At 38.7% G+C, this 144,179-nt stretch overlaps 1 pseudogene; it reads left to right on the forward strand.

Annotated features, from left to right (window-relative positions):
• Positions 1–32,652: 32,652 nt before the first annotated feature.
• LOC149226641 (GDSL esterase/lipase LTL1 pseudogene) lies at positions 32,653–76,407 on the forward strand (annotated as a pseudogene).
• The last annotated feature ends 67,772 nt before the right edge of the window (positions 76,408–144,179 follow it).

Below are 144,179 nucleotides of genomic sequence, written 5' to 3' on the forward strand. Positions count from 1 at the left end.
AGGCAAGTATCCCAAGCATGCCTCAAATGGAAAAGTTTGAGTTGAAGAGTGCTTGGCTTGGTTGTAAGCATGCTGAATATAGTGCAAATGTTCATCCCACAACTTAGGATGCTTGCTGCAATACCCACGAAGAAGATGTATCACTGTTTTGTTCAACACTTATGTTTGACCATTTATTTGTGGATGAAAATATGTACTCTTTTTCAATTTGGTTTCCATGAATCCCCACAAGCTTGACCAAAAATTCCCAACAAAGTGAGAATCTCGATCACTAACAATGGATTGGGAAATCCAAAATGCACCCAAACATTCTGAAAGAATAACTGAGCAATTTGTTTAGCTGTAACTTTCGTTTTACATGGAATCAAAATACACATTTTGTTGAACCTATCCACAACTACATACAAATAATCATGACCTTTTTTTGACAATGGAAGACCTCCTACAAAATCCATAAAAACACTCTCCCACGGTCGTGAAGGAACCGGAAGTGGTGTGTACAATCCTAACTTCCTATTGCTAGGCTTACTAATTGCACATAATGAACATCCTTTAATAAAACGAGGCTAATACCAATACCTTTATAGATGTGCCATCGTCTTACTTACACTGAAATGGCCAGCAATAAGAGAAGTATTTGCCTATCTTATGATGTTAACTCTTTCTCCCTATGGAATAAAAAGCTTGCTAAGATGGTACAACAAGTTGTCATGAAAATGATAATCCAATTCCTCTACTTGGTTACCTTGACTCAAACTTGCATAAACTTTTTGAAAGTCATTATCTAATGCATATTCCTCAATATAACTTTCACGTAAAACAAAATTATGCTTGAGTAAAGCAGTTTCACTAACAATATGCCTAGAAATCATGTCAACAACTTTATTGTAGATACCTTTCTTATACCTGATTACCAAGTGGAATTGTTGAAGAAAACCCATCAATCGGAAGTGGCTTTATTTGTTGCAACTCTGATTGTGATTGCAAGTATTGCAATGGTTGATGATCAGTGTGAATGACTGTTTCCTTACCCATCAAGTAGTGCTTCCATTTTTTCACACTTTGCACCAATGCATACAATTCTTTGTCATATGTAGGATAGTTAACCACTGCACCATTAAAAGTTCCGAATGAAAATAGATAGGCTTACCATGTTGCATGAGGACTGTACCCATGGCATAGTTGCTAGCATCAGTCTGAATCTCAGATGACTGTCTCAAGTCTAGAAGTTCAAGTACTGGAGTTGTACTGATCTTTTCCTTCAATGCATCAAAAGCCTTTTGATATTTGCCTCCCCACTGAAAAACCTTTTTCACACTTGTCAACGCATGCAAAGGAGCGGCTATAAGAGAAAAATTAGCAATGAATTTCCTCCAATATTGGGTTGCTCCCAAAAAACTTCTTACCTCAGTAACTATCTTGGGCATTAGCCAATTCACAATGACATCAACCTTGGAGGGATCTATTTTCAACTCACTTCCTCCAATAATATGACCCAAGTAAACTAAAGAAGTTTTTCCAAACTCGCACTTTGACATCTTAAGATACAAATGTTCTTTTTTCAAGACATCAAGTCCTTTTCTTACATGCATGACATGTTCGTCACAATATTTAATGAAGATTAAGATGTCATCTAAGTAGACTATGAAAAAATCATCAAGAAATGGCCTCAACACATCATTCATCACACACATGAATGTAGCAGGAGAATTACATAAACCAAAAGACATAACTAGCCATTCAAACAATCCTTTTTTGTTTTGAATGTTGTCTTCCAAATGTCTCCTTCGGCTATTCTAATTTGATGGTAGCCACTTCTTAAGTCCAAATAAGTAAAATAATTTTCATCTTTCAATTGATCAAGTAAATCATCTATTCTACGCAGTGGGTAACGGTTCTTTACTGTAATTTTGTTCAATGCACGAAATTCCACACACATGCGCCATGTTCCATCCTTCTTTGGCACCAAGACAATAGGTGAACCACATGGTGAGGAATATGGTCTGATGATCCCTTTATTCAACAACTCTTGAATTTGCTTCTTAATTTCTATGCTTTCCATCACTGACATCCTGTACATGCCAATGTTAGGAAGAGGACAATCTTACTGCAACTGTATCTCATGTTGGATTCCTCTCTTGGGAGGTAATCCCTTTGGTTCCTGAAACATCTCATCATATTGGTTAGCTACGTCAACCAATTAATATTTCAAATTTGAATCACAACATTTAAAAGCTTCATTATCAACATCATTCTTGGGTTTGATCGTTAGAAGCACAAAATTCTTGCTCGAATTCACTAGTCTTTTCATCTGCCCTGCATTAAGAAGTGAAAGATTATTTTCTTGCTATGAGCTCTCATAATATATTCTACTCCATATTTGAATAAATTATATTTGTTTTCATGTCTATGGAAGATAGCTTTTCTATCATAAAGGTACGGGCTGCCAAAAACTATGCCATAGATATCTAACGACACAACATCAAGCTCCACTTCATCTATGGAATTTGTAGTAATGGTGAATTTTAGTTTACACTCTCTAGTAACCTACAATTGTGCATTGTCACACACCCATCTAAGTGGATATGGCTTATGATGTGGAACGGTTTCCAAGTTTAAACTTTTGACATGGTTTTAGAGATGAGATTGGCTTGAGAGCCACTATCGAAAAGCGTATCAATCTTGTTGTGTTTTGAGATCACCCTTATGTGAAAACGTTCTATTCTCCTCTTTTCATTTGGAGTTTCATTTTGTGAGTTTGAAGAGCTAGTGCTAGCAATGGATTCTTTTACTTTTAAGCCCATGACTGTGATTTTAGTTTCATCACCCGAATCAGATCCTAAATCCTGTTGAGTGGTTGCAGTTGTTTTTTGTTTTCCCTTGTTGTTGTTTCTCTTTGGTCTCATTTCAGGATGAAGATTCGAAAAATGAGCTTCATCATGACCCTCTCTAGAACAATGTTTGCATGTAACTTTCTCTCCTTTTTTGATAGACACATTTTTCTTTTCCTTCCCTTTGAAAGCCTTTTCCTTTCCTTTACTCTTAAATGGCTTTTTACTACCTTCTTTTGGGGTGTTTTTCCCTCTTGCCTCAAGATGAGTGGCTTGCACACACACATCATCTAGATTATTGGGATTAAACATTAAGATAGTATGCTTAAGGTAACTGCATAAACCCCCTATGTACTTCAGAAATGTGTCTCGTGATTGCAAATCTATGCCTAACATCAAAGACCTTTTTCTGAATTCTTGGGTGTAATCTTGCACATTTTGACCTTTAAGTTGTCTAAAGTTCTGCCAATTCATGATGGCTTTCTACATATAAGCTAGAGGGTAGAATTGTCTTTTGATTGCAACAATGAAATCATTCCAATAAATTGAGATCTTACCATGGTTTTTAATCTCCTCTTGGGTCTTTGATTCCCACCATACCAGTGTTGCACCCTCCATTCTCAAGGAAGGTAACTGAATCTTTATGCCATCCTCTTGAAGGTTTTGAATCCTGCAATAGACCTCCAACTAACGAATCTAATCATCAAGCTTCTCTACATTCACTTCACCATTATACATGGGCAGCTCAAATTTAACATCAAGTTTTTAAAAATGCGATTTACCAGTTCCTTTTGAAGTATGATGATGAGTATGAGTAAGGCTTGTGTTAGTGGAAGAGGGTGAAGATGCTTGTGAAGAAGATGGTGGAGAGGGTGGATGTTTGTCTCCATTTCCATTACCTCCTCCTAAAGAACCTTCTCCATTGGGAGGTTTGGAACTTTCCCCTTGTAACCTGGTATTCCTCTCTTCATAGAGGACCTTTACCATATCTGTCATATCAAAGAAAGCCATTCTGAAGGTCTTCTCATCTTCTGTCATGTTTGTAGGTTCTCCTTCATGAGAAATGATCTCTGGAGTCTCAACTACAACTCGAGGTTGAACTGATGTTGGAGATTGTGGAAACCTTGCTCTCCTTCCCCTTGACCCAACTTCAGGGCTTCCAACTAGCTTCCCTTCTCCTCTTTTGAGTTTTAACCTTGTAAGCATGAAATAAACTTTCAAACAGTTAAATCCTTCTTTGATCTAGATTGAAACAGGAACGCAACAAATTATAGATATAACCATACATACAAAGATGTAACAGTAATAATAATTCATTTCGTTACTGTAAAATACTGAAATATGGTTACAAATAGAAATGGAAATAAACTAGCTAGGGCAGTGGTAGTTTATTTCTGAGAAGAGATGTGGTGGCTACATGCCTCTGAACTATCTTACAATGAGGTTCGAAGGCCTATTTATTGTTTAGAAACAATGGAAAACTCTAAACATCCAAAAACCTAACCCTAGGAGATGAAGCGCCAAACTATGGGCCTCGTTTTGGGTAAATTGGTACATCAAATTCCCAGGGTCGTAACTTTGGCATATGATCTCCGTTTGACGCGCACAATACCTCGTTAGAAAGATCTATCTGAGGACTACAACTTTGGGAAGTGAAACATTGGTCCATGGACCCTTGTTCCTCATAGTTTTCCCAAAAACGTTTTTTAGGGCCTTTAAACGGCTTCGAAAATTTAGGACCAGAAAAACTACTAAAAATAGTAAACTATGCTACAATTAAGGAAACTGAAAAACTGAAAGAAACAATGGTGGGGGTCCAAGTGGAATTGGCAAGTGGCCACCAATGTCCACCTCGATCATTCCTCCCCTTTTAAGAAGTAGTGGTCCCCATTACGTTGAGTTCCTCCATGAGATGAGGAAACTTCTGCTGAACTTGGTCCCTAGTGAAGGAGTTGGCCTACTTTGACAACTCAATACAGTTGGATCTTCTATTGGCGAGTGTGATTGATCTGTGTGTCCATGATCCGATCAGTTGTAGCTTGTTCCATGCAATCTGGATTTAACTCTGTGGGTGTGAGCTGTTCTACAATGTTGGATGTGTCTACTAATGGTGGAAAGTATGGACGAAGGCAATCCACATTGAACACTGGGTGCAGGGCAAGGAATGGGGGAATGTTGAGCTCAAATTCATTGTCTCCCATAACCTTGGTAATGGTGTAAGGACCATATCAGAGTGGTATGAGTTTCCGATAGGCTCTGGTAAGGCGTTCCTTTTGCAAATGCAACCAGACTTTGTTGCCCACCTGAAACTTGTGTGGCGCCCGATGTTGATCATGTCGTTGCTTGTACTTGGAATTTGATTTCTCCAGAATGTCATGGACCTACTGGCGAATATGTTGGTTTTGCTCAATGAAGTTGTTTTCCTTATCTGTTTCGAACTGGACATGAGCCGAATCCACCTGAGTAGCTACAAATGGCATGGCCACATCAATGGGACATAGTGGCTGGAATCCCAAGCCCACCTAAAAAGGGCTGTGGCCTGTTAAGCTATGGAGAGCCCGGTTATAATTGTGCTGAACATAGGGGAGGCTCTCATCCCATGTGCATGGATGCTTTGAGTTTTACATGCGTACAATGTGTAGGATCATCCTATCGACAACCTCTATCTGGCCATCAGTTTGGGGATGGAAGGTTGTGGGCTTAGTGAATTTGGTGTCTAGCATTGACCAGAGACTGGGCCAAAATGTACTGAGGAACCTGTTGTCCCGATCTGAGATGATAGACTGGGGTATCCCAAAGTGTACCCATACTCGTTCAAAGAAGAGTTTAGCAGTGGCTTTTGTTGTGATATTCTTCTTGTAGGTCGCCATAATGGCCATCTTCGAGAACCTCTCGACGACCACAAAAACATAGTCGTTTCCATGCTTAGTAGAAGGAATGCCCGACATGTAATCCATGGAGATGGATTCCCAAGGCTGACTAGGGGTAGGCAGCAGGGTATAGAGGCCTTGCTTCTTGATGGTTGGTTTGGAAATGGCACAAGTAGTGCATGATCTGATGTACTTCCTAACATCTTTTCGAAGATTCGGCCAGTGGAAATACTTCTACAGTACTGCCACCATTTTCTCAACCCCAACATGCCCAGCATCTTGACTGTAGTGTGCTTCCCAAATCATCTTGTCATGCTCGATTGAAGGAACTCAAAGGTGACCCAGGTGGCATAACAGGGCATCCTGGAGGTGCAAATCTGGAACATGTTGACCCTCCAAGAGTGTCTGATATGTGTGGCTAAACTTTGGGTCACTTTTGTAGAGAAGTGGCCAATAAGAAGTCTCATGCCCACAAGAGTTGAGCACGGTGGTTAACGCCATGATTGCTGGTCGACTGAGGCAATCTGCAACATTATTGGTGCTACTCTTATTATACTTGATATTCAAATGGAACTATTGCAGGTATGTGGACCACTTCTGATGGCAATCATTCTTCAATTTCCCTTGGGTCTATATGAACTGTAGGGGCCGGTGGTTTATGTGGATGACCCTTTCCTTCCCTAAAATGTAATGCTTCCATTGTCAGCATGCTTACATAATGGAATACATCTCTTTGTCATAAGTGGGATACTTTCGGACTGTGTCTGAAAGTGTCTCACTATGATATGCCACTGGATGCCCGTGTTGAGTAAGGACTGCCCCAATAGCATAGTCAGAGGCATATGTTTCGACCTCAAATGGTTGTTTCAAGTCTGGTAATGCAAGCACTGGTGTCGAGAAGAGGCGATGTTTCAACTCTGTGAATGCCTTCTATTGAGATTCGGACAAAAAGAATTTTTCTTTCGCTCCTCCCTTGGTGACTTGACTCAAGGGCTAAGTGATATGAAAAAATCCCAACACGAACCTGTGGTAGAAGTTGGCAAGACCCAGAAAGCTGCGGAGTGCTATTAGAGTGGTTGGAGATGGCTAATCCCGAATGACTTGGATCTTGGCTGAATCCACATGCACCCTCCATTCATCAATAATGTATCCTAGATACTGAACCTGGGTCATGCCAAAAGTGTATTTCTCCAAATTGGCACATAACTTATGTTGCTGTAGTGTTTGGAGAACCTGACGGATGTGGTGGAGGTGCTCTTCCCAACTCTGGCTGAAGATCAGGATGTCATCCAAGTATACCACTACAAAATGAGTTGGTGAATGGTCGCAAGATGTCATCCATTAGCCTCATGAAGGTTGTAGGAACATTTGTCAACCCAAAAGGCATAACCAACCATTCGAAAGGCCCTCCTTGGCTTTGAAGGCAGTCTTCCACACATCGGAGGGTTCAATTGGTACCTAGTGATATCCTGACTTCAAATCGATCTTGTTGAAATATTTTCCCCCCTTCAGTTGGTCCAAGAGGTCATCAATCTATGGGATTGGGTACTTATTATAGACAGTGATCTTGTTTAGCACCCTATAGTCAATACAGAGTCTCCAAGTCCCATCCTTCTCTTGTACCAACACGATCGGACTCCCACAGGGCGATGGACTCAGATGGATGTGACCTTTCTGCAGCAGCTCCTGAATCTGCCTCTTGATTTCATCGTTCTCCAGAATGGAGCATCGATAGATTGGTCCATTTGGTAGCAGCGCACCTGGGGTCATATCGGTGGAGTGGTTGACCTGACAGTGCAGAGGAACCCCTACGAGGGAGGTGAAGATGTCCTCGTACTCCTCCACGACCTTGTCCATCTGTAGTTGTCGTGCAGAGGGGCCCTATCCGGAGGTCGTGGCCACCATCTTCTTTCCTTGAGGGCGTATCATCAGGAAAATAAATTTCCCCATTTTGGAAATGAGCTTACTGCATTGTTTTGCAGTAACCAAAGAGATGGTGGTAGGCGGTGCTACCTTTGGTATCCTGTACAACTTATTTCCCAAAGTAACAATAACAGCATGAGGCCTTGATTCATACACAACATGTCACTTCCACAAGTATGGTTGGCCTAATAATACATCACAAACATCAAGGGGAGCAACGTCACACAATACCTCATCCGTGAAGGGCTTGATGTTGTATGGAAGAAGACACTACTAGTTCACGCGAAGATCCCATCCTTGGTGAAGCCACCTGATGGTGTACGGTTGTGGATGTGCTGTGGTCGGTAAGCCCAGCCACTTCATGACCTCTACTGAAATGAGGTTCTTTTGGCTCCCGCTGTCGACAATGAACTGTAGTGGGGAGCCCTTTACCCACATCTAGGAGTGGAAGAGGCGCTCCTCCTCCTCTGGATCTTCGGGTTCCTCCTTCTGGATCTTCGTGGTGGCAACGGTGGCATTGGGCTCCACATTGATAATCTACTTCCCCTTGTCATTCCCCTTATCGGGTTCTAAGTCAGAGTCGGAGCATGCATCTGATTCTAAAAACTTTAGCTCGGCCACTAGTCACTGCTTGGCTCGACACTCACTTGTGTTGTGAGTGGAGTTCTTATGGAACTCACACCACTTTCCCGTGTCCTTTTTCGGCTTCGCGGCATTGTTCTCTGCTTGTAGCATTGGCGAGTTGTCTTGGGTCACCCTGCCTTGGCTTTGTCCTTCTTCTGCGGTTTGGGGGCACCTTTACCTTGCTTCAGATTCACAGATCCAAAGTCTCGCTTCTTTTGTTTGAACTTTTGCTTGATCTTGATGACATATTCGTATGTCGTGCCGAGCGAGGAGATGTTCAAGAATTCTATTTCGTCCTAGATGTACCTATGTAGGCTGTTGCGGCATTTGAGTACCAAATGCTGCTCTGAATCCTTGATACCCAACTTTGTGCGAAGGGTATGGAAAATATTGGTAAACTCTAGCACATCTTGGTCCCTTCCCTGCTGAAGCGTTGTCCACTTTATGTATTTATCCTCATAGCTTCCGATAGGGTAGTACTTCTCCATGATGGAAGCTCGGAATGAATTCCAAGTGGGTGCGGCTAAAAACACTGAGGCCGTACTTTCATCCTTCTGCTTGCAGTAGGTTTCTCACGAGTTCTTGACATGGGGGGCGGCTTTGAGAAGAGCAAAAGTAATCTTTTCCCGGCCGGAAAAATCATGAACAGAAAAATACCCTTCTATCAGATTTAACCATTTATCTATGCCATTTGCATCTATCTGACCCTCAAATATGGGAATGTCAAAGTTAACTTGTACCTTAAAGAGTGTGGCGCTTCTAGAGTAGCTGCTGGAAGTAGATGTGTCGCCCCTGGGTAGCCGCTGAAGGATATGATAAAAGTTGTCCACAATCGCGTTCCTTTATCGCTCAAGGGCCTCTTCGAGCAAGATTTTGATAGGATCTCCTAATATTTCCTTTCATCTGCCATGGGAGGCCATCGGGATTTGCGAGGCTGGTCTTGCAAAGGTTCGACCAGTTCAAGCCCTAACTCCTTATATCCCGACCTCGTTGGGAACATGCAAAGAAAGACAGAGAAAGAGCAGATCCCTCTGATACCACTGATCCATATTTAAACAAGAATGCAACAAATTACAGATATAACCATACATACAAAGATGCAGCAGAAATAATACTTCATTTCATTACTGTAAAATACTAAAATATGCTTACAAACAAAAATGGAAATAAACTAGCTAAGGTGATGGTATCTTATCTCTGAGAAGAGATGTGGCAGCTACATGCCTCTGAACTATCTTACAATAAGGGTCGAAGGCCTATTTATTGTTGAGAAACAATGGAAAACCCTAAACATCCAAAAACCTAACCCTAGGAGATGAAGTGCCAAACTATGGGCCCCGTTTTGGGTAAATTGGTACATCAACTTCGCGGGGTCGTAACTTTGGCATATGATCTTCATTTGACATGGACAATATCTCATTGGAAAGATCTATTTGAGGAATACAACTTTGGGAAGAGCAACATTGGTCCATGGACCCATGTTGCTTAGTCCATGGACCCATGTTGCTCATAGTTTTCCCAAAAAACGTCGTTTAGGGCCTTAAAATGGCTCTGGAAGTTCAGGACTCGAAAAACTGCTAAATGTAGTAAAATGTGCTACAATTAAGGAAACTGAAAAACTGAAAGAAACAATGGTGCGGGTCCAAGTGGAATTGGCAAGTGGCAATCAATATCCACATGGATCATTCTTTCACAAAGAAAACCTAGAGCTCTAATACCAAAATGATCTGATTTAGAATATTAGATTGCTATGCTAAGATCCTCCTCAGATTAGAAACAAAATTCTTCCATTGTGCTTAAGGATTAATGAATTTTTGCAAGTGAAATGATGAGTTTTTACGTTAATTTTATGAGAAATTTAACATAAATAAGAGACTGAACAACAATATAAACATGTATAGAACATCATCAAAATCACATTACAATAAGAACATGATAAAGGAGTTCACCTCTCCTGGGCTACGTCTCCTTGGTCCATTTTCCAATGGCTTGGGCCTCTCTATTATGTTCAAAAGTGTAAAATTTTGTGTTTACAATGTTCAAATGCTTCTGAAACCTACTCCAATGAGTCCAGAATATCCTATTTTTGCTCCAAAAATCGCTAACTGGGTGAAAATTTCACTGCGCGATGGCCATAAGCTATAAGCATTGACAACTCCATCGCAAATCGCAATTGGTGAGAACCGGCGGGTATTATGGTTTGTGAACATGGCATTGGCGATATGCAATTTCGATAAGTGACAGACCTGACAAAACTATAAACCACAATATAATTGTGTCGCATCCGGAATATATTGCAATCGACGAAACCAGGGTAATACATATAACGATACTTTTCAATGTGAGATATGTGATTGTGATATCGCAATCACAATCTGATCTTATCGGGGCCACTTCTATAACACTTCCCTCCTGTGATGTGCGATTGCAATCATCGCTGCATCGCAACCTTGACTTGCTTTGGGCCGATTCTTTAGTGCCTTCCCTGTTGCGATGTGTGGTTGTGATTATCGCATCGTACCCTAGCTTGCTTTGGGGTCGATTCTTTAACACCAACCCGCCTTCGATATGTGATTTGAAAAATGTGGGGCCAATTGCGGCTTGCCACTTGGCGCTTCCTGATTCCGTGAAGAGTCTTGCCACGTCATATTCTCCTGCCATCTATTCAAGTCAAACCTGAACTTTGACTTGCTCTAACTTCTTCATATGAGCTTGGATTCGAGTGTCGCTTGGACCATTGGAATCAGGATGACAAGTACTTTGGTCTGATGCTAAGTTTATCGAGATTCTCCCACTTTGAGTTTGAGCCTAATTTTGAGCACTTGATCAATGTGTCACTTGCAATATTGGATTCACTCGTGCTATTATCATTTATTCAACCTACGTCAAAACTCCCAGCACCTCAAGCAACTCACCAGGATCCATGTTATTAAAGTGAGAGAAATGGTGAGCACCTCTCTCACTCTAATACCTTTTACAGTTGGGCCCTTTTTTCCATCTCAAAACCTATATACCAAGATATGATTCATTACAGACTCTGCACATTTCCACAATAAAAAAGCTATCAATCCTATAATGAAACGTTTTATGCACCTCAATCTTCTCCCTGGTAAAATCATGCCAGCCAATACCACTCTCTCTGTGAAACACTGTACCAGGTGGATCTTTAGATACAATGGCATGGAAAAACTAAGAAATCAAATTGATTGGAATGAAGTCAATTCAGGACCAGAATGTAGATCACGTCTTCCTAATTCCAACGGTGCTTCAATTCGAGTCTGGATGATGAAGTTATTGCAAAAAGAAGGGCTCTTCAATCCTTATGAAAAAGAGGAATTTCCTCTAAAAATGGGTCTTAAAGCCTTAAAGGAAAATCGCAATCGGAGGTTGCATGTGGGCAGACTTAAGGTTTGGGCCTTGGAACCCCCAATTTTCGATCTCCGATTAGATCAGATCGACGGATTGGAGGCAATCGCAATCGGAGGTCATATTTATATATAAATGGTATATCGACAATTGGGCAGTGCGATCGGCAATTAATCGGATCAGCAGAACCTCTAGCAGAGCTCGGGGCGACATATGTGGGGGATTCTGACGCAATCGGCCGATGCCAATATCGGTGATCGGCAATCGATGGTCGGTCTTTCCTGAGTACCAGGACAGGGACACAACGATATGCCGATTCGCGATCTCAACGCGGACCTGATACAGATTATATGTCCGATTTAATAATATTTGAAATCTGGGTGAACGGGTTTTGGCAGATTTCTTAGTGTTTTTTGGATTTTTGGAAGTTTTATCATTTTAAATGATAAGAGCCATTTACAGGAACGGTTTCGTCCGCCGATACTTCCACTCTACCAACCTCTCTTATTAACTAGGCAAGCCCCGATTTAAAGGGGATCTTGTCCGAAAATCCATTATAAAAGGGATCAAGTGAAGAGCACGGGAGGAGGAATTTTTATGGTTGTAGCACGCTGTTCCACAGAGGCTAAGAGCGTCTATTGATCTGTTTTGAACAGTTACATGATTCCAGTTCCTTCTACAGCTACGAGAAGCTTTGGCGCTGCATACCACTCCATTTCAGGTAGTCATTTCATAGCCATCAGGCAGATTGGAGTTATAAGCCTCTTTATGGACAGATTGATGAATGTAATTCTGTTTAGTCATGCCATTTAATAAGAAAGGCCTCCCCCTTGTTGAGCTAGGCCTGGAGACATAATCCAAATTGGAGAAACTCCGTTATCAAGCATTGGTGTTCTCTTTTGTGCCTTTTTATGTGTTTTCTTCTTCTTTTCACATGTGCACATTTATGTGTTAAGCTGCAATTTTATATGCAATTCTTTTCTATACATCTATAAGCGAAAACATCCTGGATCAAGTGGTATCAGAGCAGGGATTTTTAGATGTGAATTGCATGTTTGTATGCTAACAAGAGGCAGGCTTCAAAGAGGCAAAGGGAATCTAGAACCTTTCGATCCAGAGGCAGGGCATGCACCTCGAAGAAGAAACATGGCTGAAGAGGAAGCTCGTATTGAAGAGGAGCGCAATTTCAGAAAGACTTTCTATTCAATGGCAGAGAATATTAGTCAGCTGGTTATAAGATTAGAAAAAGCTGAAGAGAGGAATCCAGAAGGACAAGGTTCAACACATGGGAATGATGGAGAAGAACCCCCTCCTTCTCCTTCTCGTGGTGAAGGTTCTTCTTCCCCACACACCATAATCCGAGAAATCCAAAGGATGCATTGAAGAAATCTTTTTTTAAATTAGATGTTAAATTTGATCTTCCTGTGTTTAATGGTGAAAGTAATGTAGAAAAGCTTAACAATTGGATTAGACAGATTGAGGTTTATTGCAGGATTCAGCAAATCGTAGAAGATGAGGCAAAAATCTAGTTGGCCTCTCTACGGCTAGGTAGCACAGCTCTCGTTTGGTGGGAGAGTAAATTGCAGAGCAATAAAAATGTGGGTAAGCTCTTTTCCTCATGGTCTACTTTTACTTCTGCGTTAAAGGAACAATTTTATCCCTTAGGATATAAAGAGAAAGCTTTGATGAATTGGCAATATTTAAGGCAAGGAAAAGGGCAGGATGTTAAGAGTTTTATAGAGGAATTTAGGAAGCAAGCATTGAATTTGGGTATTTCATTAGATACACCTGAAGTTGTAACTAAGTATATTGGCTCACTGCATAGTTATATTTGACATTCATTATTGTTGTTTGAACCAACCACTATTGACGCAGCTAGTGTAAAAGCAATTCACATTGAGAACAAGGGTAGGAATGAAAGAGAGGACCAATCCAGAAAGCCACCGTTCAAACCTCCCAATGGCAAATCCAAAGAAAAATGGAAAGGGGAGGAAAAGAAAACAGTAGAAACCAAAGAGGGAGAGCGGCCTTATTGCAATCATTGCAAGAAAGAAGGCCAGATGAAGATCACTGTTGGAAGCAGCACCCAAAAAAACGGCCAAAGAAGTATGGAGGAAAGGGTAAGCATAAAACAGTGGTAGCAACACAGCAAGACCTTCGATCAGATTCAGGGGATGAAGCACTGGTCACAACAGTGGGAACAAAAGGTACCCTTACACCTCGGACCTGTTGATTCTAAAGCACAAGGAAGCACTAGTTCTGTAGATAAGTCCATTTCAAATGATAGGAAAAGAATTGAATTGTTTCATATCAGAGTTGTAGTAAATCATACCAAAGTAGAAACTCTGTTTGATACGGGGTCCCAAGAAAATTTAATTACAGAATCTCTGGTAAAGAAACTAGGCTTAGAAACAAAACCGCACCCAAAGCCTTACCCACTGGGATGGATACATGATAAAGCTAAATTGAATGTAACCCAATAGTGCAAGGTAAAATTTGTGATTTCTTCTAAGCTGGTAGATGAAGTAGAGATGGATGTTATACCACTGGACATTTGTGGCATGGTATTGGGGAGCCCCTACTTGTATGATATAAAAGATGTCTTTTTCTACCATGAGAATAAATACCACATCACTAAGGATGGGACAGAGTACATAGTGCAGGCTCATCAAAACAAAATTAACGCTAGCCTCATAAGCGCTGGGCAAATGAAACGGCTGGTGAACTCCAGTAAGGCATGCATGCTTATGGTCGTCAGGGAAAAGGAGGCCAAATTCACAGATGTGTTCCAAGGCTGCGTTGGAAATCATAAACAAGAATCGAAGGATTTAATTGCTGATTATAATGCATTGTTTTAGGAGACGCGGGGACTACCTCCCAAGAGGGAGATCCAACACGAGATCCACCTGTTTCATTATGCCCCTCAACAACACAAGGCTTTAAACCACTAATGCTCAATAATTTGTAGATTTAATGGATAGATGGAGAATATTGACTGTATCAGTAGATTGCATACATAAACATAAATGAATGACTAACTACAGGCAGTAAAAGAGAAAACTGACTGTATTGGTAGATGCATATATGACCACATATGAATGGTTAGCTACAGGTAGCAAAGAAGCTTTCAAGTCTAAGTTATCAAAGCATAGATAAGATAATAGTTATCTGGCCTTAGACACAAAGGAAACATGAACAAATTGTTCAAGTGCAAGCATAGAACAATAAAGAGAATGGATGTTGAACATATTATGGTAAAAGAAGCTTGTATTGCTAGAATAAAGATGAAGAGCTTGAAGGAAAAAAGTAGCAACAATCTCCAGAAGTTGAACCCTTGTTACATTTCACTAACAACTATTTATAGCTTGTTTACAATGCTCCTGAGCTCTCTAGAAGGCTCGGAGTCTTAATCTGCCTGATATGCATTGTTTAACTGATTTGATGCCCTCTAGGCAAGCATGGCCTGGCGGTTTTTTCTCCTTCTGACAAAGGAATAACGACTTCAAGATATTTTGGCTGCTTGTTGTGCTGTCTGGGAGTTCTCCTATGCTAGAGAGCTCCACGATCATTCTGTTTGTTCTATGGATGTGTTGCACTGTCTATTGATGCTTTTTGGCCTCTGTCCCTATCTCTCGGCCTCTGTTGGGTGGTGGAAAGGGTCTGCATGCCTTTGTTTTCTCTTTCAACTACAAATTGTGACTGTTTCTGTTATCAACAGAAAACATAGCCATACTGCGAAATCCCGCCATTCCCTGTCCTTTTCGGACTTCAAAAAGTCCTCAAAGATGGTTTATATCCTCTCGAGTCCACCCTTGTTGCTGTCGCAAGTCACAAGGAAGCCTTCCTTGTGTCATATTGTGAAATATGCATAAAACACTAAAAACATGTGAAATTGGCCTTAGGTGGACCTGAATATATATATATTTTGATTCCGGAAACCCATTGGGTCTGAGTTCCATCGCTACCGCACTACCTCAGGCTTCCTTCGTATTTCGTTATAACAACGAAAATACACCAAAATCATTGAATAAAGGCTTTCCTCGAACCTGAAATATTATAATATATCATTTTAGAACCCATCGGGTCCAGGGTATTATCGCTATCGGCATTGTCTAGGCTCCCTTTGTATTTTCTTATATAACAAAAATACATAAAAAAAATGAAAACTGCATGGGCACGGATCTCAAAATATATGAATTCTCATCTATGATTCCGTTGGGTCCGGCCCATCGGGACGCCCATCTATCTGTGCATAGGCTCCTCCTCTTGGTTGACACCAATAGTGATATTACAAGGCTATTGTGGAAACATCCCAAGTTGTGGGATGAACATCTCCCCTATATACAATATTCCTATAACCGAGTAGTGCATTCATCGACACAATGTTCACCCTTTGAGACATGCTCTGGCTACCTTCCAAAGGAACATTTAGACATGGTCTTTGTAAGGGACGATGGCTCTAGTGGATGTAATGATAAATACAAAGCTCAGTGGTTCATTCAGCGAGTCTAAATGATTCACCAAGCAGTGCAGAACAATTGGAAAAGAGTCAAGCCCGTTACAAGGCTCGACATGATAAACACCGAGTTGACCATCAATTCCAAGTGGGAGACAAGGCATGGTTCCACATTAGCAAAGACCAGATGAAGTGACAAGGAAAGAAGTTGCGGCCAATCTAGTATGGACCATTCACCATATTGGAGAAGATTGGGAATAATGCCTTTCGTCTTGACTTGCTGGTATATATGCAGATGTACTCAGTAGTGAATGTGGAGAACCTAAAGCTGTATGAACCACCTTTGATCATGGACACTAATGAGGTGGGCATAGTTCCTACCATTGATGATTTTGCACCTAAATATCTCGATGAGTTGCCCGAAGACATCATCCTCGACAGAAGAACCAGGACTTCATGGTGAGGAGATGTAGAATACCTTCGAGTTGGATTCAAGGGAATGCATCCCAGCAAGGCCAGATGGCTGGAGAAAGAGAAAGTGAGGGCACAATACCCTCACTTGCCAATTGACTAATGAAAAGCTTTTGGCGGTCCAAAAGCTCCTCAATGGGGAGGATTGATCCAGGTGGATCTTCAAATACAATGGCATGGAAAAACTCAGAAATCAAAGTGATCAGAATGAAGTAAACTTAGGACCAAAATGTAGATCTTGTCTTCCTGACTCCAACGGCACAAACGGTGCTTCAATCTGAGTCCGGATGATGAATTTATTGCAAAAGGAAGGGCTATTCAATCCTTAAGAAAAAAAGGAATTTCCTTTAAAAATGGGTCTTAAAGCCTTAAAGGCAAATCGCAATCGGAGGTTGCATGTGGGTGGACTTAAGGTTTAGGCCTTGGAACCCCGAATTGCCGATCTCCGATCAGATCTGATTGGCGAATCAGAGGCAATTGTAATTGGTGGTCATATTTATATATAAATGGTATATCGGTAATCGGGCAGTGCGATCAACGATTAATCAGATCGGCGGAACCTCTAGCAGACCCCGGGGCGACATATGTGGGATTTGCCGATGCAATCGGCCGATGTTGATATCGGCGATTGGCGATCGGCGGTCAGTCTTTCCCGAGTACCAGGACAGGGACACAATGATATGCTGATTCGCGATCTCCACGTGGACCCGATATAGATTATATGTCTGATTTAATAATATTTGAAATCCGGGTGAACGGGTTTTGGTGGATTTCTTAGTGTTTTCAGGATTTTTGGAAGTTTTATCATTTTAAACGATAAGAGGCCATTTACAAGAATGGTTGCATCTGCCGATACTTCCACTCTACCAACCTCTCTTATTAACCAGGCAAGCCCCGATTTAAAGGGGATCTTGTCCGAAAATCCATTATAAAAGGGATCAAGTGAAGAGCACAGGAGGAGGAATTTTTATGGTTGTAGCATGATGTTCCGTAGAGGCCGAGAGCATCTATTGATCTGTTTTGAATAGTTACACGATTCCAGTCCCTTCTACAGCTGCAAGAAGCTTTGGCGCTGCATACCACTCCATCTTAGGTAGTCATTTCATATCCATCAGGAAGATTGGAGGTATAAGCCTCTTTATGGATAGATTGATGAATGTAATTCTGTTTATTCATGCCATTTAATAAGAAAGGCCTCCCCATTGTTGAGCTAGGCCCGGAGATGTCCAAATTGGACGAACTCCGTTATTAAGCCTTGGTGTTCTCCTTTGTGCCTTTTTATGTGTGTTTCTTCTTCTTTTCACATGTGCACATTTATTTGTTAAGCTGCAATTTTATATGCAATTCTTTTCTATACATCTATAAGCGAAAAAATCCGAGATCAAACACCAACTGATATGGAGGATGATCTGACACAACCTCCCGGGTTTGAGCATTGGATTCAACATTTCTTTCCATAAATTCATGGGAATGCATTCTTCTATTTTGGTTGCAGTTTGGTTCGTTCTGCTTGCATAAAGTTAAAATCATAATGCCAAAATGAAACATATAAAAAATGATGACTTACTAACTTTTTGAGAGAAAACACATACATTTTCTAGCCCAACATGCCCACCTAGATCAACTTGATGAACTAACAAAGGTTGCCTTGTTTTTTAATTTAATTCTCAACCACAGTTCACTCCAATATTTCTCTACAAAAAAAAATGATTAAAAGATGAATCTAACAATTTCCAAACACATATTCAAATGCAAAAATCGTAGAAAAATAAATCTAGTTGCACGACTTGTCCTATCCAACAAGAGGGACTCTCCATAGACTCTCTATGAATAGTAAAATTGACTACACACTTGCTTCCAGACATGCTTTTTCTGACATTCACAACTTGTTTTCGCAAATTGTCAACCACTTGAGCAAGCATAGTATTATTAGCAAAAACCTCATATGGCCAAAACCTATCTCAACGAATACATAAACTTTCAGTTCCTTATACCTCTGTCTCTCCACCAATATTCCTTCCAACATTTCTCTACAAAACCAATGAAAGAACAAAAAAAAAGAACAAGTAATATATTCCATTCACATGTAAAAATCCTATCGAAACAAAAAACTGCTTGACGCACATGTTCTCTTCTAAGAGACCCAACACGAATAGAATCCATTGGAGTCATGATATTCACTATATAGTGTTGGAACGAATGCCCAACCCAACAATGCCAGAAGATTGGCCGAAATTCCCTGCAGTGTCACCCACCATATTTTTTCCACCAATAGAACCTGATGCTGTAAATTGCTCACCCCCACAAATATTCCCCTATTCCAATATTCCATTTCTTTCATTCTCCGTAGAAGAACCATCGTTCTCACCTGCACCAACACTTTCTTTGAAAACACAACATTGGAAAAAAACACAACAATAAGAAATTTTCGCTTCCCTAGACAAATGTTAACATGTTCAAAATTCACACAAAGGAACAATTTCAAGCAAATATTATTCCCATCATACTACTGATATTCCCGTACATACCATCTTTCACTCCATCATGTTGACGAATTATCAATGTTCTTTTCTTTTTCTGGTACGCAGCGCTTTTGCATGCATTTATTTCATCCTTGTTCTGTTGATACCATTGCCGACGATATTCAATAGCTCTCTCATGTGAACCAGGTGACTGAGCTCTTTTCGAACCACGGTTTCTTGTTCCTTCAGTTGACATTCCTACACCAGATTTCAACTCAATTTTAATTTCACTTTTCAATCTTCTTTCCCATCCCACATGCTCAACAAGTATAACCATTTAAGCATAGACACCTTACAGAAGAAATAAAATTCAATACTAAATAAACTTTAAATACTTAAAATCATACTAACATATTAAAAAAACATCCATATATATAAACAACATCTCTATCATGGAAAATCACACAAAACCACCAATTCCGCGATCTCATATAACCAATAAGGAATCACTCTACACAATCCAAATATACACAACATAGAAAAATAACACTCAATCACCATGAAAAAATCCCATAGTCGGGTTATCCTCTCCCCCCCCCCCCCACTATTCCTCCCACCCCTCTTGTCTTCCGACCTGCTTCATCATAGTCGGGGTAGGCTCTCTCCTACCCCTGGCTATTTGTCCCCAACTGTCCTGACCTTCGTTGATATAGTCAGGGTTAGATCTCCCCTCCCCATGCTATTCCTCCCCATCAATCCCAACCTACTACCTTAGTAGGCATAGTCTGGGTTGGCTCTCTCCTCCCCTCGCTATTCCTCCCCACTCAACTCGACCTCAGACTTCCAACCTCAAGTTCATAGGCTGACTTCACACCCACCCCATTTCCAATAAACCATCGAGCTTTCCACCCTAGCAACCATCTAGGTTTCGCCACGCATGCCATTCTTTTCTGACCAAGGACCACCCTCACTCATCATACCAACCAACCAACAGTCGCCACATGTACCATTCTTTGCGTCCAAGGATCACCCTCACCCGTTACAACAACCAACCAACATTAGACACACGCACCATCATTTCCAACCAACGATGGCCCTCGGCCGACACACAAACCAACCACCAATCGCTACACATACCATCCTTTTTTACCAACGATATCCCTAAACCGCCATACTAATCAACCAGTGCTCAATATGCGCAAGTTTTAGCTCTTAGGGGAGCCGCAAGCCTCACCCAATCTACGCTATAAACCTAAATTGTTTCTCTCTCAGGCCCATCCAACTCACTCTCTACCTTCATCATGAATTGATAAAGGGATCCCTTCCCTCCCTTGCTGAATGCATTAGATGAAAGTCCTCATCCTCGCTCTCGAAACAAGTCTCACCTCTAGATCCACCATGTCAAGTTGGTTTCCTCGACCATGGCTCTACATAAGAGTTCCCAGAATCTCACCCCTACTTTTTTCCAAGATGTTTCACTATTTCAAACATTCTCCAATGCTACTCCTCCTAAGCTTCGACCCTACAATCGTTAATGTTATTCAACCCCTTCTTCTTTCCACCAACTTAGATGGGGAATTACACACATGGCATATTCGAGGCTCCAACGCTCATTCTTCCCCACGAGTTTGGTTTACACTCCTTAAGGGGTTACACTTCTCCTCGTACAAGTTGTTGCTACATGCACTATTTTGGGGTAAGGAAGTAACTGCATGCTATTGTGCAGAACCTTCCACTCCCTAGACCACAAGTTGAAGATGCTAGTGGCATATATCCAGCCTCTTGAAAATGCAAGGCTGGAAAAGCCTTCCTTCAAGTGCCTTGAGGCACCATCATAGGAAGAAGAAGAAATAACTTCATCAACACGTGCACCATCCCCTCTCTACCCCAGAACCACAAACATAAACATCCGATAAGAACATCTAGACCCCTCCCATACAAGAACTTTACATGTAATCTTTCACATTAATAAATGGGTCTCTGAGACCTATGTATTCAATTATCTGTTGCTTTTCACTAAAGTTATCTTTTTAAAAATAAATGGCGTTGAGCTGAGAGTTACCACTTTCCCTTTACTTGTGTTCTCATGATTTGTAGTTGTTCATTGTTCAACTAGTTCCACATTCTCCCACCGGGAAACAAACTTCACACACATGCTAATTCAAAAAAAAAGTTTGGTAAATTTATCACCAATACTTATTTCATTGTTTTGCTTCACAATTGTACAAACATTTGTTGCAATAAAAAAACATTTACTTTTAAAATATCCATAACTAAGATACAACACAAAAAAAAATGAGAAAACATAATACAAATACATTATATATTATATAGTAAACGACTCCACACAATCCACCAATGCATTGCAAAAAATTATCATTTAACTGCATTCTCTAAGCTGCAAAATTGTAGATCAATACAACTAATGTCCAAAAAAAATTATGGAAATTTCACATGGAAATGTTTCCACCAAGCACTCCAAATTTGTATCTAAGTCATATTGAAAACATCACCTCAATTAAACAAACACTGCAGATGCAAAAATACCATAAAAAAACTCCATCAAGCCTCAAACGCTAAACAAGGCTATCTAGAGGTAACAGTGGAATATCCCCAATTGAATCTGTGTTTGGATGAAACAATAAAACATTTCCATCTTCAATAACATCATTCAAACCTTCAACCAAATCCACATGGAACCTGTATCTTTCTGATAGCGAGATAGCATCTTGTGATGCAGGTAAATTCTAATTGTGGACACAAATAATTCCTCTAGCCCGAGAGAGCGGGTCTAGTCACAAACAGACAATCTATGGAAGATTTCCTTAGGCTAGAATCAATTAAGAGGGCCTACCTCTTATAACGGTATTCCAATTGGTGATGATCTTGCTTCCTTGCTCCAGCTATCTTTCGTTTCCTTCCTTCGCACACCTGAAACAAGAAAACAACAACAAAAAACAAATGCAATAGCATACAATATTGTATTCAGGCTACTGAAGAGGTCAAGAAACATTAAGCCATAAATATATGAGATGACATTTCATGTAGGAAATCAATCGATAGTTGCATCTATATTAGTTCAAGAAGAGATTACAACTGAATTCTTGACGTTGTTGTTCTCCTTCGACATATCTGAGTTCCCACACTTCTGCTAGCATCTCATGGATAGCCTCAACAATGGTAGTCTCAAGGTTCTTCCCTCTAGTCTTCACACCAAACCAAACTCACAATTCTCCCTTAAACACAAACTAGAAAGCTACAAACTATGGGTAGCTTGTTGACTACTCCAAAATCAAAACTTTAGCCAGAACTTAATTAGGACTAAAAGCTAACACTAAATTTTGCTTTGGAAAGAGAGAGGTTTATATAGTTGGGATGGAGGGGAGCTGGTTCCTCTTCTCATGGCATAAGGCCTTATCACTTGGATTAGTTCCATCCTAATAGGGGAAAGGAGCCCAAACTGATCTCTTCGACTCCATGTGGACTAACCATTTACCAAACTTCTGTTACAAAACTACTAGATCTAGAAACTTTGGCTCCATATTTAAAAAACTTTCCAAAAGAGGATTGGCGCAACTAAGAAAGGGCTCAATCGATTCGACTGGCGCTAGGGACAGTTGTAAACCCTACATATCGGGGTGAGGAGGACATGGGTCATTAGCGTCGATCTTGTAAACTGGGATAAACAAAAGATTTTTGGGAAATGATGCAAAAGGGAACTATTTTGCTCATGAAGAGGGACACAATGGGAGTTTCTTCATGATAGGAAAGCATGTTGGGAATACTATAGAGGTCCTCCAGGATCGTGGATGGAGAGTACAGGGACAGTGACAAAATGTTGTGTAATCGATGCCCCCTAAAGCATGAAGGTCGAACTAGAGTGAGGAGTGAAATGATTTACAAGTGAGTGTGTGGAAACGGAGTTCGCCATCGGAGAACCTACAAGCAAGCATCGATACATATACATCACTGAAAACTCTGAGTAATAATACATGAATCGTGGTATGGACACATCCATCCAGAGAATGATCATGTAAATGGATCCAAGGCATGGGTGCAACCATCCAGCAGAAAGGATCATAACGAAACCAAGGTATGGTCGCAGCCATCCAATAATGAGAAGGATAACATATAACAGCTCATGGTATGGTCGCAGCCATCCATGTGAAAGAGACATGTATATCAACATGATCATGTCACATCACCTTGTAACCTAGACTTAATGTAATCTTAGCCCAAGTTATTGCACTCCAAATGACCTGATCAAAGTACAAACCCCAACATGCGAATGATCGTGTTGAAGTCGAACATGCTAAGAAGTCACTTGATTACCGATAAATGAGGTGAACTGTTAACAAGCGCGAGAGAAACCACCAATAATGACAATGGCTCTTAGGGTACCGGTAGCACAGTTCACTGAATGTAAATAAAGGAACTGATGTCGAACACCCGTGAAATAACTCGATCGAAAACCAATGATGTGAACTTGTTGTCGAGTTAGAATAACTTTCCATTTGGGCATGCAAGCTCTAAGGTATTGGAAGGGAGTCTCTCGACCAACTTCCTGGATAATGAGTTGAAGTCGACAAGAAGCGACTGTGTCAAAGGAAGGCCATGATGTATCCCACATCATCGACTTGAGACAAAGGGATGCAAATGATTTCAGATGATACAAAGGATCATGAGTAAGTGTAACTGTAGAGGGACTAACTCTTGAATATATTTGCAACATGATTCCGGAGATTGGAAGCTTTGGGATCCATAGGAGCAGTGGTCATGACGACGTGGCAGAGATCAAATGGAAGGAAAAAATGGATGGCCCAACCAAGGAAGGTCAATGATGAAAAGGAGGATATCCCAAGCCGACATGAAACAGATAGTGTCATGTTTAAGAGTGAGTTGCCGACACGGTTGATTGAATTTCCAAAATTTTCCCCACCATTTCTGGCAGGTACCCCAATTATTTGTTATCGCAAGCTTGAAGGGGATAGCATATGCTTGCACTGTAAGTTCATCCTTCGAACGAATCCAACCTAGTAAGTTTAATGAGCCCTAGGAAGGAGAAGCTCATGTTCGTCATGGTGACGAATCCGATGTCGTTTAATGTTTTAACGAGTCTGACAAAGGTGTAACTCAGTATCTTTTTCATGTTTAGAGAGTTTGAAAAAGACACGGAAAAGAAAACTCCACATGGTCCCTTTTCATATATTTGTGTCTCTCGAGCCCGAAAAGGTAGAAAACAATACTTGAGAGAAACGCTTGACCATTTCAGTCAAGGAGTACCTTTTTCGTAAATAGTTTATCCCTACTCGAAAAAAGAGGTAAACGTATACTAGGTAAACGAAGTTTCACATTCGTTAATGAGTTCAAAATGACAAGAAATCGGAAATCTTTTCGTGTTTAAAAGGTCGAAAAAGAGCTGAAAGCAGACCTCCCATTTTATTTGCTTTAACGAGTCAAAAGGGAAAATACTCGGCGATCTTTTCATCTTTTATGAGACAGAAAAGAGCTTAAAGGTGACTCGAGTACCATCTAAGCATAGTACTTTTTCAAATAAAGTCCATTGTGGGGCTTGTCTAAAATATTGCCCTCATAATCAATGAGCTCATAGGCCCCTTTTTGTAATACACATTTAACAATGTAGGGCCCATGCCACATGGGTTCGAACTTGCATGCCCCCAACATATCATTAGCCTGATCGTACAGAGGAACCAAATCATCCTCAGAAAAGGCTTGAGGAGAGACATACTAATCAAAGTGGGATTTGACCCATTTTTTCTGTGCTTCAATAACCAAAGAAGCAAGACGGCGAGTCTCGTCCAGTCGTTATAAATACAAGAGACGCTCTTCTTGAGGTGAGGTCTTGGGGAGAAGTTCGACAACCAGCTTGAGGGATGGAATTTCACATTCAATCGATAATGTTGCTTCCAGATCGTAGACTAGCTGGAATGGTGTGAATCCAGTTGCATCTTTGGATGAGATTTGGTAAGCCCACAGAGATGAGAAGAGCATGAGATTCCAATTCGATTTGTGCATCCCAATGGTGCGCTGAAGCATCGTGACCAAAACTTTGTTCACAGCTTCAACTTGGCAGTTGGCCTAAGGGTAGTACGGAGTTGAGCCATTGTGGTGCAATCCCAAAGTATAGGTCACCTCATCCAACATGTAATCTCGAAAACGGCAGCCATGGTTGGTGACAATGGCCCGAGGCACTCCAAACTTATAAATAACGTGATTGAATAGAAATTGAGTTGCTTTCTTACCATCTACAGAGTATGTAGGCATCACTTCGGCCCATTTGGTGAAATAATCCACAACAACGATAGTATAGTCATTCCCCCCAGCTGAACGATGGTTACATGTCATATAGTCGATGCCCCATTTGGCAAAAGGACCAACGATAATAATGGGGTGTAGGTGAGCGGGCGGGGCTCTCATTTTTTGCTGGTAAATTTGGCACTCATGGCATTTGCGAACAGCAAGGATGCAATCCTTGAAGATGGAGGGCCAGAAGTAACCAGCGCGAAGTATTTTTTGAGCAGTAGCATATCCAGATATATGACCGCCACATGCCCCGGAATGGCAATCATTCAAAAATCTCTCTGACTCCTCGAAAGTAAGACATCGACAAAGGACTGAATCGACATTGACGTGCTATAAAGTATCTCTAATAATACGATAGGGTTGGAATTGATGGAGAATGTGTCAACGATCATCCTTAGTCAATGCAGACTGGAATGTGGATGTTTGGAGATACACGATGATATCACTGTACCACAGGTTCAGGGTGCTAATAAGGAAAAGAGCGTCTAGGAGCTTCTCAGCAGCACCAACAGGAAGGGACGCAGAAGGAAGGGAGCAAATTAACTTAGCGAAAACCAGTGATTTCTTAGATTTGGTAGTAGTAAACACCAAATCCAATTCTTGGAGGATAACAATCCACTTCAAATATTTTCCCCCTAGCAACTAACGAGTCAAGATGTAGGTCATGGGGTTGCATTTTAAAATCAGAGTGGTAGTGCGTAAGATAATGTAGTACCGAAAGCATTGAACATCTTGTACGGAAGTAGAAGCCAACTTCTCGATGTGAGCATGACGCATCTCAGTGTTAAGGAGATTGCGACTGAGGTAATAAATAACATGTCCATTTCCTTCGTCGTCGTCCTGTACCAAACCATGGTGATAGTACTACAGGCTGTAGCTAGATAAAGTAAATAATTGTGATGATAGTTCGGGGGATGCAACAAAGGAGCATTGATGAGGACAGTCTTCAGATCATCAAAAGACTTTTGAGTAACCTCATCCTAGACAAACGGGGTTCCTTGCTTAAGCAACCAGTTGAACCGGAAGCTAGCTCAACATAGCTTGGTACAAAACAACGGAGGAAATTTGCTTTTCCCTGCAGACTCTACAGTTGGTGCAACGAAGATGGAGGGGGTAAATTAACTATGGCCTCGACTTTAAGGGGATCAAGGCGAATGCCTGCCTTAGAGACAATAAGGACAAGGAGTCATCTTGATTCGACGTAGAAGACACACTTATGCAGATTGAGTCGAATGTTGTAGTGTCGACAGTGAAGAAAAATTTGCCAGAGATGATCAAAATGATCGCGACGCTTACGAGAATGAGCGAGAAGGTCATCCAAGTAAGGCTAAATGATGTTGCGGATATCGTGGAATGCAGAAGACATCACTCTCTGAAATGTAGCCCCAGTATTATTAAGGCCAAAGGGAAGCTTTTTGTATGTGAAAATACCCCATGGATAGATGAAGGTTGTCTTATCTTGATCAGCCGGTGCAATGTTGATCTAGCTGTAGCCAGAAAAACTATTCATGAAAGAAAATAACTCACTCCCAGCACATTCATCAATGATTTGATTAATGAAGGGAGTCGGGTAGTTGTCCTTTGGATAGGCATGATTGAGATAATGGTAATCAATGCAAATGTGGATTATGCCTTACTTCTTTGTCACCGGTACAATGTTTGACACCCAATCTGTAAGAGGGATTGGATAAATGAATCCAACTTTGAAATTTTTTTCAATTTCACCCTTGATGGCAGCCGCTTTTCTAGGGTGCACTGGGCAAAGCCGTTGGCGAACATGCTTCGCATGAGGATAAGTCAATATCTCTTACACGACTATACTTGGGCCAATGCTGGGAATTTCTTCATATGACCATACGAAAACATCCTGGAACTCTTGGAACAGATGAGTATAGAGCTTGATCTCGTTGGGAGAACAAGCTACCCCGATATGGATATTTTCAATGATACCAGGCTTGACAGAAATATCAATTGGCATTGTTTGGGTAATATTACCCATGTTCCCTTCCAACCAAACTTCATGAGTCATGATCGGTGTTTGAAGTGGTAGGGAAGGGAATCAAGAAGAGAACTCCTCGAGATAGGTAGAAAGGACTGTCGGGCTAGGAAAGAACGAGGAATGATGATGAGTATCGTTCCAAGGTACTTCTTCTAGAGACATTTCTTCCATGATACTCTCGTTAGAAAGAAAAGTCTCGGCTAAGGGATCAGAAGACTCTGAAGCACCAAGCCACAGGGATTGAGAATACGCATCAAGAGACGAACTCGAAACAGGATGATCAGAGGACACCGAAGATGAAGCTGAAACAATTTCCCCATAATTTATTTCGGTGGGACTTAACGGCATTACCTCGCCCCATGTGTCAAAAATATCTGGGGAGGGAATGACCTAATGATCAGACTTGATAGAAATCATGTTAACAGAGGAAACATGAGGAGGTGGGAGCGGAAAGATACCCATCAGAGTAGGATATTTAAAGAGTCCTACCCCCACACTCTCATAAGGAGCATCGATGTGCTTGACATACGGAACATTGCCATCCAAGGAGGAAGAGGCAAAGAAGGACAGTTGGTCAACTGTGACTATTTTCCCTTGATGGGGAAAACGAATCACGTGGAACAAGGAGGAGGCTACAACATACATGGCATGGGTCCAACTTCATTCGAGTAGAAGATTATAATTGAGATTAGCGTCAACAATCTCTACCTTGACATGCATTATCTTGCCCTCCAAATTAATGGAAAAGTTTGGTAAGACACCGAATGGTCGCGAATTGCACCTGTCAAAAGATTCCAAAGTGTTAGGGGACTAGTTCAAAGTAGGAGAACCAATTACCTTCCAACAAGAAATAGACATGATGCAAGTGGAAGCACCTTCATCAATGACAGTTCTGTGAATGGTTCTACCATTGATGATGACCTAAATGAGAAAGGAAATCTGCTGAGGAAGACACTGAACGTGGCTTTCTATATCAAAACATATAAGACTGGAATTAGCAAGATCAATACCCTTAATAGATGACAGTAATGATTTTCATTAAGACAGACAACTTTGAAGTACCTTGAGGGTAGATATAGCCGATGGTGCCTGATCCAAATCCTCAACAATATTATAGTGCTCAACGAAGCAAGCATTATGATTGTACGAGGACTTTCGCAACACACCTCAAGAAGTTGGTCGAATGGCAGAATTAGGGTTAGGTCACTCTATATAAGGAGGAAGAGAACTTGACAGGGCAGAAGAAGAAGGGGAAGCTTCTTTTTCTTTCCCTGCTGTTGGGGGAGTTTGATAATCTTTTGATCTAGTAGCCACATTAATGGGCATACTCATCATAAACACTTGTGAACCTGAGGAAGCAGATGATTGAGGCTGGTCTACCATTTGGGTTTGTTGGGACAGAAATGGCTCTTTTAGGACAGCTGGGGTCCCTTTGAGAAAATGACTAACTTCGGATCGTCTGGGACAATCCTTAGTATAGTGGTCCTCCTCACAAATGAGGCACAGATACTTAGGCTTCCGTTGGGAAGCATCACCAGTAGACGACTTAGGAGGACCCTGTTTTGGGGCATCAACTTTAGCTTTGCCTTTGCCTTTCTTCTTAGCTTTCGAGGATTTTTCTGCTGTGGTAGACTGAACAGTGTGGACCTCTGAGGTTTTACCAGGGCTAGGTGGATTCTGAGAGGGATTATTGGAAGCAGTGTTTGAGGCCGACTTCTATTTGGAAGAAGATTTTGCAGGGACCTGGGATACTGAACCAATTACTCCATCAACAGGAGGTGTAGCTTATGACTTTGATGTCGTCGGATCAAATGACGGCCGTAGAGAATCGGGTAATAACTCATACAAAGTGCCAGACTAAGAGGAAATCAGATCTAAGTGCTGGGCATGAGCAATGGCTTGCTCCTTTGTGACGCACCCACCCATACTGATATTGCAAGAAATTGGAGCGACGAACGATTTGGTGAACCATTCAGTCAGTAACCAATCAACAATCTCAAATTTGATCAGGTGACGCCTACATCTCCATTCATGAATGTGATCGGAAATGTTGGTCACAGTATTTTGCTTGAGTAATGTAAGCAAATAGTTGTTGGTTTCATAGCGAACCAACAATTGGAAATGTGTGAGGAAAGCCATGGCTAAAGAGTTGAAGTCATAATAAGTACTTTGAGGGAGCTCGATGTATCACTTGGCTGCAACGCCTATGAGAGTTCGTTGGAAAAGATAGAGACGATTAGAATCGTCAACGTAAGAATTTGAAGAGCACCAGAGGTGATATGTCATCACATGGGCTTGCGGATCTTCTTTTTATTTCCCATCGAACTTTGGACAATCGCTCCAGATCTTGGATGGGACTGGAGGCCAATAGGGCGAATGAAGAATTGGATCATTCATGAGTCGATACACATCTATAAACTCTAGTGTAGCCAAGAATGAAAATTGAGTATTGAAAGGCATTGGAGGTCAATAAGCGGATTCAACTGGAGGAGCCCATCCCTACTAGTAAGGATTTTGTCCCCATAGTGGAAGGTTCTATCCATAGGGCATTTTATTTCCCCCCCACTATAGGTTACGTTGCCCGTAGGGTGGATTTTGACCTTAAAAGCCTTGAAATTGCCTAGTTGATGATCCTCATCATTGGGTAATTATATGGTCCTTAAGCCACCTCCTAGCTTAGTCAAACCAACTATTCTCACAACTTATTGCATACTTTTGATTATATTTTTCTTATGAGATGAGTTAGAGTTGTATATTTTTCTTTGTGGTCTAATTTGCATGTAATGAAGGATTAAAAAGCAAGGAATTTTAGCAAAGATTTTGGTCAAAACTTGAATGGGACAAGGGAGAGGAATTATAGGAGGGAAATCCTCCTCATTTACTACCCCTCCATTTGAATATTCCTCCATCAGCTCGGAGTGCAACCAACGAAATCATGAGGAATAGAAGGCAGTCGAGCAAGTGGAAATCAAAGCACTAGTTTATCTCTAGTTTGGGAGTCGAGCCTCCCTAATTTTAAGGAAGTCGTTGGAGGCTTCAGTCATATAATTAGAGAGGCCTAGGATCTCAATATTATTTGGACTCTTGATTGTAAAAATTTACTTTATTTTCGAGCTGCAAGACTTGTGATAGTTGTTGATGTAATCCATTGTTTTTTATAATAAGAATGAGTTTTGTTTTGAGCTAGCACTGAGTTAACTCAGAGGGCTGAAGCTCTTGGGTTAGGGCCCAATCCTAGCAGCTAAGGCTCCTCTTTACTGTACCTGTATGCTAGAGTAGATCCACAGTTTAATCGTTCATTTGCTTAAGTAGCTGCATTTTCATTACAGTAGTGTAGAGTAGATTGGTTGTGTTTCAGATTTCTAGTTATCACATAAGCTTTGGAGTTTGTTGTCTTGATTTAGTACTTGGTTCATTTCATTGTTATCGTCTTCAATCACTCTCTTTCTGTAATAGATCTCACTCATATTCAAATTTCCTTCAACACGAAATACTTAAGTGTGAGCCAATAAATCACCCCTTAAGCGGATTATACCTGTAGATCTCCTTACAATTCGATCCACAACAAACCTAACAAATCACCGTCCGATTTATTTCAACACTTGAAGTTATTCTCTCTAGATCTCCACCATCGATTTGTCTAGCTTGATCCAACAACTATAGTGAATTATTCCACCTACTTTATGCGCTCCAAATCTCCACCGTTGATCTGTCGCACCCTTGATCAAACGATTATCATGTCACCTGATCGCCAACCAGCTGGGCCGATCTCCACCATTGATCAATCCCACCTGATCCAACATCTATCGCGTAATATCGCACGGATTCTCGCATGGTTGATATCCACCCGAGAGCATGCGATAAAAGTGGTTTTCTCGTGCTATGTGTCACCCAGTTAGGCTAATCGCACAAAATTTTCGAATTTCGCTTACAGCCTTGAGGGCGCGCGAGAAATTGTTTACCGCCTACGAGAACTCGCTCCATCATTCCACGTGTTTTTCCCGCGATAAGATCTCCACCATCAATCCTTCGTTAATCCTGTCCATCCATCTATTCACTCAATCTCACACGATAGGATCTCCACCATTCATCTTCCGATTAGTCTTGTTCGTTCATCTCTTGACTTAAACCTCCCGCGATAGGATCTCTGCCATTCATCTTCCGATTAGTCTTGTTCATCCCTCTCTTGACTTAACCTCTCGCGGTAAGATCTCCGCCATTCATCTCCTGTTAATATTATTCGTCCATATATTCACTCAATCCCCTGTGATAAGATCTCCGCCATTCATCTCTCCTTAACCCTGTTTGTCCATTTATTCACGTAATCTTCTCCGATAAGATCTCCGCTGCTCCTTTCCCGTTAATATTGTTCCCAATTGATCCAAAGGTCTTATGCACTTCTGCTTTGTTACGTCTCCCTTTCACTAATTTCAATCTTTGCTTGCTCTTCCGCTTAACTCCTTGCATTCTTGATTTTACCTAAACACCAAAAACGTGAAAACAAAGTTAGTTTAGTTTCCTTGCTTACAAATTAGTTTGGTTTGATGCTCTTTACTTCTGTAACTTAGATATTAGCATTAGGTTAGTGTTGATTTAACAATTCTGCTTAGTTTAGCTGTTTAACCGATTAATTAGGATATGGTGTGATTTAGCATTGCATGTTGTTTTCTTCATTACTGCAGTAGAGTAAGCTCTCTTAGAATAGATTTGCTCTTCTTCCATTAAACAGTCAAGATTCTTCTGACTCTATAGAAGTCTGGCTTGGAACCCCTGGGGTCTCTTGCCAGATGAACAAGTGACAATAGGCAGGACCTTCACTTCTACTTGTGCATATAGCACTATCACCTCCACATTTGTATGAACCCCAGGTTGATAAGTAACACTGGTAGCCCAAGAGTTGCAGCATCCTTGCTGCAATATTGGAACTCACCAGCCATAGGTTGTTGATGAGCAACATACGAGTTAAAAGGATGTTGAGCCTGTTGACCCTAGACATATGGGTTTTGCACCTGCTGTCCATGGGCATATGGGTTTTGAACATGTTGGCCCTAGACATAAGGATTTTGGACCTGTTGTCCTTGGGCAAGAGGATTTTGGACCTGTTGCCCTTGGACATGAGGATTTTGGGCCTGCTGTTACAGGACTTGACCCTGACCTTATCCTGGCAAAGGTTGACCCTGTTGATATGCATATAAGGGTTGATGCCGCTCGGGTTGGCATTGCTGCTGCAAGGGATGACCTTACGCCTACAAAATCTATCCATGTGGCTGTAGAGGTTGGCCTTATGAAGACATAGGTTGGGAGCTTTGTTGAACATACTGCATTTATGGTTGCATGGTTTGCTGCAACTGCTGCGAGGGTTGCCCCTACGGCTGTTGCAGTGGCCCCTGTTATTGCATCATCGGACCCCGCTGCTGCATGGATGGCCCTTGCTGCAACAAAGGTTTCCCTTATTTTTGCAGAGGTTGTCCTTGCTGCTACAAGGGTACTTGGACAGTTCCCAGATTGAAACCTTGAAAATTTCCAAACTGTATCTGGCCACAGCCACCGGGAATGGTGGCCGGACAAGGTTGAATGTACTGCCCAGGCTGAAGGACGTAAGGTGGATGTACCATTCCTTGGGAACCATATGGAACATAAGGAGTTTGGTACTGAACCTGAGCCTCATAAGGCTGTTGATACTAGAAATTGCTTAACCCAGATGGACCAACGTGATTTTGGACCTTTTGGTATTGGACATTGCTTGATCTAGTAGGATGAACAGGTTTTTGAATAACACCAGAAGAAGGCTGGTTCACCCCAACCATGTGATCATGCGAGCTACTAACATTAGTTGTGCCTGACACCATAGAGACATTCAGATTGTGCCCCCAAGTGGTGGCACAACTTGTGCACTTACTGGAGGGACCAAAGGACTGACAGAGGTAGGACTCAAGACTGTCGGTTGCACCAGACGGGTGACTTGGACTAACGAGATAAGAGGATTCAGAATGGTGGGTTGTACCAGGCCTGAAGTAACTATAGAAATCAACCTCTGTTGGGGGGTTGGATTTGGAATGAGTGGACCCGTGGTAGGCATCGCACCAGACACCCAAACAGGATTATGATAAAGCGAAGAGGCACTAGGTGTACTTGAGACCAACTGTGCTAAAGTCACATAATTAGGAGGTAAGTTTTGATAAACACTGATGGGAATGCTTCCTATGTAGGGAAAACCTTCTGGAGGAAACTGATCTTCTTCCTCTTTGACAGTGTGTGGAGTGGAAACCTCCGAGTGACTCGAAGAGGAGACTGGAAATTCGCCTTCGGGTTCCATGGGTGGAAAAAAGTGATGACGAACGACCGAAGATGTTCGAGGGGATAATTCCAAAGGAATACTCGGCTGATCGTACAGACTGTATGGATGCTACGGTGATATCACAACAGGGTCGAACAAAGGATTCAGAGGATAAACAACCAGTCCAAGTTGACCGTCAGGGGTCGGCTGACTCTCGGGAGTCTGGATAGGATTATCCGGAGATTCCAGGCCAATATCAGAAAGTGACCCAGTATCTGAGGGAGGTGGAGGATGAGATGACAAAGGTTGAATGCTCAGAACAATTCCAAGTTCAACACCTTGGTCCTCAAGTGACTGCGGTAATTCAGGAAATGGCTCCTCAGACAATCTTTCAGATGGAGGAGAGGAAGAGGAACTAGGTGAACCAGACGGTTCAACCACGATGGCTTCACCTCAAATAATAGGAACAAAGAGATAAATTCCAAGGCTTTAAATGTACTTTAAAAGGAATACTCATGATTTGGTCTATAAAAGTCTAACAAGGATGTCATGAGATCGTGGGAAACAATGTTTTTAGAAACGTAAACAAACTGATGCTCTTTCATATTTTAAGAGTTGAGAAAGAAGCAAAGGTGACTCTATCACTTTCGATTTGAAGCGAGCTTGAAAGGACAAGTGCTCGAATGATATTTTAAGCTTAAAGGGTAAAAAATATCAAATGACTACTTAGGATGATCTAGGTAAAAGGATTACCAGGTAACTGTGAACTAAAGAATACCTCCTAGCAAACCGATAAGTACGAACAAACGATCTCCCCAAATGTTGTGTTTGGTGTATCACGTTTACAAGGCAACAGACTCAGCTTCCTATGGATAAAGGATTGCAGCCTAGTGGGGTCTCCTGTTATATACTCGACGGCACGAGGAGCACAAATCCGTACTAGTGTTTTCTAGTGCAAAAGCGAATGACAGTTGTTAGGTTTAAAGACGCCAGAACATGTCTCTAGCCTAGACCTTCTAGATGTGATCATTAGGTTTTAAGTGCGCCTTAGGTTAATTGAGCTCATTTTAAAGATTATCTTGAATTATGTCTCGGTTTTCAGGCCTTAGCGATGTGACTCGAAAAATCTTGTATGCAACTAAATGAGACAAGACTCTCTCAATTCGATGAATTGTTTACACTAGATACAGTAGAAAACACAATCAAATGCAAACAACCAAGCAATTGAAAGAAAAATGATTTTTTCACTACTTCACTTTTTGAAAACAAAATAATGAAAAATGCTTCCCAATTCCTATTTTCCTAAAAAGTGCACTTCCAGCAGTCCTTTCAAAGGTAAAGAGAATTCTTTTTCTTCTCAAATGCAAATGAAACTCTAGTCTCCAATGATGCTAACTAACGTAACACATTGATGCAACAAACTAGAATTGAGTACTTTTCATGAAATGAAAAAACTGAATTTTTCGTAAAACACTTCAATGAAAAGTTTTCGAGAAAATCAACCCTCAAGCAAATGAAAAGACACAAAAATATCTTCTTCCAAACCAATGATGCAATGAATCTACCAAAAACAAGATAAGCAATGTGATCTATGATGGAAAAGAGATGTTTAAACAATCAAACGGAACTCTTCAAACTTGAATGATGGAGATCAAAGCAATAAGAGGACTACAATTGAAATGCAAGGAGTAAATTCACCAACAACTTGACTCATTGAGTTCATGATCAATGGGATGGATAAAAACCTAGATGTCCTAGAGCCATTAACCATCCAAAGACTCAAGAAATCAAGAAAAATAAGGCAAATTAACAAGCAAATAAACCAAGCCAAATCAAGCTTTCCAGTTAGGGGAGAAATAGCCTAAAACAAGCTAAGAGGTAGAAATCAAGAGAGAAAGACACATTGGTTAAGATCTGGGGTAAACCCTAATATCCACCTACAGGCATCAGTGCGACTGCCTAATTGACAACAAGTGCCAGAGGGGGTAGACGCGACTGTTTTGACGAAACTCGATCCGATCGGCGTGACTTTTTTGCCTAAAAACCGTGTTGGCCGAGTATTTAAAGGAAAAAAATAAAAAAATTCTTCAGGTAAAAACCAAACTTGCTACTATAAATTTCAGACTTAGAGCAGTAAACCAGGCAAAGAAGAGAAGACTAGAGGGAAATGGTGATACTAGAAAAGTTCACACAAAACCATGAAATTACAATCAATCAAATAGAAGGATCATTTTCCCCAGCGAAGTCGCCAATTTATGATGCAGGTAAATTCTAAGTGTGGACACAAACAATTCCTCTAGCTCGAGAGAGTGGGTCTAGTCACAAATAAATAATGTATGGAATATTCATTAGGCTAGAATCAATTAGGAGGGCCTACCTATTAGAATGCTATTCCAATTGGTGATGATCTTTCTTCCTTTCTCTAGCTATCTTTCGTTTCCTTCCTTCGCACACCTGAAACAAGCAAACAACAACAAACAACAAATGTAATAGCATACAATATTGTATCCAGCCTACTTAACAGGTCAAGAAACATTAAGCCATAATATGTGAGATGACATTTCATGTAGGAGATCAATCGATAGTTGCATCTATATTAGTTCAAGAAGAGATTACAACCAATGCCTTGAGGTTGCTATTCTCCTCCGACATATATGGGTTCCCACACTTTTGCTAGCATCTCATGGATAGCCTCAACAATGGTAGTCTCAAGGCTCTTCCCTTTAGTATTCACACCAAACCAAACTCACAATTCTCCCTTAAACACAAAATAGAAAGCTACAAACTATGGGTAGCTTGCTGACTACTCCAAAATCGAAACTTTAGCCAGAACTTAATTAGGACTAAAAGTTAACACTAGGTTTTGCTTGGGAAAAAGAGAGGTTTATATAGCTAGGATGGAGGGGAGATGGTTCCTCTTCTCATGGGAGAAGGCCTTATCTCTTGGATTAGTTCCATCTTAGTAGGGGAAAGGAGCCCAAACTGATCTCTTCGACTCCATCTAGCCTAACCATTTACTAGAATTCTGTTATGAAGCTTCTAGAGCTGGAAGCTTCGGCTCCATACTTAAAAAAAATTCCAAAAGAGGATTGGCGTGACTGAGAAAGGGCTCAGTTGATCCTACCGGTGCTAGGGACAGTTGTAAACCCTACATATCAGTGCGAGGAAGACATAGGTCATTAGCACTGGTCTTGTAAACTGGGATAAACAAAAGATTTTTGAAAATGATGCAAAAGGGAATTGTTTTGCTCATGAAGAGGGACACAATGGGAGTTTCTTCATGATAGGAAAGCATGTCGAGAATACTGTAGAGGTCCTCCAGGATCGTAGATGGGAAGTACAGGTACAATGACAAAATGTTGTGTAACACATCTGTAATTGTCGGTTTGCATAATCCAATCACCATATCATATATGTCCTTTAGTTGCACTTCCATAAAACCCAACATAAGTACTTTTTCTTGAACTACATTTTTTTGGGGATAATTAGTATTTCTAAGAAATGCTAACCCTCTAGGTTTGGTAGCTAACCTAGAAACAATAGTTAAAACAATTCACTATTTTTCCTATGAACGACAGATAAGAGAAAGAATATAAGGAGCCAACCTGCAACTTCCGCTTGATTCCACGCTTGATCCCTCTCTCCTTTGACTGATCTTGCTACTCCTCCCCATACTTAACACGCTTGGAGAGTACCTATGTAATTACAGAAACAAAGACCCGTCAAAGCATAATGATCCATAATTCATAAATAACATAGAATCGAAAGTATGATAAACATATGAATGCATTCACAAATTACACAAACATAGGGGAAAAATCTTGAAAAGATTTATTAATAGAAAGAAGGATTACAACCCATGATTTTGATCCAGCGCCATCCTTCCAGCTTCAAACCTTCTTCACCTCATGAACAACAAGAAATTCCAACATTACCACAATACTTAGCCTCAATACTAAAACCATCAGCACCTCCTTACAACTCAGAACTATTCAGCCTCTAGATCTCTTGGATGAGTGATCCATTTATAGATGAGTGAAGGAGGTTGGGTCATCAATGATGATGATGAATGCCTTTCTATTTTTAGGAATTGGTTCCATGAAAGAGGGAGATAGGAGGTTGATGTTTCCTAATTCCTTTTGTCATCCTTGGGCGAACTCAGAGGGGCAGGTGGCACTTTAGAAATTTCTAGAGGTTTCCATGAATAACTGATTCTTCAAACTCTCCTGGAACTTTGCCCAAGCTCGCTCATTAGAGGCTAAAGAGGGCATTAGTGTGATGCATAGCACTTAGTTAGTGTGGCACCTACAATGCATTGCAACCTAATGAAGGGCTTCCTACAATGATCTCTTTAGAGACACTTTTTGGATGAATTTTGTGATGGAACTTCTTTGGGAGTGAGGCATTCATATGACTAAGTTCTTTAGGGCATGAAACAACTATATTAGGGGTTGATGAACCCTAATAACATCGACATGTAAGTTGGGGTTGATGTGCCCAAATAAATCTGTAATAGTTGCCCCCTAAAGCATGAGGTCGTAAATATCTATGTTGGGTGAAATTTTTTATCATAAGGATCAGAAGTTTCGAAACGGAAGGCGACCTGCATCAATTACAATAAAATACAACATGATAATCTGATTTTCCTCATGAACTAGCTGAGGGAGGCATTCCCATGCTCAGCTTATAAACTTTCATTACATGTACATAGATCAGATAGTCGTCTACAGATATAGACTTATGATTCTACAGATATAGATTTGTGATCCATGATTAGGATGACCATCTGTGTAAAGCCTTTGTACATTTGATTTGGTACTCCTGAATATATCGCAGCCCGGATGGATGAAACTAGATCTGGGGTCTTCAATCTCATTCAATCTTCACTCAATGTACAAGTCTAACCATGTGAATAGATGTTCTAAGGTCGAACATGGAGAGACATCGCCTGATTACCAGCCAATGATGTAAGCTGTTAACAAACGCGAGAGGGATCACTGATAATAAAGATGATCCTCAAGGTACTACAATACATTTTGCATGGTGTGAATAAATGATTTGATGTCGAACACCATGCAAAATCTTTCGATCGAAGGCCATTGATGTCAACCTGTCGCTGGAAGCGAGAAACTTGCTATTGATGTATGCAAGCTTCAAAGCACTGAAAGGGTGTTTCTAAGTCAACTTCTTGGATGATGAGTTGATGTCGACAAGAAGCGACTCGTCATAGGAGGGCCTTGATGTATCGCACATCTACGGCACGAAACAATGTAAATGATTTTTGGAGATGAGAATCGACTGACAACACAAAGTTCAGGAATGGTAGTTATGAAAATGAAGGTTTATAGTATTGCAACAGATGAAGTTTTAACTGGATAATTTCTCTTGAACATATCAATGACACTGAGATGAATTGGTAGCGTTGACCCAAAACAAAAGTAATGGATGGCGTGATAGACCAACGGTATGATAACCATCAAATGGAATGACCCAACTCAACTTAGTCACGGAGATGAAGTGAAAGTGTCATGTTCAAGAGCGACGCGCTACCATAAGTTTTCAAGACTTTTCCCATTTTCCCCAGTCATTGCTGACTAGTACCTCTTTATTTTTTATCAAGCTTGAGGAGGATAACATATGCTTGTTATACAATTCACCCTTCCGGCAAACCCATCACTATTTGATGTTTTAACGAGTCTAGCAAAGGTGAAACTCAGTCTTGTCTAGATGGACAAATTTGTCGCTATTATGATATTTTAACGAGTTTAACGACAAAGATAACTCGGTCCTTTTCATGTTTATAGAGTTTGAAAAGGGACGGAAATAAAACTCTACAAGTTCTTTTTCGTAAATTTGTCTCTGAAGTCCAAAAAAGCATAAAACAATACAAGAGAGAACCTATTGATCATGTTTGACCAACGAGTACCTTTTTTGTAGTTAATCTATCTCAGCCCGAAGAAGGGGTAAAACTATAATGGGTAGATATTGATTCTAATCCATTAATGAGCTAGAAACTACAAGTGCTTAGCAATCTTTTCATGTTTAGAGAGTCTGAAAAGAGCCTAAAGAGGACTCGATTTTGAGGAACGAGTGGTGTCTAGGGTAGCAACTGGTTCCGGTGATGTTGGAACTTCTCAAAACATTTTGATTTATGTGAAGAGGCTGGCTAATAAAACCACTCATTGCCACTGTTCCTCAAAAAAGGATAAAACAACCAAGTGAAAGTGTATGATCCGCCAAAGAGATAGTGGTGATGGAATGAAACAACCAAGGCTCATCTGATAGAAAAGGACAATAAAATGGCAATCACAAGGGTTGAAAATGGAAATGGGTTCATTTTTACACAAGCTTGAACCATAGGGAACTATGCTTGGATTCAGTTTCATGTTTACACAAGCTTGAAATGAAAAAACTATGCTTGAATTCAGTTTCATTTTTACACAAGCTCGAAATGAAAAACTATGCTTGAAATTGGTTTACATGCCCCCAACATGATGAAAGGGAGAGTCTCTTGTAACCTAGATGGAAATCGCTGTAGTGAAGCAAGACGGTTATCTAACACCTTTGTGTCTTCATCCAGATAGACAAAGGTGAATGGGGTGATTCCCTTCACATAACCCACAGGGAAACTTAACTTTACCATTAGGTGCATGCCCCTTAAGATTCATTACATTTACCTAAGTAGCCTACTAGCGGCTATGATGTAGATGGAATGAAGGTTCACTTACGAGATAAAGTGAAAGACTCGACTTGGAACTTTGCTCCAGGCGACCTTGTTTCATTTTTTAATGAGCTTGACATAAGACAAGGAACTCTGCTCAGATTCCTTATTTCATTTTTTAGCGAGGTTGAAACAAGACCAGGATTTATCCTCATATTCTTTGTGTCATTTTTTAACGAGGTTGACACAAGACAAGGAACTATCCTCATAGCCTGTTTCATTTTTTAATGAGGTTGACACAGTAAAAGAACTATCCTCATATCCTTGGTTTCATTTTTTAACGAGGTTGACACAAGATAAGGAACTATCCTCATGAACCTATTTCATTTTTTACCGAGGTTGACACAGTAAAAGAACCATCCTCGTACTCCTTGTTTCATTTTTTAACAAGGTTGACACAAGACAACGAACTATCCTCGGGATCTGTTTCATTTTTTAGTGAGGTTGACACAGTAAAAGAACTATCCTCATGTTCCTTATTTCATTTTTTAACGAGGTTGACACAAGACAAGGAATTATCCTCGAACTCCTTGTTTCATTTTTTAAACGAGGTTGACCCAAGACAACGAACTATCCTCAGAACCTTATCACAACTCATAAGAGGTCATGAAGGAGATATCTAGTTCCAATGCCCCCAGTGCATGATGTACAACATCACTGAATTGATCGTCAGTTGACGTAGTTATGGAACAGGTTGCCACATAATGAACCCATGGCAGGGATAATACCATTGGTATAAAAGGACCATTTAGGGATGATGGTTGACAAGAAGCCATATTTGGACCGGGAAATGAAAGCTGGTCAACGATGACAATTATGCCTTCATGCGGGAAACAAATCACTCAAAAGAGTGTTGAAACAATAGCTCTTGTGTCATAAACATATTCGCTCCCAAGAAGTAAACTGTAATCTAAAGGTCCTGGGACTACCATCACGTTCAAATAAATGGTTTTTTGTCCCAAAGTAAGGGGTAACCGAGGGAGGATCCCTAATGGTCGATTGGTTCCTTTGTTAAAAGCCAATAGATTCTAGGTAACTGGCACAAGCGGCGGTGAACCGAGCACTTGCAAAGCAGGTGAGGAGAGGATACTCACTGATGCACCTTCATCTATAATAGTGCCAGATACAATCACATTATAAACTTGTACTATGATCTGGAAAGGCACATAAGAAGGAAGGCAGAATCTAGCCAGTCGATTTCAATCAAAGGAAGTGACTAGACTACTTGAAGGGGGTACCGTAAAAACGAGAGGATTAACCCCTTGAGTTACACGAACTGGAGGATTTTCCTCCTGTATTGATGGAACAGGAGGATTTCCCCCAAGCTCATTAGAATCTGAAGAAACAAAAAGAACCTGAGTGGTATCATTTTCAATCTCTTCAGGAAAGGTACGATTCACTGAAGGTGAAATCGGGTCAACTATTACCTCAGCCCGTTGAATTGGGTCGGGTATAGACTCATAGGATTCACTTTCAGAGAGAGTGGGTTTGACCGACGGTTGATTTGAGTCAGTCAATTCATCAACTAGTGAAGGATTTAGGGATAGTTTCCTGTAACCAGATGGAAGTCGTTGCGGTGAAGCAGGATGATTAGCCAACACCTTCTTGGTTTCATCCAAATAGGGACAAAGGTGAATGGGATGATTCCCTTTACATAACCTACATGGAAACTTAACTTTCCCCTTCTTTCCATGATCTTTACTGCCACTAGTTGATGGTGTGTTACCAACATGATCTCTAGAAGTTGATGACAAAGGATGATGTGAACAAGAAGACCATTCTTCTAAGATCTGAGGAATATCAGGACAATTTCGAAGAAGATGGTCTCCCGCATAAAGTTTGCATGGATATCGAAAGTTGTGAGGCTTGACGGATGGTTTCTCATCAGATTTTGCATTCAAATGTTGGGTCCCTATAATACTAGTGATTACCCCATTACTATTGTAGTTATACCCCTTATTAATATTGTTGTGCTCCTATTGCCCCCATATTGTTATTACTGTGCCCCATAGAATCCCTCTATTTTTATTTTTGTGGCTTTATATTATTATTGTTAGGTCGGCTGGATTATATTGTGACTCCTTAGACTCCTATATATAGAAAGGAGGTTTTGTCATTTGAATCATCCAAGAATTGTTCATTTATCTAATGTAAAGGAGGTTTCCCCCTCGAAGAGGCTGAATTCTAAGGCGTTGATCTATCTTTTCTATCTTTTCTTGAGCTGGTTTCATAACATTTGGTATCAGAGCTTTGGATTCTAGGGTTTCGTTGCTCCAAACAGGTCATCGTGGCATTTTCGCTATAACGTTTTTCTGACGTTTCAGAAGTCGCAAAAAAAACCCGTTTGAGAAGAAATCGCGTTGAACCTTGGGTCCGAATTTCAGAGCTTTTTGCGCGATATTTGCAGAGATATGATCTGAGGAAGTTGGTCTTTTTGCAGACTCCTGAATTACATTCAAAATAGGTGACCTGGGGAAAATCGTCATAACTTTCTCTCTGGGGATCGGATTGAAATTTCATCAGAAGGTACAGAAAGAGGACGGACTTTAGTTTCTTGTATGCATGTTTCAGATCCAAAGGTCGAAACAATGACTCGTGGCACGTCGTACAAGTTGGTCACAAAGATGTTGGGTTATGACTTTGAAATCATCTACAAAAAAGGGAAGCAAAATGTGGTGGCAGATGCACTCTCAAGAAAGGATGAGGATGTGGAAGCATTGTTGTGCGCCATTTCTATTATCCAATCTAGTTAGATAATAGAAATGGCACACAACAATGCTTCCACATCCTCATCCTTTCTTGAGAGTGCATCTGCCACCACATTTTGCTTCCCTTTTTTGTAGATGATTTCAAAGTCATAACCCAACATCTTTGTGACCCACTTTTGTTGCTCTTCAGAGGATAATCTTTGTTGTAAAAAGTATTTAAGGCTATCATGATCCGTTTTTACCTTGAAGTGTCTACCCATTAGGTAGGGTCGCCATTTCTTAAGTGCATGGAGTATTGCCAACATTTCCTTCTCATAAATAGCTTTGCTTAAAAATTTTCCCTTGATTGGACGACTTTCAAAAGCAATGGGTATTTCATCTTGCATTAGAAAAGCACCAATTCCATTTCCTGAAGCATCACATTCCACAATAAAAGTTTTTGTGAAGTCCGGTGTAGCTAAGACCGGTGCTTGGCACATTGCCTCTTTAAGATGTTCAAAGGCCTTTGTTGCTTCCAGAGTCCATGAAAATGCATCTTTCTTCAATAATGTTGTTAGAGGTGCTGCTATTCTCCCATAATTCTTAACAAACTTGTGATAATACCCTATCAACCCATTTGAGAAGAAATCGCGTTGATCTATCTTTTCTATCTTTTCTTGAGCTGGTTTCATAACATTTGGTATCAGAGCTTTGGATTCTAGGGTTTCGCTGCTCCAAACAGGTCATCGTGGCATTTTCGCTATAACTTTTTTTTGTGACGTTTCAGAAGTCGCAAAAAAAAACCCATTTGAGAAGAAATTGCACTGAACCTTGGGTCCGAATTTCAGAGCTTTTGCGCGATATTTGCGGAGATATGATCTGAGGAAGTTGGTCTTTTTGCAGACTCCTGAATTACATTCAAAACAGGTGACCTGGGGAAAATCGTCATAACTTTCTCTCTGGGGATCAGATTGAAATTTCGTAAGAAGGTACAGAAAGAGGACGGACTGTAGTTTCTTGTATGCATGTTTCAGATCCAAAGGTTGAAACAGTGACTCGTGGCACGTCGTACAAGTTCGCTCTACTGAACTAGTCTATAAGCAAGTCACTGTGGGAGATTTCACATAACTCTTCCTTGGAGAATCCAATTTGGTCAGACTTGTGGCATTGGAAAGAGGACACAGAGGGCTACTACAGCTTACAAATTCAGAACTAGATGATTGGAAAGTACAGAGATACATCAGAGGCAATATCAAGCTCCTACAAAGTGAAAAAAGGTGTGTATATTTTCTTAAAATTTTGCTTAAGCTTGGTTTGAAAATTTATTTTGAAGGAATTCAAAGGGCATAGTAGAGCATTATTATCGGTAACTGATGCCCCGAGGAAAGAAAATGCAAACACCTAGTAAGGAACCTGAAAGCTCTAGCATGACTCATGAAGAAGAGGAAGAAATGCAACATGATATATCAAAATTACAAGACAAGTGCAACAACTGTCCCTTGCACAAAAAGGAACAGAATCTAAGATGGATGGTTTAAAGAAAGATGTAGAAGCTAAGATGGATGGTTTAAAGAAAGGTGTAGAAGCTAAGATGGATGTTTAAAGAAAGGTGTAGAAGCTAAGATGATTGACGTGGAAGCTAAGATGGATGATTTGAAGATAGATTTGAAGACAGACATGGATGAATTGAAGATAAATATGAATAAGTTGCTACAAGAAATGGTCACTAATGGTGAAAGGGTAGTAAAGGAAACTCATGATGAGAACAAAAGAAATGTTAATCATGATTCCATAGATCTAATGTTGGATCGAAGACTCACCATATTCCAAAAATCGATATGAGGAAGTTTGATGGCAAGGATCCCGCCACATGGATATTACAGATGGAGCAATTCTTCGATCTCAATAATGTGCAAAACACACAAAAGGTACGTATGGCAACTTTATATTTGGAACCAAATCAGTTTGTATGGTATCAATGGCTTTGCTCTCGTAAACAATTTATCACTTGGGCAATTTTTACGGAAGAATTGATAGCACATTATGAGGATACAAAAAGCAACACTTTTTTTAGCCAATTGATAAGTCTCAAACAAAAGGGTTCAATAATGGAGCACATTGAGGAGTTCCAAAAATTGAACATAAGGGTAAAAGATATTCCAGAGGAGCATAGGATTGATGTGTTCATAGGGTCTTTAAAGGATAATATCCAACATGATGTTCGCCTTTGGGAACCTGATTCATTAGAGAAGGCATTCAGGTTAGCAAGAAAAATGGAAAGCAAAATTATGGCAACCAGGAAGCATACCACTCACAACTATAAAGACGGAAGTGTTGTTGCCCCTAGTCTTCCACAACCTATAAGGTTGACACCACAACAATTGGAAGAAAAAAGAGCAAAAGGGCTTTGTTACAGTTGTGATAGCAAATACACTAAAGGTCATAAGTGTGCTGAGAAGAAATTATTCTACATAGATTGTGAAGAGGAAGAAGAAAAGGAGCAAGAAAGGTCAAAAGAAGAGGATATACTCCAGGAACAAAGCCTAGATGAAGAACAAATAAATCCGACCATATCTTGTAATGCATTGGCGGGAATTACCACTCCTCAAACCATCAAGATAGAAGGACAAATCAAGAAGAAAAAGGTAATAGTGTTGATTGATTCAGGAAGCACCCACAATTTTATTCATTGTAAGGTAGCAAAAGAATTGAATTGCTTCCTATATCCAGCACCAGAGTGTCAAGTGATGATTGCAAATGGAGGAACAATAAATTGCTCTGGAAAGTGCCATAATATCAAGCTATCCATGGGAGAATATGTATTGACTAGCCCAATGCTTTCCATTCCAATGGGAGGTGCTGATGTTGTACTAGGAGTCCAATGGCTACAATCCCAATAGCTTTTAATTTTCAAGAACTTTTCATCAAATTTTCTACGGAAGGAAAGGAAGTTGAATTAAGGGGTATTGCAGGGAAACCAGGAAAGATAATCAGCTCTAATGGTATGACAAAGCTTCTAAAAAAGGAGCAAAGAGGTGTAATTGCACAATTATGTTCGCTAGATGTTTCCACATTGGAATCATCTATTTCTCCAGATCTCCAAAAAGTCCTGGACAATCATTCCAAGGTATTTGAGACTCCCAAAGGTCTCCCACCTATGCGTGATCATGATCATGCTATTCATCTGATTCCAGGAAGTGTTCCTCCAAACATCAGGCCGTACAGATATCCCTATGTCCAAAAGAGTGAAATTGAACGTATGGTTGCAGAAATGCTAGAGGCTGGTATAATTCAACCGAGTCAAAGTTCTTTCTCTGCTCCAGTAGTATTGGTGCACAAGAAGGATGGATCATGGCGCATGTGTCCGGATTATAGGGAGCTCAACAAGCTCACTATTAAAGATAAGTTCCCCATTCCTGTCATTGATGAATTACTGGATGAATTGCATGGATCAATTTACTTCACCAAGTTGGATCTTCGTTCAGGATATCATCAAATCAGAATGAAGATTGAAGACATTCCGAAAACAACATTTAGAACTCATGAGGGTCATTATGAATTTTTGGTCATGCCTTTTGGCCTTACCAATGCACCTTCAACATTTCAAGGTTTGATGAATTCAATTTTCAAACCATTCCTTAGAAAATTTGTGTTAGTATTTTTTGATGATATACTAATCTACAGCAAGTCTTGGAAGGATCATGTTGAACATGTTGACAAGGTGCTACAACTATTGGAGGAGAAACAATTATATGCAAAAAGATCCAAATGTTTCTTTGGAGTCCAGGAGGTGGAATATTTGGGTCATATTGTATCTCATGAAGGAGTTAAGGTAGACCCTAGCAAAATTAAAGCCATTAAGGAATGGAAAATCCCCACATCCATAAAGCATCTGCGAGGATTTCTTGGGTTGACAGGGTATTATCGCAAGTTTGTTAAGAATTATGGGAGAATAGCAGCACCTCTAACAACATTATTGAAGAAAGATGCATTTTCATGGACTCCGGAAGCAACAAAGGCCTTTGAACATCTTAAAGAGGCAATGTGCCAAGCACCGGTCTTAGCTACACCGGACTTCACAAAAACCTTTATTGTGGAATGTGATGCTTCAGGAAATGGAATTGGTGCTGTTCTAATGCAAGATGAAAGACCCATTGCTTTTGAAAGTCGTCCAATCAAGGGAAAGTTTTTAAGCAAAGCTATTTATGAGAAGGAAATGTTGGCAATACTCCATGCACTTAAGAAATGGCGACCCTACCTAATGGGAAGACACTTCAAGGTAAAAACGGATCATGATAGCCTTAAATACTTTTTAGAACAAAGATTATCCTCTGAAGAGCAACAAAAGTGGGTCACAAAGATGTTGGGTTATGACTTTGAAATCATCTACAAAAAAGGGAAGCAAAATGTGGTGGCAGATGCACTCTCAAGAAAGGATGAGGATGTGGAAGCATTGTTGTGTGCCATTTCTATTATCCAACCAGATTGGATAAACGAAGCAAGGGAGGAATGGAAGAATGACGAAGAAGTGTGGGCACTTATTCGAAAGTTACAACAAGATTCCAGTACGTTTGATACATTTAGCTGGCAAAATGATTCGTTATGGTACAAAGATCGCTTATACCTCTGTAAGAATTCCCAGCTAAAACAAAAGATTCTTATGGAATTGCACACTTCTCCCTTAGGAGGGCACTCAGGATTTTTAAAAACTTACCACAGGGTTAAGAAGGAATTTTTTTGGGATGGCCTTAAATCAGATATTCAAAAGTTTGTGGCGGAATGTTTGGTTTGCCAACAAAATAAAGTTGAAACAATTAAGACACCGGGTCTATTACAACCTTTATCCATTCCAAGCCAACGTTGGGAGGAGGTTTCAATGGATTTTATCACAGGTTTACCCAAGTCTGAGGGAAAGAGTGTCATCATGGTGGTAGTTGACAGACTTACCAAGTATGCACACTTTTGTGCATTATCACATCCATTTAAAGCCAGTACAGTTTCTACTGCATTTATGGAAACAATTCAAAAGCTACATGGAAACCCAAAGATTATTGTAAGTGACAGAGATCCCATTTTCACTGGAAATTTTTGGACAGAATTATTTTCTTGTCTTGGTACTCAGTTAGCTCATAGCTCATCTTATCATCCTCAATCTGATGGGCAAACTGAGATAGTAAACAAATGTTTGGAAGGATATCTTCGTTGCTTTGTATCTGATAAACAGACACAATGGGTCAAATGGTTGCCTCTGGCTGAATGGTGGTATAACACTTCCTTCCATACAGCAACAAAAATGACCCCATTTATGGCACTTTATGGGTATCAACCACCATCCATCACATCATATTTAAGAGAAAATTCTAAGGTTCAGGCAGTGGAACATCACATCGAACATCAACAACAAGTCCTCCAACTCTTAAAGGATAACCTCGTGTTGGCACAGAATAGAATGAAACAACAGGCAGATCAACATCGCAGTGAAAGAAGTTTTGATGTAGGTGATTGGGTATTCCTACGGCTACAACCATATAAGCAAATGTCCCTCAAGCAAGCTAAGAAGGATAATAAATTATCACCAAAGTATTATGGTCCGTACAAGGTGTTGCAAAAGATTGGTACTATGGCATACAAATTGGAGCTTCCTGCAGCTTCTCGATTGCACCCAGTTTTCCATGTTTCATGTTTAAAGAAGGTTATAGGCGACAAGCTCCCAGTTCAAACAATATTGCCAGAACTTGACGAGGAAGGAAAAATTATATTGGAACCGGAAGCAGTCACAGAAACAAGAACTCGACAGCTACGAAATCGATCAATTTCAGAGTATCTTATCAAGTGGAAGAACTTATCCGCTGAAGATTCCACATGGGAGGATGAGAATTTTATGCAGAAGTATCCAGAACTACTCAAGCGTTGAGGACAACACTTTTTTGAAGGAGAGGGGCATGTTGGGTCCCTATAATACTAGTGATTACCCCATTACTATTGTAGTTATACCCCTTATTAATATTGTTGTGCCCCTATTGCCCCCATATTGTTATTACTGTGCCCCATAGAATCCCTCTATTGTTATTTTTGTGGCTTTATATTATTATTGTTAGGTCGGCTGGATTATATTGTGACTCCTTAGACTCCTATATATAGAAAGGAGGTTTTGTCATTTGAATCATCCAAGAATTGTTTATTTATGTAATGTAAATTAGGTTGCCCCCTCGAAGAGGCTGAATTCTAAGGCGTTGATCTATCTTTTCTATCTTTTCTTGAGCTGGTTTCATAACATCAAAGCAATGGTTTCTTTGTTGCCCCTTTACTGAATTTGCTTCTTCTTCTTCTTCTTCCCTTTCTTCTTCTTCTTAGCCACCTGGTTACTAGTACCAATACTTTCACTAGGCGAAGAGGAAGAAGGGGAGGAAAAAACAAACGAGGAAGAAGGTAAAGAGTTAACTTTAGGATCAACTGGAGGTTGATTTTGTCCAGTTGGAGGTGTACTTGATTGCGGAGAAATCACGACATTTTGAACCAAGGAGGTTGAATACAACCATACTGGCAAGCTAATGGTAAATCCCGGAAGGGACAATGTAGCCATAAATGGAGCACCAATATTTCCAAATGGAGGAAAAGAACTAGGATTCCCATCAAAGGGAATTCCTTGATTGGTGGACTCTGGATTTGTCGCCATGTGTTTCAACCTAAGATCAACTAAAAGCGAGTGTGGAGGAAGTTATTATTTAGTCAATTTAGTGTCCTAAATTTCTCTACATAAATTATCAATCCGGGTATCGTAAATTGATGAAGTGTGGTGCACCATATGTGCTTAGTTAACCCTTTTTCTTACTTCGTTGTTTTATAGTTTTTTGTTGTTTTGGGGGGTTTTGTTTCTTATGCTTAATCTAAGAAAGAAAAGCTATGCTTCTAGGTGAAATCTCTAAATGTTAATGGACAATTAAATCTAATGACTTCTAATGTTAGAACCTAATTTCTAAAGAAAGGAGAAAATGAAACAAATCAAAACTTTAATCTAAGTTGACAAAATGTCTATGAAATGAAAGCAAAAATGATAATAGCTAAATGAAATCCAAGAAAGCAAAAATAAAACTACTGCAATTAAAAAGTAAAAACTTGAAATTACTTTTAATGGTTAGCCAATAATCTCATCCATAATCACAACATTTCGCCAATTAACTTCTAAATCGGTGTTAAGCTAAAGGCTCCGGAAATATCATCATATGGCATGAAAGAAATGACATCTAAATTATCTAATTTCACACTAATGAAAAGCAAAGCCAATTATCTCACCTATAATCACAATATTTCGCCAATTAACTTCTAAAACGGTGTTAAGCTAAAGGCTCCGGAAATATCATCATATAGCATGAAAGAAATGACATCTAAACTATCTAACTGCACACTAATGAAAAGCAAAGCCAATCATCTCACCTATAATCACAATATTTCGCCAATTAACTTCTAAAATGGTGTTAAGCTAAAGGCTCCGGAAATATCATCATATAGCATGAAAGAAATGACATCTAAACTATCTAATTGCACACTAATGAAAAGCAAAGCCAATCATCTCACCTATAATCACAATATTTTGCCAATTAACTTCTAAAATGGTGTTAAGCTAAAGGCTCTGGAAATATCATCATATAGCATGAGAGACTAATCTAATAAGCAAATACAAGAAACATGTAAAGAAAACTAATCTACAATCAACCAGTTGAACACACTTGCATGAATTAAAATTGCATGAATGGAAAATCTAAACTATCAAACTTGAAAGCAATAAATGACATACTTGAATGAAATCAAAGCAAAACTACAAAATAAAATCTACTCTACCTTACATTCTAATGTGCTTCATGAAATCTACTTCACATCTCCTTCCATGTTGAGAACATCAAAGTTTTATTCAAATTATTCAAAATTACAAAGTACAACAAAGCTCTCCAAAGCTTTCCAAAACTTCCAAGACTAAAAAGCTACAAGCTTAAGAACTAAAAAGATAAGCTAACAAATGAAGGAGAGAGATCTCCTATTTATACAAAAAGATGAGAAGCCATCTCATTAATGAGAGTCCATGAATCTCTCCCTCTACCTCTAGAGTCCTAATCAAAATAGGAACTGATAAGACACATGTCTTCTTATAGTTTCAATACAATTAGGAGATGTGACACATATCCTCATGATCCCATGATTCTCTCCACTCAAATTCGAATTTGGCCTTAGGGTGCCACATAAAGGTCTTCTAGAAGCCTCCTTTTGACCTAGACATGTCCACAATCTCAACCCACTTGTTAGGTATAAGCATATGCACATTATTTTCTAATTTTTAACCGCAAATTCACTTAAAAAGGCTAAGAATTAATAAAGTTTGGAAAAACATAAATGTGGCCCAATGATAATGAAAGTGGGATGAATGTAGTGACATAGTAGTGAAATGGAGGTGATATAATGGAAATAATAGTGAAAGTGTAATGGAAATGAATGACATTTTCAAGACCTAACAGTTATCCGTGGTTAATTAAATTTTTACGACACTGGAACACAACTTCGCTTTTTCATTTTTAAAGATTTGAGAAAAAACAAAAGATGACTCTAGTCACGTTCGATGTTTAATGAGCCTGAAAGGACAAGTGCTCAAATGATCCTTTTAATTTTAAAGAGTCGAAAAGGAACGAAAGTGACTACTTTGGAGATTCTAGACAAGAGGGTTTACCAGATAAATCGCAAAACTGCAATATACACTTTGGTGATAAATGAAAGAGAAATTACCAAGGACTTTACGTACGGCAGTCGATCTTCCCAAATGCTGTGTTCAGTGCGTTGCGATCGGTAAGGTGGCAGACTCAGCTTCCTAGGGATAAAGGATTTCAACCTATTGGGATCTCCCACTATATACGCGATGGTTCAAGGAGCACAAGTCCGTACTAGCACTTATCAGATAAAAGAGGAGGAATCACCCAACCTTCAGTGAAAATGATAGCAATTAGGTTTAAAGATGCTGGAACACATCTCTAGCCTAGACCTCTAGATGTGTTGCGTTAAGTTCAAAAATGTTGTTAGATTAATTGAAGTTTATTTTAAGTTGATCTTGCTTAGAAATTTGCCTTTGAAGGTTCACCGCAAAATGTGTTCTGAATTTCCTAAAAATGCATCTAGAATGATAAGCACTATTTTCGTTTATCTTCAACAATGAAAATCCAAACTATAAGGGATAGAGCATATAAGTACTTTTGAGCAAACAAAAAAGAGCACAAACTAATGCAATTCCCTAAACCATTCCTTTTAGTACACAAACTAAAACCTAAAATGAAAATGCATGTATTTGTTTTCAGTTCCTCTTAATGTGAATGATACAATAAGAAAAACTAAATGCACAAACGATTCAAAATGTTTCACACAAAATGGCGATTTACGACAATTTTCTTCTAAGAGAGAAAGGAAGATTGAACGACACTTTCAAGTTTGAAGAAATGAAACTTTTTGACACTTTGAATGAAATCAAATCAAATGCACAAAATAGATTAATCGATCAGCTATGAAGGAGGACTTTACGACACTTCACTTTTCGAAGAAAATGAGGACTTTACGACACTTTTCTATCGAAACGACAATCGATCAACACTTCTTTTTAACAACGAATTGTAAATGACAAAACAAATACATAAAAACATTCACCAATCGTAGTCTAAATAGGGTTGAATTAAAGAGATGAAGGCTGGGTTCAGTGATGAGACATCATTCATGTTTAGCATGCAATTAAATCAAAGATGAAACTGATCAAAAACCTCAGTTCCTATATGGGAAAACTGATCTTCAATAAATTAGCGCAGGTGTGGAGTACTAAAGAAGGTATGTTTTTAGTGATTATTTTGGCATCTTTTCATTCAAACTTATAAACCTATTGCATCATGAACTAGGTAGATGATAAGGAATTGTAATAACATCTGTAAGATTAAGGTGCAAAACGAAAATACTGACAATTGTCATTTTCTTATGCAAGAAGAAGGAAAAACGAGAGATTGTCGTTTCAAAGGAAAGGACAAGGCTAGGTTAACCGTTGTTCCTTTGACAGGGCACCACATGCAAACAAGGCAAACAAAATCAAAACGTATCAACCCAGGAAAGGAAATGGAGATATCGGCTCGGTGCAAGAAAGCAAAAAGATAACTGAGAGCCAACGGTTCGGCGAATCCCTCAGGATCCTTTGATCCTGAGGGATCGCTGCTTTAACTATTTTTGCACCTAGACATCTCTGCCTTTGCCATTATAAAAAGGGGCAGCATTGTTAGGCTGGGGATAGTCTGTTATGTTTTCATGTAATTTCTCTTAAAGTTGAGACTTTGATCATCGACTCTCGCTAAGAAGTGATCCACTTTAATTCTGTCTTATGCATTAATACAAACTTGGTTGCTGTTTCATCCTTGATCCTGGAATAACTTCAAGCGGTGTACCCCTAGAGGCTAAGGGCCCAGCCCTGGAGGAACACTTGCTCCTGTACTATTATTTTTGGTTTATGCATGGTGTGCTCATCAGTTTTATTCGGTAATTTGATATGCTCTGTTATTTTATATCACAGCACTATTACATCTGATCTATTAAGCGATATCATTTTCTGAGATAGAAACATTATAACTCTGCAACGCATTGCTGTTTCCTTAAGTACTGATATAACTGGCTTTTACAGGATACCGTTGCTATTCAATTATAGAATGTCTGTGTTGTAACACTTGACTGTTGGTATTACTCAATTCATCTTAGAGATTATATTTCCTTGCGATGGTTGAATCTATGGATGTTGCTGTTCCATTCTGAAATACAGTCGTATTCTTTATAACTAAGATTGATAGCTGGATTACCAAGATCAGATTACTATTAAGGTGTGCCGTGTGCATGTATGTGTGGCTTTCAAGCGCTGTTCTATAGTCTATTATTAATCAGTGCTGTTCTATTTCTGTGTGTTGTTCGATTCATCCTTAAAGGTAGAGGATTGCCATTTGATTTCTGTAGGACACGATTATTGCATTTGATCCTGTAGACTAAGGTGTTGCTGCTTATTAAACTTAATTGCTGTTATAGTTTCCTGGTTGCTGTTCCATTTCTTATTTGTTGTTCCATTTCTTATCTACCGTTCCATTTCCTGTTCTTCGCATTATTATTGCTTCGGTGTGTAGAAAAATCTGAGACTGTAGTGGGCAGTGACATTTACTGTCTGGCTCCCAGATCGATGGTTTGTTCCCTGATTTCCTTTGGTTCCATCAGTTTACAAAGGGATGAGTTACTGCTACTGAACCCTTGACTGATAAATTGCTTAGTTTTCTGAATGTATGGTTTAGTCTTTAAAAGTAGTTTGTTGTAAACAAGCATCCGTTTACTCTTGTATTTTTTAGCACTATACTACTAGCATTACTCTGGAAAATGATAGCCTTAGACTGAGACACTCTTTGAAATAACAAATTGTTCCTGGATTGAAAAACTAATGTGAGATAATTAGAGGTGAAAGAGACCCTTTTTACAGCTCGACATTTTGGTGCCATTGCTGGGGAAAGAGTGTAGCCATTTGTCTCTTTTCAGAGTAGTGTAAGATCCTGCTAGGGAAGAATTGGGTTTTAAAAATGGAAGGTAAGAACCTACATGTGGAGCATGTAACAGCCCTACTCCTCTGCCCGCTTTCCTACAAATTTGTCATTGTTTTGTTTGGGTAGAATCTAGCAGTTGATTTGTGTGTGCATGACTAAGCAGAAAAAGCTAGAAAATAATTCCAAACCTCTACCCAAGCCAGAAAAAGCTAAGGGGCCAGTGACCCTTGGCCGATCAACCTTTATAGACAAAATTTTTAAGAAAGCAGAATCTCAGCCTTCAGTAGGACCCAGAAAAGTTATTTCCAGACAGCCTACTAGTTCCCTTCAGGCCACAGGATCACCATCTGTAGCCTTTGCTGAGGTGCATAGTCAAACTGAAGAGTAGGATTTTCAAGAAATTGAAAATTCTACTCCAGAACTATTGCAAGAAGGGAATTTCAGCAATCTTTGTGAAGGAAGAGGAGAGATAGGGGAAACTGAGGAACCGAGGTCTCCTCTTGGGACAACTCAGCCATTGAGCAGCCCAGATAAGGGAAGTGCTGCAAAAATCATTTTTGAAGAAACTCAATCTCCTCAGACATTAGGCACTCTCATTATCCCAAATAAAGGAAGCGCTATTAAAACCATTCCTGTTAAAGCCATTCCCTCTCAACCTAGGAATACCCTCCTAGATATCCTAGAAGGTTATTGGCATATATTCGACCAAATGGCCCAAAACCAACCGAACACCCAAACCTCTACATTGCAATACCCCATAGTGGATACTGCAGTGAATGCACCTATGAAAGTAATTCCTCTGCAGCATATTCCTACATTCCATGGTCTTACATCAGAGGATCCGGATGCATTCCTATTTGAGTTCGATGTGCTGTACAAGGGTTATGACTACACCACCAACCCCCAGAAACTGAAATTATTCCCCTCTACATTAAAAGGGGCTGCTTTGAGATGGTTCATGGGACTAGGTGGCAAGTTATAAATAACTGGGATCAAATGAAAGAATCTTTTTAAAAAAAATATTAGGACTATTGCAGGTCTAGAGAACTAAAAGACAAAATATTCCAGATGGTAGCTAGACCAAATGAAACATTAGAGGAGTATGTGGAACGTTTTCAGTATAATCTTCAAAGATCTCCTTATGCATCACTACCTTTACCTGATAATGTGTTAAAAACAGCATTAATTAGGGGTATGAAGGAACAATGGATTGAAACATTAAACATTATGGGAAAATGAGATATTTATCAGGAAAATTTTGCTGACATTATTGATTTATGTATCAGGAGCTCAAGAGGTAGCACAAGACTAAAACCGGCAGAACATGATCGGTTTGTAAGAGATAATAAAATTTCGGCAGAAGGAGTAACGCATGCAGAAATTGGAAATTTATTGGAAAATTTTAAAACTGATATACTAGGGATGCTAACTACACAACTTGATATTATGCAGGCCAAACAAAAGCAAATGGAGGCAGAACAGAATTTGGCAATCTTCTGTCCCCGATGTAGGAAGAAACATAGCCATAAGGAGTGTCCACTAGATGCAGTCCAAACATGCGCCATCTGCACAAAATACCACCTTACGGAAAGTTGTCCCTCACTTCCCGGATTAAAAGCAGTATACAAGGAAGCAGAAGAAGAGCCAGAATCGGTGTATCTGCTCAATCAGCGCCGTCAGTGGCAGTTGCGACAGTTTGGTATGTTTTCGGACCCAACTTCTTCTTTTCAGTCTCCACAATATAATGCTCAACAATATAATATGTGGCAAAATCAACCTCAACCCCCCTTTCCGAATTGGTCACCACAGTCATTTCCTTCATCAACCCCGTGGCCGAATCAAGCAAGCCAACCCAATTGGCCGAATTTTCCCTATGCCCCACCATATTGGAAAAGTAACGCATACCCAGCACAATGGACCCCTCCTACTTCACAAAGTCCAGCCTGGCAGACAAACTGGCAAAGACCGATGCATCAGCCAGGAGGAACCATTCCGCTCCCTCAACCTACACTGCTAGCCTTACAACAAAACCCCCAGTCTAACCTGAGACCGCAACTCCCAGCCCAACCCAACCCTAACCCAAATAACAGACTAGTCCAATCTGTCCAAATAGTATAAATACCAGAAATAGGAGCCGATCTGAGGGAGTGTAATGATCTTCAGCTAAGATCTGGGCGTATTATTGAAACCAAGGGAGACAGGACAGTTCATGTTGAAAATTCGTTATCTAGAGAACAACCATCACAAAAAGAGGATGTGAACAAACAACAAACTCATAATCAAGCAACCACATCCTCTCCCCCGTTCCCAAAACGATTAATCATACCTTGACCTACACAATATCCTGATTTTGACATTCTGGGAGAATTAAAGAATTTGTACATAAAAAATCCATTCCTCCAAGCCATTCAAGACATCCCGATATATGCAAAGACTATCAAAGAATTGTGTGTAAAGAAACCAAGGAGGAATATAACAAACAATCCAAGAGTCCAAGTAGTTGGCACTCTATCTGACTTATTATCAGGAAAAGAAACACCCATTAAATACGAAGACCTAGGAAATCCAATAGTAACCGTACAAATTTATGGTCAAACCTTCCCCAATGCCTTAGTTGATCTAGGAGCTACAATCAATATCTTAACAACTACTACTTGCCAAAAGCTAGGCATTACATCTGTAGAACCCACCTCTACTTTACTAGAACTGGCTGACCGATCTGTGGTTAGGCCAGAAGGCACACTACATGATGTCATGGTATCTGTTGACTCCTGGGAATATCCGACCGATTTTCTGATAATAAATCCCAAAAACCAACTTGATGGACATCCATTGATTTTAGGTAGACCTTGGCTTGCAACTGTCGATGCTTATATTGGCTGCCGACAAGGCAATATGACCATAACCAGAGGAGAAAATATCAAGAACTTAGCTTTATATCCTCCAGCGCAGCCAAGTGTCACAATAATGAAAACTAATAGGCACCCTGTATCATACCTTACTGATAACATTAGATCTCCATTAACTATACAAGAGGCACTTGATTTCAAAGACCAAACAGAAGACGATGCCATTAATAATTTTATTAGTCAAACTGAACTCAGATCCCACACACAATGTCACATGATAGAGGTAGCATTCGATAATGAATTAGAAGAAGATCCTCTTAAAGAAACACATGACCAAACAATACCTATTACCTCTGTTGCAAATAGTAAAATTGTGGAAATTGAACCAGGAAAGACCTTAAACATTAATTCCAACCTCACCTCCGAACAAGAAAGAAAGCTCATCCAATTATTGAAGAGATATAAAGAAGCATTTGCATGGGACTACCCTGATATGAAAGGAATTGATCCCCAATTATGTACACACCACATTTACATAGAAAAAGATGCGAGACCTGTTCGCCAGCCCCAAAGGAGACTTAATCCTCATCTAAAAGATGTGGTAAAAGCTGAACTTCAAAAACTTTTAGATTTTAATTTCATCTATCCTATCTCCGATAGTAAATGGGTCTCTCCACTTGTGGTGGTACCAAAAAAGAATGGGAAATAGAGAATTTGTGTGGACTACAGAGAGTTAAATAAAGCAACACAAAAAGACCACTTCCCTCTCCCATTCATCGATCAAGTATTAGACACTTTGGTAGGGAAGAAATTATTTTCTTTCCTAGATGGCTTTAGTGGATATAATCAGATCCAGATTGCCCCTGAAGACTAAGACAAAACCACTTTTACTTGTCCTTGGGGAACATTTGCCTACAGAGTGTTACCTTTTGGCTTATGCAATGCTCCTGCCACATTCCAAAGGGCTATCCTCAACATTTTTTCAGACTTAATAAATGAAGGACTTGAAGTATACATGGATGAATTTACACCGTATGGAGACGATTTCGATTCAGCATTGGACACATTGGAAAAAGTCCTACAACGCTGCATTGTTACCAGGCTTTTTTTAAGCCATGAAAAATGCTATATGATGATGACTGAAGGACTTATTCTAGGACACTATATCTCAGCAGTTGGCATTCAGGTAGACCCAGCCAAAATCCAAATAATTTTTCTAATTCCCACCCCTACCACTCAAACGGAGGTACGCAGTTTTCTTGGATTTTCTGGTTATTATAGAAGGTTTATAGAACATTTTTCGCATATTGCTGCACCTCTGTATGCACTAACAGGTAATGTTGATTTTCTTTGGACAGAAAAATGTGAACGTGCTTTCCAGGATCTGAAGAAACTTGTATCCACAGCCCCAGTCCTTCGAGGACCAAATTGGGATTTTCCATTTCAGATATCATCAGATGCCTCAGATACAGCCATTGGAGCAGTCCTTGGGCAGGAAGAGGATAAAAAACCATATGCAATTTATTATATTAGCAAAAATTTATCCCCTGCTGAATTGAATTACACTGTTACTAAAAAAGAATTTCTAGTTGTAATACATGCTGTCAATAAGTTCAGACATTACATTACTGGATATCCTGTTATCTTGTATACAGATCATTCTGCCATAAAGTATCTAGCAAATAAGCCTATCACAAATGGTAGAATAACCAGATGGTTGATTTTATTGCAGGAATTTGATATTACAATCAAGGATCGACCTGGGAAAGAAAATCCTGTAGCTGATTTTCTCTCACGAATGCCAAAGCCAATCAATGCAGCAGCAGTTAAAGATCAATTTCCAGATGAGCATTTGTTTGCTGTTCCTGTTAAAATTCCATACTATGTTGTTGTTGCCAATTACCTAGCAATAGGTAAACTATCGAAACATCTAACCCCCAATGAGCGGAAACAGATTGTTCAGTGGAGTGCTCGATTTTCTTGGATTGGAGGTTATCTGTTCCACACAGGGGCAGATATGCATATCAGGAGATGCGTCCGTGAGGATGAAATCTTTGACATTTTAAAAGTCTGCCATGATGGATCATGTGGCGGACATTTTGTCGATCACAGAACTAGACATAAGGTACTGCAAACAGGGTATTATTGGCCTACAATTTTCAAAGATGCAAAGAAATTCATCCAAGCTTGTGACAATTGCCAGAGAGCAGGACGCCCTGGTCAATCCGATGAGATGCCTCTGAACCCACAGCTAGTCATTGAACCATTCGAATGATGGGCCCTTGATTTCGTTGGACCAATTAACCCGCCCTTGAACCAGAAAACATATATTTTGTTGGCAATAGAATATGTCACCAAATGGGTTGAAGTAGAGGCATTACCGAGAGCTACAAAGGATTTTGTCATACAGTTCCTATTCCATATATTTGTGCGCTACAGCCTTCCAAGAGATATAATTACGGATGGTGGACCACAGTTTGCTGGGAACAAAATAGCTGCAACACTAAAAAATTATCATGTCCAGCATAAAATCACTACTCCATACCACCCACAGGCAAATGGTCAGGTAGAAAGCAGCAATAAAATAATAGAAGCAATCCTAACAAAAACCATTGCGTCACATAGACGAGATTGGGCTGCAAGACTACCAGAAGCCTTGTGGGCTTACAGAACAACATGGAGAAGCACCACCGGCTACTCACCTTATCAATTAGTGTTTGGAAAGCAACCCATCTTTCCCATAGAATTCGAAATCCAAACATTGCGAACAGCACAAGAAGTTGGCTTAGATCTAACCGAGGCACAGATTAATCGATTACAACAGATCAATGAGCTGGATGAAATCAGGCTCTCTGCACTTCAAAACACTGCACTGATCCAACAGCAGCGAGCTAAATGGCATGATGCTCTCATTAAGAATAAAGTCTTCCACGAAGGAGACTGGGCACTTTTGTACGATTCCAGGTTTCAGGACTTTCCCGGGAAACTTCAGACTCGTTGGTTGGGACCATACGAAATCCAGAAGGTACATGACAATGGTACTCTTACTCTAATCACTATTGATGGTTCTAGATATGCCTTCAAGGCAAATGGCCACCGAGTTCGACTTTATCGCAAACCACTCACTCGGGAGTCCTTCTACCAGCAGCTACGCGAAGACTCTGATATGGAAATTTTGGGGGAGGGAGAGAAGTCTTCCTCACCTACGATTCATTAAGTGATTTATCTCTTTTTACACTTTGTACATAATTTCTTTGTTTTGTTGAATCATTTTTGTACATATTTTTGGTATCAACACTTTGCTGTTACTTTTCAGAGCAGCAGCAATTTTATTATTTTTTGCTATTCCTTTTTCAAAGGGACAGCATTTTCGTTCTGTTGTTCCTTTTTCAAAGGAACAACACCTTTTGGATCAGCCATTCATTTTGCTTTAACTTTGCTGTTCTTTTTTTACCTTGTGCTTTTGCTGTTCCTTTTCCAAAGGAACAACACTTTTGATTTCTGCTATTCCTTTTCCAAAGGAACAACACTTTTGATTTTTTTCGTTCCTTTTCCAAAGGAATGACATTTGTGCTTTCTGCTATTCCTTTTCCAAAAGAACAACACTTTTGATTTTTTGCTGTTCCTTTTCCAAAGGAACGACATTTTTGCTCTCTGCTATTCCTTTTCCAAAGGAACAACACTTTTGATTTTTTTTTTTTGCTGTTCCTTTTCCAAAGGGACGACATTCTTGTTTTTTGCTGTTCCTTTTCCAAAGGAACGACATTCGTGTTTTTTTGCTGTTTTTTTTCCAAAGGAACGACATTTGTGTTTTTTTCTGTTCCTTTTCCAAAGGAACGACATTTGTGTTTTCTGTTGTTCCTTTTCCAAATGAGCAACATTTTTGATTTTTTGCTATTCCTTTTCCAAAGGAACCACATTTATGCTTTCTGTTGTACCTTTTCCAAAGGAACAACATTTTCGATTTTTGTTGTTCCTTTTCCAAAGGGACGACATTCATGTTTTTTTGCTGTTCCTTTTTCAAAAGGAACACCACTTGTATTCTTTTGCTCTTCCTTTTTGAAATAACAACATCCTCGTATTCCTTTTACTTATGCTTCCTCCCCTTGCTGTTCTAAATTAAGGATGCCTACTGTTCCTGTTCTTTCATGTCTTTTGGAACACAGCTATGCACTTATGCAATAGATACAAAATGACAACATACTGAAATCAGTAAATTATAAAATCACTATTTTTATAAGAAATTTCTCTGAATTGGTAAGAGGACAGAGGAAGGGACACACTTACCCATTATCTTTTGTTGTCATTGTTCCACTAATTCTGCTCTGATTAGTTACCTTTATCATGTTGGTTCCTTTTAAATCTTCACAAATTCCTTTGATTATTATTTAGGAATAAGAACAAAGGGTTTATACGTTCCTATTGAGATGTTAAGACTTATTCCACCATTCCTACTCTTAATGAGCATTGAACCACCCTTTGTGTATAAATCGGAAAGTAATTTATGAAAGAGAAAGAAAAAAAAAGAGCGAAAAATGATGCTTTGTTTATATAAGTTGTCAAATTCAGGATAGGGGGTCTCATCAAGAGCCAGCCTACCATGATCATGAGGAAGAAAGTGAAGTGGCATTCCCACTATGGCCACCACACCAGGGATATGGTTCAAAAGGTATATCAAATAAAGAACCCTTGGAACAGGAGGTCTCATCACGAGCCGGCCTACCCACCTTTTGCTCCTTCCCCGTGAATGGCATTATGGCTAACTGGTCACCAAGCCAACATAATGACCTACATTTTGACATCACACAACATTTCCTAAGCATACACAAAGGATCATGGTTCCATGGGTGAGACAAACAACTCTGCTAAGGTTATGGACACCTATCGACAGCAGAGCTCTGTTAATGGTATTGAAGTCACATTACTTACACCAATAGGTAATTATTAACACCCTTCCGTTTCTTATACCTTAGTAATAAATCACCTAAGAAGAATGTATATTATTTCCCGAACCATAAAACGCATGTAAATATATTATCACCAATCATGATAGAATAGTGGACAATGATTGCATGAGACTCTGTATCCACGGCAGCTGTCCTATCTTCCCAGCCTCACATCATATCACAACAGTCTCTTACTTATTAAGCGATCCGACTTTACACCTCGATTTTGGTAACCTACTACTGTTGTAAACATGGCTTGATGCTATATGTTGTTCCTTTATGACTCTGTTCCAAGGCAGATCGGCACGCCACTCCTTTATTTGACGGTCAGGGACGGCCTATCACATTGCGGGGGGGGGTTAACCTCATCATGTGCTGGATTACATGTCAGACCACTATTCGGGAAATTGCGTACTTGGGAATAGCACGGCTCAACGGTATACTATTTTTTTTTATTTTTGCATGGCTTGCTGTTCCTAAGCCATTTCCATAGTATGCTCTGCGGCATTAGTAAAGCCCTTTAGATTTTGAGCGAGTCCTACGTCTGTTAGTTTCTCTGTGTTTTAACAGCATGAACAGCTTGCTGTTCCATTTCCATTTCTAAGATTTTACAGGGAAACCAAAAACATGGGAGGAAGATCAATTCGGAGAGAACCACAGGTGTTGACAGTCTCTGATGCTGCACGGGAAATCCTGGCAAGAGCAGGTTGGTTAACTTATCTCAATCGCTTACAGGAATCCAATGAGACTGTAGCAATAGAATTCTTGCAAGAAGATCACTCCACAGTAAGGGGGAGACACATAGCAGTCACCGATGACATAATCGCAGAGGTCTCGGGACTGCCAGCCGCTGGACTTGTATGGACGTTAAAGAAGGAGAGATTGCAGAAGATCATAGAAACCTTCCAGGAGGAAGGCCAGAGCCTGACAATTAGAGGAAAGGGGGTTCTACCAGTAGCATTAGGAGAGCCGTGGGTGGAATTGGTGAAGACTATTTAGAGCTACATCACCTGTGAAGGTAGGAAAGACATGGTAAGACCACGACACCTTAAACTTTTAGCCGTATTAAAGCAAAAATGCTTTGTAAACTTACCTGCATTTTTAAATTCATTACTTCATGATGTTGCACGAAGCATAAAAAAGGCACATCATGTAGAATCAGTCGTTAGTCACCATGGGTTCATATGGTTAATAGTTAGCCAAAGCCTTACCCAGCAACAGAGCAGCTGGGAAGAGCTAATTGCCATGATAGATGGGGGATTGACCACACCATCCCCAAAACGTAAACATGCCACCAGTACACTAGAGCGCCTAGAGAAACGAAGGAAATCGGTCCGATTAGCATGGATTAAAGGGAGGATGTTAAAGTCCCAAGGAGATACCAGCCAACTAGTAGAGGTAAACGATTCAGGGGATGAGCAACCCCCATGATTAGAAGGAGAATAAAATGAGAAAGGAATGCAGGGAAATGAGGAAGGAGAAATGGAGGAAGAAACCAAGCAACCTGAGCAGGAGGAGGAAACAGAACAGCATGAAGGCAGCACATTGCAGAATCCATTGAGAGAAGATGAATTGGCCAAAATTTTGGCCAATATGGGCGAATATGGCCAACCTCTCAGCCCACCAGACCTCCATGTTGAAGAGGAACCAAAAGAACACTCTGCTCAGGATAGAAATGCACCTGAAGAATTACATGACGAGGAGGTAGAAAAGGAGAGTCAGCCTGTTCATGATGAAAATATGACAGGAGAGAGAAGTGATGCAGAATAGGAACAATCAGTTCCTAGCCAGACTACACCAGAAGAAATTCCGGAAGAAGGGGAGGCAGAAAAAGAAGTCACCCAAGAAATAATAGAACCAGCTAGGGTTCTTGCCCCTAAGCAACTAGAGCAGAGCAATGAAGAAGCACCCCAAGGAGAAAATCAGGGAATTGATCCATATAATAGTCTAGGCCATAGTAAACAGTTTGTTGTTCCTTCTAAGGAAATTGAGGAAATTAAGAGATTACGGAAAGAACAGCAAAGACTACTGAATGTAATAGTTCAACTTCGACAACAGATCAGGATTTTGAAAACAAGAAAAAGGGTAAAAATGACTTGGGGGGGGAGACATGCAACCATTACAGCAAAACCCCTCAAGAAAAAGGTTCGGAGAACCAGAGTCCATCCTGTTGTTCAAAACCTTGTCGAAAAGCGGTATGTTGTTCCAAATGTTGTTGAGGAGCAGTCTGCTGTTCAAAATCAAAAGGAACAGCATTTGACTGTTACCCATAATGTATTGGCATGTGACAAAGAAGTACAGACAAAGGCACAGTCCCCTGAAGGAATACAAGCCACGAAAAAACGTAATAGGAAGATCCAAGTAAACCTCCTGGTCTCCACTACCATGTGGGATAGTGATCCGAGGACGGTAACCCTACGAGAGGGTTTGACGCAAGCTCAACAAGCAACAGAAAAACTCATAGAACAAACGGTTCCTCGAGAAAGGTATGAAGAACTACAGCAACAGCTAAGGAACGTCAATTTATCCGAAAGCCAGGCCTTTGAAGGGTGGCGAAGGGAAGAAGAAAAAGTCACGAAGGTAACTCGTAGGTTAGATATAGTTATCAAGCAGATGGATACCTTATGTTCTTTATACAATGACGTCCTAGCATGTAGAGCCCCTGCTAAGAATTATGCCTTGTTTTTAATGGAACGATATTTGCAATTGAAAATAAAGGTTGTTAAAGCAGGCGCCCCTATACAAATTAATACCATCGATGATTTTATAAACTGCTGTAAGCACTACGGGGTAAAAGTTCAAAGATTACTGTGTGAATTTTATTTGCATAACCTTATGTTAGACCAGGAGACCGAGCAGAACCCCGGCCCTTTTGTTGAGGATATCCAATTACAGGCATTTATTTCATTTGGGGTTAATCAAATTAAATGGCTTAAAGCCTATAATGCTTTCCAAAGACAAGAAAACGGATTAGACTTGTGGGTAAGAGCTGAGCCTAGGGATCCAGTATAGTTGTGGAGAGAACATAGGAACCTCATGGGGACTCCAGGCGTAATCAAAGCATTAGGACCTATTCATACAACAATCAATCGGCAGGGAATAGAATACTTTTTCACTATTAATGACCTTGCCATTGATGCGGCTAAATTTTGATACCAGATCTCTAATCCGAATATCCAACTCAGGGAACCATTTAACTATGAAAATTTTAAGTTAGTCGCCAACCGCTTGGACCTCTATGGTGAAATCATTTTGAGGGCAGGGCCATCCTGGTTAGGATATAGGTTCCGGAGTCCAATTATTTGGCACCCTGCACCTGGATACCAAGCCCTGTACGAGATGCCTGAGGGTCAGACAGGCCATTTTTTTGAACACATAGTTATGCATCATGGCTGTAGACCTCCACATGAGATCCCATCTCCAGCCTACTCTCTCATTGCCTTACATGTCAACTACAATGTTTTCATGAGGGCATGAAAAAGGGTAAGCAGGGGGGTGTGTGGAGTGCTAAAGAAGGTATGTTTTTAGTGATTATTTTGGCATCTTTTCATTCAAACTTATAAACCTATTGCATCATGAACTAGGTACATGATAAGGAATTGTAATAACATCTGTAAGATTAAGGTGCAAAACAAAAATACTAACAATTGTCATTTTCTTATGCAGGAAGAAGGAAAAACGAGAGACTGTCGTTTCAAAGGAAAGGACAAGGCCAGGTTAACCACTGTTCCTTTGAAGGGGCACCACATGCAAACAAGGCAAACCAAATCAAAATGTATCAGCCCAGGAAAGGAAATGGAGATATCGACTCGGTGCAAGAAAGCAAAAAGATAACTGAGAGCCAACGGTTTGGCGAATCCCTCAAGATCCTTTGATCCTGAGGGATCACTGCTTTAACTATTTTTGCACTTAGACATCTCCTCCTTCGCCATTATAAAAAGGGGCAGCATTGTTAGCCCCTTGATAGTCTGTTATGTTTTCATGTAATTTCTCTTAAATTTGAGACTTTGATCATCGACTCTCGCTGAGAAGTGATCCACTGTAATTCTGTCTTATGAATTAATACAAACTTGGTTGCTGTTTCATCCTTGATCCTGGAATAACTTCAAGCGGTGTACCCCTGGAGGCTAAGGGCTTGGCCTTGGAGGAACACGTGCTCCTATACTATTATTTTTGGTTTATGCGTGGTGTGCTCATCAATTTTATTTGGTAATCTGATATGCTCTGTTATTTTATATCACAACACTGTTACATTTGATCTGTTAAGCGATATCGTTTTCTAAGACAGAAACATTATAACTCTGCAACGCATTGTTATTTCCTTAAGTACTGATATAACTAGCTTTTACAGGATGTCGTTGTTGTTCAATTATAGAATGTCTGTGTTGTAACACTTGATTGTTGGTATTACTCAATTCATCTTAGAGATTATATTTCCTTGCGATGGTTGAATATATGGACATTGTTGTTCCATTCTGAAATACAGTTGTATTCTTTATAACTAAGATTGATAGCTGGATTACCAAGATCAGATTACTATTAAGGTGTGCCGTGTGCATGTATGTGTGGCTTTCAAGCACTGTTCTATAGTCTATTATTAATCAGTGTTGTTCTATTTCTGCGTGTTGTTCGATTCATCCTTAGAGGTAGAGGATTGCCATTTGATTTCTGTAGGACACAATTATTGCATTTGATCTTGTAGACTAAGGTGTTGCTGCTTATTAAACTTAATTGCTGTTATAGTTTTCTAGTTACTGTTCCATTTCTCATTTGTTGTTCCATTTCTTATCTGCCGTTCCATTTCCTGTTCTTTGCATTATTATTGCTCCGGTGTGCAGAACAATATGAGACTGTAGTGGGCAGTGACATTTACTATCTGGCTCCCAGATCGATGGTCTGTTCCCTGATTTCCTTTGGTTCCATCAATTTACAAAGGGATGAGTTACTGCTACTGAACCCTTGACTGATAAATTGCTTAGTTTTCTGAATGTATGGTTTAGTCTTTAAAAGTAGTTTGTTGTAAACATGCATCCGTTTATTCTTGTATTTTTTAGCACTATACTACTAGCATTACTCTGGCAAATGATAGCCTCAAACTGAGACACTCTTTGAAATAACAAAACATTCATGGATTGACAAACTAATGCGAGATAATTAGAGGTGAAAGAGACCCTTTTTACAGCTCGACGGTAGGCTGTAGTGATAGACAGTGCGATGCATAACACTGTGTCCATGCAGGAACTACAATGCATAGCAGGTCTCAGTTAAGGACAATGCGATGATCACAGTGAGCGATTTTGAAGGTGTTTTTGGCTCAAATTCAATTCAATTTTCAGTGGATTAAGCTTGACTTCAATAAACAACAACAAGTACAGTGTATTGGAATGTTCTAAGAGGCTACTAAACTACCAAAAAGGGAAAAACAATTTCCCCAGTGGAGTCGCCAATTTTTTTTGGGGATAATTAGTATTTCTAAGAAATGCTAGCCCTCTAGGTTTGGTAGCTAACCTAGAAACAACAATTAAAACAATTCACTATTTTTCCTATGAATGATAGATAAGAGAAAGATTATAAGGAGCCAACCTACAACTTCCGCTTGATTCCTCGCTTTATCCCTCTCTCCTTTGACTGATCTTGCTACTCCTCCCCGTACTTAACACGCTTGGAGAGTACCTTTGTAATTACAGAAACAAAGACCTGTCAAAGCATAATGATCCATAATTCATAAATAACATAGAATTGAAAGTATGATAAACATATGGATGCATTCACAGATTACACAAACATAGGGGAAAAACCTTGAAAAGATTTATTAATAGAAAGAAGGATTACAACCCATGAGTTTGATCCAGCACCATCCTTCCAGCTTCAAACCTTCTTCACCTCATGAACAACAAGAAATTCAAACAATACCACAATAATTAGCCTCAATACTAAAAGCATCAGCACCTCCTTACAACTCAGAACTATTCAGCCTCTAGATCTCTTGGATGAGTGATCCATTTATAGATGAGTGAAGGAGGTTGGGTTATCAATGATGATGATGAATTCCTTTCTATTTTTAGGAATTGGTTCCATGAAAGAGGGATATCTGAGGTTGATGTTTCCTAATTCCTTTTGTCATCCTTGGGCAAACTCAGAGGGACAAGTGGCACTTGAGAAGTTTCTAGAGGTTTCCATGAATAACTGATTCTTCAAACTCTCCCAGAACTTTGCCCAAGCTTGCTCATCGTAGGCTAAAGAGGGCCTAAGTGCGATGCATAGCACTTAGTCAGTGTGGCACCTGCAATGCATTGTAGCCTAATGAAGGGCTTCTTGCAATGATCTCTTTAGAGACACTTTTTGGATGAATTTTGTGATGGAACTTCTTTGGGAGTGAGGCATTCATATGACTAAGTTCTTTAGGGCATGAAACAACTATATTAGGGGTTGATGAACCCTAATAACATCGACATGTAAGTTGGGGTTGATGTGCCCAGATAAATCTGTAGCATACATGAAAAGTACGTAGCCTGTGCATTTACTATTTATATCCATTGAAATAATATCAAGAAATATCCAACTGAATTCCCACTCATCTTGAAAATAATCTAAGCTTAGTTCAATTGAAACTCGGCCAAACTCAAAATTTTAAACCTCTTAAAACAACAAAAAAAACCCCTCAATACTTAAATTCAAAAGAGTGAAGGGAACTCTACTTGAATGGTTCATAAGGCACAATACTTGCTAAGTTTTTGCAAATGGGGTAGCAAGCTAAGTGGTGTTGATTGTGGGGAAAACTCCATAGTTAAGCGCGCTTGAGCCAAAGGCGATCTGACCTCCCAGAAAGTCTTGGTTACCGAGTGCAAGGCTTGGAAGTGATGATTGACGCTATGTGATTCATTTCACTAGTTTCAATCCCGTTTATTCACCCCTGTGAGCATCACCCGATGCAATGAGTGCTAAGTGAACTATTCAAAAATCATGAGAAATTAGTCAGTTATGCCATACATTGTATGTCAGGGATAGGAACAAATGAAAAACCCCATTGGTTTCTTCTAACATCCCACCAATAGAATGTGCAGCCATAGAAAGGGTATCTTCATAATATTTGTCTAAATACAACCAGAATAACTTCCCTTTCTAAAAGACAACCTCCTTTGGGGCCATTACACCACCAAAAGGGGGTTTTTTCCTTCTCCAAACCATGTCCACATTCATGCAAATAAAAAAAATTGCTTCCATGTTTATGCACACATGTTTTAGCACAACACAATAATACTTCTGCAAACTAAATTTCTCTAACAAAGAGAAGAATCCCCACTCTCCAACGATCACACTCCCAATATTTCTATAGGTCTTTGTAAAAGGGTTTACTATGAAACAATTTTTTGAATGCAAAGATTCTCCACATCTAGTGAATAGAACCATCGATCCAACTATACATTGAATTCTTTACCTAGAGTCCAGAAAAGGAAAAATAACCTACAGATTTGTACTTTGTTGTTAAGGTAAGATCCAACAAAGCAGGTACCTTCCATACAAGCTGCCAAAGAAATAAATCCAAATTATCTGTCACTACATCCATTGCAAGAAGCAAGAAAAATTGGGTTTTCCAACAAAAGATTCCATTCTTTACAAACCAGCTGAAATTTTATGAGCACTGATAGAGGAAGCCAACGAAATACAAGCACAAGAATCTCAAATGGAAAAAAATCCCAGATACTTGGATCAATCAGGAAACCAAAAATTTTCTTGAATCCATACCAAAGATTGCACATCACATTGCAAAGGATAAAATCCCCAAAAAGATTTCCATCCTATCAAACATGCAAATTATTAGATTTAAAATGGTACAAAACATCCTTCGCAAAGATTTCAAAACAATTTCAAAAATGAATAACATTGTTGAAAAACCAAACCTTTTTCTTTTTAAAACAAAATTTCAACCAACAAACCTTTGAAAACAACATAAACCAAAAAAAAAAAACAAAAAATAGAAAACGAATTTTCTACAACGCCCAAAATGTTGCACGTCGGGGTCAGGCTCCCCTCCAACTCACTTCTATCCAACACCATTCCGACCTCCGATTTCCCGACCATCATGAGCTCCACCACCACTATCATTATTTTTCTTCCAATCTTCATACTAACAACCACTTTCTGTTACTTCCATCTTCTCAAACATCGAAACTACCATATAAAAAACCAAAAAAATACACAACACAAACTTTTGTTTAAACAAAACAGTTTTCGTCAAAATAACATGATATAAAAAATTATTAGTTCTTCATTTTTTTTCTCAATTTCCATGCCACCAACCAATTTATCGTACTTGCATCATCTCAAACATCAAAACCACCCTATTAAAAACCTAAAAAATATACTACACAAATATTTGTTAAAAAAAACATTTTCTTCGAAACAACATCATAAAAAAAAACATCCATTCTTTAAAAATATTTCATTTTTGAAAACAACTTTTTTTAATACATTTACAAGTATTTTTCCAATCTTCAAAAAAAAATACTCTTTCTTCTTTTTTAACGTCTTCTCAAGTAACAATGTTGGAAAATAACATTTGCAGGGAAAAAAACATTTTTAAATCACATTTCCCCTTGCATGCCCAAAATAGAAGTATGACGAAAAACGCGTATGTCGGGCTCACCCTCCGAATCAACTAACATATTCCATAAAGAATCCCGACCTCCATCCACCCGACTATCTCTAGGTCCCACCAGCAATAGAAAAATGTTTTACTTCTCTCAAAATCAATTTCATTTTTCTTTTAATTTGTTTTCAATTAACTATTCTTCGTAAATAACATTGTGATAAAAAAAACATTTTACATATTACATTCCCCCCACGCTGAAAACATGAGTATGGCCAAAACCATGCATGCCGAGGTTCTCCTCCCCACCAACTAACTTCTATAGTTAACCATCCCGACCTTCGTCCACCTGACAGTGTCCACGTTCGACCACCAATAGAAAATTTTTTTAACTAAATTTTGTGCCACCATCACCTTCTCTTCTTTCTAGGTATTAAAACGTTCAAACTTTCATGTCAGACATGTAAAAAAATATATCCTTCCTAAAACATTAAAAAAAAAAAAACCTAAATGCAAGCACATATTTATAAATACGTTTTTTTCTTTCAAAAACCACCAAAACACCGCGACACCTTCTATGTCAGGGTCGGTTTGACAATTTTATCCAACTCCTCTACATTTCCATCCCACCTTCCAACCCCCAGACTCAGTGCAGCTCTGGCTACATTTCAAACTTCCCAACCTCCGCCCACCCGACTATCACACTCACCCCAGCTCAAATCACATTTCAAATATTCTTTCTCTTCTTTTTGCACCACGCTTATCACTCTCCTCTACTTTCTTCCAATCACGTTTTTTTCAATTTTACCTTACTCATTGCCCCTTCCTCCCACCTCACCTCCATGCGCATATAGTGTTGCTCCTCAGTAGACTCTGAAATGTAAATCATTTTTTTTTTTTTTCAGACGACATTACATATCAAAGAAACATGATTCTAATTCTAAACATGTCATAACAAATTCTAGTGTCTAAACAAAAAAAAAAACAATGTCATCTCTTACTTTGTACTTGTCACACGTCGCCAATATTCAATCACTAGAGTCGCTGAAAATTTGATAAGATCGCATGTGCCTTTATTACATCCACTCATTACAATAAAAACACTCAAATCATATGAAAATAAAATTCATACCTATCCCAATTTCAATACCACTTTTATGCTATCACTATAATGAGCCGAGACAGCCAAAAAGAAAAATACAGTTTTTTTTTTAATCCAGAACCATAACCTACACACAATTATCCAATCACTCACCTCTTCCTAGGTCTGCAAGCATTCCCCTCCTCTTTCCATGCTTGCACACTATCCCTCCCCCTCAATTGGAAATCCGATCAATCCTAGTCAGGGAATGTGTCTAGCAATACACAAGACAAACTCGACTAAGAAACAACACAAATCATTCTTCTCTTCCATATTTAAAACACCCATATTCTCTTTGGTGTTGAAATGTTCCATTTGGTAACATGTGGTTCCTTCTTGACATGCCATGCTCAATCCATTTCCACAACACTTGAACTCCATCGATCGAAATACATTTTCTCTTTTTTTCGGTGGCCAACATTGACTGTTGTTGGTTGCCTCTTGACATGCCATTGTTGCCAGCATGCCCACCCTTCGCTCTTAGATGACCCTTTGATCCATTGTCGCTATGTCTCGACGCCTCTTCGACCTCCTTCTCATCCCAACCATCCATCGTCCTTTTAGACAAAGAATATTCTTCCAAGACTCTATCCAGGCCATTGAAAAATTAGAAAAATAAATTTCTATCGATGGACTTTCACCATGAGTTGAAATATACTCGCCTACCAGCCAATTATGTTGCAATATAATTTTAATTTTAATAATTAAAATTCTCCCATAAAATTGCATATTCCAAACATCAAATCATTTATTAAAAAAAATATGAATTTCAAAATGGAATTAAAGGCAATTGAGTAAATGTTATGCAGATAATAACATTGTTTATGTTTCTATTATTGATAAGGTTTTTATTGTAAATAATGTTTTGAATATCTATTTTTTATGCTCTTATGCAAAAGTGATTTTGTGCGGATGTATGCACTTTGTACTAAACACTTTTTTTGCTAATACTTTAGTTATAGATAATTCATATCAGTAGTAAAGTGAGTAAAAGTTGTGCAGAGTGCACACAAAGTTATGTACAAAATGACATTTCATTGGGTAGAAGTTTTGTTTGTAGCAAAGAAAATTTCAAGTTTGAATTGTGTAGATAATAACATTGTTTATGTCCATATTATTGATAATACTATAATTGTAAATAATGTATACTATTTCTATTTAAGTAAAGCGGAGAAATTTCGTTGTGCGGAGGAACCTTTCAATGTGTGAATCACCACACTTGGTACTAAAGGTTTTATTTCCAATATTTTAGAATTAAATAATGCATATTTGTTGTTTGAAATACCACCGAAGCAAACGGTGGACTTATATGATTGGTGCTAATACTTTAGTCATAAATGATGTATATCTGCCTCTCTCTACAACTAATTAAGTGGGGTGTGTATTTCACCCACCCTTCTGTGTCAACCCATGCTTGTTCTGCATTGCATGCTCTGCACAACAATGTTTAAAAAACTTCTTTCATACACTCTATGTGTGGACACACTTCCTCCGCAGGTCCTGTGAGCTAGCGTCCACTAGCGCTAAAACATTTATTCAAATAGACTAAAATGTTAGTTCTCTTACTATAAGTACTGAGGCTATTTTACAGTGGTCCTGATTATGCTTATAAATTCATTCGATCCATTGCTTTTGCCAAATACATAGTCTATTATTATTATAACATAAGAATATAGTTAATGATTATAGTTATGTATTAATGGTTAATCATTACAAGCATTAGAACTGTATATCCATTTATACTCTTCTTTGTAATTACGTCAAATGCGTTTTTTCTATGGGGTTCTATGTGCAAATACTGTTCATTACAGTGAATCAGAGCGCATACTTTTCGTCCTCCTCCTTTCAATTAAACTTTGACACATGTCCTCCTCCTTTCTGTGGACTTGATTGCTCTCACAGCTTGCGATTCACTCGGGGCGATATCGCGGACTGCCGGATGGCAGGGTGCAACTATAATCTTCGAAGTAGCTACGCAGTGAAACTGAGCGTGAAGGGAAGTGACTGGCGGGTGATTGCCTACAAGAACGCTTGTAATGCCTTTGGAAGTTTGGTTCTTCATTCTCACCATATTCTCCAATTATGGCGGCTTGCATCGACTTAAATTTAATTTAACGCCCAATTATTCCCACAACAAACCCAACGATAAGTTGGACGACCATCGCCATTTATTGTGAGTCAATGAAATTGGTCGAGACCACCCCTCACACGACGAGTTGCAGAACAAACTTTATTTGACGTGGATCGCTCCCTCCCTCAATTCTTCGTATTTATTTTCAATACTTAATATGTTATGCATTCCTTGAATAGTAATGAACTAACTTGAAACCAACCTTCCACATAAGATAACCATCAAACACCATTTCCATACCCTTCAATCCAAAGATCATTCGACGCTCAAGGGAGCGCACTGTCAAGCTGGAAATCAACATCATCAATGCCACAATAAATGCAATCTATTGCAACATCAGGATCTCAATGAAGGATATTATTTACATTTGAAAATATTAGTGTTACAAGATAGCTAGACTCCCTAGTCAACCAAAATAGCTAAAATTTATTTGACATGTCTTTTAGGATTTTTGTGTAATTGTATTCAGTTTTTTTGACATTGTATTAAGTCGTAAATAGTACAAGAAATATGAAAGCGTAGGTAAATATGAATGGTAAAAATGAGGCTAGGAGTTACCTGAAGATGAAGCTAAGCATTATATTAATATTAATTCCCATAAGACAATGAAATAATTCACAATGACTGTGAAGAAGCTGAAGTGACTGATAGTGGATTCGCTACCCCTTTGTTGGAAGTTGAAAAATGCACAACTTCTTTAGAAGAAACAAAATGGAAACTTATGTTGGGTATTGAAATTGTTGATGATCAATAGAATAAATTATTGGCTTCTGCTTGTTTTACTTGTTGAAAGGTGAGCACGCACAGAAACCCGCAAATCTCTCCGGGTAAGCCAAAAATGCAAATAGGAAACATTTAAATCGGTGTGGAAAAAAATCATAGAGGGACATCATCCCCTTCTTGCGAGGCATCTCTGTTCAACCCCCAAAAACCCTGGTGGATCAAGAAACATTCGTTCTTCCCTTCTGTCAATCGAGGTTATGAAGAAGAATATTTAGTGCCATTGCAGGGAGTCGAGAGGTGCATGGGAAGCTTGAAGAGGGAAACTTCTGTTGGGGTGGATGATCTAAAGAAATGGGTGGAGGACTTCATTGAAAAATTCAATGTGGGAATGAGATTACAGAAGGAAGAATCTCTTGTCCGCTACATGGAAATGATCAACAGGGGTGCCTCTTAATCTCAATATAATCCATATTGCATCTCCTCTCCCTTCATTAATTCAAATGTATATCCATCACACACAATTAGATATAGATTCAGAATCTGATAGTGTATAATTGGTACTTCTAGCTACACGGGTGACCACGGGAAGCCTCATACCTGTTCTCCCACCAAGTATTCACGGATTTTCAAGGTCGCTTGCCCCACAACTTGTATGATCAACTTATATTTATAATTTTAATTCATTTTATCCCCAACATGATAATGGAAGTAGCACTGATTTATATGGGTACAATACTGTTTACAGGTAGATATTATCATAATGTCAGTGTCACTACAACTTGCATATTTCAGAGAATATCATAACCGAGTTGCAGCGATAATTGGACATCCTGCATTCGACAGGCTTGTTACGAGAAGTCTAGTGAGCATCACTCTGGGAGGAAATAATTATGTGAACAACTATTACCTCGTTCCTTTCTCCCTGAGATCTCGTAAATACTTCTTGCCTGCTTACACATGGTTTATCATTTCAGAGTATAAGAAGCAATTGGCGGTAATTGTTAATTATATATGTGTTTTAATTGGTGTTGTGTTTATATAGCAGATAAATTTTGGATTTCTAGTAGTTTTATTTTTTAGACAGTTATGAACATTTAAAAGGAAAACAACACTTTTGAAAAATTCGAAGGTATTTTATGAGTGTTATCTAATTGGGAAGTTTGGATGCAGACACTGCACGAGTTGGGAGCACGGAGGATTATGGTGACGGGTGTGGGGCCTATGGGATGTTCTCCTATAGAGCAGGCCATGAGAAGTCACAATGGCGAGTGCGATCCCACTCTACAATGCGATGCCTCAATCTTGTTTAACTCACAGTTAAGGACTATAGTGAATCAACTCAATACCCAATTCAGTGGCCACATTTATACATTTGTTGATAGCTTCTCAGTCGGCATGGAATTGGTATCCAACCCTGAAGCATGCGGTAATACATAAATTTATTAGCCCGCTACTTATTTTTCATCTCATGCATCTCATGATCATGTATTGATTGGTATATTACTTTCCAGGATTTGAGAACGCGAGAGACACTTGATTATATCTATGATCGACGATGACAATGCCTCTAGCCTTTTCACCTACAACCATGTCAATTATACCATCACCTTTTGTCCATCATCAGCTTCCTGTTAGACTATATCAATTCCTCTGGTTTTCTTCATCAAAATATTCTCAGAGGTATAATTGGCCTTATTAGTTAGTTAGTATAACAATATTTTTCTCTCGGCTACGGATGAAGAAGAGAGACTTCCAATTATCCACATGTCTACCTTTTCCATGCCTGGCTACTCTCTTTGTATTGTATATCACTTGTATTACCCTGATCTCTACATAAAAGTTTGGAGTGGAACCATTTAAAATAATTAAGATTCATCTTGCCAGGTTATAAGGGAAATCCTGTAGGTTATAAATTTAACGGTCATGCCAACATCAACATGATAAATTTATGTTCATGAGATGAACTCAAAATCCAACACAACTCATTCAAGCACCAACGTGATTCCACATCTTTCTTAGAAAAAAAAAATGAGAATATGGATAGAGCTTTCCACATTCTCCATTCCTCCCATCGATATTCCTTTACACTTTTTGGCGTTCTTTTGTACCTTTTGGTGCAATTGCTAGTTATACAATATCATTATAAAAATTGAATCATTGTATGGAAGATTGATTTATGGAAGTTTAAATTATAATAAAATTATTAATTTTCTTATTAAATAAAAATAATTAAAATTTTGATTAAATTATATTTTTTATTTGAAACGTATTAATTTTCCTATGTTGAATGTTTTTTTCCTACAAGTGGGAAAACCTATCATAACTCAGTTGTCAATCTAGCAGTGAGGACAACCGTCTCTAACTACTAACCATGAATACATGCTGACTCATCACTGTAATTCAAGGAAAATCACACCAACTAGAATAACTCGTTGGTGGTTCGTAAGGGGGTAGGCTTTCACTCCTGCGAGATGCCTCTGGGTCTTGGGATGTTAACTCGTTTCCTTACTTCTAAGGAAGACGAGTTCTTAACAAAGTAGAAGCAGTTTTAGGGAATACTCTAGGACCAATATTGAATTTTAATGTAGAATAAAGCCTATTTAATTTAAATTTGTGTATATAAATTATATTTATTAATATATTTAGCTAGTCGGTTATTGGATATTGTGTTTTTGTATATAAATTATATTTATTAGTATATTTAGATGGTAAGTTTTTGGATATTATCCTGCTATTGCACTGACAACGCCAGTGAGAATATTTGATCCAGGTTATCCAAATTATTCCATTCTATAATTATGTTGGAAATACTCTATTTAGTCATTATTAAATATGAATTTAAAGTAAAGTTCATTTAATTTAGTTTTAGTTTTTTCTAGACAAGTTAGTAGTATATTTAATTTGCATGTCATTGGATTTCTCTTAATATTATCGTGGCAGTGGAAATCATAAAAGTTGATGACAGTTTATTTAAAGAAAAATAAGTTTATTGCATTTAGTAATAATTATTCGTGATCTCTATCTTTCCAATGCTCGCCATATTATTTCACTACAAGAATTGATCCCGTAGATCTCCCACTGAACAGGGTCTACCACAGGCCCGAGAAAATCCATCAACAACAAAGGCATTCCATTGAAGCCGAAACAACTCTGATACCAAATGAATGTTTTAACCCTATACATAAATTACTTGCATATGAATTCTAAAAACAGAAAATAAACAATGGCGAGAGCATAAAACATAAAACAGATATACACAGAGATTTTCCCCTAGATCCCAAAACTAGGACTACCAAATTGATTTTTCATTATATTCCTTTCAGTGTTACAATACATATATATACATGAATAAGCATCCATAAACCCTAATCCATTAACCCTGCATTAGAACATAACCATAGTTCCCTTGACCGGATCTACAAGATACCATGGGAAGAAAACCATCATGCCCAAAAACATGTGAAAAACCCATGCACAAAACCATAGGTAGGTCTGACCACCTAATATAGGGTCCAGACAGGGGGAGGTTGCCACCACCTGCAAACCCCTCGACATGGGGGGCTTCCACGACCCTCGTGCCCCGCGCACGAAGGGGTGACTACCACCCCCGCTTCATGTGTGGGGCTAATCGTGGAAAGAATATAACACACACCCAACAATTGTACCCCTAATACAACACCAAAACACATTAATTTGTCTGCCAATTTATTGTAAGGAAGATCCCCGAGCTACTGACACAACCCTTGAACAGTTGTAGGTGCACTCTCATTGAAATTATTTTTCAAGAAGAAAGAAGTTGTTCCCTGGTTATGATGACTCATAATCATATTTAACAGGAAATAACGAAACAGAGGATGGCTTCCAAATCTCTAATCACAATACCTAAGTAGATGCAAACCATATTCATGCATTTCAAGATTAAAAATATGTGGTTGCAACCAATCACCATCACCAGTGGGAAACAAAGTTGGGAAGGCCATGTCCAGCAACCCCTCACTGTTATAATCATTGGCAAGGGATGTGCTAATATCCAACCATTCGACTACATCGTTTCTTATAGAATCTGCACTTTCAATGAATCTTCGTATTTGTTCCACTTCCTTGCACTCATTAGGAATATGAGAGAGAAATGATGATGGATAACAATACAAACCACCAGCCCCCAACATTTCAATTTCCTCATTGACTCTCACTTTTCACCTAGATCAATATCCACATACTGCAACCTGCTAGACACATCAGTGAGTCCTTTTGGTAGAGCAACAACATAATCCATACCGATTTCAACATCCCTGTAATATTTATCCATCTATTTTTCTTATACCAATTTCCTCATTGACTCTCACTTTTCACCCAGATCAATATCCACATACTGCAACCTGTTAGACACATCAGTGAGTCCTTTTGGTAGAGAAACAACATAATCCATACCGATTTCAACATCCCTGTAATATTTATCCATCTAAAGTTTTTATACTAATGCATCCATAACACACTGCCTCTTCACATAGAATTCATAATACTTGGACTCAACATCACGTCGCCTTACAATCAAAAAATTGATTTGTTCCACACATTGTGGAAGGTTCCTCATAATCAAAGATATGTCTTGTAGAAAAATAATCGTATGTCCACAATATTTATATTTCCAACCTCAGGGATGTATCACTTGCAATATTTGATTCACTCATGCTATTAGCATTTATTCAACCTATGTGAAAAATTCCTAGCACCTCAGGCTACTCATCAGGATCCATGTTATTAAAGCGAGAAAAATGGTGAGCACCCCTCTCACGCCATCTCACAACATGTATGCTAGGATATGATTCATTACAGACTCTGCACATTTCCACAATAGACAAGTTATCAATCCCACAACGAAACTTTTTATGCACCTCAACCGTCTCCCTGGGAAAATCATGCCAGCCAGTACCACTCCCCTTGTGAAACACAAATCGAGATGGAGGACGATCTGACACAACCTCCTAAGTTTGAGCATTGGATTGAACATTTCTTTCCATAAATTCATGGGAATGCATTCTTCTATTTTGGTTGCAGTTCGATTCATTCTGCTTGCATAAAATTAAAATCATAATGCCAAAATGAAACATATAAAAAATCATGACTTAGTAACTTTTTGAGAGAAAACACATACATTTTTTATCTGAACTTAAACAAAAACACAAGAAGTTACATATATAACCATAAAAACAAAGATGCAACAGAAATAACACTTCATTTCATGAATATAAAATAGTGAAATATTCTTATAAACAGAATGGACATAAAACTAACATGGCAATGGTAACTTATCTCTGAGAAGAGATGTGGCAGCTATATGCCTCTGAATTGTGAAACAATAGAAAACGCTAAACATCCAAAAGTATAACCCTAGGAGATGAAGCGCCAAAACTATGGACCTCATTTGGATAAATTGGTACATCCACTTTCTAGGGTTGTAATGTTGGCATGCGATCTCAATTTGATGCACACAATACTTCGTTAGAAATATATATCCAAGGGCTACAACTTTTGCATGGAAAACATGAGTCAAAGAATCATGTTTGCCTTGGATTTTATGAAAACTTCGTTTAGGGCCTCAAAACGGCTTCGGAAGTTCAGGACCCAAAAAATTGCCAAAAATAGTAAATTGTGCTACAATTAAGGAAACTAAAAAACTAAAAGAGGCAGTAGTGGGAGTCCAAGTGGAATAGGCTAGTAGCCACCAACATCCACCTAGATTAATGCTCCCCCCTTAGGAAGCAATGCTCCCTATTGTGTTGAGTGCCTCCATGAGATGGGGAAACTTCTGCTGTACTTGGTCCCTCGTGAGCCACTTGCCTTGGTGCAGGAGTTGGCCAGCTTTGACAACTCGATATAGTTGGATCTTCTACTGGTGAATGTTCTTGATATGTGTGTCCATGATCTAATCAGTTATCGCAGTTTATATTAGAAAATAATATATTACATATCAATGGAACACATAAAATATATTGCAGAAATATAAACACAAAAAACACATAAAACAAGAGAGACACAAAGATGCGTGGTTCACCCAGTTTGGGCTGCGTCCGCGGAGAAACAGCCAGTCCTTCCTTTTATATTATCCAGCAAACTAGAGAGATACAACCTACAGTAGATCCGTTGTAATTCCCTCTCGATCTCACACAATCTCCTCTCTCTTTCTCACTCCGAATACAGATCTATATAGATGTAATATAATTCCCTCATTTATAGAGAGGGGTTGCCTTCTAGGGAAAAAAAACCCTAAATTAAACATAACTTCTACCGTCAAATCTTCGCTTAATGAATGGCCCAGATTGACTATGAAATTACAACATTTTATAAGGCAATTTTACATCTATTTTTAGCTTCAGGGGCATTGTCCCCGATCCCCCGCCAGGAGGGGCTCCAAATAATCGTCGTCGCCCCCCCTTGGACCCCCTTGGTAGTACACATTTTATGGGCAGCATTACGAACTGGGGTCAAATGTTGTGATACCTCTGAATAAAGAAGATAATTAGGCTTCACACCCAACAATCTCCCACTTGGAGACTGATTATAACAAATTCACCGCTGCTCCATTTTTTGGACAATGACTCCACTTTGGCACTGGATGTTTCTCGTCTTCTTCATCATACTTGAAGACCAATTGAAATTGAGAAGAATCTCAGTTTCTCCCTGGTTACATCTTTTGTTAACATATCTGCAGGATTCTGGCTAGTGTGTATCTTTTCCAGCTTCAACTGTCCATCTTCCAACGTTGACCATATGAAACGGTACTTGATCTGTATATGTTTTGTCTTGGAATGAAATGTAGAGTTCTTTGCAAGATGTATTGCACTCTAGCTGTTACTATATAACCTGCTCAAATCTTGCTTCTTACCCAATTCATCCAGAAACCTTTGTAACCAAATCATTTCTTTACTAGCCTCTGTAGCAGCAACATACTCTGCTTCCATTGTTGAGAGTGCAACAACACTTTGTAGTTTTGAAACCCAACTGATAGTTGTTCCACCTACAGTAAACACATACCTTGTTGTGCTCCTCCTGTTATCTCTATCACTTGCCATATCTGCATCAACATATCCCTGTAGAGAAATGTTTGAACCACCAAAGCATAATGCTTGATTTGTGGTACCTCTCAAATACTTGAGAATCCACTTCACTACCATCCAATGTTATTTTCCTAGATTGTTCATGTACCTTCTTACAACTCCCACTACATGTGCAATATCAGGCCTTGTGCAGACCATTGCATGCATTAAGCTTCCAACTGCTGATGCATATAGAAGTTTAGACATATAAGCCATTTCTTCCTGATTCTTGGGACACACCTCCTTACTTAGTTTGAAATGGCTAGCCAAAGGTATACTAACTAGTTTTGCATTCTGCATATTAAATATTTTCAACGCCTTTTCTATGTACTCACTTTGAGACAATGTTAATTTTTTATTCTTCTTATCTCTAGTTATTCTCATACCAAGGATTGGTTTTTTAGCACCCAAATCCTTCATTGCAAATGAGTTCACCAATTTTCTTTTGAGAACATTTATTTCTTGCATGTTAGAATCTGCAACAAGCATGTCATCTACATACAATAACAATGTAATATAGTTGGCATCATTTTTCCTTTTGAGATAAACATAATGATCAAAGTGACATTTAGTATAACCTTGTTCAGACATAAACTTGTCAAATTTTAGATACCATTGCCTTGGAGCTTGTTTTAAGCCATACAAGCTCTTCTTCAACCTGCACACTAGTTTCTCCTTCCCTTTTACCTCATATCCTTGTGGTTGCTACATATATATATCTTCCTCCAAATCCCCATGGAGAAAGGTTGTCTTTACATCTAATTGCTCAATATGCAATTCCTCGGCTACTACTAGACTTAAAGTAGTCTTAATTGAAGTCATTTTAACAACAGGAGAAAATATCTCATCAAAGTCTATACCCTTTTTCTGTGCAAACCCCTTCACAACAAGTCTAGCTTTATACCTTTTTCTACCTCCATCTTCTTCCTTCAACTTGTAAACCCATTTATTCTACAACGTTGTTTTACCTACAAGCAACCTGACTAAGTCCCAAGTCTAGTTATGTGCTAGGGAGTCCATCTCCTCTTTCATGGCTTGCTCCCACTTCTTCCTGGTTTCTATTTGCACTACTTCTTCATAACATTCTAGTTCACCAAAATCAGTCAACAATACATAATATAATGAAGGAGAGTATTGTTCAGGGGGTCTACTTATCATGGTAGATATTCTAACACCACTTTCAGGTGTTTGAGGTGCTTGTTGCTATTGTGGTTGTTGTTGTTGTTTTGGCTGTTGATCATTATGATTTGCAGGCACCTTCATTTTTTCTGTGATGTCTTCAAGAACTGTGTATTCTCTGTTTTCTTTTCCTGTTTCTTTTCCTGCATTTGATCCTTATACAAAACTTTTTCATTAAATATGATATCTATGCTCCTAATGATTTTTTGTTTTTCATAATCATAAAAGCGATAACCAAAATCATTAACACCATATGCAATAAAGGTACATTTCTTTGATTTTGCCTCAAACTTTGTTCTATTTTCTTTCTTAATGTGGACAAAGGCTTCACAACCAAAAGTTTTTAAAAATGAGTAGTTTACCTTTTTACCTGTCCATGCCTCCTCTGGAATACCACCATCCAAGGAACTTGAAGGCCCTCTATTTATTAGATAAACAACAGTATCTAAAGCATATTCCCAAAATTTTAAAGGCAATCCTGCATGCAATCTCATGCAGCTTACACGCTCCATGATTGTCTTGTTCATCGTTTCTAACACACCATTTTCTTGTGGTGTTCCTGGAACTATATTCTCTCTGTCAATTCTATTCTCTGAACAGTACCTATCAAACACTTTTATGTAATATTCACCTCCATTTTCTGATATGAGACACTTCAACCTTTTTCCTGTCTCATTTTCAACCAAAGCTTTCCATTTCTTGAAAGTATCAAAATACATCAGATTTATTTCGAATACAATAAATCCAGGTTTTCTGGTTGGATCATCAATAAATGTAACATAATAACGAGAGCCACCAAGAGACGATACCTGAGTAGGTCCCCATACATTTGTATGTACAAGCTCTAAATTTTCTCTCTTCTTTTCTTTCCAAACTCTGAGGAATCTGACTCTCTTTTGTTTTCCATAAACACATTTCTCATAGAATTTTAAATCAACATGCTTCAAACCTGGAAACAAATTTCTTGAGTGAAGAATCTACATCCCCTTATCACTCATGTTCTCGAGCCTATGATGCCACAATGTCGTCTATTCTCCTCTAGAGGTTAAAGAATTAACAAAATTAGAGATACCATTGCATAAATACAATGTACCAACCTTTTCTCCTTTTGTTATTACCAGGGCTCCTTTAGTGACCTTCCAGGTTTTATCTGTAAAAGCAGTTACACAACCTTCACCTCCCAACTGCCCTATTGAAATCATATTTTTCTTCATATCTGGAACATGCCTTACCTCCTTCAATAGCCATTGATTTCCATTCTGATGTTTTATGAAAAGTGTACCCATTCCAATGGTTTTACAGGGTTTATCATCACCCAATCGAACCTGTCCAAAATCTCCTTGAACATAATCATGAAAATGTTTCCTATCAGGTGTGGCATGGAATGAGGCCCCCTGAACCTACCACCCAGGCATCAATAATATTTTCTAATGATAGAATCAAAGCATCTTGCAACACATCATCTGTCACATTCGCTTCATGATTGTTTTCATGTTGCGTGTCTCCTTCTTTTCCCTTCTGAGACTTGCAATATTTCTTCAAGTGTCCTTTCTTCCCACATTTCTAGCACACTAGCCCCGATTTGGACTTGGATCTACCTTTCCTTGACTTACTGCGATATCCTGGGCTCTTTCCTCTTTCCATTTTTCTTCCCATAGCCTCTGGAGTCAAAGCATTACCTGATGTCTCATCGAGCTTTTCCGTCGCATTTCCTTGCTAAGGATTGCACCGACAACATCATCAAACTTTAAAGTACTAGATCCAAAGACAGAGTTACTAATGGCCATAAGTAAACCATTCCAAATTTAAGGCAATGAGAACAAAAATAACAAATCCCTAACTTCATCATCAAAAGTTACCCCTACAGAACTTAACTAACTGGTAACTGTATTAAATTCACTTAAATGATCAACAAAAGATCCACCTTCTAACATCTTCATATTAAATAAACGCTTCATAAGAAATACCTTATTTGAGGCCGAGGGTTTTTCATATAGTTTGGCCAATGCTGACATTAAACCCTCCATTGTCATTTCCTTTGAAATATTAAAGGCTACCGACGCCGATAAACACAGCCGTATTGTTCCAAGTGCCTTTCTCTCGAGAATATCTCATTCTGTGTTTGTCATACATGTCGGATTCTTTGTCTTTCCGCTCAATGGTAGGTACATATCTTTCTGATACAGATAATCTTCCATCTGCATCTTCCACAACTAGTAGTTTTGGCTGTTAAATTTTTCGACCCTAAACTTATCATCTTCCACCATTACTCCCACTAGAACTAGGAACCCTTCTCTCCTGTGAGTTTATCAACGAAATAGACCTTCGGCTCTGATACCAATTGTTAGAAAATTATATATTACAAAGCAATGGAACACATAAAATATATTGGAGAAATATAAACACAAAAAACACATAAAAAGGGAGAGACATAGATATATGTGGTTCACCTAGTTTGGGCTACGTCCACAGAGAAACAGCTAGTCCTTCCTTTTATATTATCCAGCAAACTGAAGAGATACAACCTACAGAAGATCCGTTATAATTCCATCTTCACTCTTACACAATCTCCTCTCTCTTTCTCTCTCAGAATAAAGATCTACATAGACGCAATACAATTCCCTCATATATGGCGAGGGGTTTCCTTCTGGGGCAAAAAACCTAAATTAAACATAACTTCTACTGTCAGATCTCTACCTAATGAACGGCCCAGATTGTCTACAAAATTACAACATTTTACAAGGCAAATTTACATCTATTTTTAGCTTCAGGGGCGATGCCCCTGATCCCCGGCCATGGGGGGGCTCCAAATAATCGTTTTCGACCCCCCTGGACCCCTTGGCGGCACACATTTTATGGGCAGTGTTGCCACCACATTACGAACTGGGGTCCAATGCTACGATACCTCTGAATAAAGAAGATAATCAGGCTCCACACCCAACAATCTACATTGAACATTGGGTGAAGACAAAGGAAATGTGGAATTTTGAGCTCAAAGGAATTGTCCCCTACAACCTTGGTGATGGTGTATGGCCCATATCGGAGTGGGCGAAGCTTGCGGTGGGGTCCAGTGAGGCGCTCCTTCTGCAAATGTAGCCAAATTTTGTCATCCACCTGGAACTTGTGTAACACCCAATGTTGATCATGGTGCTGCTTGTACTTAGAATTAGCTTTCTCTAATATATCATGGACCTACTGGCAAATGTGTTGAATGCACTCAATGAAGTTTTTAGCCCTATAAGCTTCGGAATGGACATGAGCCGAATTTTCCGTAGTGGCTACAAATGGTATGGCCACATCAATGGGACATAAGGGTTGAAATCCCAACCCTACCTGAAAGGGGTTGTGGCTTGCTGAGCTATGGAGAGCTCTGTTGTAGTTGTGTTGAACATAGGAGAGGCTTTCATCCCATGTGCATGGATGCTTCCATTTGTACATGCGCAGAATGTGTACGATCATCTTGTTGACGACCTTATTTGGCCATCAATTTGGGGGTGGAAAGTCGTGGACTTAGTAATTTTTATATCCAACATCGACCAGAGACTTGCCAAAAATGCACTTAGGAATTTGTTGTCCCTATCTGAGACAATGGACTATGGGATCACAAAGTGTACCCACACTCGCTCAAAGAAGAGCTTAGCAGTGGCCTTTGCTGTGATATTCTTCTTCAAGGCTGCCATAATGTCCATCTTAGAGAATCTGTCAACGACCAAAAAAACGAAGTCGTTGTCGTGCTTAGTAGAAGGAAGGCAAGACATGTAATCCATGGATATGGATTCACAAGGTCTACTAGGAGTAGTTAGAGGACTATATAGGCTTTTCTTCTTAATGGTTGGTTTGGAAATGGAATAGACAGTGTAGGATCGAATGTAATTCCCAACATCCTGACGAAGGTTTGGCCAATAAAAATACTTCTACAATACTACCACTATTTTCTCTAGTCCGAAAGGCCTAGCTAACCGAATGTAGTGCACCTCCCAAAATATCTTGGCACACTCACTTGAAGGAACACATATGTGTCCTAGGTGGCATAACAATGTCTGGTATGTGTTGTCGAATTCTGGATCACTCTTGTAAAGATGTGGCCACCCCGAAGTCTCTTGCCCATAGGAGTCGAGCACAATGATCATGCCATGACTGGTGGTCAGCTAAGGTAGTCTTCAACATTATTGGTGCTTCCCTTCTTGTACTTAATGTTCAAATGGAACTTTTACAAATATGTGGACCATTTCTGATGGCGATCATTCTGTAACTTTCCTTGTGTCTATATGAACTGTAGGGGTCAGTGGTTTGTGTGGATGATCGTTTCATTCCACATAATTTAATGCTTCCATTGATGGAAGACCTACACAATGGAATACATTTCTTTGTCATAGGTGGGATACTTTGAAACTGTGTTTGAAAGTGTCTCACTGTGGTAGGCTAATGGATGCCCCTGTTGAGTAAGAACTGCACCAATAGCATAGTCGGAGGCATCTGTCTCAATCTCAAATGGTTGTTGTAGGTATGGTAGTGTGAGACTTGTGCAGAGTAGAGGTGATGCTTCAACTCGGAAATCACCTTCTATTGGGTTTCAGACCAAAATAATTTTTCTTTCACTCTGCCCTTGGTGACTTTACTTAAATTCCAAGTGATATGAGAGAAACCCAACACGACCCTGCAATAGAAATTGGCAAGGCCCAAAAAGCTGTGGAAATCTGTTAGTGTGGTTTGGGTTGGCCAATCCCAAATGAATTGTATCTTAGTTGGGTCCACATGCACACCCTTCTCATCAATGATGTACCCTAGATATTGAAGTTGGGTCATGCCAAAAGTGCATTTCTTCAAATTGGCACATAGCTTGTGTTGTCATAGGGTTTGGAGGACCCGTCGAATATGGTGGAGGTGTTCTTCCCAACTCTGGATAAAGATCAGGATTTCATCTAAATACACCCCTGTGAATGCATTGGTGAAGGGTCACAAGATGTCTTCCATCAATATCATGAAGGTTGCAGGGGCATTCGTCAACCCGAAAGGCATGACCAACCATTCAAAACCCTCCTTAGATTTGAAGGCAATTTTCCACACATCGGAGGGTTAGATAGGCACTTGGTGATAATTGAACTTCAAATCGATCTTGTTGAAATATTTCCCCCCCTTGAGCTGGTCTAGAAGGTCATCAATCCATGGGATTGGGTACCTATTCCATACAATGATATGGTTCAACGCCCGATAGTCAATACACAATCTCCAGGTCACATCCTTCTTTTGTACCAATATAATCAGGCTCCCATAGAGTGAAGAGCTTGGCTTGATGTGCCCTTCCTGCAAAAACTCCTGAATCTTCCTAGTGATCTCATCATTCTCCAAAAGAGAACGTCGATAGATCATTCCATTGGGTAGTGACGCGCCCGAGGTCAGATCAAAGGAGTGCCTTACCTCATAGTGTAGAGGCGTCCCATAGGTGAGGAGAAAATGTCCCTATACTCCTCCATGACCTTGTCCATCTGTTGCTGTTGTTGGAGGAGCCCAGTCTGGAAGTTATGGCCATAATATTCTTCTTTCCCTGAGGGCGAATCATAAGGAAAATAAATTTCCTGGTCTGTGAAATGATCTTATTGCATTTCTTTGTAGTGATCAAAGAGATGGCGATAAGTGGGACTACCTCCGATATCTTGTACAACATATTTCCCAAAGTAACAATCACATAGCGAGGTCTAGACTCATATATAGCATGTCTCTTCCACAATTATGGTTGTCCTAATAATACATCACAAACTTCAAGAGGGGCAACATCACACAATACCTCATCTGTGAAGGGCTTGATGTTGTAGGGAAGGCGACATTGGTGGTTGATGCAGATATATCGACCTTGGTGAAGCCAGTGGATGGTCTATAGCTACAGTTGTTTTGTAGTTAGTAGGCCTATCCACTTCACAACCTCTGCTAAAATTATGTTCTTTTGGCTCTCGTTGTCGACAATGAACTGCAACGGAGAGCCCTTCACCAGTGAGAACATGTGTCTGATACGGAAGCCTTTAGCTCAACCACCAGTGATTTCTTGACCTGACACTCGCTTGTGTTGTGAGTGGAGCTCTTATGGAACTCACATGACTTCCCCACGTCCTTATTTGTCTTCAGGGTGTTGTTCTTTGCTTGCAGCTTTGACAGGTTGTCTTGGGTCACCCCACCTTGGATTTGTCCTTTGCTCTACAGCTTGGGGGCACCTTTCTTCTTTTTAAACTTCTGCTCAATCTTGATAGCATATTGGTACGTTGTGCCGAGCTAGGAAATGTCCAGGAACTCTATCTCGTCCTGGATGTACCTATGTAGGAAGAAGCGGTAGTTGAGTACCAAATGTCTCTCAGAATCCTTGATACCCTACTTCATGTGAAGGGTATGAGAAAAATTAGTAAACTTCTGCACGTCTTAGTCCCTTCCCTACTGCAACATTGTCCATTTGATGTATTTATCGTCATGGCTCCCGACATGGTAGTACTGCTCCTTGATGGCGTCCCAGAATGAATTCCAAGTGGGTGCAGCTAAAAATAGTGAGGGTGTACTTTCATCCTTCTTCTCACAGTAGGTTTTCTAATAGTCCTTGAGGCGGGGGGCGACTTTGAGAAGTGAAAAAGTAATATTTTCCCAACTGGAAAAATCATGAATAGAAAAATATCCTTCTAACAGATTTAACCATTTATCTGTGTCCACATCTATCTGAACTTAAAATATGGGGATGTCATAGTAAAGTTTTACCTTAAAGGGTGTGGCACTTTTAGAGTAGCCACTGGAAGGAGATGTGTCACCTTTGGGTAGCCACTAAAGAATCTAGGCAAAGTTGTCCATCATCATGTTCCTTTGTCACTTGAGGGCTTCTTCGAGCAAGATTTTGAAAGGATCTCCTGCCCCCTCGTATTTCTTCTCTTTCATGATGGGAGGGCGTCGAGATTTGCAAGCCTAGTTTTGCAAAGGTTCAACCAGTTTGAGCCCTAACTCCTTATATCTCAACCTCGTTGGGGACAATGCAAAGAAAAACAAAGAAAGAGAAAACCGCTTTGATACCACTAATCCGAACTTAAACAAGAACACAAAAAATTACATATATAACCATAAATACAAAGATGTATCATAGATAACACTTCGTTTCATTAATATCAAATACTGAAATATTCTTACAAACATAATGGACATAAAACTAGCTCGGGCGATGGTAGCTTATATTTGAGAAGAGATGTGGCAGCTACATGCCTCTGAACTATGTTACAATGAGGCTCAAAGGCCTATTTATTATTGAGAAACAATGGAAAACCCTAAAATTCCAAAAACCTAACCCTAGGAGATGAAGTGCCAAAACTATGGGCCTCGTTTGGGTAAATTGGTACATCATCTTCCTGGGGTTGTAATGTTAGCATACAATCTCCGTTTGACATACACAATACCTTGTTAGAAATATTTATCTGAAGACTACAACTTTTGTATGCTAAAAATCAAATGAGGACCCTTGTTTCCCCTGGTTTTCCTAAAAATGTCGTTTAGGGCCTCAAAACGGCTTCGTAAGTTCAAGACCCGAAAAACTATCAAAATAGTAAATTGTGCTACAATTAAGGAAACTGAAAAACTAAAAGCGCAATAGTGGGGGTCCAAGTGGAATAGGTGGATGGCCACCAACATCCACCTCGATCAATTTTCTAGCCCGACTCACCCACCTAGCTCAACCTGACCAGCCGACAAAGGTTGCCTTATTTCTGAATTTACTTCTCGACCACTATTCACTCCAATATTGGTCTACAAATATATCTATATATATATATATATATATATATATATATATATATATATATATAATATATATATATATATATATATATATAAAGATGAATCTAACAATTTCCAAACACATATTCAAGTGCACAAATCCAAGCAAAACAAATCTAGTTGCACAACCAGTCCTATCCGATAAGAGGGACTCTCCATAGACTCTTTATGAATAGAAAAATTGACTACACACTTGCTTCCAGACACGCTTGTTCTGACATTCCCTATTCATTGTCGCAAATTGTCAACCATCCAAGAAAGAATAGTACTATCAACCAAAACCTCAAATGGTCAAAACACATCTCGATGAACATACAAACTCTTTGTTCCTTCTGCCATTTTCTCTCTACCAATATTCCTTCCAACCTTGCTTTGCAAAAACCAATTAAAGAACATAAAACGTAGAACAATTAATATATCCATTGACATGTAAAAAACCTATCGAAACAAAAAATACTTGATGCAAATATTCTCTTCCAAGAGACCCAACACAAACATAATCTAGTGGAGCCACGATATTCACTATATAGTTGCTGGAATGAATGCTTGACCCCACATTACGAGAAGATTGACTGAAATTCCCTGTAGTTTCACCCACCATATTTTTACCACCAATAAAACCCGATGCTACAAACCGCTCACCCCCACGAATGTGCCCCTATTCCAATAGTCCATTTCTTTCGTTCTCCGCAAAGGAACCATTGTTCTTGCCTACACCAACACTTTTTTTCAATACACAACATTGGAAAAAAAACACACCGGTAAAATTCTTTTGCTTCCTCACACAAATGTCAACATGTTCAACATCCACGTAAAGTAACAATTTCAAGAAAATATTATTCCCATCATACTATTGATATTCCCATACGTACCATTGTCCACTCCATCATGTTGATGAATTATCACTGCTCTTTTCCTTTCCTAGTATGTGCCTCTTTGTGTTTATTTACTGCATCCTTGTTTTGTTGATTCCATTGCTAATTATATTCATTAGCTCTCTCACGTGAACCAGGTGACTACGCTCTTTTCGAACCAAGGATGCTTGTTCCTTTAGTTGACATTCCTACACTAGATTTCAACTCAATTTTAATTTCTCTTTTCAATCTTCTTTCCCATCCCACACGCTCAACAAGTATAATTGTTTAAGGACAGAAACCTTACAGAAGAAAAAAATTCAATACTAAATAAACGTTAAATACTTACAATCATCATAGCATTTACAAAAACATCCATAGATATAAACAACATCTCTATCACTAAAAAACACATAAAACTAGTCCTCTCTCTCCTCCCCTCCACTATTCCTCCCCACCTATCCAAACTTTTGACCTTTTGTCAGTATAGTCAGGGTCGGATCTCTCCTCCCCCATCTATTCCTCCCCACCCATCCCAATCTCTAACCTCAATAGGCATAGTTGGGTTCATCTGTCTCCTCCCCCTGCTATTCCTGCCCACCAGACTAGACCTTTGACCTCCAACCTCAAGTTCATATGTTGACTTCACACCCACCCCATTTCCAACAAACCACTGGGCTTGCCACCCTAGCAACCGCCAAGGCGTCACCACATGTCCCATCCTTTTCTGACCAAGGACCACCCTTTCTCATCACACTAACCAAGATACACTCACCACACGTACCAGTTTTTCTAATCAAGGACCACCTCACCCATCACACCAACCAACTAGCATTCGACACGAGTACTATCCTTACTGACCAATAAATACCCTTAGTCGGCACACCAACAACCACCAATCGCCACACATATTTTCCTTTTCTTACCAACGACAACCCTTGGTTGTCACAACAACCAACCAGTGCTCAACATGCATAGGGTTTACCTCTCGGGGAAGCTGCAAGCTACACCCAATCTACGTTTTAAAGCTAGATCTTTGCTCTCTCAGGCGCATCCAACTCACTCTTTGCCTTCACCATGAATCGATAAATGGATCCCTTCCCTCCCATGCTGAATGCATCAGATGAAAGCTATCATCCCCACTCTTGGAACAGGTCTCAACTCTACATCCACCCTGTCGAGTTGCTTTCCTCAACCATGTCTCTGAATAAGAGGTTCCTAATCGCACCCATGTTTTGTTCTAATGGGTTTTTCTATTTCAGACATTGTCTGGTGCTACCCCTCCTCAGCTTCAACCCTATAATCGTCAACTCTTCCGAACCCTTCTACTTTCTGCCAAATTGGACGGGGAATTGCATGCATCGCAGCTTTGATGCTCCAACTCTCATTCTTCCCCACGAATTTGGCTTCCACTTATGAAGGGGTGACACTTCTCACAAATTTGTTTCTGCGTGCACCATTATGGGGCATGGAAGCAACTACATGCTAATGTGCAGAACCTTTTGTTCCCTAGCCCCAAGTCGAAGATGCTAGCAGTAGATACCTAGCCTCCTAAAAATGCAAGACCGAAAAAGTTGTCCTTCAAGTGCTTTGAGGCACCAACACAAGCAGAAGAAGAAATAACTTTGTCATTACGTGCACCATCCCCTCTCTACCTTAGAAGCATAGACACCAAAAACCGAGAAGAACAACCAGACCCCTCCTGTACAGGCAATATTCATGTAACCTTTCACATTAATAAATGTGTCTCTGAGACCTGTGTATTCAATATCTATTCGTTTTCACAAATGTTATCGTTTTAAAAATAAATGGCGTTGAGCTGAGAGTTACCATTTTCCCTTGTGTTCTCATGATTTTTAGTTGTTCATTATTCAGTTAGTTCCACATTCTCCCACCGAGAAACAAACTTCACACACATACTAATTAAAAAAAAAAGTTTGGTAAATTTATCACTGATACTTATTTCATTGTTTTGCTTCACAATTGTACAAACATCTATTGCAATTAGAAATGTTTACTTTTAAAACTCCATAACCAAGATACAACACAAAAAATAATGAAAAAACATAATATAAATACATTATATATTATATAGAAAAATACTCCACACAATCCACCGATGCATCACAAAAAATTCTCATTTAACTGCATTCTCTGACCTGCAAAACTGCAGACCAATACAACTAATGTCCAAATTTTTTTACGTAAATTTCACATGGACATGTTTCCACCAAGCACTCCAAATTCGTATCTGAGTCACCTCGAAAACATGTCCACAATTAAACAAACATGACATACGCAACAATCCCATAAAAAAACTCCATCAAGCCTCAAACGCTAAATGAGGCTATCTAGAGGCAGCAGTGGAATATCCCCAATTGAATTTGTATTTGGAGAAACCAAGAAAACATTTCCATTTTCAATAACATCATTCAAACCTTCAACCTACTCCACATGGAACCTAGATCTTTCTGACAGCGAGAGAGCATCCGCAATTGTTAATCTGCATAATCCAGTCACCATATCATATACCTTTAGTTGCACTTCCATAAAACCCAACATAAGTACTTTTCCTTGAACTACACGAAAATGTAGTAGCCTGTGCATTTACTATTATATCCATTAACATAATATAAATAAATCTCCAACTGAACCCCCACTCATATTCAAAATAATCTAAGCTTCGTTCAATTGAAACTCGACCAAACTCGAAATTTTCAACCTCTTCAAGCAACCAAACAAATGTTGAACCATTGTTCACAAGACAAACCAGCTAGTTCCCATGCAATCCTAATGTCATACACTATATGTCAAGGATAGGAACAAATGAAAAACCCCATTGGTTTCTTATAACATCCAACCAATAGATTGTGTAGCCATAGAAAGGGTAGTCTTCATAATATTTGTCTAAATACAACCAGAATAACTTCCCTTTGTGAAAGAAAACCTCCTTTGGGGTCGTTACACCACCAAAAGGGGGTTTCGTCCTTCTCCAAACCATGTCCACACTCGTGCAAATAAAAAAATGTGATTCCATGTTTTTGCACACATGTTTCAACACAACCCAATCATACTTCCACGAACTAAATTTCTCTAACAAAGAGAAGAATCCCCACTCTCCAACAGTCACACTCCCAATATTTCTATAGGTCTTCGTAAAAGGGTTTACTATGAAATAATTCTTTGAATGCAAAGATCCTCCATGTCCTGTGAATAGAACCATCGATCCAACTATACATTGAATTTTGTACCCGAAGTATAGGAAAGGAAAAACAAACCTATATATATGTACTTTGTCATTAAGGTAAGATCCAACAAAGCGGGTACCTTCCATACAAGCTGCCAAAGAAATAAATCCAAATTCATTGTCGCTACATCCATTGCAAGATGCAAGAAAAATTGGGTTTTCCAACATAATATTCCATTCATTACAAACCAGCCAAAATTTTATGAGCACTGATAGAGGAAGCCAATGAAATACAAGCACAAGAATCTCAAATGGAAAAAACTCCCAGATACTTAGATCCATCGAAAAATCAAAAACTTTCCTGAAACCATACCAAAGATTGCAGGTTACATTTCTAAAGATAAAATCCAAAAAGAAAAATTCATCCTATCAAATATGCAAATTATCAGATTTAAAATGGTACAAAACATCCTTCGCAAAGATTTCAAAACAATTTAAAAAACGACTAACATTGTTGAAAAACCAAACCTTTTTCTTTTTAAAACAACATTTCAACCAACAACCCTTCAAAAACAACATAAACCAAAAAAATAACAAAAAATAGAAAACGATTTTGCCACAATGCCCAAAACGCCACATGTCAGGGTCAGGTTCCCTCCAACTCCCTTCTATCCAACACCATTCCGACCTCCAACTTCCCGACTATCATGAGTTCCACCACCACTATCATTCTTCCAATATTCGTGCTAGCAACCAATTTCTACTACTTCCAGCTTCTCAAACAACGAAACGACCATATTAAAAAACCAAAAAAATACACAACACAAACTTTTGTTTAAAAAACACAACTTTCGTCAAAATAACATGATATAACAAAATTATCACTTCTTCATTTTTTTTCTCAATTTCTGTGCCACCAACCAGTTTCTCGTACTTGCATCATCTCAAACATCGAAACCACCCTATTAAATAACCTAAAAATATATATTACGCAAACATTTGTTAAAAAAACACATTTTCTTCATAGCAACATCATAAAAGAAAACATCCATTCTTCTTTAAAAATATTTCGTTTTTGAAAAGAACTCTTTTTTAATACATTTACAAATATTTTTCCAATATTCAAAATAAAATACTCTTTCTTCTTTTTTAACGTCTTCTAAAATAACAATGCTACAAAATAACTTTTGTGGGAAAAAAAAAATCATGTTTCCCCCTGCATGGCCAAAACAGAAGCACGACGAAAACCACGTACGATGGGCTCGCCCTCCAAACCAACTGACTTATTCCATAAAGCACCCCGACCTATGTCCACTCGACTGTCTCCAGGTCCCATCAACAATATAAAAATGTTTTATTTCTCTCATAATCAATTTCATTTTTCTTTTAGAATTTTTTTCAATTAACTATTCTTTGTAAATAACATTGTGATATAAAAAAAAAAAAATTATAGATTACATTCGCCCCACGCCAAAAACATGAGTATGGCCAAAACCGTGCATGCCAAAGTTCGCCTCCCCACCAACTAACTTCTATGCTTAACCATCCCGACCTCTGTCCACCCGACTGTGTCCACGTCCACCAATAAAAAATTGTTTTAACCGATTTTTGTGCCACCAATCACCTTCTCTTCTTTTCAGGTATTAAAACGTTCAAACTTTCATGTTAGACATGCAAAAAAATATATCCTTCCTGAAACATTTCTAAAAAAAAAAAACTAAATGCAACCACATTTATATAAATAGATTTATTTATTTATTTCAAAAACCACGAAAACACTGTGGCACCTCCTAAGTCGGGGTCAGTCTGAAGGTTTTATCCAACTCCTCTACATTTCCATCCCACCTTTCAACCACCGCACTCGGTCTAGCTCTAACAACATTTCAAACTTCCCAACCTTCGTCCACCTGACAACCACACTCACCCTAGCTCCGACCACATTTCAAATATTCTTTCTTTGCTTTTTGCACTATGCCTGTCACTCTCCTCTACTTTCTTCCAATCACATTTTTTCCAATTTGACCTTCCCCATTGTCCCTTCCTCTTGCCTCACCTCCATGCGCATATAGTGTTGCTCCTCGGCAACCTCTAAAATGTAAATCCTTTTTTTCTCTTTTCAGACGACATTACATATCAAATAAACGTGATTCTTCTAAACAAGTCATAACAAATTCTACTATCTAAACAAAACAAACAATGTCGTCTCTTACTCCGTACCTGTCACACACCACCAATTTTCAATCACAAGAGTCGTTGCAAATTCGACAAGCTCACCCGTGCCTTTCTTACATCCACTCACTACAAGAAAAAAACTCAAATCATATCCAAATACAATTCATACCTGTCCCAATTTCGACACCGCTTTTACGCTATCACTATAATGAGTCGAGACAACTGAAAATAAAAATACATTTTTTTAAAACCAAAACCATAACCTACGCACAATTATCCTACGACTCACCTCTTTCTACGTCTGCATTTAGTCCCCTTCTCTTTCCATGCTTGCACGCTCTCCCTCTACCTCAATTGGAAATCCTATCAATTCAAGTCAAAGAATACATCCAACAATACACAAGAAAAACTTGGCTAAGCAGCAGCACAAACCATTCTTCTCTTCCATCTTTAAAACACCCATATTCTCTTCAGTGTTGAAACATTCCATTTGGTAATGTGTGGTTCTCTCTTGACACACCATGCTCGATCCACTGCGACAAAACTTGAACTCCATCAATCGAAATACATTTTATATTTTTTTTCAACGGCCAACATCGACTATTGTCAGTTGCCTCTTGACACGCCATCATTGCCACCACGCCAACCCTTCACTCTCAGACAACCCTTCGATTCACTACCACCATGTCTCGATGCCTATTCGACCTCCCTCTCATCCCAACCATCCATCATCCTATTAGACGAAGAAAATTCTGCCAAGGCTCCATCCAAGCCATTGAAAAATAAGAAAAATTAATTTCCATCAATAAATTTCTACCATTAATTGAAATATATACACTTATTAACAAATTATGTTATAATATAATTTTAATTTTAAATAATTAAAATTCTCCATATTTCAAACATGAAATCATTTATTAAAAAAAGTGAATTTCAAAATGAAATTAAAGGCAATTGAAATGAAGCATAGATGAAGCGATGGAAATGGAGCATAAATCACAAAGAAGAAAAAAACGAAAAGGGTTTAGTTGTTTCAACGACTTTGGCTCACTTCTATATTTTTAATGTAAATATATTTAAGCAACTCGCTTGGATAACACTTGTTTAATATATCTGCGTTATTCATTAGAAGTAAAAAAGATAAGATATGAATGAAGCATAATCTCATATGTTTAGATGCAAGATTTGTCCACAAAACAATGGACATATTATTTTTCCTATTAAATTCATTAAAATGGAAAGCTATATCCAAAAAGTTCATTGATATATATACAAAAACAAAAAACTCATTGGGCCTGGAGTATGCCCTAAAACTGCTTCTGCTTGGCTAAGAGCTCGTCTTCCTCGGACGTAAGGAAACAGGTTAACGGCCCAAGACCCAGAGGCATCTGGCAGGAGTGAAAGCCTGCTCCCTTACGGACCACCAGCGGGTTATTTCAAGTGGCGTGGTTTTCCTTGATATCAGTGATGTGTTAAACTAACATTCGCGGATAGCAGCCAGAGATGGCTGTCCTCACTGTTGGTTTGACAAAACTGAGTCTGATAGGTTTTTCCACCTTTTGAAAAAAAAAAAAAAAAAAAAAACAAAAAACTCATAATCGCGTTAGTGACTACACACATGGGGTTGTTTCATGTTCTCGTTAGTCTTATCCTACGATTATTTTTGTAGGTTTTTATTATTATTAGTCCCTGCCCTTTTGGGGTAGTAGGACTATTGTAATCGATTTTTAGCATTTTACAGAAACCAAGCAACAAACGAAACTCATTAACCTAAGTTTCAAGTTTATATTCAATAAATCACTTTTTTTTAACCAATAAGAAATTTCTAGCCGCTATTTCGACCACTAAGAATTTTAGAGATCTTATTTGGCCTCATATCGAGGCCAAGATCTGGGCAAACTTAGGATAAATCTTCATTTAACTTATGGATTCAATGAATTTCTGAAAATGGAAACTAATGCTAGCATTAATTAATAAACATTAAATATTTGTTATGTGGGTACTTGGTAATGTTTACTTAGTTAATATATCACACGACACACCACCACATCAGGTGCACAGATGGCTGTGTGCATGTATTGGTGTGGTGTCAACCTAACCTCTGTCAAAGAGATGAAATCTCGGTGGGTGCGACTATGATCTCCTTCTGTTTCTTCTCCTTCGGACCTCTGTTAGAGAGTTGAAATCACGCACAGCTGAAATCTCTAGTAATCAACCAGAGCTCTATCATCAACCATACTTCTGTCAGAGCGCTGAAATCACGCACAACTAAAATCTCCTGGTGTGCGTGATTGTGATCAATTAGTGGGAAATATGGATGGGATTACAAGGAGGGACGAATCTCTCCTAGTGTGCATGACTGTGACAAATCTCTCCTGATGTGCGTGACTGTGATCAATTAGTGCGGAAGATGGATGGGATTACAAGGAGGGACGAATCTCTCGCAAGTGCAAAATTAGATGACTGCCCTTTCTGAAAAGATTCAAGAGCTTATTTCGCCTGCAATAGCCCTCATGCTCATCTTGTTTATTCAGGTAGAACTTGCTTCTTTATTCAAGATTAGCCAGGCTCGCCCATTCAGGTAGAGCTTGCTTCTTCATTCAATCTTAGCATAATCATTTTATATAGATATTAATTATCTTTTGAAGAAATGCATTCATCAACAAAGTCTCCTACTTCCTTTTAGTATATGAGAAACTTTTGACAACCTAAAAGACACACAGATTAGCATAACAATTAATATAAGCTTGGATGGGTTTCTTAATGGCCTTGCTCACTCTTAGTGGGTTTGCTTACTTATAACTTATATATGCTGATTACGATGGGCTAGCTACTGATAACTATGGTCATGCTATAATTAGTATGTAGGTGTAGGCTATTATTCGTCGGTTTTCTTAGCAGATCTCTTTGGTGTGGGAGATGGATTCAATCTTCTCTTGATTGGCCTCTACTGATGCATGAACTACGCTCGGTGTATGCTTGAAATTCATGGAAGCTGGCTTATATAAGAAGCGATCTCATACCTTATTTATGGCGGTGTGAAGAAGGTGAAAATCCTTCCGCATCGAAACCGGTCCTTTATATCCGTAAACAGGTAACCTGCGCCTGCCTTACCTACTACTGATGAAGCTACGGGGTCCACTACGGGCCTATTCTACTCAAATGCACATGAATTGCCCACAATTCAAGGCTTACTACACTCCACTACAATGACTATGTGGAATTTCCAATGCTTTACAACTAATTGTAAAGGCCAAACTGAAGGTCGATTTTCTACATTTGGGCTACTTTCTTCGTGTGCAATACCCTAATTTACTACTGGAATTTGAAATTCCCTTACTGCTTACTGCGGCAGTTTAACGATTGCATGCCATGTGCAATACCCTAATTTACTACTGGAATGTGAAATTCCCTTACTGACCTTGCTTGCTACTGGAATGGGTTGGCTGGTCTTGCTTTCCAAGGGTGTTGGTCCTGTCCAAGCGTAGTTGGGCAGGTGAACCCTATAAATGGTAGCAAATATATAGGTTTTTTCTTACTTGTTCGTCAAGCTTTCGTGCAAGCATCTCTGCTATAGCAGCATCAAAATCGCTCTGTTTATTTTTGTCTCTCCCAGTATTACTCACACCACTTTGTATTCCCCATTGTCAAAAACTAAAATAAAAAGATCTAACAAATAGCTGTAATTAAGCTCTCTGTCATAAATTTCGCTCGCCAACATGCCCTTATGCTCTCTGTCACTATGACTTACCAATAATTACGTAACAAGAACCACATTCTCACACCCTTACTCTCACAAGTGACACACAAGCATAAAGATGGAAGCTGACCTACAATTAACAAATGGAGATGGGAAATGTGTTCTTGTGTTGGTGGGGCAATGTTTCCAATGTTGTCAGGGATGTTTCTAGATTTGAATTAAAGCGATATTATAAAAATTTGAATTAAAGTGATATTATAAAAAATTATGAAATCAAAGCGATTTACTTTAAATTTGTATGCATATATACTTTCAGAAGGCATAAACAGCTCTCTGTAGTGTAATTCATCTGGACGAAGCCCCTGCCCTTGTATGCATTTGGTAAGTCCCACTTGGAAAATCTTAACAACACTAGGTAACTTTGAAAGAGAATTCACTTTCTCTAGAGTGAGTTTTGTAGAAAAGCCATTCACAGTGTGCTTGTAGCTATACAAGATAGCTTTTCTAGCTTCTTTTTTACTGCCGAGAACAGTAGCGAGAGTCTTTACATGGATAGCATCGGGATCATCCTCGCCTACTGCCCTGTCCATGTACACAATTTGCACGCTGCCCTTATCGGTCTCCTTTGTTTGTTCTTCTTCGTGTCGGACGTTCGCCATGACAGTGGCAGTGAAGGTTCAAGTGACAATGAAGTGCTGCAGTTACGGGAGGATGGATATCATGATGCAAGTCATAACCCCTTACCTTCATTATGGGTAGGTAGGGGGGAGCATCAGTGACAAAATAATAAGCCTTACCTTAACATACAGTCAGTCTGTAATGAACAACATAAGCACCATTAACCTTTACACTTAGCCAGAAGGTTTACCTACAACTAATCACAACCTTTTGTCAACAGCAGGAACTCCGAAACTTCTCCGCAACAACTCTGAGACTATTGTCGACCCCCGCCCTTATAGTTTAGAGATCAAGATCGAGATAAAGACCCATCTTACCTTAGTACGGTTCCATTTATTCAGCCCCCCACTACTACTTACTTTGAGGCAGTCAAGCGCATCTTACATTACTTAAAAGTAGGGGTATGGTCTTCGTTTTCGACCAAAGAGAGATCCGGGTCTCAATCGCTCAATCGGGTCTCCGGTCAAAGCAAGCCGTTAGGCGGGATAAGATGCAGCAAATCATAAATATAGGAAGTGAATAAGGATATAGAATTGGTGTTTTATCTATCATGATGAATCTCAAGGAAAGAATCAATCTAACACCATGTCTGGAAAAGACGAGAAATAAGTGCAAAGAACAACTTCAAAAGGCCTTTGTGTGTGTTCTAAGATCACTTAATGCGTAATGCAATAATGAGCGCGTAAGCCAACGGGTTCGAAAAATAGTACAATATGGAGGAAGATAACCCAGATGCGGCAGGGGCGAATTGAATGGAGACTATTAGTTACTGAATAAGCTTAATCTGTGGAAACCTGTAATCTGACTAGTCATCCCATATTAAAGAAATGTAGTCTTCTATTGTTAAATTGTGAACATTTTGTTTTCCTTTTTTCAATCTTTCAACTTTTTGAGTCGCAGCTTAGTTTGTCACTGTATGAACTCCAAAAGTGCAGACTCTTCATTGACCTATTATTACTTTTAGCATTCAAACCCACATTTTATCAATTTTAGTGAATATTTGAAAAATTCATATTTTTCTTCATAATTGATTATAACTTGGAAATTTTGAGACAACACTGGATTGAAGGATCTCAACTGCAGAAGTCAATGGAAACTTTGCACAGTCACGCAAGTACAACTAGCATATTAAATCTTAGTTTCTAATCAACATATCTCTGTATATTAAATTGTTGTTTCTGAAACATTTTTAAAGACCGTTTCAGGTTCTGAGTCTTTAACATAAAAGATACTGTTACTGTCTTCTCTAGCATCTTTATTCAATAATGTACTTTCCATATGCATTTCTATTCCAGGGGTGTTCATATCCTTGTATAAAATGGACTGTCATTACTGCATTGGATCGATTTGCAAAATTTCGAGCTTTCCATTGCCTTTCTTTCTGAACAAATATTTACGATTCTTTTGACTTCGTTGTTTCTACGCCTTGATTTTTCTTTTTGCTACACTCAAACTTGAAAACTTCTCTTGTGATTGGCAGGGATGTATTGAGACTTACCTAAACATATCTTTTTCAAAGAAGCTGGAGACCCCACTTATCAGGTGATCCTAATGACACTAGTTGCAATCAGGTCAAATACAGGCAACAATGAAGTTTATGAAATTGGGAGCAAAACCAGACACCTTCTACACCGAAGAAGCTGCCAGGTAACCCTACCTAAAAGCTCTATATATTTTGTCCTTTCTCAGAGATTAGTCATAGAGCCATTTCAAACAGGCTGCTCTCATGTATCCAATTACAATAAACTAGCTAAAGCAGATTGACTTGAACAAAAAGATTCTTGGAGCACCCGTAGAAGGCCACTGATATCTGTAGGATATTTCTCAAACTTGACTTCAACCTTAATCAAAACTGTGCCAATTTGGAAAAAATACCTGATACACAACCTGTCACCTATTACGAAATGGCAAAATGGCCCTCGGTGAACTATTAATTATTGAAATAACATAAGAGTTAGGAATATTTGTGCTTCACATGATTCTAGATACTGGGTTAACATGTTATCATTTTGTATCTATCAGTGTTGCTTTTACCCTGGATTCTCTTTATATCCGATTCATCAACATTAAGATGGTTAAAAGAAAACCGTTTGTTGTTTTTTTTTTTTAATTTATATTGGAGGCGTTTTTAGTAAGTTTGTTGGTGTAGATTAGTGTGTTTCAGATAGGGGATCTGTACCAGCAATCTGTTAATATTGAACAAATGAAATACCCAAGACATTGATGACAACTAATTAAGCAAACCCTTAAACTAATACTATTCTTATATCTATCTATGATATTTAACCAAAATATAATAAATGATTATGACGCTCCATGAAAAACTGACAGAATTTAGGTTCTACTTCATTATTGCATGGCAGTATTTGAGGTCCACCTGAAAGGTTTAGTAATTGATGCTGATGCTGAGTTTTGTCTTTTGTGAAACAGGTCAGTCTCTATAGAAGTATCTAGTGATTTCATTATACAAGTAAATGGTGCGAAGTATCTTTTACACAAGGTAAGCACATCATATTTCACTTCACTCTATATTTTTTGCTAGTTCTGTAATTGGCATGATTGTAGCTATTTGTACAAAATTACAAATTGCAACTTATCTGACGCAAAATGCCGCGTTTATGTTTACAGTTTCCTCTGCTTTCAAAGTGCGGCCTATTACAGAGGTTAGCTGCAGAGGCTTGTGATTCTGAGAATGATATAATTAAGCTCCACGATTTTCCTCCTGCCTTGGTCTGAAGATCTCGGAATTGTCAACCGATGCATTGACGCAATTGCCCTCTGGTTTAATAAAGGAGTTGCTCATGTAAGATGGTTGGTTCGTGAAAAAAATAGGTAGTTCAATGTTCAAAGTACCAGGTTCATGGTCTCCTACTATCATCTTCGACCATGGTGAGAACTGTACAAACTCTCTATGTTGAGAAAATGTCTTTGTCACAGCCTCTGGAATGGGTTATGCTTACTTTGCTATTAGTGGTGCTTCCATTGGTTTAATTGGCGCAGCAGCACAACCAGCACGAACCTGCAAGTATAAAAGCTAAAAGCTAGCTAGCTAGTATTGTTTTTTCTTGCTATACTACTTGTGCCCGATACATTTAGCCGCTCCTTCAACCACGTTGTCTTTGGTCTTCCCCTTAAGAGCAGGGACTAGCTGCCATGCAACCCCTCTTGTTATTAAAGTAATATCTCGTTAGTTACTAGATACATGGGACATGGGATTGTTTCATGTTCTCGTTAGTCTTATCTTATGATTATTTTCGTAGGTTTCTATTATTATTAAAGTAGTATTAGACTCTTGTTTGTAATGTTGTTTATTATTAAATTATTATTTTGCAACGATTATAAGTATTTAGTTTAAACTTCTAAAAATTTGAGGTTTTTAATTTATTTATATAAATATGGAATAGATATGAATAGTGTATTGAGGTATTTGTAAATGCTAATATAGTAGGGTGTTAGATGTTGTGTGTTAAAATAAAAAGAATAGTTGTGATGTAAAGTAGTCTCTATGTCTATCGTTATTTACTTGATTCTTTTGCATAAAGTTTTTCGCATTGTAGAAGTTATCTATATTGGCATTAAATGCTTTTATTGCTAATATTTTAGTAAGCAATTGACGTGTACAATATTATTGGTGATATTCATATTTCCAAATGTCTTTTTATATTTTTGTGGAGAGGTTTGTATTTCATCCACATTTGTGCCTCAGCCGATGCTTGTTCCACACAACGACAATTGCACAACTTATTCGGTACACATTATATCTAGACATGTAACTCTATTGTGGGGAGAGTTTCACATTTCATCCACATTTTGCAGAAAAGATGTTATCTACGTTGGCATTAAAGGATTTTATTGCTAATATTTTAGTAAGCAATTGAAATATATGATATTATTGGTGATATTTGTATATGTATTTTTTGTATTTTTGCAAAGAGGTTTGTATTTCATCCACATTTGTGTCTTAGCCCATAATTGTCTTGCACAATGCCAACTGCACATCTTCTTTCATACAGGTTATATTTGGACACATAACTCTATTGTGCAGAGAGGTCCACATTTCATCCACATTGTTGTCTCAGCCCATGCTTTTTTCACATTGCTTGGTCTGCATAACGACATATGCACAATTTCTTTTGCACACACTGTTTTAAGTGTAAATTATGCTTATCTTCGTATTTCTAAATATATTTTCGTATTGTGCGGAGACTTCCATATTTCATCGACATTTCTATCTCAGCGCATGCTTGTTCCACACCGCTTGCTTCGCATGATGACGACTGCACAACTTCTTATGTATCGTATTTCTGCGGTGAGGTTAGTGTTTCATCCAAATTTGTGTCTCAACCCATTCTTGCTCGGCGCAACAACGACTGCACAAATTCTTCCATACACGCTAGATCTGGACACAGAACTTTATTGTGTGGAGAGGTCCGCCTTTTGTCCACATTTCACAAAGTGGAAGTTATCTACATTGGCATTAAAGGCTTTTATTACTAATATTTTAGTAAGCAATTGACATATACGATATTATGGTGATATTCATATTTTTGAATATATTTTTGTATTTGTGCGGAGAGGTTAGTATTTCATCCACATTTGTGTCTCAGTCCATGCTTGTTCTGCACTGCTTTCTCCGCACAATGACGACTACATAGCTTCTTACATACACACTATATCTGGACACGTAACTCTATTGTGCGGAGAAGTTTGTATTTTCCAGATTACTTGGTCTATACAGCTTCTTTCGCACATGCTATATGTGAAGACCCCACGAGAGCAAATAACTATTTTAATAAATGGTTGATGTATACAAGGTTATTGCTAATATTTTGCATAATTCAAATATTTGCTTGTTCAATCTCCTCTTGTAATCTTTATATATTTTTCTTATAGCATAAATCCAATCACACATGTCTATGTGGTTTAAATAGTGATTTCCGTTTGTTGAGTTTACTAAAAATTAATTTAAAAATAACAAGTCAAAAAACTCAACATCATTAATAATAAAACTAATTTAAAGAAAATATGATTTAAACTTAATAGTCATATATTCTAAAAGGGCAACCTAACTTGTAGTAATGTCTTCTCTAAATATACTGGTCAAAATAAGCTTGTTCATGCACCTTTTAATATTTTTTTTTTGGGATTTATGTATCACATCATAAAACATTAAAAAAAAGTCATAAGTTGAAAATTTCTATATTATTAATCGGATATTAGGTTTTTTTGAAAGAAAATAAAATTAACATCTAAATTTTAAAGCAAGATTTTAATTTAAAAACATATAACTCTGATACTTTAAAATTCAAAAAACATCATTTCAAATAAAAAACTTTGAGTTAAATTTATATTATTTATATATTAAATTATTTTATCATATTATATATATATGTTTTATTTTAAAATATCGTATAAAAATATACTTCATACATCTGTATCCTTCATCAAATCTTTTGTTCGTATTATATATAATTTGGAATTCCCTCTTTTAAATTTTCAATTGAAATATGCCATGATTCTGAAATGTCGGAGGCGCACAATATGATTCCTATTCTCACGGGTCCATATGGTCTAACTTAATACTCATGGGACCGGATCGTGTAACTTGTACGGCGTCTCATTTCTTTTATGTCGGAAGACAATACAACGAACGAACATGAGTTATTTTCAAGTTTCTTAATTATTATATTTCTTAGTTATTATAATTATTAAATTGAATTAAGAATGAATATATATATATGTGAGAGAGAGTGTTTGTATTAATAAAGGTTTGATTTTTACATCAATTTTTAAGAGAAAAAGCAAATGTTTGACATAGCAAACAAAATTGTTTATTGTCTTTTGGGTTGAATAACCATTTCAAATAGAAGAGATGACTACTATATACTCCGCAAAAGGACCAAAGGAGAAGGATGAAAAATTTACATAATGTCATAATAACATGAGAGTTTTAGCTTGACTAATCACAAAATACCAAAAACTCTCTCCAAAAGACAAGGCCAAAGATCACCATGGACCACGACTAACTGCGTCAGACCCCCTAGTGCAACGAGCCTTCTTTCTTTCTGCAAGAGCCCTAGAGCGAGAGCCTCCAACTATCAACCTCTTAGATGGAGTGTAGGAGAATTCCAATGCAGCCACACGAGCACTAAGCAAATGAACTTCCTCCCTCAACCTGTCCATTGAATTCTCCATATCGTCATGATGGGTAAACAACTTAGCCTCCAAAAAGCGTTGGAAGCAACACCTTTGCCTTTCTACCATGTCTTCAAGTTTTTGAATTGAAGCAAGCAAGACTTGGGTTGCATCCAAAAGTCTATCAATCATTGCATTTGCATTGAGATTCTCCAGAGGGTTAGAGTTGCTTGCCATCCTTGAACGACGGCCCGAATCCCTGCTACCCAACACCAAGAATTTAACTCCACCAACTTCTGAAACTAGACGTAACAAATGCAAGAGTAGAGGAGCCGAGACCCAAAAACCAAACTCAAAGGAGGTAATGCCACTAACTTCTAACACCAGGTAGGGAAATATTGCGAACAAAAGGCCCAAGAGATTTGATATATAATTGAAACTAGAACCTCGACATGAGCCATCCTCCAATGTATAAACCCAAATCTCCACAATAATCTCACTAGGATAGGTAAGCAACAACGAGTGAGCAAGGCAGGATAGGAGAATTAGCTTCGTTCTCAAGCACAGAGCATTGAAAGCTGCAACCAAGGAGTTCAACAATAACTCAAGACTAGGTAAAAATAAATGGGCAAGACTACTAAGAAGGAGAGGCACTTGAATGTGATGCCACTTGTACGGTGATGTTTGACACCAAGAGTGGACCATGTAGATTTGAGGCCAAAGAAGATAGAAGGTCGTCCGAAGAGAAAATGGAGATGGGCCCGGAGATCCACTTTGAGTTAGAATTGATTACTCCATGAGAAGCCCATCGAGTTTAGAGGGAGGAGAGAAGATGGGGAAGATATCTCCCAATCTATCATAATATAACGTGATAAGTCCAACATTATTAAGGAATTAGGGAGAGGCCTAACCTATGATTCATTTCAATTATACTTTGGGTCATAGTGCCACCTTTTTTAGCAAGCTCGTTAGCTACTGAGTTCAAATGTCTATAAACACGAAAGAAATCCATTTGCTCAAATTGAGAGATTGAAGCGAAATTCATATGACTTAATGTCGAGGATTCACAGTTGATGGCCTTCTTGGCTTTGGTAAACTGGTGTATGGAGAGCACAAAGTCTACGAAAATAGTTATCCTATAAATTTTGTGTTTATTTGCAAGCTCTAATCCCTTCCATAGGGTTAAGTATTCCGCTTGATTACTTGTAGCTATTCCAAGCACCCAAGCGAGTTAGGAAACACTTTTTTCATTGGGTCCAAGAATGACCCCTCTCATTCGTGCCTCCCCTAGATTGCCTCTTGATGCCCCATCAAATAATAGAGAAAAGTGGGACTTCTCTTGCCTCAATTTCCTAAAGTCATGTTGATTCAACCTTATATATGGAACCCTTTAAACTTCAGGTTGGAGATGAAACTTGATAGGAGGATTAAAGAGCATGCCAAATTTAATCCATTCTCGTTCCTATTGATTTAAGTCCCCAGCCTCATTTGGATTAAAGGCACGAGCTAAAATAGCCTCAAGAAGCATAGATAATGCTTTGAAGGCTTCTTTTTGAGGGGTGGAATTTTCATTTTTGAAAATGACTTTATTCCATGAAATCCAAATTGACCAGCATAAGAATTTTGGGAGTCTTTCCCAGCATTGAATCAGCAAGGAGGATTCCTTCCTATTCCACAAATATTGCATTCCCCAATTTTTGAAAATTTCCTCCCATGTGGCAGGGATGGATGTAAAGGGAGAGACTAAGCTATAGGAAATCCTCTAGACCTCCAAAGAAAATGGACATAGTCTAAAAAGGCTAGGAATATTTTCCTCGTCTTTACAACATAAAGCATAGCTAAAAGACCCATATATGTTACTATTTTTTAGATTCTTGGCTTTGAAAATTTTCCCATGAACTAAGGACCAAAAGAAGGTGTTTACCTTTGGAATATTGTATTTACTCTAGATTTTGGACCACAACCTACTTGGAGGGGGATGTGGAAGGCACTTTATAAGGAGGGAGTATCCCATCCTGACAAAGTATTTTTGGAGAGGGCTTTTATTCCATATGTGACGATCCTTCAGATGAAGGAGGATATGAGCCATTGGTTCTCCAATTGAGGAGGAAGATAGGGCCTATACCAACCTTTCAATCAATCTTGTTCGTCCCATGTTGAGATATCTTTCAAATTTTGATACCCATTTCCTTGCATCCATTGCATCGGATCTCTATGGCCATCTATGCCTCCGAGATGACCCAAAGGAGATAATTTGTCAGTCCAAATGTCGATACGAGCACCATTTCTAGCACACCAACTATGGTTGTCAACAATAAGGGAGGAAACTTCTTTGCATAATGCCCATATTTTAGAACTGGGTCCAACCTATGAAATAGATTCCACCCTTTTGTTGAAATATTTTCGAACAAATTGTAGTGTCCTATTTTTCTAGTATAGTTTTGTCACTCCTATCAAGGGTTATATATATATATATATATATATATATATATATATATATATATATATATATATATATGATAGGTTGATCACTTGATTGAGGAATAATGTTTTACATACATAGTTATATTTCCTTTTATGTTTATGTATGACAGATTGATCACTGGATTGGGGAACAATGTTTTATATAGTTATATTTCCTCTTATATGTGGCATCATTGATTATCTGTATTAGATGGTTTTGATTAAGTAAAATGTTATACATATATTTTTCTGTTTGTATCTGATTTATGAAGCAGGTGTATGACATGGATGGTGATCCAAGATTGAGACACATATACCCATGGATGCTCATGGTTATGAGGAAGAGATGGTTAATTATGATTTATGGATGATACATGATTTGTGTGATTATATATGTCTAATATTGTATTAAGCAGGATGTGGTAGAGTACCTAGTCATTTTCCAACAATGATGTTCAATTATGAATCACTGTGGAAGTCATTTCTTCAAAATGACTGTGGAAGTCATGCATCATTCTCGGTAAAATGTGATAAAGTTAATTTCATTATGAAATTCATTTGATACCTTTGATATATGAGATTGTAATGTGTGTAGGTCTTTGAAAAATGCCTTACCAGGGAACCATCAGATGGGTAAAAGCTCACAATCAGTACCATAAGGAGAAACACAAAGTTTCAAAGCACAGTAGATGAGAGGGCATGGAAATTAGGGTGTGGAGTCCAAAATCCAAGAAAGATAAAGACGTGGATTCTTGTATATTTACAGTGTGGAGTCTTGAATATTTAAAAAGATCAAGTTGTGGAATCTTAGATCTTTGGAGTAGATCAGGGCACAGAGTCCTCAATCTACTAAGGCAAGGAGACGCATGAAATAGGGGTGCAGAATCCCTATTCTCCAAAATGAAAATACCACTCATGGATGAATTTCCTTAAATAAAATTTCATTCTCAAAATTCTGGAATGACTTTCTAAAAATAGACTATGTCCAACATCTCAAGCACGACTTTCCAAAAATAGTAAATCACTTTACATAATTTGGTAATCAAGTGGAGTTGAAGAAAAACGAATTAACTTATCATTAATCAATCTTAATAGTTCAATCTTGATTGAATCCTCAATATTATTAATATTATTAGTATCTTATTATTAAAAAGGAATTACAAGTCAATTTTATCTCCTCAATTAATTCACACATCTCCTTCATGAATCTCATGGCTCTATGTAACTCTCTCTCTCTCTTTCTCTTTTAAATAATTCATTATACTTTATTTTATGCACTCATCAAAGAATGGCATATTTCTTTTCACTCATGAAAAATATGTCATAAAATATTCCTCTTACGCTCTCTTTAATGCATACTTCTCCTTAATGGCATAAGTTACACTCCTCTAAATGGAATCCAATGCATTCACATTACTCCTCCTTTATGACAAGAATTGGTTGCTCCTCCTATATACGAGTCTCATGTATTCTCACTTGGGGGATGAGGAGGCCAGGAGTGGAAGAGACTTGAGGAAAATAGTGAGAGGGAGAGATATGGAGAGTAGCCATTTGCTTCCATAATAAATCTGAAATTATTGTTAAAATCCTAAGATCTCTAGCTATTGAGGTTGGCCATGAGCAGTATTGAGAGGAAGTGAAAATTTTCTTCCTTAGTCGACCTTGGAAATCTCTCTACTGTTGTCTTTTGGTACTATTTGTGAGCTTTTGTAGCTCGGGGGTTCTAGGGGGAGAAGTTCTCCCTGGATATGGTTGGGAGGAAAACCAGGTGGTTCACAATGAGTTGATAAGGATATTGGAGCTGGAGCATACACCCATTATTTTTTAGTTGTATAAATTCATTGCCAGGTATGTTGACAACATTATATTGTGTTTCTTTTCGTAGTTCATTATATGGCTTTTTTTATTCGATTGTTGACTGAAACTTAGATGTATATCAAATGCTGCACACTAAATGTTGAAGGAATTTTGCAATAACTGTAGTTTGTTTTATGTAAGTTTTTTTTGTACAGTTTCATTGCAAGTTGATTTACATCACGTCTTAATGGCTGAAGCATTCAGGCTGCCATGATTTTATGAAAGCATGTTAATAGCATAAATTTGGTCTTTCCTTCTCTTTTTACAGTTGTAGATAAGTTTGCACAGTATATGTTTGACAAAAGGGATAAATGAGATAGTATGTGTTATCACCCCAAGAAACTCACCTAGGTTGTAAATCAGTGATGCTCAGGAACATTAAAAATTCAACAGTTTTGTTGGATAAAATGATGGATAAATGGAAGATGTGCAGCACCTTTAAGCCAGATAACCACTCCTACTATGATTTACCCCAGACATGGGTGAAGACCCCCAGACTACAAGGCTTTCAACCACCAACTACTCACAGCTTAAAGTTAAGGTGATGATGGAGAAGACTGATTGCACCAGCAGATGCACAGAGCTCTGCGATGGCCAGCTGCAATCAGTTAGAGGATCAGCACGACTATTATTCAATAGGCAGTGAGGATGACAGCTCTCTGCTATTTGAACAATAGCAACCTGCAAACAAGTTTCAATAAACTACTAAATTTTAACATAGAGGTGGGATGACAGCCCCTCCGATGCCAAAAATTCACAGCACATCAAATAAATGCAAGCAGGCGCAGTCTAGAACAAGAAGAAGAAGTGGAAAGTGAGCAGGTGATAGCAAAAGAAGCTTGTATTAATAGAAATCAAGACCAGAAGCTGCAGGTCTCATAGTATTTACAGTCTCCAGAAGTTAAAAGGCTACAATAAGCTCTCATTCATCAAACACTCATCCATCCATTACATCTCTGTTCTGGGTATATATACTGTTACAATACAAAATATCTTTGCTGAACAATGCGTGGAGGAGCCTATAAATGCCCACCAACCATATTTACATTCAAGAATGGGCCTCTGGTACAAATCTGGCAGTGCTTTGAATAGGTTTGTCCCTCTCTGGTGCTCTGCGATCCTTCTAGGGCAGGTGAGACGAAGTATGGGCAAATCCCATAACCACTAAATGCTTTGACTGGATCTGTGGCGTCCTATTTCCTCCTCGGCCATACTGCTGATTAAATGCTGCTGTTGAATTATTGAACGGCTCTAATATGACTGCCTGGCTTGGCGACACTGAAACACTGCTACACTGTTCATTCCCGCCCACAATGCTTCATCTGGACTTGAAAGTCCCAACCACGGGTCAATCATGACTGATAAATGTTGATCTGTTTTGGGCACATCTTCTTTCCTGCTAGGCCATACTGTCGATTGAAGACAGCTGCCTACTGCGCTGTACTGCTGCATGCTTGCATTAATCATTTCTGCGCCATTTATAAATACTGCCCACCTTACTATTTTTTAAATGTCAAAGGCCCTCACACATATATCTTTTCTATTGGGTCCGCCCCTTGTATTTTTATATTTCATTAAACACAGAAAATGCGCCCAAAATCATTAAAAGTGGCTTAAGCGCGGATTTGAAATTTATAAAAAGGACCTCAGTACACCCATCGGATCCGGCCCATCGCATCGGCAGATAACTGAAGGTAAAGACCTTGTCCACTTTGGCATCCCGACAGCGAAATGCCGATGCGATATCAGCGAACATTGCGGATCCGAAAACACTATAGAAGACAACGCTGTATGGTCGCCGGGTCCGGCCCATCGGCGGTCACTCATATATGCACAGGCCATGCTCCATTGAAATGCTAATAGCGATATGCTGATGCGATATCGGCGATCGCTCATCGGTGATACCACATCACTGCCGCTGCCGCCCCCCCCGATGCGATAAGACCCACCGATCTACCTCCTCTGATTGCGACCCGCCGATGCGATCTGGACCGATGATCGGCCGGATCAAACGGCTGTCGCTCATTTGAACTGCTAGGCCTGCGATTTTAAATTTTTGCTTGTCTCGGAGTGTTTCAGGCCTCCCGATAGATCATTTTGGCCCAACAATGAGGATTTTGACAGCATCAATAGTTCCTTCGGGATGATTATGAAGGTATTTGCAGCCTTTGAGAGTGTTTAAATTCATTTTTTATGCCTTTTGCATAGCAGCGCTAACACTGGCTCCTTCTGGGGATGAGATCCTCCCTGTGAGGTCTCAAGAACCTGTAGATCAATGCCTTTCCAGCAGCAAACAAATTAGCCAAAATTCCTAGTGTTCCATTGGGCATGGAGTCTATTACAGCTACACTAAAAACTGATAAAAGCAGAATATTTACATCTTTTAAGGCCAAAAGACCTTAAATCACATAGTTCTTCAGAAATCGCCCATTAACTGGGCCATCAAAGACTCTGTCTTCTCCCATATTTTTCAGTATGAAGGTATTGTTCCCTTGAATCTGTGAAATGATGAAAGGACCTGTCCAGAGAGCATCAAACTTCCCATGATTGCCTTTCTTTTCTTTAAAAGCATCCCATTTCATGACCAAATCCCCAACCTGAAAGTTGTTACTTTTTGTGTTCTTGTCAAAGGCTTCCTTGACCTTTTGTTGATGTGATGTAACCTTTTCAATCAGCTGCTCTCTGATCTGATATAATTCTGTTAAATCAGTGATTCTATTGGCCATGTTATCTCCCTCATTATGCGCTGTTTGGAGCAACTTTGCCACAGGGAGGGTAAGTTGAATGGGAAAAACGGCATCAGTACCATATACCAGCTTGAAGGGAGAGCAACCTGTGGATCTTTTGATAGTCACTCTGTCTGCCCAAAGTGCATATTTGAGCTTAGCATCCCAATTCTTCTTATTTTCCTCTAACAGCTTCTTTATAATCCTGATCAGACTTTTATTAGAGGATTCTGCTAGACCATTCCCTTGGGGGTAATAGGGGGTGGAATGAACAAGTTTAATGCCCATTGAATCACACATTTCCACCAATTCTTTTGCCTTGAAGGCTGCTGCATTATCTGTTATAAGCTTATGTGGGCAACCAAATCTGCTGAAAATGTTTTCTGATAAAAATTTCATTACCACATTATGATCAGCCTTCCTTGTTGGGATTGCTTCAATCCATTTTGTAAAATAATCAGTGGCGACTAATATCCACCTGTGCTGGCCACTGGAATGTGGGTTGATTTCACCAATGAAATCCAAGCCCCACTGCTGAAAAGGTCCTTTCGCAATGATTGGCTTTAGGGGCAGGGATTTCAGCTGCTGCTTACCTTCAAATCTCTGGCACCTGTCACAAGATTTAACAAAAGCAAATACATCAGAAAATAGAGAGGGCCAATAGTACCTGGCTCTGAGAATCTTTTGGGCTGTTGTCCTCCAATAATGATGTCCTCCACACATGCTGTCATGGAACTGCTGCATAACTTCTATTGACTGTTGTTTATCCAGGCATCTTAAAAGCACTCCAGATGGATCCCTCCAATAAAGCAAGCTACCATTGATGCAATATTTCGTTGCCTTGAGCTTTAACGTTCTTGCTTGACTTTGAGAAAATTCTGAAGGAACTTCTAGCTTTAGCAGGAAATTAATTATTGCAGCATACCAGCTACATGAGGCTAGGTTCTTGGCCACTGACTGTCCTTTCTGCGTTTCGGCTGTTTCATGTTCTTCTATTTGGCCAATTTCTCCTATATTGAACAAGAAATCAATGTCCAAACACCTGCAATTTTCTTCAGCCAACATCTTAGCAAGCCCCTGACCTCTTACCAGCTTGGTGGGTTTCAGCTCTATGTTGAATTCTATTATTTTTGCAATCCACTTCGCTCTTCTTCCATCGGCATCAGGCTGCGTTAAAACATCCTTTATTGCGGCAGAAGGAACATATGCAACTATTTTGGAATGCAATATGTATACTTTGAAAGCCTTTAAAGATTTGATAAGCGCATAAGCCTGCTTTTCAATAATATCATACCTTAGTTCAGCATCCCTCAGATTTTTGCTGAAAAAGGCAACTGGATGCTCTTGCCCTGCTTCATCTTGCTGCAACAGGACAGCTGCAATGGTATCCTTGGAGGCAAATGAAAATAGATGAAACTCCTTGCTATAATCAGGGCTTATTAAAGTGGGAGCTTCTACAATAGCCATCTTAATGGACTCAAAAGATCTTCTGGCCGCATCAGTCCACTTCACCTCTACTCCCTTTTTCAACATAGAGGTTATGTGCTTGACCAGCTCTGCAAAATTTGGGATGAACCTCCGTACAAAGTTAATTTTGCCAAGAAAAGACTGTATATCTTTCTTTGATAGTGGAAGAGTCAAGGCCTGAATTGCTTTTACCCTTTCTGGGTCAATCTGAACACCTGCAGCAGACACTACATGCCCCAACAGTTTGCCTTCTTCTAAAGCGAAATGGGACTTTTTGGGATTGAGTGAAATTCCAAACTTCCTGCACTTCAAAAACACCTTTCTTAAATGCTGTAAATGATCATGGTGGCTGCCAGAATAAACAGTTATGTCATCAAGATAAATCAACACGAATTTATCCTTTTCACCCACAAAAGCAATATCCATAGCGCGTTGAAAGGTGGCTTTAGCATTCATTAGCCCAAACGGCATTTTTGCATACATGAACGTGCCCCAAGGAGTGGTAAATGCTGTCTTTTCTTGATCGTCTGGATGCACAGCGATTTGATTGAAGCCTGAAAACCCATCTATGAAAGACATCACTTTGGCACCTGAGACCTGCTGCAACAAATGCTCCATTTTGGGCAAGGGATAATTATCTTTTTTGGAGCACTTATTTAGATTCCTGAAATCAACACACAGTCTGATTTCTCCATTCTTCTTCCTCACAACAACTAGATTGGCCACCCATTTAGAATATCTGAGAGGCACTATAATTTTGGCTGCCAACAACTTCTTAATTTCTTTCTCGACCAGAGGAAGGAGCATAGGGTTCATTGAAAGGAATAGTGCCTTTTTCAAGCGGAATTTTATGCTGTATTATACTCCTGTCATAGGTTTTCAGATCATTGTACTCCCAAGCGAACACATCAGCAAATTGCCTCATTAATTTGCAATATTCAGCATTCTGATCAGCAGATAGCTTAGTGGACAAATTTATGAATTTGGGCTAACCTGGACCTCCTATATCATGCTTGCAGACTTGAGACTGATCTTCTTTTTGGGCAGCTCTGTAAGGCACATCATTGTGGTCAAACAATTTCTCCAGAGGAATTAGACCCTTAGGAATATGGTTACTAGGAAGCTGGACTATGCTATTCTTGCCAATTTTATTTCTAAGCTGGGACTTGGGATCTTCTAACAAAGCATCATCGTTTTGGTCAATTTGCATTTCAGAGAACTCATCAATGACTTGAAGGAACCTACTTAACTCATTATCATCATCAAAAACCTTCCAATGGTGGACATTATCAGGCACAGAGGGTCTATACTTCATTTGTACCTCATAAACTAGTTTGGGAGGCGATGGAGGGATGAACAAACTAGCAGAGACATCAAGGGAATCAGCAAGCTGATTTTGGGCTCTAGGAATATATGAAATGCAGAAAAAATCAAAGAACTCTTTGACTCTCCATACCTCATCTCTATAAGCTTTTAGCCTTGGGTGCTTTGCTTGGAACGTTCTGTTTACTTGCTGAATTATCAGATCAGCATCTCCAAAAACCTTCAGATTTTTAATTCCTCTATCTTTGGCTTCATAAAGACCCAGCAGCAGTGCTTCATATTCTGCTACGTTGTTTGTCACCTGAAAAACCAGCTTTAGAGATAACTGAACTGTTTCTTGCTGTGGAGACACTAGCACCACCCCTGCTCCTGCAGTCTCCTTGGTACATGCTCCATCAAAAAACATTTCCCAAATCTGACCACCCATGTCATGTTCAGCCTGAGCTGCCGGTTTCCGGATATGCAATGCAGCCTTCTGAGATTCTTCTATTTGGAGGATGCAAGCCCCAAAATCAGTGTCCACTGCATATATGGGATGGTTTGTAGGATTCTTCTCATCACTAATAACATATGCCAGCTGTGCTTCTCTATATAACCTCCTGCTTTCTCCTCCAAACACTGGGACAGTTGCATAAGACAGATCATTCTGTAATGTCCCTCCTAGTCTCTTAATCCACCCTCTAGACAACAGCATACCAAACTTAGGAGGAACATCAGCCACCACTATATCCATCATCATACTTTTCATGGGCAGCTGGGTTAAGGTAATAGCCAGATCCTTAATTAATCCAAGGCATTTTACCTTCCTTGAATCAAACGAGAACAAATCATGATAAGGTTTAGTGATATCAAGGCCTAACCCTTCCATGACGGTTTTTGGCATTAGATTGTGGCTAGCCCCTGTGTCTAGCAGGCAATTGTGGAGGATTTTATCATGGATAGTTAATGAAACATAAAAAGATGGAGAAGTATCATCTGTAGGTTCAATCATAGGGCTAAGAACAATAGCAGGTTTGTCGTCTTGCAAATTGATAGAGTCAATGGAGGGTTGGTTAGGCTCTAGCTCGAGGGCTTTAAAGATGGTCTTCCTAAACAATTCACTCTTCACCAACTCAGCAATAGGCATAGCTATTTTCAATTTCTGAATTTCTGACTCAAAACTAAAAGAAGAGGCTACTTTATCAGCAGTTTTTACCTCTTGAACTGGAGCTCTGAGGGTGACAGGATCAGCTGCTGGTCTTCTTTGCCTGCTATTTTGTGGCACTGTTCGAGCAGCTGCTTCTTGCGCAGTATTTTCTTTGACATTCTTTGCATTGGATCTTAGATTATATCTTTGCTGCTGTTCATCAGATTGCAGAACAGCACCACTGTCCCACCTCTGGCTGTTTTGCCCTTGCAGCAATGACTCTTCATACTCGGCCAATGTTAAAAATGCAGCATTCCCTTTATCCTCCAAGCAGTGAATTTCATCCTCGTCTTCTTCGGATCGTTCACCCTCCATGACTGCATTCTGAAAGGGAGCTTTTACTTTATGATCTTCTCTTGCTTCTTCACCCCTTTACATAATCTGCAGCTGTTCATTTGCTTTTCTGAAGGGGTTTGGATTTCTTGGGACAAATGTGTTTTGCTGCCTTGTTTTGCCTGAGGTCTGATTAACCTTTAACTTAGAAATTTCAGCAGCCAATGACTCTATCATTTTGGTCATTTTGTCTAACTTAGGCTCGGAAGTTGATGCAGTGGAAGAAGAAGCCTCAGCTCTAGGCCTTCTTCTGTCACCTTGACTCTTTAACTTTTCTGCTGTCATAATATTTGATTCCACCTCCAAGGCTGCCTCTTGCATATCACCCAGCGTAACACATCGTCTTTCTCTCAACAATAAGCAAAAGTCAGAATCAAAAGCATTGGCATATGTGAGTTTGGCAGCAGTAGGGGTAGGCTTTACCTCAGCTGGTATTTTACTATACATTCTATTAAATCTTTTATTGAAGTCAGGCAAAGACTCACCCTTTTCTCTTTTCAAGTTTCCAAACTCTGTATGATAATACAACAAGTCCTTCTTATCTCCCCATTGCTTCAAAAATGCTTCATCTAATGCTTCTATATCTGTTATAGATCTCTGGGGTAGTTCTCTAAACCACTTCCTAGCCTCTCCATCAAGACTTTGGACAAAAACTCTCATCCATACATCGTTCTCACTTATGTCTAAATTATCAGCATAACTATAAAAAGCTTCAAGATGTTCTTCTGCTGTAACTCCTTCTGTTCCAGTAAATTTGGGCATATATTTTTGATATTCTCCTGTAGGCATGGCATTTAAAGGTGTAGGCAATATCAAAGGTCCATATCTAGCAGCAACAATCCTTTCAATCCTAGTAGGTGCTTGCTGTCCTGCCATGTTTGGAATATGCGGAAGAATACTAACAGATGGAGCAGTAGGAGATAATGTAATGGATAGGAATGATATTGGGATGTTTTGGACAGTATGGGAAACTTTCTTCAGACTCAGCTTCAAAGGGGAATTAAATGGAGAAGGAGCTCTATGAGTCTCTGTAGGTATTTCTTCCTTAACAGTACTAGGCTCTAAATCTTCAAACTGTGTATCTTCAACTAAAAACTCCTCATACAGAGACAAATTAGATTTCTTGGGCTTACCTGATCCTGATGCTCCTTTCTGCGATGTTTTCTTCGAGTTAACTATCTTTTCAGGGTCAGGCACTGGAACAACTGAAGACTTCTGCGGATTTCTTCTAGTATGCCTCACAAACTGCGCCAGAACTTCAATGTGGAGTCGCCAAAGGATGGCCTTCCTCCAGTGGAGTCGCCAGACAGATGATTACAACCAAAATCTGTGTTCAAACCTTGTCTGTCATCAAAGTTTGAAGCTGTGTCGTCTCCCAGGGAAGTTGAGCTTCGATTCTCCTCTCCCCGGCAACGACGCCAATTAATGTTATCACCCCAAGAAACTCACCTAGGTTGTAAATCAGTGATGCTCAGGAACATTAAAAATTCAACAGTTTTGTTGGATAAAATGATGGATAAATGGAAGATGTGCAGCACCTTTAAGCCAGATAACCACTCCTACTATGATTTACCCCAGACATGGGTGAAGACCCCCAGACTACAAGGCTTTCAACCACCAACTACTCACAGCTTAAAGTTAAGGTGATGATGGAGAAGACTGATTGCACCAGCAGATGCACAGAGCTCTGCGATGGCCAGCTGCAATCAGTTAGAGGATCAGCACAACTATTATTCAATAGGCAGTGAGGATGACAACTCTCTGCTATTTGAACAATAGCAACCTGCAAACAAGTTTCAATAAACTACTAAATTTTAACATAGAGGTGGGATGACAGCCCCTCCGATGCCAAAAATTCACAGCACATCAAATAAATGCAAGCAGGCGCAGTCTAGAACAAGAAGAAGAAGTGGAAAGTGAGCAGGTGATAGCAAAAGAAGCTTGTATTAATAGAAATCAAGACCAGAAGCTGCAGGTCTCATAGTATTTACAGTCTCCAGAAGTTAAAAGGCTACAATAAGCTCTCATTCATCAAACACTCATCCATCCATTACATCTCTGTTCTGGGTATATATACTGTTACAATACAAAATATCTTTGCTGAACAATGCGTGGAGGAGCCTATAAATGCCCACCAACCATATTTACATTCAAGAATGGGCCTCTGGTACAAATCTGGCAGTGCTTTGAATAGGTTTGTCCCTCTCTGGTGCTCTGCGATCCTTCTAGGGCAGGTGAGACGAAGTATGGGCAAATCCCATAACCACTGAATGCTTTGACTGGATCTGTGGCGTCCTATTTCCTCCTCGGCCATACTGCTGATTAAATGCTGCTGTTGAATTATTGAACGGCTCTAATATGACTGCCTGGCTTGGCGACACTGAAACACTGCTACACTGTTCATTCCCGCCCACAATGCTTCATCTGGACTTGAAAGTCCCAACCACGGGTCAATCATGACTGATAAATGTTGATCTGTTTTGGGCACATCTTCTTTCCTGCTAGGCCATACTGTCGATTGAAGACAGCTGCCTACTGCGCTGTACTGCTGCATGCTTGCATTAATCATTTCCGCGCCATTTATAAATACTGCCCACCTTACTATTTTTTAAATGTCAAAGGCCCTCACACATATATCTTTTCTATCGGGTCCGCCCCTTGTATTTTTATATTTCATTAAACATAGAAAATGCGCCCAAAATCATTAAAAGTGGCTTAAGCGCGGATTTGAAATTTATAAAAAGGACCTCAGTACACCCATCAGATCTGACCCATCGCATCGGCAGATAACTGAAGGTAAAGACCTTGTCCACTTTGGCATCCCGACAGCGAAATGCCAATGCGATATCAGCGAACATTGCGGATCCGAAAACACTATAGAAGACAACGCTGTATGGTTGCCGGGCCCAGCCCATCGGCGGTCACTCATATATGCACAGGCCATGCTCCATTGAAATGCCGATAGCGATATGCCGATGCGATATCGGCGATCGCTCATCGGTGATACCACATCACTGCCGCTGCCGCCCCCCGATGCGATAAGACCCGCCGATCTACCTCCTCCGATTGCGACCCGCCGATGCGATCTGGACCGATGATCGGCCGGATCAAACGGCTGTCGCTCATTTGAACTGCTAGGCCTGCGATTTTAAATTTTTGCTTGTCTCGGAGTGTTTCAGGCCTCCCGATAGATCATTTTGGCCCAACAATGAGGATTTTGACAGCATCAATGGTTCCTTCGGGATGATTATGAAGGTATTTGCAGCCTTCGAGAGTGTTTAAATTCATTTTTTATGCCTTTTGCATAGCAGCGCTAACAGTATGAATTTGTTTTGGGTTGTGGTTTTAAATAATCGCATTTCTGGGCATTTCTGTTTCGATTTATTTCAACTTTAGGGGGTATTTGTACCTTATGACCATGTCGCCCCAACTTTGATTTCAAAAAACAGAGTTTCAGAACCTGGTTTTGTAAACTTATATATTTTACAGATTTGCTGCTGCTGCTTGGTGGTTTGTCTCACTACATTTTTTTGTAGCTGTGATTTACCTGGTAATCTCTTTTTATGAAACCAGTTTGTTGTATAAACTTGGAATTATTATTTTAAAGTATCAATAGTTAATACATTGATAGTTTAATAAACTTGTGACTGCTTGTTTGATAGTTTAATAGCTAGCAGCTTGTTTTGTGACTGCTAACCATTGTTCAAATTTCCCAATAGTTGTAGCTACATCGCTGCAAGCTATTTGTAAAAAATTCTTAAATATTTATAGTCATTATGTGCCTAATTTTTGTATATGCAGCAATCTAGATGGATGACAGTTCTACTTATGTATTAGGTTCACTTCTTGGAATTACTAACAAAGAAAAAGAAATTATGTAATATTAGATTCATGTTAGTTAATTTTGGTGAAATCGCCTTACGGGTTATGGTTGTAAGTGTTTGAAAAAATGCCTCAATGGCTGTACATTTCGTTTTTGCAAACTGTTTGACATAATGCTTCAATGGTTGTAGCTAATTACATCTACGAATTGTCTATAAAAATGACTAAGTAAATTTAGGATTTGCAACCAAGGTGTTTTTGGAAATATCTCAAAGAATAAGCATGATGATTCCATTGAATTAAAAATCCATGGAAGGCAAATTGGTTAGGTGAAATGTTGTAATTGTTAGCTCACATATGAATTCATAATAATTGGAAACCACTCCTTTAGAAGTTGAATTATCTTGTTTTTCTTCCCTTGTTTTACCAAAGAATTCATAGGCATATTATCTAGAACAAAATCAAATTAGTCACTCTTAAACACTCTTAATTGCAATAAAATGAACAATTAGCTTATTGGAAATTGTGGTTTGTAAATATTGATATTATTTATCCCACTAGAGACTCTATCATTTAAATGTGATTTTAAGACTTATGGTTGTAAGTTTTGGATCTTGAGGAACCATGACCCGGTAGCCTTAATGAGAAGTTTAATATTACCATGGGTTAGTTAGTTAGTAGAAATTAGTATGTAGTGTAAAGAATACCAATAAAAAAATAAAAATAAAAATATAGATATATAACCTTGCATTAACTTTTTAAACTTAAATCGCATTTTGAGTCAGCCTTAGTATAATACTGATGGTTGGTAAGGTGGGACCTTACATATGGTATCAGAGCCAAGTTAAAACTCTAGGACCTAGGGCTTGCCTACTAATATTTATTTACTTACCTAAATTTTTCCTTGGCCAGGTTAAGTAATCATGGAGAGAACATCAAGGAGGAGGAAGGAAGTCTCATCTCCACCTCCCCAAGATAAAGAATCTGAGAAAATATCCATCAGGGAAGTAAGGGATATGATGTTATCTTTCCAAAAGATGATTGAAGTCTTGATTAGTAGGGTTGGGGGAAATCCTTTCTTCATCTCAATTAGAGAGGCAAGAAATACCATCTAATGGAGATGTACATAGAGAGTTGGAAAAAGTTAAGCTTCCTATCTTTAAGGGTACCACAAAAGGGGAGGTAGCAGAAGCTTGGTTGGAAAACATGCGCCTATGTTTTGAGTTGCGGAATTATTCTAGCAACCAAAAGGCAAAGTTGGCTATATACCAACTTAAGGAGAGTGCACTATTATGGTGGAGGAACTTAGAATCCCAATTGGGATACTCCATGTCTACCTTGACATGGGAACGATTTGAAGAGGAATTTCGAGCAAAGTACCTTTCTGCTGAATACTTGGAGAGGAAATTGAATGAGTTCCATGATCTTAAGCAAGGAACTAAGACAATCCTTGAATATGAAGCATGATTCATGGAGTTGCTTAGATATGCTACCCATCTAAATACTAAAGCCCTCAAGGTAAACAAGTTTTTGTATGGATTGAATCCTATTATAAAGGAAAAGGTGCACATTTTGAGGCCTACTATGTTGCATGAGGTAGTGCAACAAGCAATTATAGCTGAGGAATAATTATTGGGGAACAAAGGGGGGGGGGGGGTAAAACCCCAAATCTATCATTCAATGGAAAACCTCCTCGAAGGGGAGGACAATATGTAAGACATAAGTCAGGTGGTTCACATCATTAGGGATTTCAAAAGATCATACTTTTAAGAACCAAAGAAATAAACCAAGGCAGCATCTTCAACAAAGTAATCCTCGCACTCAAGAATCACCTAATAAAAGGGTCAAATTTATGAAAACTGCTCCCACTAATGGATGTTGGACTTGTGGAGGACCTCATTATGAGCGAGATTGCCCTAAAAAGAAGACTGAAGCACAATCAGAGCAGGAACAAGCCATTGTTAGAGATATGGGTAGAGCCCATAGGATTCATGCAGTTGTGCAAAATCGCCAAGTCGAGCATCAGTCTACAGTGCTTGAAGCATCAGGTAAGCTAAATGGTATGGTTGTTACTATTTTGATTGATCCTGGTGCAACTGAAAGTTTTATTTCTCCTAATGCTTTATTGAAATGTAAATTGGTGGCGATAGAGCAAAATGATTTTGATCAGGTTCAGATGGCCTCAGGGCGATCTCAAAAGGTTGAATGCTTAGTGCAAGAGTGCCCTTTAGACTTGGGAGTGTGTGTCACAAATGTGAATCTTTATGTGATGCCACTTGGTCACTATGATGTGATAATTGGGATGGACTGGCTTGAAGCCCACTGGGTTGTGCTTAGTTGTCGAAGCAAAACACTTCATTTTTTGAGTGATGAGGGCCAATATATGGTTATCCATGGGGAAAGGAGACCTGTTTCTTTAAGACTTATCTCATTCTTGCAGATGAAGAGAAGTCTTAGGAAACGATGTCAAATGTATGCTGTAATGACTTTAAATGAGGGAGATCATTCATCCTTTGAAATATCATTTCCTTTCAGAATTCTCTGATGTCTTTCCAGAGGAGTTGCCTGGTTGCCTCCAAAGCGGGATATTGACTTCTCCATAGAGTTAAAGCCTGGTACCGATCATATATCCAAAGCTCCCTACCGAATGTCTATTATTGAACTTCGTGAGTTGCAAGTGCAACTTCAAGAGTTATTGGACAAGGGTATGATTAGACCTAGTGTTTCACCTTGGGGAGCTCCAGTGATATTTGTAAATAAGAAGGATGGATCCCTTAGGCTCTGTGTTGACTACAAGCAATTGAATCAAGTAACTATTAGAAATCAATATCCTTTGCCTCGCATTGATGATCTATTTGATCAAATGAAGGGAGCCACCGTATTCTCCAAGATCGATCTTCGATCTGGATATCATCAGCTCAGAGTTAAAGAGGATATTTCCAAAACTGATTTTCGAACTCGTTTTGGTCATTATGAGTTCATAGTTGTTCCTTTTGGGTTATCTGATGCCCCAAGAGTGTTTATGAGTCTGATGAATGGTGTATTTAGGAATTACTTAGACAAATTTGTACAAGTGTTCCTCGATGACATCCTAATCTATTCAAAGTCCCCAGAAGAGCATGAGCAACACTTGAGATTGGTGTTACAATGCTTAAGAGAAAATAAACTTTATGCAAAAATGTCCAAATGTTCCTTTTTCCAATAAAAAATCCATTATCTTGGACACATTATCTCCAGTGAATGCATTGTTGTTGACTCAGCAAAGATCGATGCAATTTCAGAATGGCCAACACCCTCTAATGTGCATGAAGTGCGTAGCTTGATGGGTATGGCAAGATACTATCGGAGATTTTGTTGGGTTGTGTTATATTCTTTCCACGTAGTTAACAGGGAGTTTGAGGGGCACTCGTAACCCCACTTTATGGGGTCTGGGGCAGCGCCCCAGAAAATTTTGGTTTTGGACCCTATGTTAGGTTGGGCGGACCCACCTATGGTTTTGTGCATGATTTTCGCACATGTTTTTTGGACTCGATGGTTTTTAATCCATGATATTGGACATGATGGTTTTCAGTACATGGTATTGGATGCTTCGGCATGTATAAATATGTATTATAACATTGAAAGGAACATAATGAAAAATCAAGCTGGTAGTCCTGGTTTTGGGATCCAGGGGAAAATCTCTGTGTATATGTGTTTTATGTGTTATGCTCTCGCATTGTTTATTTTCTGTGTTTTAGAATTCATATGCAGGTAATTTCTGTACAGGGTTAAAACCTACATTTGGTATCGGAGCAGATTTGGCTTCAAGGGGACGCCTTTGTTGCTGAGGGGTTTCGCTCGGGCCTGTGGTAGACCCTGTTCAGTGGGAGATCTGCGAGATCGATTTTAGTGGTGAAAGAAGATGGCGAGCAGTGGAAAGATAGAGATCGAGAAATTTAATGGTCAGAGTTTTGAGTTATGGAAACTCAAGATGGAGGATCTGTTGGGGGATAAAGATCAGTGGATCGTGGTAGATCCGGGTACTAAACCAACGGGAGTGTCCGATGAAGAGTGGAAGAAGTTGGATCAAAAGGCAAAGAGCACAATATGATTGTGTGTCTTAGATTCAGTATTGCTGAATGTATCAGGGGAAGCTACAGCAAAGGCTTTGTGGGACAAGTTAGGGACTTTGTACCAATCTAAGTCTTTGGTGAATAAACTGTTCCTGCGGAAAAATCTATATAACCTGAGGATGAAAGATGGAGACTCGGTGACAGAGCATCTGAACGCATTTAATACTGTGGTAAGTCAGTTAGCATCTGTTGATATTAAAATTTTAGATGAAGATAAGTGAATTAGTTTGTTGTGTTCTCTACCAGATTCGTGGGATAGTCTGGTTATTGCAATAGGTAGCAATGCAACTGCCTTGCAGTTTGATGAAATAGTCTCAGCCTTGCTGAAGGAGGAGATGAGACAGAAAAATACGGAGAGCCATAATGGTGATGCCTTGTCTGTACGAGGACGGTCCCAGAACAGAAACAAAAATAAGTCATCGAGTGGGAGATCTAAATCTAGAGGGAGATCTAAATCTCCAGGAAAACCTGTAAAGGTGGTGTGCTGGAAATGCGGAAAGGAAGGGCACTTCAAAAGGGACTGTAAATCTAAAGCTCCTGACAAAGGAAAGGGATCTGATGATTTTCCTTCTACAGAGGCGAAAACCACCTCAGATGAAGGAGGGGATGTGTACCTGGCTTCTTCAAGTACACATGTAGATCATGAGGCATGGTTGATTGACTCAGGTGCATCCTTTCACTTCACTCCCCATAGAGAGTGGTTCTACGAATATGAGAAATATGATGGTGGTGATGTCTTCTTAGGGGATGATAGGAAGGCTAGAATGGTTGGTTGCAGAAAAGTAAAGTTAAAGTTGCAAGGTGGAAGGGTTAGAATGCTTCCAGGTGTTCTACATATTCCTACATTAGCTAGAAATCTGATTTTTGTAAGCAAGTTGGATGATGCAGGTGTAAAAATAGTGTTCGAGAAGGATACCTGCAAGATGGTTTGGGGAGCACTGGTTTGATGCGGGGAGTTCAGATTAGAACTCTGTACAAGCTGCAAGGTAGCACTGTTATTGATGGGTGCAACAGTTCTGTGGTTCCTAAAAGTGGAGCAGAAAATCTAGTGGTCTTTGGAGAGAAGACCATGTTGTGGCATCAAAGGCTTGGAAATATTGAAGAGAAGGGCCTTCGAATACTTCATGGTAAAGGTATGGTAGAAGGTATGAGTAATATCTCTCTGGATTTTGATTTCTATGAAAATTGTGTATATGGAAAGCAAAATTGGGTGAGTTTCCCCTCTGGTAGTAAGAGGGCGAAACATATATTAGAGCTTGTGCACAGTGATTTGTTTGGACCTGTGAAGGTTCCATCACTGGGTAAGTCTGTGTACTATGTATCATTTATAGATGACTTCTCAAGGAATACATGGATATATTTTCTAAAGAAGAAATCTGAAGTCTTTGACAGGTTTAAAGAATTTAAGGCTCTTGTGGAAAATCAAACAGAGAAGAAGATAAAGGTGCTGAGGATAGATAATGGTGGAGAGTTTTGTAGCAAGGAATTTTAAGAATTCTGTAAGAAGTGTGGTATAGCACAACAGAAGACTACTCCATATACACCTCAGAAAAATGGAGTTGCAGAAAGAATGAACAAGACGTTGATGGAAAGGGCAAGAAGCATGCTCAGTGGTGCTGGGTTAGGACAGGAATTCTGGGCAAAGGTGGTGGATACTGCATGTTACCTAGTCAACAGGTCACTTTCATTAGCATTGGAGGATAAGACTCCACAAGAGGTATGGACTGGTAAGAAACCCTCTCTTTCACATATGAGGGTATTTGGATGTGATGCATATGTACATGTTCCAAAGGAAAAAAGAACAAAGTTGGATAGTAAATCTGAAAAGTGCATCTTTATTGGGTATAAGGATGGTTTAAAGGGTTATAATATTTGGAACCCAGTCACAGAAGGTTGTGTACAGCCAATATCTGGTGTTCAGAGAGGTAAAAGATGTTATTAAACATGAAGTCCAACCAAAAGGAACCTCAGAAGATAGAGTTTGAGTTAAAGGAGGAAGAGTCAGACTCTACAACAAAGGAGGAATCAGAAGATGAAGAGCCACAAACTCTGGATGTGAGAAGATCAGTTCGAGAAAGAAGGCAGCCAGAAAGGTGTAGTCCATCTGCTTTCTGTTCAAATTTTTCTTTTTCTATTACTGATGATGATCCCGGAATTCTGAAGGAAGCAGTGGATTCAGAGGATGGAAAACTCTGGAAAGAGGCCATGGTTGATGACATGGCATCTTTGCACAAAAATGAGGCTTGGGACCTAGTGGAGTTGCTGGCTGGGAGGAAACCCATTGGCAGCAAATGGGTGTTAAAAAAGAAGACAAATGCAGAAGGAAAAGTGGAGAAATACAAAGCTCAGTTGGTAGCAAAAGGTTATTCCCAGGTGCCGAGAATTGATTTTGGTGATATTTTTTCTCTTGTTGCCAAGGTAACTTCTATTAGATTACTTTTATCTGTTGTTGCTACGTTTGATTTTGAGGTAGAACAGATGGATGTGAAGACAACATTTCTTCATGGGGATCTAGAAGAGGAGATCTACATGAAGCAACCTGAAGGCTTTGCGGTGAAGGGTAAGAAAGAATTGTTGTGTGAGTTAAATAAGTCTCTGTATGGGTTAAAACAATCACCAAGGATGTGGTATTAGAAAAATTTATACATTTATACGGGGACTTGGCTTCACCAGAAGCAAAGAAGATCACTGTGTGTATTTTAAATTAGTTGGTGACCATGTTATTTATCTGGTCTTGTATGTGGATGATATCTTGCTGGTTGGAAATGACAAAGAAATTATCTAGGATTTGAAGACCCAATTGTCCTCCAAATTTGACATGAAAGATCTTGGTGCTACAAACTATATTTTGGGCATGGAAATTAAAAGAGATCGGGCAAAGAGGAAGCTCTGGTTAAACCAGAGGAAGTATGTCGAGACAATACTACAGAGGTTTAATATGCAGGATAGATAACCGGTGAAGGTTCCTATTCCTGTAGGTGTGAGGTTATCTGCTGAACAGTGTGCCAAGACACAAGAAGAGGAAGAGGACATGTCCCGTGTTCCATATGCAAGTGCAGTCGGTAGCCTGATGTATGCAATGGTTTGTACTAGACCAAACATTGCACATGCAGTGGGAGTATTGAGCAGGTTTATGTCAAAACCAGGGAAGGAGCACTGGATAGCAGTGAAGCGGGTTTTCAAGTATTTGCGTGGCACTAGTGATCATGGTTTGTGCTACCAAGGAAGACCAGGATTGGACAGAGTGTTGGATATTCATGGCTTTGTTGATGCAGACTGGGCTGGAGATCTGGATCAGAGAAGATCTACAAGTGGGTATGTGTTTAACCTATTTGGAGGTGCAGTTAGTTGGATGAGTAAGAAACAATCTATAGTGGCATTGTCAACTACAGAGGCAGAATACATGGCTGCCACTCATGCAAGCAAGGAAGTAGTTTGGTTGCAGAGATTGTGTTCAAGTATGGGGTTAGTACAGGAAGCTATAAGGATAGATTGTGACAGCCAAAGTGCAATTTTCTTGGCAAAGAACCCCACATATCATTCAAAGACAAAGCACATTGATGTTCAGTATCACTTTGTGAGGGATATGATAGAAGACAAAAAGGTGTTGCTGGTAAAAGTGGACACTTTGAAGAATACTGCAGATGCATTGACAAAATCTGTGAGCTCTAAGAAGTTCTCTTGGTGTATAGAGACAATGGGCATTTCAGGGCTGGAAAAATGACTAAGCTCTCTTGTGGCCCCCTGTGGAAAGAAAACAATAAGTGGGAGAATGTTGGGTTGTGTTATATTCTTTCCACGTAGTTAACAAGGGGTTTGAGGGGCACCCGCAACCCCACTTTATGGGGTCTGGGGCAGCGCCCCAGAAAATTTTGGTTTTGGACCCCATGTTAGGTTGGGCAGACCGACCTATGGTTTGTGCATGATTTTTGCACATGTTTTTTAGACACGATGGTTTTCGGTCCATGATATTGGATGCGATGGTTTTTGGTCCATGGTATTGGATGCTTCGGCATGTATAAATATGTATTATAACATTGAAAGGAACATAATGAAAAATCAAGCTGGTAGTCCCGGTTTTGGGATCGAAGGGGAAATCTTTGTGTATATGTGTTTTATGTGTTATGCTTTCGCATTGTTTATTTTCTATGTTTTAGAATTCGTATGCAGGTAATTTCTATACGAGGTTAAAACCTACAGATTTTTGGAGGGGTTTTCAAAAATATCCAGCCCTATCACTTCATTTCTTAGGAAGGGAGTACGATTTAATTGGACAAATGAGTGTGAGCAAGCATTTTCCAAGCTCAAACAATGTTTGACTATAGCTCCGATACTTAAGGTTCCAGATATGGATAGACCATTCATAGTATGTACCGATGCGTCAAAAGATGGATTGGGTGCAGTATTATCACAAGATGGTAGGGTGATTGCATATGCCTCTAGGAAGTTAAGGACGCATGAAGAAAACTATGCAACCCATGATCTAGAACTAGCAGCTATAGTTCATGCCTTACGACTTTGGCGACATTATCTGGTGGGAAAGAAATTTGAATTGAAAACTGATCACAGAGGTTTGCAACATATATTTACTCAAAGTGATCTAAATGCTAGGCAAAGAAGGTGGTCAGAACTCCTAAGTGAATATGATTTTGACATAACTTACATCAAGGGTACATTGAACAAAGTAGTTGATGCACTCAGTCGAAGACCACACATATTTTCAGTAATTCCATTGAAGATTGATTTACGGGAGCACATCTTGAGGGCACAATATGTAGATGAATGGTGAAAGGAAGTTAAATTTTCTCTTTCTGGGGAGGGGGCTAAGAAAAACAAGGTAGAAGGGTATTCTTGTGATGATGACGATATGTTGAGATTTATGCAAAAGATTGTAGTTCTAGATCAAGATGGGCTTCGTGAGTTCATTTTGAAAGAAGCTCACCGTGCAACATATATGGCTTACCCGGGAGTCCAGAAGATGTATGCTGATTTAAAGCAAATTTTCTTTTGGATAGGCATGAAGAAGGATGTAGCAAATTTTGTGGCAAAATGTTTGGAATGTCAGCTAGTTAAAGCAGAACATGGTCATCCAGCAGGATTATTGCAGCCGCATAACATTCCTGAGTCCAAATGGGAAGAAATATCTATGGACTTTATTGTTGAATTACCTGAAACAACCAAAAGGCATAACTCCATTTTGGTGGTGGTAGATAAACTTACTAAGAGTGCCCATTTTATACTTGTTAGGGATACTTACAAAGCATCTGAAATAGCACAAGTATTTATCAAGGAGGTGGTTAGACTTCATGGTTTTCCTAAGAAAATCATATTAGATAGGGCCTCTATATTTATAGGAATATTTTGGACTAGTTTCCAGGGAGCCCTTTAGACACAATTAAATTTCAGTACAGCTTATCATCTGGAGACTGATGGCCAAACTGAAAGAGTAAATCAAGTGTTAGAGGACATGTTTAGAATGTATGTAATGGATCAAGATTCTAAGTGGGAAGATTATCTTCCTCTAGTGGAGTTTGCTTACAATAACAGTTGTCACCGCTCCCTTGGTATGGCACCTTATGAGTTATTGTATGGAAGACCATGTAGAACACCTTTAAGTTGGGATAGATTAGAGGAAAGAATCTCGATAGGTCCTGAAATGCTTCAAGAAATGGAAGAACAAGTGTATCGTATAAGGCAAATATTAAAGGAGGCACAAGATAGATAGAAGAGCTATGCTGATATGCATAGAGTGGATCGTAGTTTTAAAGAAGGTGAATTTTTTTTTCTTTGAGTAGAACCTCAGAAAAGCTCTATTAGGTTTGAGAAAGGATCTAACCTCTCTCCTCGATTTGTTGGGCCTTTTGAGATCATTGAAAGGGTTGGACCTGTGGCATATCGTCTTGCTTTACCACCAGTTTTTCATCATATGCATGATGTATTTCATATTTTGGTACTACGTAAGTATGTTCATGATCCTTCTCACATTTTAGATTGGCATCAATTACAAGTAACAGACGAAGGGAATCTTAAGGTAGAGCTAGTTTGCATTTTGGAGCATCGCACTCGACAGCTCAGACATTGTATGGTGGACCAAGCAAAGGTCCAATGGGACTCGTACAGTCCTAGTTCCACCACTTGGGAAGATGCATCTTCTATGCGTCTTGAGTTTCCTTTTTTGTTTAGTTAAACTTCGGGCCAAGTTTACTCCAAGAGGGGGAGTATGTAGTGTCCTATTTTTCTAGTATAGTTTTGTCACTCCTATCAAGGGTTATATATATATGATAGGTTGATCACTTGATTGAGGAATAATATTTTACATCCATAGTTATATTTCCTTTTATGTTTATGTATGACAGATTGATCACTGGATTGGGGAACAATGTTTTATATAGTTATATTTCCCCTTATATGTGGCATCATTGATTATCTGTATTAGATGGTTTTAATTAAGTAAAATGTTATACATATGTTTTTCTATTTGTATCTGATTTATGAAGCAGGTGTATGACATGGATGGTGATCCAAGATTGAGACACATATACCCATGGATTCTCATGGTTATGCAGAATAGATGGTTAATTATGATTTATGGATGATACATGATTTGTGTGATTATATATGTCTAATATTGTACTAAGCAGGATGTGGTAGAGTACCTGGTCATTTTCCAACAAGGATGTTCAATTATGAATGACTGTGGAAGTCATTTCTTCAAAATGATTGTGGAAGTCATGCATCATTCTCGATAAAATGTGATAATGTTAATTTCATTATGAAATTAATTTGATTCCTTTGATCTATGAGATTGTAATGTGTGCAGGTCTTTGAACAAGGCCTTACTAGGGAACCATCAGATGGGTAAAAGCTCACAATCAGTACCATAAGGAGAAACGCAAAGTTTCAAAGCACAGTAGATGAGAGGGCATGGAAATTATGGCGTGGAGTCCTAAATCCAAGAATGGAGTCTTGTATATTTAGGTAGCGGAGTCCTAAATATTTAAAAAGATCAAGTTGTGGAATCTTAGATCTTTGGAGTAGATCAGGGTGCAGAGTCCTCAATCTACTAAGGTAGGGAGACGCATGAAATAGGGGTGCGGAATCCCTATTCTCCAAAATGAAAATACCACTCATGGATGAATTTCCTTAAATAAAATTTCATTCTCACAATTCTGGAATGACTTTCTAAAAATAGAAAGTCATGTCCAGCATCTCAAGCACGACTTTCCAAAAATAGTAAATCACTTTACATAAATTGGTAATCAAGTGGAGTTGAAGAAAAACGAATTAACTTATCATTAATCAATCCTAATAGTTCAATCTTGATTGAATCCTCAATATTATTAATATTATTATTATCTTATTATTAAAAAGGAATTACAAGTCAATTTTATCTCCTCAATTAATTCACACATCTCCTTCATGACTCTCATGGCTCTATGTAACTCTCTCTCTCTCTCTTTTAAATAATTCATTATACTCTATTTTATGCACTCATCGAAGAATGACATATTCCTTTTCACTCATTAAAAATATGTCATAAAATATTCCTCTTACGCTCTCTTTAATGCATACCTCTCCTTAATGGCATAAGTTACACTCCTCTAAATGGAATCCAATGCATTCACATTACTCCTCCTTTATGACAAGAATTGGTTGCTCCTCCTATATATGAGTCTCATGTATTCTCACTTGGGGGATGAGGAGGCCAAGAGTGGAAGAGACTTGAGGAAAATAGTGAGAGGGAGAGATATGGAGAGTAGCCATTTGCTTCCATAATAAATCTGAAATTATTGTTAAAATCCTAAGATCTCTAGCTATTGAGGTTGGCCATGAGTGGTATTGAGAGGAAGTGAAAATTTGCTTCCTTAGTTTGCCTTGGAAATCTCTCTACTATTGTCTTTTGGTACTGTTTGTGAGCTTTTGTAGCTCGGGGGTTCTAGGGGGAGAAGTTCTCCCTGGATATGGTTGGGAGGAAAACCAGGTGGTTCACAATGAGTTGGTAAAGATATTGGAGCTGGAGCATACACCCATTCTATTTTAGTTGTATAAGTTCACTGCCAGGTATGTTGACAACATTATATTGTGTTTCTTTTTGTAGTTCATTATATGGTTTTGCTTATTCGATTGTTGATTGAAACTTAGATGTATATCAAATGCTGCACACGAAATGTTGAAGGATTTTTGCAATAACTGTAGTTTGTTTTATGTAAGATTTTTTTTGTACAGTTTCATTGCAAGTTAATTTACATCATGTCTTAATGGCTGAAGCTTTTAGGCTGCCATGATTTTATGAAAACATGTTACTAGCATAAATTTGGTCTTTCCTTCTCTTTTTATAGCTGTAGATAAGTTTGCACAATATATGTTTGACAAAAGGGATAAATGAGATAGTATGAATTTGTTTTGGGTTGTGGTTTTAAATAATCGCATTTCTGGGCATTTTTGTTTCGATTTATTTCAACTTTAGGGGGTATTTGTACCTCATGGCAATGTCACCCTAACTTTGATTTCAAAAAACAGAGTTTCAAAACCCGGTTCTATAAACTTCTATATTTTACAGATTTGCTGTTGATGCCTGGTGGTTTATCTTACTGCTTTTTTTTGTAGTTGTGATTTACCTGGTAATCTCTTTTTATGAAACCAGCCTATTGTATAAACTTGGAATTATTATTTTAAAGTTTCAATGGTTAATACATTGATAGTTTAATAAACTTGTGACTGCTTGTTTGATAGTTTAATAGCTAGCAGCTTGTTTTGTGACTGCTAACCATTGTTCAAATTTCCCAATAGTTGTAGCTACATCGTTGCGAGCTATTTGTAAAAAAATCTTAAATATTTATAGTCATTATGTGCATAATTTTGTATATGCAACAATCTAGATGGATGACAGTTCTACATATGTATTACGTTCACTTCTTGGAATTACTGACAAAGAAAAAGAAATTATGTAATATTGGATTCATGTTAGTTAATTTTGGTGAAATCGCCTTAAGGGTTATGGTTGTAAGTGTTTGACAAAATGCCTCAATGGTTGTACATTTCATTCTTGCAAACTGTTTGACATAATGCTTCAATGGTTGTAGCTAATTACATCTACGAATTGTCTATAAAAATGACTAAGTAAATTTAGGATTTGCAACCAAGGTGTTTCTAGAAATATCTCAAAGAATAAGCATGATGATTCCATTGAATTAAAAATCATGGAAGGCAAATTGGTTAGGTGAAATGTTGTAATTGTTAACTCACATATGAATTCATAATAATTGGAAACCACTCCTTTAGAAGTTGAATTGTCTTGTTTTTCTTCCCTTGTTTTACCAAAGAATTCGAGGCATATTATCTAGAACAAAATCAAATTAGTCACTCTTAAACACTCTTAATTGCAATAAAATGAACAATTCGCTTATTGGAAATTGTGGTTTGTAAATATTGATATTATTTATCCCACTAGAGACTCTATCATTTAAATATGATTTTAAGACTTATGGTTGTAAGTTTTGGGTCTTGAGGAACCATGACCCGGTAGCCTTAATGGGAAGTTTAATATTACCATGGTTTAGTTAGTTAGGAGAAATTAGTATGTAGTGTAAAGAATACAAATAAAAACAATAAAAAATGAAAAGATAGATTTGTAACCTTGCATTAACTTTCTAAAGTTAAATTGCATTTTGAGTCAGCCTCAGTATAATACTGATCGTTGGTAAGGTGGGACCTTACACAAATGCCATTTTCCACCATTCTTTTGAGTGAATGATTAATCTCCATATTATTTTTGAACCAAGAGTCAGATTCATATATAGGGATTCTCTCACTACCAAGCCTCCATTTTCCCTGGGAAGATGAACAATATTCCACTGAAATAGATGGAAATTCATTTCATTATTTTTACATCCTTGCTAGAGGAATCTACGAATTAAAATACTCATTTGAGTTAGCACTGATTTAGGAGCTAGAAAACCTGAGCAAAGGTAGATTGGGAGGGAGGATAGAACAAATTTACTAGGATCACCCGACCAATTGTTAAAAGCCACTGGGCACCCCAGGCATGGTTTTTTTTTTTTTTAATTTGTTCAAGATATCCATCCAGCAATCCAACTTCAAAGAACCAAGAGAGATCGGGATTCCAAGATACTTAAAGTAATGCCACTTAATCACTAAAGAGAATTATAGAACCTTGGAAATATCCTGTAGGATGTGGGAGGGGTGGGGGGGGGGGGGGATTGTTCCAACCATACAAGTAACTCTTATTTTTGTTAAAAAGGCCCCTTGAAATATCTAGATATTTGTCTAGGATTTGTTTGAACCAAACCACAATTTGCTTGTGGGAGCCTCCCATTAAGAGTGTCATTCGAAAATTGGGAATGATTGATGTCTTTGATGTTATCAACAATGTTGAGGTCTTTCAACCTTCCTTCAGACTTGGTGAGTTATAGATTTATGCTGAGACTTTCAGCATCAAGGATGTAAAGATGGGGGGATAGGGGACATCATTGTCGAAGGCCCCTTGAGGGAGGGAAGAAATGGTAAGGGAAACCATTAACAAGAGGGGAAATCCAGGGTCTACCAATGCACACCTTAATCCAAATGATGAAATCCCCACTAAATCCAAGATTTTACAATATGGAATAGAGGAAAGAGTGGTGGACCTGGTCAAAGGCATTTTCCATATCAAGTTTTATTACCTTGCCAAGTTTTCCACTTTGCTACTAGACTGAATGGCCTCTTGAACAAGAATGACATTATCCATAATTTATCTATGCTTTAAAAAACTCCCTTGGTTTTCTGAAATAATTGAAGGAAGAAGATTTTGAAGCATGTTGGCTATGACTTTGGTCAGGATCTTATATGATGAGTTGCATAGGGATATGGGCCTAAATTGAGGGAAAGGGGAAGGCTTAATTTCTTTTGGATATGGGTGAGAAAGGAGGAATTAGTGTTCCCACCCAACTTCCCTTTGCTTCTTGAAGAATTAAACATTCTCATTAGATCTCTTTTGATGAGGGCCTAATAGGATTGGTAAACGCATATTGGGAAATAATCTAGACTAGGGGCTTTGTTCAGATCAAGAGACCAGATGGCTTCAATGACTTTATCCTCCTTTATTGACTTCATACGTTGGAGGTTTTCAAGATCATAGACCATGGAGGGCATACAAGAGATGAATGAGTGCACCTCACCGAACTCATTCTCTTTATCCTTAGAATATAAATTTATGAAGAAGACAAATGCTTCATGCTTGATTTCAGGAAAGGTGGAAATTTTGGCCTACCTTTCGGAATGATTTCCTTAACCCGATTTCTAGTCTCCAAAGCCCTAACTTGTTTATGAAAGAAAAATGTATTGCGATCCCTTGCCTTTAACTAGAGGCTTCTCGACTTCAAGTGCCAATACTCCTCCTCCTGCCTGTTGAGGGTATATAATTGGTTGCCTATTTTCTTTTCTTTTTTGATCTGTTACTTCGTGACTAGGCTTGACTCCGTTTGAGCTTGGTGGATCTCTAGCCACCTTAATAATCTAGTTTTTTCATGTCCTAGGGGCTTGAAATTGAGGCTGGATCATGAACACAGAGCTTACTTTACTAATTTAAACTTAGCCTCCCAAACAAAGGCCGGGGAACCCTTGGCTGGGGAAGCTCAGGCTTGCTTAGTTAAATCTAGAATTCCCTCTTTTTAAAGCCACTTAGAGTTCAATCGAAATGGGATTGGACCCAAGTCTTCTAGGGGGTCAATATTTAACTCTATTGGTTGGTGTTCGGAATCTCTTCTTGCCAAGATAGAAGAGGAGCATTCAATACCTTTGTTAAGCCAGTTACTGTGAATAAGGAATTGATCAAGCTTGGCTACTATATGTCTCGTCCGCGTCTCCTATTAGTCCACATGTATTTTCCTTTTTCATAGCAATGTCTAAAAGGTCTAAGTCACATATAAAGTTTTCCATTCTTTCATAGAAAGGATTCCAGATGACAGAACCTCCTCATTTCTCAGAAAAGAGAAGTATAGTATCGAAATCCCTTCGACGATGCAATGAATGTACCACTATTCTTCCATTAACCTTGTTAAGGATTCCCAAAATTCTCCTTTATCATTATAGCTAATAGAGACATAAACATTAATAAAAAAGAAAACTTCGATAAAAATAAAATAAAATATAATTATATTATTTGATGGAAAATATAATTATATTATTTGATGGAAAATATAATTATATTATTTAAAGTAAATTATTTTTTTAAATAATTAATACGATTACCTCTCCCTGAAGAGCACTTTATCCAAAAGAAGGGAAAGCAAGCCTTCAAGCCTTGAGAAACTGAGAGGGTCGCTATCCTTTCATCTATAATTATTAAACATTTAAAAATAAAAAATTATATTATTAATATGTTTTTATTAAAATTTAATGAATAAATTTGATATTAAAAATATATTATGGTGTAATATAATTTTAATTTTAAATAACAAAAATTCTCCCATAAAATTGCATATTACAAACATTAAATAATAAAAGAGGTGAATTTCAAAATGTATTTAAAGCAACTCCTTAATGATCACTATGAAGAAGCAATGGAAATGGCACATAAATCACCAAAAAAAAACCGAAATGGGTTAGTTGTTTGAGCACTCACTTCAATATTTTTAATGTAAATATATTTCAACAACTCGCTTGTCTAACACTTGTTTAATACATCTGCTTTAAATATTTCTTATTCATTATAAATAAATAAATAAATATATGAATGAAGGCAGATTCTCATATGTTTAGGTGCATGATTTGTCCACAAAACCATGGATATGTTACTTTTCCAATTAAATTCGTTGAAATGAAAAGCTATATCCATGAAGTTCATTTATATGTATACAAATAAAATAAAAATAAACATAATCTCGTTGGTGACCAGATACATGGAGCTGTTTCATGTTCTCGTTAGTCTTATCCTATGATTGATTTTGTATGTTTCTATTAGTAATATCCAACTTATATTAGACGGTTGTTTGCAAGGTTGCTTATTCTTAAATTATTATTTTGTAATGATTACAAGTTTCTAGTATACACGTCTAAATTTGAAGTTTTTAACCTATATATCTATGTAAGTGTTAAATAAATATGATTAATGAACCGAAGTATTTGGCAAATGCATGACACTAGGGTGTCGGATGTTGTGTATTGCAATAATGTGTTCATTATTTGTATTGGAATAATGTGTTCATTATTTGTGTCGCCAGGTGAGGGATAACACAATAAGTTGGAGATTGATTGTATATTAATTTTAGTTAGATTATTAAATATTTTTCAATAAACTAAAGTGTAATTTTAATAGATTAATTTATATTTTTTACTAATTATTTTATTTGGATTTATCTGTGATGTAATTGGTTGTTTATTTGCAGATCATATTGGTTAATGTCTCGTTTGGCACACCCTCTGTAGCAGTACGAAGTCACAGGACACGATCTTGACTGACCTTTCCGGTCTGTCATTTCATTTCCTGAAGATCATTTTATATCTGTGTTTCGAATTTTATATCATTTTATGTGTTTCGAATTGAATTCTACTTCACCTTTCTCGTCAATTTTAGTGCGCTTGAATTGAATTCTATAGACACTGTATGAGCGAATTGAATTCTATGCAGACTATAGACAGGAATAGTAGTACTAACATCTCCTTTGCATGTTTGAGTGAACAAAACCTATTCATTGCAGTGTAGATAGGAATAGTAGTACTACCATCTCCTTTGCATGCTTGAGTGAACAAAACCTATTCGTTGCAGAGGCCATGTAGATGTCAGAAACACATTAGAATTCTCGAATCCTTTGCAAATTTCAAGCTCGCAAATTGTGATATTCCACGGAAGCTCGTAGCCAACAAAGTAAATTGCTATATTCTATTTTAGCCAATTCTATATATTTTTTCCAATCTTTTCAGCATTATCATTAAAATGTAAAAGATATATGTTAAAAACGAGACATGGAATTGAAAAAATGTGGGTAGTAGCATACCACTAAAAGTAACATTAATTTATCATTAAAATATAAAAAACATATGTTAAAGTTTTAGAATATAAATAAATTTTTAAATATATATATATATACTCTTCTTTAATCAATTCAAATATATTTATTTATTTATAAATAATTCATTACTTTATATTTGAGTTAATTTTATATATCCATTTTTATATATTTATATAATTGATTAATTTATATTTTATTTAATTAAAAGGTATTATATTAACAAATTCAATGGTCAACAAAAATAAATGTGAATGAATTCATATTTAAACTTGCAATAAAGTTGTTCATAGCTTGAATTTAATATTTTTACTTTAATGTAGTTATATTTAAACTAAGTGGTGAGACTAGCTACTACGTAGCACTTGTTAAATTTAGATTTAGAGATTTTGGCAATATTTTGACATTTTTTTTTGTATATTTCTATTGTTTACTTTTGATTACGTTTGTTCACATTTTGAGTATATTTGTCACCTAGAGAGGACTTGAACCCTGGATCTCGAGGGATCAACATCCTCGTTAACTTGAGTATTGTTTGGTCAATTTAATTGTGTGCTAAATTGCTACATTAATTATCAATCCGGGAGTCGTAAACTAATGAAGTATGGCGCACTAGATGTGCAAGATAGCCTTATTTCTTATATTTTTGTCGTTTTCCAGTTTTTTATTTTGGTTTTGGGGGTTTTTTATAATGTGAATGGAATTCCTATTCCTAGGTCTCTAGAAGGCAAGAATGGTTATAGATTTTAAGGCGATTATGTCCTCTATAATGGTTCCCAAACTTAACATTTCAGAGGGTCTTAGAACATACTAGTGATGAAAGTATTACTTGAACAAGAATGAAAATGTGCTGCTATTTAAAACAAGTAAATAATGAACTACTGATCATGAAACTATCATCTCTGTTGCTGTCTAAATATAGAAAAATGATTTAAGCTACTGCACTCAAAGAAATTAAAAATTGCAAGGAAAATAAAACTAAAATCAAATTACACATTCATAATTCAATCCCTCGCCAGTAGTCCAGCTATGGCTTTCGGAGGTAACCAACAATGTCATGAGCAATCTGATATCTAATTGCAGGAAAGTAAAACTAAAATCAAATTACGCATTCATACTTCAATCCCTCGCCAATAGTCCAGCTATGGCTTTCGGAGGTAACCGACAATGATATGAGAAATTTAATATCTAATTGCAGAAAAGTAAAACTAAAATCAAATTACACATTCATACTTCAATCCCTCGCCAGTAGTCCAGCTATGGCTTTCGGAGGTAACCGATAATGATATGAGCAATTTAATATCTAATCTAACTAATAAAGTAAGGAAACAAAACTGAAATCAACAAAGCAAAACTGGAATTAAAAAAAAACTAGGAAAAGCAAAGTCAGCAGAGAATTAATCCCATGTCATTAGTCATTGTAAAAAATTATATGTAGATGCCCGGGCTGCCTACTCTATCCTGAAACATACATGCACTGATCAGTGTTATACAAAGCTGTAAAATCATGAACATAAGTGGAATGTTAATAGCACGACAATTGAAATATACACAGGTGGAAAATATGCAAATGGAAATAAGAAAACAATGCAGGAAACTTTACAACAACAAGAGAAACAAAACCTCAGCATACAGGGGCCCTCTGCATAGCCTCGGTCAACAGACTATCAATCCAAGATTATGTTCACGTGCTCATGTAGAAAGAGAGTCTTCTCATATATTTCATAACATGGTTACAGCAATAAAACTAGTTTCACGGCACAGTGGGCTTGAACAACAAAAATTACATTCCCCAAGACTAAACTATGCGTTATAGAAACGCGTTATTTATAGCAACGTTTACATAAATATTTACACAACTATTTTCTTGTAGGACTGCGTGAACATGGGACATGTAAAAGATAGTGTCCACGGATTTAGCGTACTGGTTGTCGAAAATATTAAATCTACCAACTTGTGGCTGTTAGATTCTCGTCATGGGTCAGTCTATAGGTGGCAATAGACCCCAGAGAGTTAAGAATGGCCACGCATCCTTCAGAATCCTTCACGTGTTGGAAAACAGAGTCTGGCTGCCGTAGGACTCTTACGTAGGACCACCGTTTGACCACTGTTGACCACAACTTCCCTTAACGAATTTGGCTGAACCAATAGGACCTGATCCATGTCCAGGTCATTTCTAACTTGTCCATGTGGCTTGTTTTGCTTGGTGACACCTGCAACATAGAGTTTAACAAAAACAGCTGCGGAAAGTTGAATTAGATGCGAAAAGTGATTAGATTCTGCAACTAATGAGCAAAATCTAGTTCAAACAGCAAACACAAAACATAGTTAGAAAACCACATTAAATGCTCTTTTAGAATCAATATACAATGATTTTGATAGATTAGGAGGTCCAGGTGAGTGGAAAAAGTTCTAGGAAAGTGTGTAGGAGAGGTGTAATTTCAAAGCTCTACATACCCCCACTGTGAAGGTGTTGCATGTCCCCATGCAACCAAAACTTTGATCATCCTCCTTCAGTTCATGTGTTCTGAGACCTCTGCCAATACATCCAGTCTTCTTTTCTTCTTCCTTGGGACCACTACCATCCTTGGCTTCCTCATTAGACACCTGAACTTGAGGTTGATGAGAGCCCTGTTCAACCTTCTGTTCTTTCTCTTTAATTTTCTATTTTTCTTCTGCCATAGCCCAAGATGCAACATGGTGTTGTCATGAATGATCTTATCTAGCCTGCTTTGTTCCTTCAATGTTTCATTTTCATTTTTAATGTGTCTATTTAAGACCTCTAGCTCAAAAACTTCTTGTTTCAGTGATTGGATTTGAGCTTCTTGAGTTGTATTAGGTTGGGAAGATGAAGTGCCTGGGTCTCCGGCTGTTTTATCCAAGGACTCTATGTAATCATACATTTCTTGCTGGTTCAGGTCTATCTCAGGTGTGGTCTTTCTTGGGCTGACCCCAAAATCCTGTTGAGGAGGGATGATTTCAAAATCTAGCCGAGAAGGACTCATGTCAAAATTTGGCTGAGAGATAGGAGTATGGTGGGGACCATGGCTAGAAGGGATTGTTGAAGGCTGCTTCGGTGTTTTCCCTCCTAAATCAATAAAGTGGGGTCCTTTAGTTT

This window comes from Pinus tabuliformis, chromosome J (assembly GCF_031772625.1).
Source record: "Pinus tabuliformis cultivar Carrire ecotype Pingquan chromosome J, CPIR1, whole genome shotgun sequence".
NCBI classification, from domain to species: domain Eukaryota; kingdom Viridiplantae; phylum Streptophyta; class Pinopsida; order Pinales; family Pinaceae; genus Pinus; species Pinus tabuliformis.